Here is a 130,720-nt window from a genome sequence, read left to right on the forward strand (position 1 = left end):
TGTAGAGATGCCACTAGACAGTCTACGTGACCCTGAACGACTGGAAATAACAACACACATCTGCAAAACGCTTTCCAGGGCAGAATACAGATTTAAATAATCAATAATCCATTTTTATAACCAGAAAGCAAAAAACCACAGATGTTTTGAGTTTGAGTGTATATGATTTCTTCACCTTTTTGGAACTTCGAATGAAAAATTAGAGAATCTTGTCCTGGCAGATGTTGGCAATAAACTCTGTGCCGCATTCAATACTGGAATGTAATTTAGTACATTGACTAAAATATTGTACTGAATTACAATTTTGAGTAACCTACTGTTTAATACTCTAGTATTTCCATTTTATGCTACTTTATACTTCTAATTCACTACATTTAAAAGGAAAATAACGTACTTTTTACTCTACAACTCCATTTATCTGAAATCTATTGTAACTAGTTACTTTACAGATTAGATTTTACATGCAAAATATATGATAAATGTATAAAATATCATGCATGTTTTATATGATTGTATGATATGTTTTATAGATTAACCTGCTCAACAGCATGCCAGTATAAAGCTGTTAAATTTAGCTCAACCTCAACCAGCTACAACATCAAAGTTTTGATTACACATTAATAAGTTTATTATATTAATCCAATGCTGTAATATATAATAATAAATTATTCTAAAGGGGCTCATTCTGTATAATGATTACTTTTACTTATATTGTGGTATTGCTATGTTTACTGAAGTATTTGAGTAGTTCTTCCACCACTGGCCACACTTCATGAACCTCTAAACGTGACTTCTTCCCTGCCAGACGAACAGTGCATCTGTTGCCTGCAAAGACAAAATTGCTCTGAATAAAGTAACAATGCAGCAGCACTGTGTGCTCAAATCCTCTGTTCAGTTAAAAAATGCACGGGAGTAGAGAAATTTTACAGATTTGGCAGGCTATTGCATAAGATATTTTGATTTTGGTAACCACACAAAAATAATATGTCACCATAGCCAGATTCATGTGCTTGGGGGCCTCCGGGGAAAAATGCTACTGGACCCCTGTTAAAGGGGCATTTCACTGATTTTATGAACATCCGTTTACTTGTCATAAGGATTACCACTCAGCCCGTGAAGACAGTCGTATAATGTCTTCTGTAGCTCTGGAGGCGCTTTCTAAAGTCTGTGGTAAAATGTGGCGATCTGATTTAGTTTTAGTTTAGTTTATCAGGTCAAATAATGAAAGCTTTTGACAGGACCAATGTGAAGGCCCTCATCATGTCAGTTGATATTGTATATTAGTGGTACATATTCTCAGGTTTCCAGTGGTAACCAAGCATTATTTCCAAAGCTCAAACTTCATATTATTATGTGGGGTTGAAAGTTACATGAGCAAAATACTCTCTCATGACTAAAACATCCACTGTAGGAGTCAAGATACTATTGGGCTATATCACAGTTTGGATTAAGATAGTGGTTCGACCTGCTCTTTATTTAGTTTCGGGGAAGTTTACAGTCCAGCAAGTCCAGCCAAACTGGGGTGAGATAGGGTGACATTTACCAAACTCATTGGTCATTCCTCATCCTCAAAATCTTTTCTCTTATAAAAGTGACACATAGTGTTTGAAAATACAAACGTAGAAGCGTAAATCTAACCTGTTGCTTGTATGTGTTTCTATAGCATGCATCCAAGGTTATCGAACATTTAGAATAACATTTTTGATACATTTTTTAAAATAATATTGCACTGAGGCTAAATAGGTAATACTTTGACTAATCATCTCTACACTACAATACACAAACAAGCTCCCCTTTTATTTTAAAAGTCTTTAAGTCATCTATGGTAAGGATGCTGACTATTTGCTTTAGCCTCATGTCTTTTATCATTATATCGTGCATATTTTTACTGTTTTTTTTTTAATGAATTAGCTGGAGACAGTTTTCAATCAACTCACAAAGTTTTAGTGTTAGCGTTAACTGACACTCCCTAGCTACAGCGGATAGAATCTGCTAACCAAAGTCATTGTTTAAAGGACGGGATCACAACTTTTCAAGTGTGTCTTAAAACAACAGTTACGCTGTAATCGTTCCTCCTGTTCATACTGGCTATTAACAGATCCCCTTCAAATGTGTTTTCAATGTAAGTGATGGGGGCCAAAATCCACAGTGTGTGCACGCAGTCGTTTAGTGCAAAAGTTGATGTGAAGCTTATGTGAGGCTTCAGCAGTCTGAGTTAGTCATATCAAGTGGATATCTGTCACATTTACAGTCTTTTTAGCATCAAATTCCTTATCTGAAGCTTCATATTAGTTTCAGATAAACTTTTAACTACATTTTTGCACAGAGAGAGGACTATGGATTTTGTCCCCCCTAATCTACATTGTAAGTGCATTATGAAGGGATCTTCTAATGGTCAGTATGAACAAGAGGAATGATTATATGAATAAATAAATAAAATATTTTTCAATATTCATTTAGGCTCCTGACTGTCATTTTAAGACACTTGTTAGCCTGTCCTTTAAAGGACCAGTGTGTAGATTTAGGGGGATCTATTGGCAGAAATGGAATATAATAAGTATGTTTTAATTAGTGTATAATCACCTGAAAATAAGAATCATTGTGTTTTCATTACCTTAAAATGAGCCCTTTGTATCTACATACGGAAGAAGGGTCTGTCAACACGCCCCCCACCCCTCCCCGCCCCAGTGTTGTCACCGTAACGGCATGTTACATGACACACCCCCCTGACCCCTGACCCCTAACCCTAACCATCCCCCTCCTCATGCCTAAACCTAACCAAGTGGGTGTGTCATGTAGTGAAGTGGGTGTGTCATGTAGATGCTGCAAGTCCACAGACAGACCTACTTGACATAGGAAGCAGGTCCTCTTCCACTGAGCCCGCCATGCAGCACCCCATTTCTACAGTAGCCCAGAACGGACAAATCAAACATTGGGTCCAGAGAAGGCCTCTTTTTGCGTTTTTTTGGAAGTTGCGCGGCCACCGTTTTCTCTTACACTTGGAAGGGGAGGTTGAGGAGAGGGGCATTCTGTTAGTTGCAATTTGCAATCTCACCGCTAGATGCCACTAAATCCTACACACTGGTCCTTTAAACTAGCTGACAAAATCTGTGGTTGCTAAGAGTGAAAAGCCTAGGTTTCTTTCTCAACGTTTTAAAAAACAACCTTAATAAAAAAACAGTGTTTTAAACGTATGTATGAATTTCGAGTGGTAAATGTAGCTAATTATCAGTCGTTGTCATTATAAACTACCGTTAAAAATGTGCTGTGTGAGAACAGACATCTTGGCTTAGCAACGGTAACTAAGGGGGGCGGGGCTTTTGACTTTTTGGAGGCTCAGCGGCAGTTAGCCTGTTTTGGACGGTTGGCAACGGTTAATGTTACAAGGACTTCTAGCTTAATTTCTAATCTCCTGTTCCTCGTGGAATGAACAGAAATGAGCATTTTTTAAATTATGTGCTTCACTCTTCTTGACTTTTTTCAAACACAAAACAGTGTTTAAACAAAAGTGTGAATTCCGAGTGATAAATGTACCTAAATATCAGTCGTTATCATTGTAAACTACCGTTAAAAATGTGCTGTGTGAGAACAGACATATTGGCTTAGCAACGGTAACTAAGGGGCCGGGGCTTTTGGCTTTTCGGGGGCCCAACGCCAGTCAGCCTATTTTGGACGGTTAACAATTAATGTTACAAGGACTTCTATCTTAATTTCTAATCTCCTGACCTTTGTGGAATGAACAGAAATTAGCATTTATGTGCTTCACTCTCCTTGACTTTTCTCTAACATAATCTTTCTTACACTAAAAGACAAGGACAGACGTTTGGATGTAGCACCTCTGGCCTGTGTTGTTACTGTGTTTGAATGGCCGTGTTGTTGCTGTTTTCTGGCGCCTCTAGCGGCAACTGTGACTGAGCCGGCCGAGAAGAAAAACTGCATCGACTCTTTGTGGATCCAGGTTGTGTGAATGAATGGAGGGGAGCCGATGGTTGCTCGGAGGGGGCGAGAAGAAGACGCAGCGGACGATATGTGTTCAACTTCAGCGGCATGTTGTTTAAAGTTGATAGAAGAAGATCCGCTTATGGACTCGCTGCTTTAAAAGCCCTGAAGATGGTTTTATCCTCGTAATCCCTTTCCCCCCATATAGTGATCCGTACCGGCCAACCTTTACCAACAGACGTTTTTCGTTGGACATCGAGGAGATTTCTCTTTTTTTGTGTGTGCAGCCAGCAACAGGTTATTTCCAGCTCACCGCGGACGTCCAGCCTGCTGCTGCACCTCAGCGAGCATTATATCCACGTTAACTTCACGTTTTACGAACCGAGGGATGCTTTTTTGCCACTCTTCTCCGCGCATTCACCGTGATGTGAGTTGCAGCTTTGTGCTCGCCACCGACCAGATCTTCCAAGGCTGAGCGCAGTGCGTGTTAAAGAAAAGGGCGACAGGCAGAAATGAGGAGAATATGAGCATGCCATAGAGACGAGACTGCTAATCTTAACATCGCTGGGTGATAAAGCTGTGAGGCGGCCACACCGACAGACAGACCTGCGGAGGAGCTGGTGTTGGCGGAGGGCTTTCTTTTCAACAAGGATCGCATGCATAGATGGTGCCAAACAAGTGGAGCATGAATTCAGTTCTGCACAAATCGCCACCAAGGAGCTGGCTTGGTCTCAGATTACGACTCAGTAAGTAAAAAATTCATGAAGTCAAGCTATTTATCAGCCTTTGCATATTAATGCCACTTGGCAAGCTGTTGGATAAGTTTAAAAAAAAAAAAAGAGCTTTTCTTCTTTAAGAAAGTGTAATTCACTGAGTTGGGAACAGAGGAGCTCTCATGACTTTGATCCACCAGATCTTTGTTTTCAGGCTCCATCCTCCAGTCATCAGAGTTAATGGCAGCATTTGGCAAGTGACCCGAACAATTATCCCAGCTGGATGCAGAGGTATTTTAGTCAGGGAGGACAGTACACTCTGATCCCAGACATCTCCTCAATGATGAAGGGTCCTGGGACAACTCTGCGTACACTCAGATGATAAATATGACCTCTTGTAAATTTCCAACCAACAATATTTATTACATTTTTCCCTCCAGACTTGCCATCTATCCTCCCCTCTCTTTCCCCAGCTCACAATTCAGATCAAAGCACAATTTTTCTAGGGCTGCAACTAATTATTTTAATAATTGAGGAATCTGCAAATGATTTCCTCCATTAATTGATGAATTGTTTGCTTTATAAAGTGCAATTTCCCAGAGCTCAAGTTGACATGTAGACAAATATTCACATTCAAGAGCTTGGAACCGGTGAGTATTTGGCTCTTCTGATTTAAACAATCACAGAAATTGATGCCAATTAATATTTTCTCAATCATTGCTAATTAAATGTTTTAACTCCCGACTTTTCACAGAAGCAAGCTCAAGCTTTTAGCTCTTTCTCTCGTAGGTTTTACATATGCAATATACATGCAATGTAGCCCGTTAAAGGGTTCGTACAGTAAGCAAAGTGAGCATGGAGTTAAAGTTTAGCAGCCTTAATTGGTTGAGTCTGGAACCCTTTAGTGTTCCAGGCCACCGGAGTCTTAAGCCTGTCTTAAACACACGGGTCTAATCTGGGAGCAGATGTCTTGTCTGGTCTCTGTCCACCTCCAAAAAACAAAAACACAGACAAGAAATCCCAGATTTTACTCACTGATTAGCTGATGATGATGTTAAAGTGTCAGTCATCATAAAAGAGGACGTCTGTAGAAGAATCTGTGTTTAGTCTAAAGCCAGATATTAAATTTTGGTCATTTGATGCTCCATCGTATGTGTCAACAACTGTTTGAAAATGAGTTTGACTGCAGATATTTGAAAGATGAACTCCACTGTTAAATTAGCTAATACAAGGTCCAATTACTAGCTGTTCTGGAGCTTTCAATCATGTCACATGATCTTCATTAGCAGACAGAATTTTCGATGGAATCGTAGATGTTCGAATTACTCATCCGTGTTGGCCGTAAAGATGAGGTTCAGACGTCATTCTTGACCTTGGAAACAGCAGTTGACAAAACAATCTAATCACAAGGTCCATTTGCTGTAATAGCTGTTCTGGAGCTTTTCATCATGTCACATGATCTTCATCAACAGATGCGAGTTTGCATGGAATCATAGATGTTCAAATTTCTCATCCGTGTTGGCTTTAAAGATGAGGTTCAGATGTGATTCTTGATCTTGGAAACAGCAGTTGACAAAACAGTCTTATCACAAGGTCCCTTTAGTGGCTGTTCTGGAGCTTTTGATCATATCACATGAGCTTCATCAGAGGATGGAGTTTGCATGGAATATATAATATTTTCTGAGCACTTTAAGCACTTTAAACACATAGATGTTGGCTTTAAAGATGAGGTTCTTGAACAGCAGTTGGGGGAAAAAACGGTCTCACCACAAGGTCTGTTCAGTAGCTCTCGTGGAACTTTTGATCATATCACATGATCTTCATCAGTATTTGAAATGTTTTTTCTGAGGAGTTTAAGGACTTGTTATCCATGTTTGCTTTAAAGATGAGGTTCATACTTCACTCTTAACAGCAGTTTAGAAAACAGTCTGACCACAAGGTCCATTTAGTAAAAGTTTTTGAGGTTGTGATCATCACAAGATCTTCATCAGCCGACACTTTGCTCATAAAGTGTTCAAAAGTCATGCAGCATTTACTGATAAATACAGCTGATATTGCTTAGAAAATCCTAACATTTTTTCAGATCAAAAAGCCTATTTTTAAACAGTAAGTGTAAAACATGAGGTTATTTTCCCTCCAAAAAAGTATTTAAGATCAAAGTCCAACTTGTACAATTTAGACTTACAGTCAAAACACCTCATTCAGTAACTGTTCTGGAGCTTTCAATTGCATCATGCAATTTTCCTCAGAAGATGGAGTTTGCCCAGTTGTCATAAATTTAATTAGAGTATAAATTTTTCTGTTGACTTTAAGGACTTTCTGTCAGTGCTGACATTAAAGTTCATACATGACCATGGAAACGGCAGTTGACAGTCTCACCTTGAAGCGCTCAGAAAAATGGAAATAATGCCATGACAACCGGGCAAAGTCAATCTGCTGATGAAGATCATGTGATTCAGTGTTTTCTCAGCAGAGTTTGTGGGAGTTTTAATCTGAAAAAGCTGCAGAGCTCTGAGGGAACATTTGGAGCGTTCAGTCTTCAAGTCAACAAGGCTGCAACGCTCAAGCCTGACTAGACTGGTATAATCTGGGTGCATATGGTGTGTGTGTATGTGTATGTGAGTGTGTGTGTGTGTGTGTGTGTTTGGGATTTTGGCCTGGCTCGTGGCTTGTTACAGTTCAAACTTCCTTCTTCAGACTGTCTTTCCATTGTTTCACTTTGTTCCCGGCAGTAATTTCCTTTCTCTTTTCCCTTCTTTGCTGTTCTGCCTTTTCCTGATGGCGCTCCGGGTCACAGTTTGCTCTGCTTTTTGTTTTTCTTTCTCATCTCCAACTGCTCAAGAATAATTCATGTGTGTTGTTGCAACTCATCTCTATATTTTTTTTGCATGACAACCTTTATTTGTTTTATAAAGGCCCTGCACTGCGTTTGATGTTGCTAACACGCTAGGCTCAGTCAGAGCTTTTTCATTGCTCTGGTGGTAATGTTGATTGTATTCTTGGCCTTAGAGACTGCAAGTTGACTGCCATTTCTTTTACCACAGTAAATATCTGCTAAACCTTGTTTTTTACTGCCTGATTGAACGTAATATAGGGTGTGGATTATAATGGAAATCAAATCAAGCACTAATGCAATGACTCTCTGTTCCTCTTCCTCGTGTCTGCCCCCAAAATTAATGTCCTTCCTTGAATCACATCAATTCCGCTTCCTGTATGTGTGATTCACTATAGCAGGGAGTTCATAAAGGTCCCATGGAACACAAAAATGTCTTTTTAATTTCATTTACGACATAAAATTCAACTCAACTGAACACCACTGTGCCAGTTTTCTATTTCTTTTTCAGGGGGAGCCCTGCTGTTTGTTGTTGTTCCTTCTTCATAGACTTTACGTTCTGAATGTATTTTTTAAATACATGTTTTGTTTTACCTGCCATTTATCAAAATTGAATTGAAATATTATGCTTCCAATATTTTAAGCTAGGTAAGTATATACACTCACTAAGCACTTTATTAGGAACACCTGTGCAATGTAATGCAGTCCAGTACAACAGCTGTGCCATAAATTCAACTTTTACGAAGCTTTTACATTTACAGTTTTTGTTGACATTGTCAAAAATTCTACTTTGTTTATTATTGAGGTTGTAGTGGTGGTGGTGGTGTACTGGAGTGCATTATATTGAAAAGTGATCCTAATATTTTGTCCACCGTATTGTGGGGAAGGGGGTAAATTTGAAGCTTTTCTGTGTCATACTTGACAATAAGTTGAATATCTTTGGATTTTTTACTGTTGGTCAGACAAAGCAAGACCTTTGATTACATCACCTTGAATGTTAGGAAATTATCGTGACTCAGCCGCTCCCAAGTGGAACATAATGAGAGCCCATGAATGAGAGTGTAGCAGCACCACAGTCAATTGAGTGACACATTGTGTTTTTATTTCTCACAATAACCATTCAAATTAATTATGCTTCTTGTGCTAGGGTGCTACACACAGCATGGCACGGCTATGCTATGCTAACAATGCTAACTAGCTGCTAAATGATCGGTCGCGTCCCTTTGTATCCGTGGATTGTTTTTAAAACACAAGCTGCTCTCAGACTGCTGGAAGCCGTAAGAAGCCCAGTTGGGTTTATCTGGGTTATCGGTGAGATCTGCTCCGTTAGCCTGGGTCAGTCCACCCAGCTTGTCTTTGGAGTCAATCTGGGTGGACATCAGCAGCCAGCCGTGTTAGTGCTGGAGTCTCCTTGTGACATGCTTAGACGTCTCAATGACAAATGCTAGTTCAGTCGGTTTGCATAAAATCAAACCAGTTTAAGCTTGTACACGGGACCAGACCAGCAAAACCAGAAACTGACCCAACCCTGCCTACCGTTGATGTTGAGTAACCACAATTGGATGATGTAAAAATAGAAATGATCACCCAACCCTATTGGGAGTGGTATCGATCTTCTCATCTTAAAGCTGCAGTGCCTGACTTTTGTCTCCCCCTTCTGGCAGTGAGAGTAATTACAAAAACACTGTAGATGTGCTTACATCATAGGCTGTGTCAGTGCACGTGACTGAGCAGCATGGCAGAAAGATCTTCCTATTACTCTGTCTTGTATTAAATTACAAAAAAAAAGAAAGGAAAAAAGAAATCAGCTCTCACATGGGAGCCGGCTCCTATTGTTCACTTAAAGGAGCCGCCTCATAGATCCAACTCGTTCGTGACCGACACATCGCTGACCGAGCATAGGTGAATATCACATTACACAGATAGAACAGGTGTTGTGGGGAGGTTGTCATTCCTCCAGCCTCTAAACTCAGTGCCTTCTACACTTCACTACAGTGTCAGTTTTACTGTTTTCAGTCACAGATGAAGTCATTGTCATAAACATGCCCACAGCTGGAGGCCATTCCCCTGACCCCTTCTCTCACGTTTCTCTTCCCATCATCCTTTTCTCTTACAAAGGTCTTCTTGAACACTTGGGGAAAAAGGCAGCTAGTGAACAGAAGCTGATACTGTTCAACTACTCTTAACTCTTTGTCTCTTCTTACCCTTATTCTCAGCACTTTGTGTAGCTCTTATTCTCATTTTTGTTGGACAGTGCTTCACAGCAGAAGACTTGTTTTTTTGGGGTTCAAATTTCAGATGGTGTACAGTACAGCTTTTTGCCCTGAGGGGTATCCCCTGTCCTCTTCTTACTCTGCAATTTGCATCATCAGACAGAGAACAAGCTGTTGGGCTCTGATTTGCATTTTCAGTTAATTTGCATATAGAATTGCTTGTAAATGTGGTCATTGATCAGTTTTATTCTTTACGTTTGGACTAAAGTCTTCAATTTAGCTAATTTTAGACAAATTCAGATAACTAATATAATTAAAAATACCTATCTGCACATCTGCACTGTCCAAAACTGAGCTGCTTCCCTTCAACTCATACAGTAGATAATTAGAGAGGCTATGTTAAGGTCATACACACACACACACACCTTTTTTAACTCTAGAAACATAACAGCAAAAGTTTATCTCCCAGCGTGTCCTTCCACACTTATAACCTCCACCCCGGCTAAATGACTGTTTATGGATATTGCAGCCTTCCATATGACAATAACTGTACTTTTAGGGAATAAGTGTTTTTGATTCCTGTTGACTCTGTTATTGGCTTCTCAAAGGCAGCCCCCACTGCAATTTTAACCAGATTGTTTCAATTATGGGATTATTCATATCAACAAGTTTAAAGAGTGGTTGTTTGTCCCTCTGAACTGCTGGTTTAAGGATGGACTGTTAAATTACACGTCTCGTCATAATTCACTCGTTGGGGATGGTCCTTGCACACTCTCTTCTTGCAGCAGGATTCTGATATATCAGTGTTTAGGTTATCATCAAAACAAAATGAGAATACTTCTGTTGATAATATGGTAAAATAAACCTGTTTTGTTTTATTAGGTTGTCTTTTAAATCTGGGCATTCACTACCTACCATTTACTGTAATTGTATGAAGTCTTCCAGATTCTTTTATGGTTTGGGATGGCGATGTCTGTCCACCACTTTGGTCCAGACTGCAATATCTCAAGAACTATTGGATGGATTACCGTGCAATTTTGTGCAGACATTTATGATATCCAGACTATGTTATCCCCTGACTTTTCCTCTAGCACTACCAGCAGGTAGACATTTTGGTTTTTTTAATGAAATGTCTGCAACTGTTGGACAGATTGAAATTTGCTACAAATATTCATGTCATGCCCATCAGGATGAATTGTGTTTTGTTGATTCCTTAACTTTTCATCTAACGCCATCATCTGGTCTAAATGTTAATTCGTCCAGTACTTTCATTTAGGGCTGCAACTATTACTACATATTGAATAATCTACTGATTATTTTCTTGATTAATAGATTAAAAATTTGGTCTATAGTAAAAAAACTGCCTCTCAGAGCTCAAGGTGACGTCATTAGATTGTTTGTTACATTTGACCAACACCCAAAGATATCCAATTATCTTTCATGTAAGAAGAGCAAAAGCTCTCAAATTTGAGAGGCCGAAATCATCAAATATTTGCCTAATAAATGACTGAAACAATTAATGATTATCAAAATAGTTGCCAGTTATTACTTTGTTGATTGACTAACTGATAAATCAACTAATTGTTTTAGCTCTACTGTGAATTGTAACCAATACCTACCAAAACTGACATTACCATTAGTCTCACCTATGCTGTGTGTTTAGTGCTAATTAGCAAATGTTAGCATGTTAACACATTAAATTAAGATGGTAAACATAAAAACGGGTTATTCCAATAAGCTAATATTATACCTGCTACAGTTATTAAACAGGTATAACATGTTATACCTGTCAAACATCAGCATGTTAGTATTGTCATTGGTAGCATGTTAGCATGCTGACATTAGCATGAAGCTCAGAGCACTGCTGTGTCTACATACAGCTTCACAGAGCTGCTGCAGACTCTCTAGAGTCTTTTTAGGAGCAAGATGGTAGTTATGCAGATGAATAAATGACCAGGTACAAGCTGTACTTATTACTCTCTGCATCCGAGATAAAGATACAGACAGTCTGTCTGGAAGAAGTTTGTAGAGTGTTTGCTGGAGATCATTAGCATTTTTCTCCCTTAAAGGACTCACACACAGAAGTCTTAAACTTTTTCTAATCTTAGCTGGCTGGCGAAGGGTTAACCTCGGGCCTGTTTGATGGGCCACCTTGCTAAATATAACCTCAAACCTCCTCCACATGGGCACGCACAAGCCTTCAACTGCACTCCCTCTGTCAACACTCTGGCTCATACACTTTTTTCCCCACTGTGCACACACACTCCAGCAGGCTCATTTACAGTCTTGTCGTACTGCACCCGCTCACACACTCATTTCTCAACACACCATTAATACTTTAGTGAGTGTGATTCTATTGAGAAGCCAGTTCATTCAGGCGAGGCACACTAGGAGCTGCTATTTCTGTCCTCACATTAAAATAAATTAGACATAGTTGAGCAACAACATTAGCTACCGGTCTATTGATGCTCACTCAGAGTGTGTGTTTACTGGAACTAGAAAACCGATGATGTATTAGAAGAAAAGTTTAACATTTTGGGAAATACTGCTCTTTCATCTGTCCGTTTAAATATGAAGCTACAGCCAGGATATGGTTAGCTTAGCTTAGCATGAAGACTTTGACCAGGGGGGAAACGGCTAGCCTGGCCCTGTGCAAAGGATAAAAATACATCTACTAGCACCATTAATGGATGAGGAGATTTCTGTAAAATAATTATCCTAATATTTATTCATTCATTTTCAAGTGTCAGTGAGGAAGCTGTCAGCCTTGAAGGTCCACTGGTATCAAGATGATGTTTGCCCTAAACTGCTGGATGCCACATTTGTAATGATCTAAATAGTCTGACAAGTGAGAAGCAGCTGTGCATTCTGCTAACTCTTCTCTCATGTTTTATGTATTTTTTTCTTTAATCTTCAGGGCAGATGACAATGTTCCATGCAGATGATTTGTAACACTTTAGTCATTTAAAGGAGCACTCCATCAATTTTCAGTTTACTCGTAATGAGAAGCAAACTCTGAACTTGTGAAAACAGTTGTTTTATATCTTCTGTTGCTCTGGAGCAGCTCTGTCAAGTCAGAAAAAATAAGCATGACGATGTTATCAAGGTTATTTTTTTTCTCATTTTTTTTGGCTCGGGACTTAAAATTTTTAAGAAGGAATCCGCTCTTTAAAAATGAGGGTTCGAAAAATGAGGGTGAAAGATGCTTCAATTGCATGATGGGGAATGTAGGATCCAGTGTTTTTGGAGCTTGACCCACACTAGAGATTAATGTCAGGGTGTCTTGCCCTCTGCTACTTCAATTTTCACTTTTCTGTCTTTTAAATCTTTCTCTGACAAGTTCCCCAACTTTATGAATGTATAATACTAAATTGCTGGAGAGAAAAACACAAAAACTTAGTATTCAGAACTCTGTATATGGAATATGTGTCTGTGGTGCAGGGTTTTTCCTGGCTCAGAATGGGCCTTTGGGGGGTGACTATGCATGACAGTAAGCATGATCAGTCCGTGTACAGTAAAGGCAATGAGTCTGTGTTACCTCATTTGACAGAAATGCATGCATTTTCCTGTTATTTTTGACCATTTGATGAACAAAAATGTCTATTATGCTTGAGTAAATGAAGCCCCAATTAACAAAACTGGTTAAGAAAAAAAATTATTACAACATTAGAAGAGTAAGTTTGAGAAAGAGGGGTGTGGGATTTAGGCGAGGGGTGCAGGAGACAGGACATGACACAAAAAGCGTCAGCGTTTTTAAGCTTTTCACCAGAAATAAAGCAGCTTTTATTGTATGAGAAATCACAGGAAGTCGTCTCTCCCATTTGGGCTAGCTTCACAGAGGAGTGTTAGGCCCAGTCAAAACAATGCAGCTTAGCTGGCTGTGCTTTATCCACCACCAGCCACATATGTAAAATATAGTGGTTGGATGAGAGGGGAGTTGACTGCTGGAAGTCAAAGACGTCGTATTTAAGTTTATGTTCTGCTTGTTCAACAGTTGTTTGATAGATTACCATGAAACACATTTGGAGAGGATTTGAATTGTTATTTTTATTCTCAATTCTTATCAATTTGGCGCTGGTGATTTTCCTTTGGTGCTCGCTAAAAACCTTTTAAGGGGTGCACCAAAAAATTCCACTATACTGGAAACACCCAGTGGTGGAAAAAAGTGATTCACCTACATCCTGGTAGATGTTACTTAACGCTTTAGCTCTGTGTTGGGATGACTGTACATAAACCAGCACACAGCTGCAAGAGCCCCCAGCTGTAGAAAGAATATGTTTCGGTGTTTTCACAGCATAGAGTCCATTCAATTGGTATAACAAGATTTTTTCATGGTCTAAATATTCTATGAGTGAGGTCAGATCAAAAAACACTGAATGCTTGAGTACTTGCACCACAACCAAGGCAGGTACATTCCGGGCCTTGAGGCAGTTGGAAAAAGTGTCTTTATATTAAAGGGTGATCTGATGGATGCTGATGAAAGCGAGCCAGTCTAATACCTCCTCTGCTCCCCTCTTTGTTTCTGCAGTAGGTGGAAATTGGCCCTTGTATTTGCAGCCCAGTTCTCATGCTGCACGACTGCTCTCCTTATTAAAAGGGAAGCCGCGTGCTCAAAGCTGCTTCAGATTATTACCATATGTCTGCAAAGCCCAGAGCTGAGCAGCAAACCGGCTTCCATCCTACCCTCTAATTTCTTATCCCAAAATTGGACATGTGGGTCGTTGTGTGTGACAACGTCCCTCCCTTCCCCCGGCCGGCGCAGTACATTCTCACAGTATTTCTTCTCCCATTTTAGATGCATAATAGCAGTGCATCAGCCTTTAAGCAACGCTGGGGAAAATATTATGCCTTGACTTGACATATCTAGCTGCATGTTGTCTTAACCCTTCAGCTGTTCAATTATATTAGAGAAATGGAATGCGTTTTCTCAGTTAAAGGATATGGCTGGTGATTTTCTCTATTTTTCTTATTGTCAACAAACATCATGTGCAGAGCCAAACCAAGAATGAAGTGATCTACTTACAAGTATTGTGTGTGTATCCAAAGCCTGATTATCTTATTCCTCTGAACCTTAGGCCTCTGTTGTTGTCCAAAAACGATTGAAAAACATGTCAGTGAGCCACACCGTTGCACCTTCATTACGAAGAGTTTAGACACATTATTTTCTTTTGAAATGGCTCCAAAGACTAATAACCACGATCACGTTTTCAGTCACAGGAGAGTGGTTCTGTGTAAGGCACGCTGTAGTTCTGTTTACAGAGAAATTGAGAAATTTACAATGTGATAACAAAGTCAAGGTTGTGATATGTAGCACAACAAGCTACACAGAACTACTCTCCAGAGACCAAAAACGTGATCGCTGTTATTAGCCTTTGGAGACATTTTTAAAGAAACAAACGTAACTGTAATCTTTGTGGTGAAGGAACATGTCACCCAGTGCAACTGTGTGACTCCCTGAAGTGTTTATAATGGACAACAACATTGGTCTACAATAAAGAGGAATAAGATATATCAGGCTTTAGATACACACACAGCTCATTGTTGGTTTGGCTCTGCACATGAGATTTGTTGACAGAAAATTGCCAGCATTATTCTTTAACTGAGACAATGCATCATAAGTTGGTCACCAAATGGTCATTTGGAGTTTTTCATCTCCAAGAGGCCAATGTGTGCATTGTCCCTCCACAGAAATAACTGATGTCAGTCGCTGCATAACTGAGCTCAGTCATCACAGAGCTGGTGCATTCATAAAAAGGAATAAATCTTCCAGGAGACATAAAGGGCGCGGGCACTAATTCATGCAGAAAAATGTCAGACCATTACAGTTTGCGCAAAATATAAAGAAAGTCCACTCTGGATGTAGGAGGAGGTTTAAAAGAGATCTTTGTGTCACCCAGTCCAATAGCCATTGGCCCAGATTACCCGTCCCAGCATGCAACTCACCTCTGCATGAATACAACACTTGTCTGATGGAGTGGGCCGAAAGCCCCCCTATCGTCAAGAGATCCTACACAGGGCTTTAACATTAGCAGCTTGCCTCACACACAAGTTTTGCACAGTTTGGGGAATTTTACCATGGATAAAGTTGAGGCTCAAGGAAGGAAGCTTGCTGCAAGAGATATGTTTGCAACACTTTTTTTAGCAGTTGGATGTCTGTAATTTAGGCAGAAAAAGCTCTTATATGGATTAGAAGAGGACACTGTAGCATTTTGGTGGGCGGCTTTCACTCGATGATTAGTGGAGAACTGAAAAATCTACGGAATCAACAGGAAGAGGCACTGAAAGGAAGGTTCAGAGACATGTGTTAGTGTTTGCTTTGTGGAAAGAAGTATGGTCAGTTATATCACCTGCTGCCTACTTAAGACTTGCCTGTTAAAACCTGGATGGCAGGGATAAAGCTTATTCCAGGTTTAGAATCAATAATATGGTCCCCTGGAGATGTAATGGATTGTACTTGAGGGAAATCTGTTTGCACACTTGGACTGGCCTCACTTGAAGTGCAGTCAGACTTGGACAGAAGGTTCAAAGCAAGTGATTTGCAGCTTAGCTGGATGAGGTAATTGTGCAGGTGGAGATTTTGAATGAACATATTGGCAGTTGGCAGAGAATAAAGTTGAGCTGGGCTGGCAGGTTTGTTATTTTTAAAGATGTTTAATGAGAGGGAAGTATTGATTGCCTGCAGAAGTTCAGATCATTATTATTTTGGGGGGGCTCACGGGCTGGTTAGGCTTATCAGTTTCATAAGTGATACGAAGTTATAGGGTAGTGATTTGAATAGTTAGGTTAAATATCAATTGCCATATAGTGGTTGGTAGCTGGTTTAATAATGTTCCTGTACTGGAAGAAGCGTGGTGCGTATGAGCTGGAGGCACTGCCGTCCTCTCTCACTCAAGTTGGAATAGAGCGCTACTCTTGGTCCTCATCCCTGGACGGCATCCATGATCTGTGTGGTAAGCTGGGTGGATCACCTGACTAAGTGGTGGCTTTGTGTTTGTGTGTCTCACAATGAAATGGGAGGCTGGATGGTGGATTGGTTTGTGTTTGTCCATCTGTTTTTATTTTTGATCATTTCAAATGCCTCATATACCACATTTTAAAGTTTGTTTTGGTAAGAAATTCTGAGTAATAAATTAAAATAGAGTAAAGTGTGAAGCAAAGGGTTGAATCTGCAAGTAAACAAGACATTAAAAGGGACAGTTTTACTATGCATTTTAAGTATACACAGATTTTCCTTGTTTTTAAACAGCTCTGATTGGTATTGCATGAAATGGGAATAAGTTGATGACACTCGAGGTGTAATAGTTTTTTTTATTTGATTTCCTTTTTTTTTTTTAGCTAAGATTGTGGCATGGCTCTGTGGATGCTAATGTTGGACTGTAGGTTGGTCCAAACTGAAATATCTCAACAACTAATGGATGGATTTCCATGTCTCATCAAAATTGCAATGTGTCCAATATACCAAGTCCCTGCAAAACTGAGATTTCCATCAGCCTCAGCTGTACTTTGTTTGGTGTGAATTAGTAAATGTTAGCATGCTAACATGCCAAACTAAGATGGTGAACATTGTAAATATTACACCTGCTAAACATCAGCATGTTAGCATTATCATTGTGAGCATGTGGGCATGCTGATGTTTGCACTTACTTCAAAGTGCACCACTATGCCAAGGAAAACCCTCACAGTGTCACTAGCACAGCTGTAGACTCTTGTTTCCATTGTTAGGAAAGAATAACAAGCTATTAACTTAGTTGAGTGTTACCTATCATTTCATGTTGGAAATATCTGCCAAAACTTGAACATTATTGAGCGTAATGGAAACTGTGTGTGTAGTTCAGACTTGCTCCACTAAGTCTCGTCTTTATTCTTCTAACGTGACATGGACTGTACTTCGTTACATTTAACATGAATCAGACATCACTTCACATTGTTATGTGTATCTCTACAATCAGATGATCTGGTTCACTTGCATTTTGAGCTCAGGATTTCAGCACCATCATGGAAAGCCTTTTTTTTTTCCATTGCTCTCTTCTTCCGTGGAAAGCACTCTGTGACCTGGCATGAAGACAGCCTCACATGAGTGAGAAGAGAGGGAAAGAGTGGATGAGAACAGCTCCACAGATGAAATATTTACCACTGAAGAAGTGCATAGCTGAACTGAAATGCTTCCCTGTCTCCTCTCAGTGCTTTTTTTGACGTGGCACAGGGGCACTTGCTTTCCGCTGTGCTGCCCGATTTATGCCATTAGTGAAAGGGAAGTGATAACACAGGGCTGTAGAGGAATGTTCTTCATCCTCTCTGCTCTGCCAGCCGGCCTCTTGGAAATCCGGCTACTTTCTGGTCAGCTTAAGGACGCTGCCTGCTGAGGCAGACCTGTTTGGCAGAGATGGAAAAGAGGAATGCCACAGAGGGAACAGTGAGGCTTTGATCCTTACCTTTTCACCATCTCTGTAATTAGCTCTGAACTTCTCCTGAAAACATTTCCCAACTCTGTAGGAACATTCAGCCTCTGAGCGTCTCATTTAAGATTATGTCCCTTTCTTCAAAACTGAAAAGAATAGAAAGTAGTCCCGTCAAGAGCTGGAAGAACGAATCTATAAATTGATTAGTAGATCAAAAAAAAATTAACCTGCAGCTATTTTGATAATTGGTTCATTGTTTATATCATTTTTCTAGCATAAAAGCCAAACAGTAATTGTTTCCAGATACTTAATCTTGAACATTTTCTGCTTTCTTTGTCGTACGTGATAGTAAACTTTAAACGTTTTGGACTGTTAGTTGGACAAAACTTGACAATTTCAAGATGTTACGTAGGGCTTCAAGAAACTGTGATGGGCATTTTTCACTATTTTCTGACATTTCATAGGCCAAACAGTTATTCAGTTAATCGAGAAAATAATCAAAAGATTAATCGATAATGAAAATAATTGTTAGTTGCAGCCCTATTCCTGTCCAGAGTTGGGGTTTGTTAACATTTTGTCTATGGCTGCAACTGTCTATCAACTATTTTCATTATTGATTAATTTGTTAGTTACTTTCTCAATTAGTTGTTTGGTCAATAAAATGTCAGAAAATGGAGAAAAAATTTGATCACTGCTTTTCAAAGCCCAATATGCAATCTTGTTTTGTCCCAACCGATAGTCTATAACCCAAAGATAATCAGTTTATTATCAGAGGACTAAAGAAACCAGAAAATATTCACATTACAGTAACAGTTGCAGCTCTAATCTGATCAAATCTGAGTATTGAATCCAGCATCAAATCCCTTTTCAAATCTATTTTGGTTCGTCTTTCACCATTTGAAACTAAAGCTAAAACTCCCAAGATTAGGGCCCTTTCATACCTATCTCGTTTGGACCTCCCTTGGACCACCGTCCAAACCAAACAGCTGAACCTTGGTCCGACGAAAAGAGGTGGTCTTGGTCCGGATCAAACTGAACCATGGTTCGGTTCATTTCTAGTGTGAAAACATTTTTTGGATGGTTTGGACTTTCCAGCATGCTATCGTCAGAACTGTAAGGAAAAATGAGCTGTGGTAGCACATTGGGAGGAGACAGTACCAAGTTTTTAATTGAAATATTTATAAAAAGTCAACAGGAAAAAAACTCATAAAAATACTGAGACTTCCCAGGTATTTTTCAGTGAGGATGAGAGAGAGAGAGGATATGAGAGGACGGGAGAACAATGCCACCTGAAGATTAAGTAATGCCATAGTAATATTATAACGGAAACAAAATGAATCTGTTCATTCATTTTTCTCCATTAATTCAAATGGTGATAGAAGGCTACCTGCCGAATTGACATCACGCCAACATCAGATGCACGCCATCTACAAACCAATCAGTGTCAAGTATAGGGAGACGCAGCCCACGTAGGTGATGACAACAGGACATACTGTAGGTATGTCACGTAAAGTTCTCTAGTGCTCTTGCATTATTGCAATGTGACACCAAAAATAAGTGGATCAAAAGTATACAGTTGTTGAAAGTTCCACTATATGTGGCTGAGACAAACTCTATTCAGGCCTACTTTTAACTATTTTATTTAATTAAAATTGAAGAAAAATTAACATGTCTTAACATGTTGCACCAGTTTCTGAGGAATTGGCACACCTTGTGCAACGTGTACTAAACGGGAACTGAACCTTTGAGAAGGTTTATGCAAATACAAATAAACACCACAAAACTTAGGAAACCACCTGAAATTCTGAGGCAATACAGTAGCTGTATTCATGCATCTTGCAGAAATCCTTCGATAACAACTTCAAAAAAATTGAATAAGAAGAAGTTCAAAAGTTCCTTGTACTCTGATGAAAGTGACAGATGAGGTAAAGCTCACTATTTTGTGCAAAGTCATGGTAACGTCAGTATGAGAAGAAGAGAGGAGAAGAGGACGAGGCTTTTTCTTTGTAAGAGATCTCTTAAAGACTCTCTTCAATTTGTGTTCTCTTACTATTTTTGTATTTTTGTCTATTTTTCTAACCCTAACCCCATTTTACTATTTTTGTATTTTTTTTATCATCTCTGAGGTTCTCTGGTGTTCCTTTTTAAGGTAAGAAAAGACGCCTCCCTTGGGATAGGCTGACAGTAGTTTTTGAAATTGATTAGATTAAAATTTATTGAATCCTGTTAAGTTAAAAATTAGTGCTGTGAATGAAATGATAGTGTAATAATGGTTCAGGTTCAGTGACTAATGCTAACATACAGTTGTGCATATGTTAAAGGTCGGATTTCAATACAATATTAAGTTGAGGGTTTATAATTAGGAGTCTAATTGGCTAACTGTTAGGGCTAGGGCTCCAAGGCTGTCCTATAAAACCGGGCAAGTGCCCTTGATCGACAGAGTGGGCCTCCTCCAGTGATGTCCTGTTAGTAGGCCATCCTGGAGTACTTTCAAACCTCCAACACCTATTGCACGTACACATTTCGTTAGGACCAAGGCTGTCAGGACATACTTGACTATGTAGGCCCGTTAGTAGTGGTTTGACGACAGCTGGTGACGTAGAGAAGCCAGGCTGAATTCTGGCTCCCTAAGCAAGGCCAGGGTGATCATGCGTGTAGATTTTGGGAACTATGTTCGATACCTAGGTCAGAGGTAGAGGACAGCCGTCTGTCGGTGCCTTATCCACATCGGCAGGGGGTATTGGTCATCTGTAGGACAGAAACCATTTCACAGTGTAACAAAAGCATACAACTTGGTTCGGACTTTCAGGTGTGAAAAGGCTCTTAGTTGAGATCTGTACTTTTGTTGCCTGCGAGGCTGAAACCGTTTTCAGCTATGTTCATGTTGACAACTTGCAGCTCCAACTGAATATTGGACTTAAATTTGTCAGTTGGCCAGAAACAAGGCTCCATAATAACTTGTTTTTGCTTCTTGTTTTCAGTTATTGCAGCTTTTTTTGCAGTTATTGCAAAAAAAAAAAGCACACAAGGAAAACTTTTGTCGAACTGACTCAACATGAACAAACTTAGGTTGGCTGGTAAGTATTAATTTGGGTTTCAGTAAAAAATTTCACTTCATCCCAGCCAGTCTAAAATATCCCCAGTGTACAAGTACAACTGGCATTCCTCAGGTCATACTCAGCCACGGGTTCCAGTAACAGCAGAACATGCCTCTATTTTTCTTGGAGTTTAGCTCCAATAAAGCCCATAAAAAGAATAGGCTGACACAAAAGGCCACACCGTGATATAATAATCAACTCGAACTTGAACAATTACTGTACTTTCTGACATAAATACCCTCAAAAATTCAAAGCATGCAGTAATCTCCTCATGACCCCTCTTAAATATGGTGACGGGGTATTGAGGTTTTACCCAATATGCAACAGTCATGTAGACACCTGATATGCATGGTTTTTTTCCACTGTCATTGTCGTTAAATGATTCCAAAATGAGTCAGTAGAGTGAATTAGATATTATTTAAAACCTCTTTCAGACATTTCCCAGAAAATTACTGGCATAACCTTTTCATTATTCACTCATGCAGTCACATTCAGGAACAGTTCCGTCATGCGCCTATTCGCACGCGCCATGGCGATGCCAGAATAGATGGTGCAAGAGACTGAGAGGAGCTCCCTTATTTCTGAATCTGTCAAGTTTCCAGACATTCTTGGAAAAAGGAGCTTGCAAACAAAAGAACTCGCATTGCTTGTTAGTTATCAGTTCACCTACGAAAGCATTGGCAAGGCAACCGTAAACAAGTCGCGGTCACGTAAAAGCGTCTTTCGTCAGATGGACGTAACTGTTTATGCTGTTACTGCCTTCATTCACAACACAGGCATTTTCCCTGAAATGTTACTAGGTCTCGAGGTGGGAAATTGGCAGTAAAGATTTCCCTTAATATTGATCCCTGCTCCCATTCACACATGATCCCATGCAGGAAATGTTCCTGTATGTGTGAAAGGGACTTACGTCTTTCTTATGTCTGGACTGCTCATCCACCACTCTCTGGAACAGTTTACACTTGTTGCTCTGTGGTTTTCAGTATTATACGCAGGGACCTCGGGTTTGCTCAGATGTGGTGAAGGAGGGAGAAAGATGGAGCGAGGGGGTTGGAGAGTGTGTGATGCACATGTGCGAGATTTAACCACTATGGGGTTAAAACAACATTAAGCAGGAGGGTTGCGTCCTGCCCACACTGCCATTGAACCCCCAACATTAGAAACAGCTGCAACTTGCTCACGTTTTAACTTCTGCTCACCAGGCCTCGACTGATTCACCTGTAGAGGAACACTGTGGGGGTGTCAGTACTAAAGGTTTGGTCGGTTATTCACTTATTGCAGCCTTTTAGGTGTCACCAAATGTGATTTCAAGTTTGAAATGTAATGTTGGATATTAATAGGTTTTTGTACATGAAAAGTAGCTCTCTAAAAAGGTTATACAAACTTAAAATCCTGCTAGTCACAATGAACTGAACCAACTTTTTTACACAAAGCAATCATCTGTGTCCTCTGCTGCTGTCTATATTTCTATCTGACAGCATTTACATTTTCTGAAGCTCACAATTTTTTTAGCTTGGTTGGGTCCCAATCGATTTACCAAATATGGAGAAAATTCTCTTGATAATGGTGCTACAGCTCCCACTGGGCCACATCTGCAAATTTGTTTTAAATAAGCCATATGTTCCACATCATACGTTGCAAAAAAATCCCAAAAAAGGAACAATTACTTTCACCATTGATCATTTTCTCAATGAATCAATTAATCGTTTTGTCTATAAAGTGTCAGAAGATTGTGAAAAACGCCCACTATAATTTCCCAAAAGCCCAAGGTGGCATCTTTAAATTCCTTGTTGTATCTGAGCATCAGCCAAAAACCCAAAGATATTCTATTTACAATCATATAAAACAAATAAAAGCAGCAAATCCCCGCATTTGAGAAGCTGAAATCAGAGAAAATTTGGCACCTCTGCTTGAAAAATGAAAAAATTAATTGATGATAAAAATAGTTGCCATTAAGTTTTCTGTCGATTAATTGTTTGAGCTCTAGTTAAAATAAAATTAAACCAACTAAAATAAGATAGTAAAAATGGGTGAAAACTGTAAAACTAACTAATTAGTCAGCTCATCAGTAGTTTGTTAAAATTTCAACAAAATTGCTGTCCACCATGTTTAGATTTGGTTAGAAGTGATATAAAAATTAATTTAAAAACTTGAATATTCATTGTTAATTTGAGAGACAGAAGATACAGTATGTACTGGATGGCTGGTGGTAAATTTCATCCATTTATCTTGAAACTGGATAGTTTGGCCAAAGTTTGAATTCTGTACTTGGCAATTGATTTTGCATTGTCCCATAAATCTGTCCATCTATCAGCCAGCATCCAACACCCCTACCTGCCTCTCTTTCCTACACGGCTTCCTCACCCTCTTGTCTACTCATTCTACATTTATATCTTCTATGATCTGACTTTTTTTTGGTCTGTCTGCAACCCTGCATGTGCTGATATGGCCTTCTCTTTGCCAGTTTTCCCTGTCCGTATGCCATCCCGCCTGCCTTCCATCTGTGTTCGTCTTTTCATAACCATCTCCTGGCAACGAGGTGTATGTAACATTACGGAGGGGGCGTATATGTGAGTGGAGGCTCTCGCAAACATTATGTGAAAATGAAGATAGGAGTCGAAGCTTAAGCAAACAGAAGAATAAGCTTGCCATCTCTCTTCCATGTGCCATGAAGAGACCTCACCAAATACAAGTGAAGCATTCTTAACATTCCTCATAAAAACGTGTGTAAGACTCACGGCTAAACGTGCGCTCGGCTCAGCCTCTCCTGACCTAAACATGGGGCTCTGGTGAACCTCAGAGGTGAGAGAGACATCACTGGAGCCGGGCCAAGCGTCAACCTCTCTCTTGAAATACTAAGTCAATACATTTTTTCAACAAATCATTATGGTCTCAATCGCTAATTTCAGTCCATCTAATAAGGGTGCCGATGGTCATTTTGGAAGTTATTGCTCTGTTAATAAGATGTGAAGACTTACACTAGCTTTGATATCTGCCGTGTGGACATTGGCTCACCTGCTGCTCTCCCCTGGCTCTGGGACTCGCAATGAGTCAAACTATTATCACAGTATTTCACTTGGATTCATTTGACTTGATATGTTAGCCCAAATGTGCCCCACTCTGCGTTCCGAGGAAGCTAGCGTTAGCTTCGGTCCGAGGTAGCACGGTGTTGTTCCAGAGCGTGAAAGGCAACACCCTGCACTCCTTATTTGGAAGGTCCTGGCTCCAAAAGGAAAAGATGGTGCCGACCGTTAGCAGCAACTCGAGGCTTCAAGCTAGCTCCAAACCTACGGATGACATCACACCTTGCTATGTCTGTCCTTATATACAATCTATTGTCAGAATATACAGGTACATCTACCACTTGAAATTCAAAGTAATTTCTTTATTTTATTACGCTATTTAGTTGTCTACTGTTGCTGTTGCTGGCAGGTTTTATCAGCTCTAGCTAGCTAACTAACAATCCATGTGTTTCTATGCACTTATAGTAACCAGGTTACAGTAAGCTGAATTCTTAACTGTAACATAAACAAGAAACCTGGTTTTCCTCAGGAAGATTTCTCCTCAATGTTGATTTGTTGAACTTGTGAGCGAACACTTACTTATTTACACCTCCAGCAGTTATAGAGCAACATTAGCATTCAGTTCGAGTTGTGTATTCACTCTCCTTTAGCTCCTCATTAGTCGGTCACTACCAACACATGAGGGAAATATCTGGATCTTTAGCTGCTAAATTAACATGTCGTTATTTAAACTAAAAAGTCAATGAGGATGAAGACCTCATTTTTTTAGCTAGAAAAAAAGTCAATCAATTAAAACAATACATATAAATACAGTTAATAAATAAAGTAACAACAAAATCAATTAAAACATGTACAAACTGTTAAAAAGTTAAGTTAAAAGATTTGAGATTATGGAGCAAAGCATGATCAGGACATCAAATGCTTTTGAAAGGTCAATAAAAAAAGAGCTGCGCAGTGTTTCTTATTATCCAAAGTTGAAATGATGTCATTTAAAAGAGTGGCAGCAGTAACAGTGTTGTGCTTTTCTCTAAAACCAGATTGGTGTGTACTTAAAATAGAATGTGCCAAAATGAATGATTTAAGTCATTTACTAGAGATTCTAGTATTTTTTGCTTGGCATGGCGCTTTAGAGACAGGCCTATAATTGGTAAGCATAGCTGTTTCACCGCCTTTATGTAAAGGAGTCACGTAAGCAGCCTTTCAAACCGTGGGAACGGTACCAGATAAGACAGAAAGCTTCAAAATATACGTTATGTGGCTCAATGCAATTGGGGCGGCAAGCTTTAAGGATCAAGTTTTTCCTCGCCAACTGAATATTTCAAATCTAATGATGCTAATAAGGCATTGACCCCATCATCGGAAGAGAGGAGTTTCCACTATGTTCACCAGCCGCCTGCTGTGGAGAAAATGATGCTATGAGAGTGATGAGAGTGAACCAAAACTGTAAAGTTACAGCCAGACAGCTGAACAATGAGCCTGAAACTCACTATAAAGCTCCGTTAAGCCGAGAGGAGCTGCAGAGTCACTGATGATTCTCTGTAGGTTCAACACCTCTGATATTGCACATTGCCATTTGATACATTGTTGTTATAAAGATATGGATCATAGCTGCTTTAAAGAAACAATCAGTGACAAACACATTTCATACAAGGTGTGTATTGTGTTCTTTGTTAACTGTCATAACTGCAAAAACCTGTTCGCAGCAACTGAATGCTAGAGGTCTACATCTCATTACTTCTTTTTATTATCAGTTTATTTCTTGCTTATTTTAAGCAATTAATGGTTTATTCTATAAATGAAAGAAAATTGTGAAAATCACAGTTTCCCAGAGCCGGAGGTGACGTCTTCAAGTGCTTTTTTTCCCATCAAGCAGTCCAGAATATCAAGGTATTCAATTTACAAGAATTTGAAATCGTGAGAAAAACACAAATCCTCATTTTGAGAAGCTGGAAACCACAAATGGAACAGAAACAGCAAGTTAATCAAAAGAAAAAGCATACCATGACTAATTTCTACTTTAAAACCACATTCAAAGTCTCATTATGGTTGCAAAATGAAGAAGTGGGGATTGACAAAGAGAATACTTAGTACATCTTGCATGTTCAAGTGCGTATCGTTTCAAACTTGCCTCCACTGTACTGTGGGATATTTATGGGTGCGTAATGGGTCTTTGCCCCAGGCGAGAGTGTCTCTCTGTGGTGAGAGCTGCGTAGATGGGATGCTCCGCTGTCTCTTTAGTGTGCAAGCTCATTGTCTGCTGTCACGTGTGTTCGTGTATAGTGTGTGTGCTTGTGTTTGCTTTTGGCTTAATCAGCAGTGCTGAGTTCAGGAATTCCAGTTCATCACAGAGAGAGAAAGAGGGAGAGTCAGCAAGATATGAGCAAGTAGGAGAGAAGATGGAGGTCCAGCAGATAATAAAGTTATTCCACAACACAATAAGACGGTCAAGTATGAGGAGTGCTTCAATCAGTGGAAAAATCAGACAAAGACGTTAACGGGAGAAGAGAGGCTAGAGTTCAGGACAGGGTGTAATAATGTATTTTAAAAATCAAGTTTGAATGAGAAGTAATAAGTAATAATTGAATACAGCCCATGTAGCCAAGTTTATATGTGGCTTGTCGACGCAACAGGTGGCACCTAATATTAGTGTGAAGCAGATGCATTTTAAACCTGCATTAGCTGTTTTTTTGGTCACTTCGGGGCTTTGGAAACATGCTGTAAACACAGCACTGACATATTATCACCTTTTAAGTTGATCTAGTGAACTGCTAGCTAGAGTCTATTAGTTTCGTTAGTTGATCCAGTCGATCGTTAGTTGTTTCAGTTGCTTTTGAAGCAAAAATGCCAACTGTGCTCTGGTCACAACCTGTGTCAAATATGACAGTAAATTGAATATCTTAAGGTTTTGGACTGTTAGTCGGACAAAACAAGCAGATTGATGGCATCACTGTGGGCTCTAAGAGATTATGAATGCCATTTTTTCACTATTTTTCAAGTTTTCATTGAATAAACAATTAATAAATTAATTGACATTCAGCAGATTAATCAATAATGAATTAAATCGTTAGTTGCAGCAAACAGTAGCCCATTTACACATCCAGCAAGTACGGAGCAACATTAGCATTCATTTGCCTTTCTCTCTGATTTGGTCTCCACCAACTCTCAAGTGAAATATCTGTATTTTGAGCTGCTAAATGCTGCACCGTGTCCACAAGCTAGCTGCTGACATTGTCTGTCAGTGCGTCACTGTGAGTTTTCAGTCTTCTCGCTGAAAACAGCTGCCTGCCGCAGCCAAAAATGACACTAATTAAAGCAGTAAGACTAAACCAAATCTGTAAAGTTGCGGGCTGGAAAACCAAAACAATGAGCAGAAAGACACTATAAAGCTCCATATAGCAGAGGTTAACTGCAGTGGTTATGAAACGATTTATAAACACATTCAGACACTCAGTATGAACCGCTTCATTTCAAGCATACTCCATCCTTAAAATGTTTAAACGAACCAGGTACAAGGTGTGTTTACCACATCCCTACGATGAGACCAACGAGGCAAAGTAACACTCATCCATTGGAAGTAGTCTCGCTGCGGTAAAGACGGTTCTGCCTCTTTGGGAAAGACTCCATAAAATGTGGAGGCTTCCTCTGCAGCCTGCTGCTTGTAAACCCTGAGGGAGCCGTTAGCCTGAGGCCCGCTGGCAGAGGCCACAGTCAGAGCTGAGCGCACGTCTCGACACAGGACAGACACAGGAGAGACCTTTTCCCGGAAGGTGGTGGAAGTTTGACAAAATACACTCTGCCTCAGTGGGATCGTTGAAAGGTGCGCAAAGAGGCTTTTTTTCATTCCGTGTTTTTACTCCCATCGAGCAGGTTCACCGTAGACAGGTTGACCCTTCTCTTCCGAGCAGGGAGGCCGCGGGCTGTGCGGTATGCACCAATTACAGTGTTTTTCTCTTTTTTTTCCCACAAGCACCTTTGACCTGCCAGTGTAGCTGTAGCCAAGTGGATGACTCAAAGTGACTGTACAGCGGCTCAGAGCGGGGCCTCTGCAGTTTTACTATTTCTTTCATGGTGACAAATTATTGTTTGAAGTACGCCTTAAAGTTCAGCCACTAAGTGACTTCATTTTCTAGCAGAGGTTCCTCTTTTTTCCTGATGATTTAGTAATGATATTTCATAAGTGGCCAAATAGGGAGAGGTGACATTACAAAGAACAGGTTATCAGAGCTTGCCGGAAAGGCTTTACTGCAAAGTCTTGTCATATGCCTGGAAACTGGGGATTTTTTTTTTTTTTTTTGCAACCAGCACCTTTACCGTCTGTCCTCCCCTCCCTGCCACCCCCTCAGCTCTTTCTGTCATACTTTCTCCCCCCCCCCCCTGCTCATGTACTCTCTGTTTTTCTCATTAGGTAGACAGATAAATATTGGTGCGCTCCTGGTCTCTGTTATGATATCTTTATCGTGTGTGTACATGTAGAAAGATGTAGACGTAAACACCGTCTTTTATCATACCCTCGATGCAGCGTCGGCCGACTAGTCAAGTAGATTTTAGAGGTTTATTTGACAACGGTGATTTGTTATTGCGGAGCGGAGTACAGCTTACCCACGACGAGTGCACTTTCATGCAAAAAAAGCAGAACGGGGTTTCCTCTCATTTGCTGCATTTTCTTCCTGTCTCTTTAGTCATTATTCATTTCTCTCTGATCTCCTCCCAACAACACACCCCACCCTCTTCCCTCTGTTTACTTTTCCTTCACGAAATCTCTTTAACTAAAGTTCTCTTTTTTTTCATTTTATGACATGACTTCTCGGTCTCCATTACTGCGTGAGAGTGTTTCTTATGCTCTCCCTCCCTCCCCCACCTCCCCCCCCCCCCCCTTTTTTTTCATTCCGTCCTTACATAAACACAGGCAGTGACTTCAGTCCGTGTTTTTACAGCTTTACCAAGAAAGGTGTGTTAATGGATGTGTCAGAAGGCTTGGGTGGCTGCTTTGGTGATTTAGTGATAAAGAGAGATTTCGAATTGACTTGTATGTTTTGTTTCAGATGACAAGCCCGTCCAGGAGGAGGACTGGGTGGTGTGCCAGCACCCTGAGTGTCCCGAGCGACGGAGGGCCTCTAAGGTAAAACCCTTAAACCTAAAGGACAATCAGTTTAATTGTGTCTTCATGTCCTTGAAAAGTCTTATTATTAACAAGATACAGAAAAAAATGTGTCTTCTTATATTTCAGGTCTTATGTTTCTTGTTTATATGACAGTAAAAATGCTGTTTAGTGATTTTATTGTGGCCTTTTATTTGTTTATTAGCCAGTAGACAGTAGAGAGCTGACAGAAAATGGGGAAATAACATGCAACAAAGATCCTCTGCGGGATTTCAAGCATGCACATTGTGTTTTAGAGCCCCAAAACACCATTTGTTCATCTTCCACTCACAAAGCTCTTCAGTGGCTGTAAGAATTACAAGTCTTGTCCGTTGGGAACAAAAGGAAGAAACAGTGTGATGTTGTTATAGAGCCACAACATCCGCAGAGAGAGGAGGTCGGGGTGGATAGATGGATCAACAGCTTCCCGGTTCCTGCCAAAAAGTGGACGTTGGTTTCTTTTACTCGTGACCATAATTATTCCCCAACGTTAACCAAGTTGTTATTATTGTATCCCTGACAACAAAAGTCCCCAAAGCTAACCAATCGGAACAGGAGTGGGGCCTTTAAAGAGACAGGAGCTGAAACGGCCTGTTTCAAACAGAGGCTGAAATGAGGGGCTGCATTAAGGGTCGGTGTAAGATAAATAAGCAGTTTTTTCAACTGTAGATCATACAAAGATATTCTAGTAGAGCCTCAATATAAATATTGACCTGGAAATGTGCATGATAGATCCTCTTTAAGGACCCTAAGCCAACAAATCTCCTCTCAAAAATTGCAGAAACTAAAAATGAACCACTTGCAGACACCCTGACTTTGTGTCTATAACTCATATCGGTCCCTCTAAGCTTTTGACATCGCCTGTAGCTAAACATAATTGCATCTCTCTGTTTCATTACAACACAGTGAAAGGTGAAGCAGAGTGGGCGAAGCCGCTTTTCTTTTTAGGTGTTAAAAGGGGCGTGAGTGTCGGGGCTCTGTGTCTGGCCACTAGACTGTGAAATGAATTATTCCTTTGAAGCCACTGGTTTCTGAAAATGGGAGTCTGGCCAGAAGACCAAGGGAAACCGACATAGTGTCTGGCTGGTCGCTCGGTTGTTTTGGTTTGTCGGCTCTGCCCCCAACGTCTCCCTCCTGCCACTAGAGCTGGGCATTAGACGGATTTTCCCTTTTAGTGGAGATGTTGTCCTCTGCTGTCCTCTCCGTGGAAACAATAGAGAGGGAAAATGACAGAGAGAGAGAAAATACGGTGAATTCAGACAGCACATGGAGAGCTACGGTTATATATAGTTTTTCTCCATGGCAACTGAGAATAATAAAGTGGGGGGAAATGGAGAGAGCCAAAGAGCTTAACCTGAACTATCCTCGCTGCCTCTTTCCCTGCTCCTCACGTTATTGAGTCTCCCAACCTCACTTTTCCTGCAAGACAAAAACACTTGAACCTCTCTGGCCCCATTCACATGACAAAGTCCCTCCTGTTTAGGGTATCGGCTTAGAATGAGGCAGAAGGCGACTTCATGTGCCGTATTTTAAAGTTTGTGTATGCATTTGTGTTTATATGACCTGCTGTGGCACAGTGGGGGGGGGGGGTTGGGGGGCGCGAAGCATGTCTGACGCCATCCGTGTCCTTGGTCAAGGTCAGGGCTGATGTTATTATGTAAGGAGATTAGGAAAAGACTTGCTGGCCCAGTCTGGACTGGCACAGTGGGACAGGATGGCAGCAGATGCGGAGTGAGCTAAAAAAGACAAAAGAGGGACTAAAGAGTCACTTAGGAGATGCATCAATCTGTTTACCTAGCAGGGATTCTCATAATCAGAAGAACAATTATTTGATTTGTTTCATCAACAATTCTTACATTCATTTTGCAAACAATTTGATATGATTAAAACACAATTTTAAGAGTAAACAGCTCTTAAAATGAAACAGTAGAAAGCAACTAAGCTGTTCCTGTCAACAGTAATTAAAACTTAATTAACTCTACGGAGGCAGCGCAACAAGCTGTAAACACAACACTGACTTCATTAACACTTTATGGTTGAAATGACTAATGTGAAGTCGAACGGCATCCTGTTGACTCATTCAGCAGATATGGAGCAACATTATCTCTCGTTTGGGGTCGTGGTTCTGGTCGCATGGCAAATGTAATGTCGACCAATTCCTGAGAAAAATATCTGGCTGCTAAATGCTCCACTATGGTCACCAGTTACTCACTAACTTTGTCTGCTTTTTGGTGCTGGGACAGGTAGTGTACAGTCTGAGCTTTTTTCTTTAACAGCTGCCTGCCGTGACTGAAAACAATACTCATGAGAGCTTGAGAGAAAACCAAAACAGTTGTGGGCCGTAAAAACCCACAGCTGATAGACGCTAAAACGTTCCGTAGAGCTGAGAGGAACTGCAGAGTCGGGGGATAATTCTCTTTGTCACTACGAGTGACCGCTTTCACATTTTAAGTAGTCATTTGTTCCATCGTTGATATAAAAATATTCATTATAGCAGCTTTAAATGTTTTTACGGTACTAGTTGAAAGAATGACTTGTGTTCATGGCCTTGACTTAATGTCAGCAGCTGTGTGTCTTCAGGATATTTTCTTTCTTCTCATGCAGCTCTGTAAAATGCAGAACCTACACAAAATGTTGGTAACAATTTATTTTAACTGCCCCTATTTAGCATTTAGCAGTATACAAACACTTAACGAAAGGTTTATAACACACTATAATGTAGTTGTAGGCAGATATAAGGGCATTTTAAGTGATTATTAACATTAAATATTTGTCAACAATTATAACTTCTCTGATGGAAGACATATTTTATACACACTTATATCTCCTAACAATTACATTATAGTGTGTCACATTTTATTCAATGTAGGGCTGCAACGATTGAATATTGTCATTATTGTTTAATCTACTTATTATTTTCTTGATTTAAAAAGTCAAGCCTCTATAATAAAAAGTCAAAAAATAGTGAAAAATGCCCGTTATAATAACACAGAGCTCAAGTTGACATCTTCAAATGTCTAGTTTTGTCTGATCAACAGTCCAAAACACCAAAATATTCAGTTTACTGTCATGTATGACACAGAAAATTATCAAATCCTCACATTTGAGAAACAGCAACCAGGAAATTTTTGGCATTTCTTTTGGCATGCCATTGCTGCTGATCAATTAATCAGCTAATCTTTGTAACTTTAATTCAATGTTTATATGCTGCTTATAAATGCTAAATAGGGAAGGCTAATGTAACGTGTTACCAAAATGTTGCGCCCTTTTTATTATTTCTTGGCTTTGTAATCAGAAAAGACTCAATGTTTAGATTGATCAGTTGACTTTAAGACCTTGATTTGCTGCATCATGATGCATCATGATGCATCACTGTTGTTTACACTTATTGTTCAATGCGTGACCCAACCCACAGCGATCCTCTCTGTCTTCTAGTAAAAGAAATTATATTCCAAAATGTCACAACTTCCGATATTTCAGGTGATTTTCTGACTTTGAGGTGTGAAGTAACAACACGGAGAAGGTGAGTCATGTTAGTTCTGGGGCTTCCAGACTAGAAAAATAAATAGATAAAAATTTAGCACACAGTGTCAAGAGTGTATTTCTCCTTTAACTCAATCTTATGGCTTGTTGCTCAAGAATTCTTCATGTGTTGCCTGTAACAAGCTTTAAACAGCAGGGGGCAACGTCATGGCAGCACTGACAGGCCTGTGGCTCACTCTGCTTTCGCTTGACAAGTGAGAGGCACATTTCTAGGAAGAATGGGAACAAAAAACATATTAAGATGCATCAAAGAATTTTCTCAGAAAACAAAAAAAAACAAAACTTTTAGTATTTCACTTTGAGTTTTTTGAAAGTACTCCGAATCGTCTCTCTTTGATATGCCTGCGGCTTGGCAACAGGACACAGAGCAGACACAAACACAGACAGACAGAGAGAGAGAATCTTCTCCTGTCTCCTCTCTCTGGCCGCTCCTGTGCTGCATTTAAACCATTTTATTCCCAGACAGGCCTGCCTTTGGTCTATGCTGCCATATATCAGCTCCAGACGGCGCTGCGTCTCCTCCAGTCGCGGAACGATCGGGCCTGGAACTGAATGAGTTCACCTGTATCATAATTCACCGAAATCACACCAGGTGTCACCCTCTGTGCTTGTGCTGCCGTAGCTCAGCTCTGTCATCACATTACACAACAGCGCTCAAAGGTTACTCGCAAAGGCTTTATTTGGATATTTTGGGGGGTTTTTTTATAAGTCAGTGGGATTTAAAATCAGCTTGCAGGTGTCCAACTGGCAGGTGATGTTCAATCCAGAGTTAGCTCTTGGCTGAGTCGGAGGGATTCACTTCAGATTATGTTGGTTAGCGTTCAATGCTAGTCTGAGCTTGCTCCCTGGATCCAGACTCCCGCATAGAAGGACTTATTATCCCTGATCACCTCCTCTTCACTTCTATCCCCGTCTCCTTTACTTCCCTCCCTCCCTCCCACTCTCAGCTTTTGACGAGACAGGACCAGACAAGACAACTGGTAAGGTGTGGGTCTCCTTGGCAACGGGTCCCTCCCAGCCCAAACAGCTGGAGGCACAGGAATAACGTGAAGAGAGACAGAAAGGATGAGGAAAAGTCTGCTGGCTTTAACTTTTGGGCTCCCACTCTCTCACATTGTCACTCACTCTCACCTCCATTGTGTTTTTTTTTTTTGGCCTCCATTCTGTCTTTTCTCTCTTTCGCCCTCTCTCTCTCTCTCTCTCTCTCGTCCCCATTCAGTCACATATTATGAGTAATCTTTTGCTGATGTAACATCATGTCAGTCAGACAAGCACAGACGCAGCCCTATAATGAACATAATTTTCACCAGAATCACCTCATTACTAGTAGTTGAATCATTCTTCTTTCTCAAAAATAATTTTCAATACAGCGTTTATAAGTACAACTAGCTCTACTGACTGACTTAACCTTGCTTTTCTGTTCCACTGCTGTCCTTGGCTGAAAAATCTCACCTAACTGACACTGACAGGGAGCTGCTAAAGCTGTTAAGTAAACACTATCATCGGACTGGATGCCCATTTTCTGTATGTGTCAAGGGGGCTGAAGGGTGCAAGGTATTAGGTGCCGTTTCCTGGTACAGATGGATTAAGTTCTGGGTGTCATGCAGTCACACTAACACCCTCCCACCCGCTCAGTGATGTCCGTCCTTCAGCCTGCAGGAATTCGCTTCTCTTGCAAGGTGGGAACAGTCAATCACTCAGTACGTTATGAGCCATAGCGCTCTTTAAACCAGCTGTGTGTTTCCTCTTAATTTACCCGACCTTCCGCTGCCTCTCTCCTCCTCATCACTCTTTGGTTCTTTCGGGTACATGATTGAAAAGATCTTGGCGGGCAAAAACTGCCATGAATTTTATGGAAATACTCATTTTAACTTTTAACTAAAATGTTTCCATCCTTTTTCTTAAGTAAGCTGTCACAGTTGATTCACTTGAGAACAGGGAAAATGCAGTATTTTCATCAGTTTTGCTTGATTGCTACCCACATGTACGTCTCACAGCTTGTATTGTACTTTAGTAACTTGACTGACTGCAGACTACAGGGTCTCTAAATTGGTTTTCTGGGAACAAAAATGTAAAAAGATGTGACCTCAGCTCTAACTGTAAAGGTCTCGGAAAGTTTACTTTATGAAGTAATGCAAGCTCACTAATGGAAATGGTGGTCTGCTGTGCTCCGATGACTCTGGAGTCATTTGGACATCAGGGGGAGCTGAGGAAAAGTTACCTAATCACTTTTCAACATGAAGCTGACCATTGAGAGACTCTGGTGTTAATTTGTTTATTAAAGGAAGGGAGAACGTGCACGCTCATTTCCAGCATTTCATACGCTGTCGTGATTCACTTTGGTTCACATCTACACGCAGCGGACTCTCAGTAGACACATTTTCTGCTTCTAGACTGATGAGAAAGTTAGGGGTTCATTACCTTCCTGATTATTGTTACTAAAGCTACTTCACACAGGCTTCTGCTTTAACGGAAATGGCTGAAAGCTCAAATTACAGGAGCATTACATCCTTGAACAGAGTTAAAACCTCACTTGAGTACTGTGTGTGCACCGGTTCACATTACACTCAGTGCTCGTTAGCTTGTGGATACTATTCACGGCTGCTTGTAGAGTTTAGTGAGACTCACTGCTGCGATTTGGTTGATAGTTTGACTACTTGTACTGCCTGTTAGTGGTAATAATAGTTTTGATTTAAATACTTTAACTGTCCCCAATTCATGTATTATTCATGCTTCTGTCATTATTCAATATATTTACAGTACCGGTCAAAGGTTTGGACACATTTTCCCATTCAAGCATTTCCTTTAATAGCGGCTGGGGCCCTTATTTACCTCAACTGCAGAGGCTTTATTGGAAGCAGGCTTACAGTATATTACAGACGCCTTTATTTCTAATTCCCTCTGTTTGATAAGTATATTTGCTCATATTTTAGTAAGAAGCCTCCTTCTGATCTAGTTCTGTTTGCTTTGTTTAATTTTTGTTACCGCGTTACCAGTAATTACAGTAATCCATTTACTTCGACGTGCAGAACAATAATTCTAGCGTTGAGTTTTACCCGGAACGCCAAGTTACCTTGGTTACCCTGGTTACCCATGCTCATGTAGTGTCGCTGCCGTCATTATTATTAAAATATGCGCTGTTATCCACATATTTAAACGATAGCGTCCCCTCCGTCCCCCTCCCCCTCTCTGTGACAGTTGTTTGTCAGCATGTACTCATAGAACCGGACTGACATCCAGGTAACTACTGCTGTATTTATGTTTAACTGGCATGCACATTATATAACAGGCACCAGGAGTTTATCCACCCTTGTTTTTTTTTCCTCTGCTTGTTTTTGGGGCCGGCCTTTATTTGTTCGGCCATTATCAGAGACCCGGCTTTTGATTGACTATCGGCCACTATTACAGGAAATATGGTATACATAGAGGTGTGGATGTGACATATACCAAGGCACCATAGTACTCAAACTTCCTGGAACTACAGCAACAACTGCACATGTATGACTGATAAAACGACTAGGCTATAGTGGCTGATATTAACTTATTGCAGATGTATTGGTGTTGGCCTATAAATAAAGAAATTGCAGTACAGAAGAGGTGTCACCATCCCATAGTTTTTACACCAAAGTACTCCAACAAGTTAATTTTTCAACTGTAAAATGAATGTCTCTTAGTTACAATTCTTCAAAAAAAACAAATGTATTGTGTTGGTCATGTGTCGTTAAAGAAAATACTAATGTTGATATCTATCAGGTTTTTGAAACTCCCCAATATTGATATCCATGTCGACCTCATAATTCCAGTATCAATCAGGATAGAGTATGAACGCAAATACCAAAAGTATAAACAGAGAAGCGTCCGCTATCAGCCCTGCTGTCCATTTTAGTGTCCCTTTTAGACCATATCCGTGCCTTTTAGAAGGAAGTTCCATTTGAAAGAAACTAAATATTATGACATTTTATAAATGCATTATCACATACAGTGTGCCTCTTTGTGTAATGATTAAATCAGGACTTGGATACACCTGCCATCAGAGATCCAGTCAACACGTTGTGGCCCAGTTGGCTGAGGTGTCATACCATGTAGCGGATTTTTAATTAGACCTGTAAACTTCCCAGTAAAGCTGAAATGCATTAAAAAATCATTATAAATGAAAAGTCGTGTCAGTCAGCCTGAATGTGAACCTGTCGAGTGTTTCTTTTGGTGAAAAAGTGCAGTCTGGACCAGACTTGATGACGTTTCTTGCATTTTAACACATCATTCTTGATTCAGTATTACCATTGACAAACTCACCAAATTCAAGCATTAAAGCCTGTTTGAGAAGCATTTATTATTGTGTTTACCTCATATTTTCGACTCCGTAATCAGTTTGTGACTATGAACGGTTTGACGTAACAGTAAGTTGGCTTGTTGCCACACATGTATGAAACATCTTGTAAATGATTTTACTGCATTGGAAGGAGTGAATCAATCACCGGTCTTGCTTAAGAATAAGCTTTTGTGTTGAGTTCCAGCTAATCTGATTATACAATACACGTAAACAGATTTTTTTTTCTGTAAAACAACACAGCATGTTTAATCTATTCAGAACAAAAACGTCTGTGTTGCCATTACTCATACATGATACTTCCATGTTTATATGGATATTCCTGCCTCTTTCAAGTGGTGTAAGACGGGTACAGTGTGGATCGCATCCACCCCGGCATGCTTCGACAGGCTCTCGGCTCTCTCTTGTATAGACACACAGCTATGAACCAATGAGAGCCTCTTCCGCCCAGCTGTATTTTTCCAGCTAAACGGCATATGATGGTCCACGTAGAGAAGCTGATGATGCTGAAACTGTGACTCATTTTATGCCAGACCACCGTCACCTAACATCACTGAAGATACCAGTTACTGTAGTGCTACCACTATACTGTACTGATGAGAAAGTATAAATCACAGCCATGAATAATATATAGTTTTGTTTATTGACTGGAAAATATGTTTAATCACTTTTTGCCTGGAGTGTTTCAACAACATCTACTGATTCTGAGGAATTGTGTTCGACCAAAAATTGCGTGATCGCTTTGTTACATAAAAAAACGTAACAGTATAATCTTAAAGCAGCTCCCCTCAGCTCTACAGTCGGTTAATTGTCTTTCAGCTCATTGATATGGATTTCTGGCCTGCAATTAATGTTTTGATTCACTGTCACTGCTCTCATCGGCGCTATTTTCAGTCACAATGTGTCTGCTTTAAGCGAGAAGGCTCTAAAAACCTACGTGACAGACAAAATTAGCGACTAGCTTGTTAATAAAATAGAGCATTTAGGAGCTAAAGAGCCAAATCATTTCCCTCACGAGTCGGTTGACCAAAAGCAGAGCAGAAAAGAGGGTGAATATTGGACTTAGATTCATCCGGTGCCCAGAAACACGACAATGAATGCGAAGGATGCTCTGTATCTGCTGGATGTATAAATAAGCTAACATATCAACTTAAAAGGTATGACTCGCTAATAATAAAATGTTCATTAGAGCAGCTTTAAAGTAACTGACTCTAGAGAATCCTTTGAAAGACCCTGTTCAGCAAAAGTCTGGTTTTAAACTCTGTTCACCACGTCTGTATGTAAAAATGCAACTGTCAGGTATTTCTTGTACTGTGTTGAAAGAAGCCCCTCTCGAGTTTTGAGATCAAACATCCAAAATAATGATGTAATGTCACTGAAATGCGGAAAAGCGGGATTCCTGTCCGTCAGCGTCGGTGGAAAGAGAATCAGTTTGACAGGCATCTAGCAATAACAAACAAGTCGGACACTGACTTATGTGTGTCATTACATACAATGTCTCGTCAGGAAAGTACAAACACTAGAAAGGGGTGGTGGGGGGGGGGTTGTAACCATTGACGCCAGTTCAACCCCCCAAGAGCATCCCAGTCAGGAAGCAGCATCGCGGCAGACAGGGGAATAACAGGAAGAGGGTACCTGACTGACGCTCCGATGGAAACGGCCTTGCATGGGCCGACCAATATAGCTGGGGGTTCAAAGACTTAAGAGAAGGCCCCCAGTGAGGGATGGGTTGAGAAAACAACCCCCTTAAATCCCTCGCATGCGAAGAGCCTTCTCACAGTAAACCCCACTAATTGTTGGTTTGCTGCGAGTGTTTTGAGAACGTCAACAACCACTGCTCTACGAAACGCTCCGAGAGAGGCGGTCTGCACGGCTTAGTTAGAGAGGCGATAATAAGCTTTGAAAAAATCTCCAATTCAGAACGTGTTATTATGGCTGTGGAAGCGTGCTCTCTTAATCGCTCATAACTGAAGCCAGCCACGAAAACCCTGGAACTTCCAGCAGCATCACAGGTGAAATATTTGGCTTTAATCCTTTCTCTTTTTCTGCACTTTTTTTTTTTTTTTTCTCACACCGTCTTGCTCATCCTCGTTATCCTCACGCTCACATTTCCCTTTGTTTTTCCCCTTTATTTAACAGCTCTCTTGAAGACTTGAAAGAATTCCGAGCTTATAGTTATTCAGGGGTTAATGCCAAGGTCAGGCATCAAGGGAAGGTCACTCGTGTTCACTCCCCCCCCATCCACCCATCCCTGCCTCCAACAATGGCAGTCCCAGTGGGGTCTAATCCTTCAGGGTAATTGCATCGCCGCTGTCCCTCTCTTTTAAATATAGCCTCCCCCTAATTAAGGCTGACAACGGGGGGCGGCGGGGCAGACATGGATTCAACAGGTCGCCTTGTTTTGAAGACATGAGACAAGAAGAGGTGGGGTTTGGGCTTCAAGAGCCACCCCCATCCCTCCTCACCCGTTCACCTCCCCCCCCCCCCCTTCTCTTACTCCAAACATGTGCCCCCCCTGCCTCGGGGGTCTGAATTGTTTTTGTGAGCTAGCTAATTGTGGTGGATTTAAACACGGTTCATCTCGGATTAACCTGAATGACAAAAGAACAGAGTAGTGGGCTGAGTGTTTGTGGTCAGAGCAGTAGACTGTAACAGGACATTAATGCTATGAATCATTCTTATTCTTAGATCACACACACACCCACTCAACGCTGTACTCTTCCACACTACACCAGAACTGCGACTAATTGTTATTTTAATTATTGTTTTATCTGCTGATTTTCTTGATTAATCGATTAGTCACTTGAGAAAATGATTCTGCAACTATTTTGATAAGTGATTAATCATTTAGGTCCTTTTTTTTAAAAAGCAAAAATGCCCCAAAATTGATGGTTTCAGGTTCTCAATACAGATCATTTGATGATGTCACAGTGGATATTTTTCACTGTTTTGATGTTTTACAGACTAAAGCACGTCATCAAAAAATAATCTGAAGATTAATCGATAAAGAAAATTATCCTTAATTGCAGTTTAGCCAATAAAATGTCCATCAAAGTTTCCCAGAACCCAATGTCATGTCTTTAAATGTCATCTTTTGTCCGACCTATAGTCCAAAAACCCCAACATACGCTTGTAATGATATAAAATTGACAAAAAAACAGCAAGTCCTTACTTTTCAGAATCTGGAACCTTCCTTAAAGGGCTACTCCAGTGATTGAGTGTTATACCTCTGTAATATTGGTGGACTTGTGATGGACAGGTATAAAAAAAGAAAGGTCAAACTGGAAGCAGCACAAGCTGAGATATCCTGACTTAGTCCCCAGTATTCTCTGAAAACAATGGATCCTTCATTTCTCGTAATAGCGTCTCTTTGTCAGACCCTCTCTACCTGGCAAACGCCCACGTCTTTCAAACTCTGCACTTCCAGTTTGCAATGCACCACTTATTGTTAGAAATCTATAGACTTTCGGGCTGAATAAGAGGTCAACTATGAGTCACCACTTTCAGGCCAAATATTTAACTTTTCATGCGCGCTGCTTTCTCTTATCTATAGATCATTTCTATAAATACTCATTTTTAAATACTACATTTACATACATCATTTATTACTGCCCAGTTACATCACATTAGTGTCTTTGATCATGATCTGTGATGTGAAAACATCACACAGTCAAAGAAGTTAAATGTGCGTCCTGGTCATACTTAATTCTTACTATTACTTACTAACACATACTTAATAAAAGTGCACTGCGGAGCGTCTTTTTTGCGTGGCCGCTGACAGCTCTGTCACCCAAAGTGTTGATCACACTGAACGGAAGTGAAAGAAGTGACCCCAGAGTCTGGTCTGGTTCAAAAAAGTAACCCTAACCCATTTCATAGTGAGAACACTCTGTTCATAAAGATTTACGGCCTGCTCTGCTGTTATCATGTGTTGGTTATTGTACAGTGATGCAGCTAAAAACAGCGCAATGACTCACCTGACAAAATACTTTATCTTGACTGATACTTAAAAGCATTGTCATTTAGGGGGAAATCCTAGCTGAGATAATCCTGACTACATCACTATGATATTATCAGGGAACTGACCCAGACTGAGCAGACAGAACGTGGTTTTACAAACGCGTGCATGGTCACGTAATTTGCGTGAGATTGTTGTGTTTGAACGGATTTACTTCCTATTCTTTCCCCCCGGTCAGCACTTTTGAAAAGGAGCCCAACTCATCTCCCTCGTTTGACCTTCCGTCACCTCAGGGTCAAAGTTCAAACCAGGCACTGAATCAAGCGGGACCATCGGTCAGCAAAGATTTGAGGACGGCTCACTGAATTCAGGGTTACATCTGGAATCAGCCGCAACGTCAAAGAGCCGTTCGTCACATGGAAAACTTTGCTAATTCTCAGGAGAAGAGGATCAGTTTCAGTGGGAGTTTACATGAGTCAGCCGGGATGTGTGTGAGCATGTGGGGGTGGGCGGGGCTGACGATTTTCTGCCTGTCGGTGTGTGTCTATGTTTGTGTGTGTGTTCTCAGTAGACTGCTGTAGTAAACAGAGAGAGAGAGCCTCTCTGCTCCGTTCCGTCCGTTCTTTCGATCCCCACCGTTAGATTAACTCTCTTTTCACCTTGAAGCTCGGGATTATTTTAGGAACTTGAAACGCAACGACGAACACGCTCATCTGACGGACTATAGAACAAATTCGATTCAGGTCGGGACTAAAACTTTCATCACCTGCTGTGTATCGGAGATATTGATTAGTTCTTCCGCTGAAACTCAAAGGGGGCTGCCTCTCCTGGGAAGTGTTGTTTTTTCTATGGTAGGTAAATAAAGTAAGATCAAGCTTCTTCTTTTGTATTCTAGCGTGAGTTAATTAAAGACAATATATCCTGATTTTTGTGAGTGTGTTGCTGTGATTTGCTTCTAGAAACACTTTGTCAGCTTGTGTTGTCACAGTTTTCATTCATTCTCAGTAAAAGCAAACGGCAGCAGAAGCAAACCTTACATCAGGATAGCTCTTGTAGCATTTATTTTTACATTTTTCTGGTTATGTTTCTCTCTGAAATAATTGTCTTTTTTTCTTTTTGTCTGTCTGCGTGAGCCGTTCACATCTGTGCAGTCTGTTTTTCCTCCTATGTCTGCATATTTCACATCTGCTTCTTATATCAACAGACCAATGTGTACCCTTTGGCACCCACCGGCTTTCTCTCCTTCCCGTATTCTTTAAACCAAATTGGAAGCCGTTTCAAAATAATCAATTTCTATGTCAAAATTTGGAACAGCTTGTGTGTCCAAATCGGAATTGAAAGAAAGTTCAAATTTAACTTTTTTCTCTCTTACTCCCCCCCCTCTCCCCTCCTACACCCCCCCCCTTCTCACTTCCTCCTTTTTTGGTCTTGTTCACTCCCCTCCTGTCTATCTCTCCTTCTTCTCTTGCCCTGAAGCTATGGATTGGAAGGTTGCGTCATAGTCCCAACATTGCCTGAGACAGCAGCAGTCAGTACACTTGACTTTGTTAGAGCAGAGAGAGACCAGCTGCTGGTGAGTGGTGCTTTTCTCTTGTAGTCGTATTGATCACCCTGAACTGAACTAAGCGGAGCGTCTGAGCTTGGCTTTGTTTTAGTTTCTTGGCTTCTAAGAGGATTTAGTGGTGTTTCTCTCCTTAAGAGGCATCTCGAGTGTGTTGTGTTTCTCTGTGACGACACCGTGACAGTGGCATGTGTCATTCGGGTGTCATGTAAATATTTGACTGTGCCGCGCGGCTGTTTGGAGGCAGATGCTGAAAATAGTTTTGAACCGTTATGTGTCTAGCTCTTGCTTGCTATTGTATTAAATACTTCTTAATACAATACATAAAGAAATGAAGACAGAATTTCCTGTTGCCAGTTATTGTCGTAGTTTAAATTTATGCTTGTATTGAACTGAAAACAAAGGGGATTGTATCCAGCTGTCCAATAGGAGTATGAGTTGTGGAAGATGAGGAGGTAATATTTTTCTTGGGCAAACCTCGCTGCATGTTGAAACATACCTTTCACTGGAATGCATGGTCTACTCCACAAAAAAAAAAAAAAAGGTGTTACAGTATTTCCTGTGAGTGTGTTTGTTCCTGAGTTTACTTTCTGTGGAAAACACTCCAACTTGGAGTGTTTGTTTATGCTGTCTGACGGACCTTCGGCCAGTGACTGATTTCACTTTTAGGTTGTTTGTGTGCTGCTGTTGTGATAGTGGTAAAGAAAGGAAGGTAAAGGAGACGGTGACAAAGGTTGTAAATGGCGTTGTTGTGTTGTAATGATAGGAATATTCTGGAGAGTTAATGATAAGTTAGAATCAACACACCTGTTGTTTGTATATTTATTAGCAGAGGAGGAAATGCAGATGTTTTTTTTTTTCATAATGGCATTTAGGAGGCTGTCTGACAGTATAAATATTAATGTCTTACACAGCAGCACAATGACGATAAGGTCTCTTATCTCATCTTATGTTTGTTATCTTATTTATTGAAAATGAGCCAGTTTCCTCTAAATGTCTATACTGTGTAATCTGGGAAAAACAGCCCTTCTTTCATAATGTGTCACTGTGCAGAGGAGGTGGACATTATGAAATACTGTATACAGTGACAGTCTGTAGTCTGACTTCCAATTACTAACAAATAGGCAATTGAGTCACGCAAACTGACCTGGACTGGATATGATAAGCATTCTTCTGGGAGGTCATTCTGGTATGTCACATGATAATAATAATAATGTTGTTTCCACCAAGAAATTCACTGAGATCTGGGAACGCGGTGACATCACTAAGAAGAAGTCTTTCGTGGGAAGAAATATAAGCAGTCGGTTTCATTTCCAAATGCAGTGACTAAATTGTTTTGTGCGTGGTGCTCCTGTAAGAACGAAACTCACTTGGTTTTGTTGAGACTGGAAACAAAAACGATAGCTGTTAGCATGCTTGGCTAACTATCTTAGTACCTACAGTAGTAACCTAGCATTACATCCACAGCCAAGAAGCATATTGTTGGCTGTAATTACTTTTTTTTTTTTTTAAATTTGGAGTTACAGGTTATGTTAGGACCAACACATCCCCTGAATTGGAACCAAGATGCTACTTTAGCAAAGTTTAGGCTAACGTTAGCGGCTCCATCCTGCTCTCAATTTGGGGAAATGTTTACTCCAGCAAGTCCAACCAATGTTACCTGAAGTAGTGTTACATTTTTATTACATTTTTACTTAAAATACTCTACAATAATACTACGGCTAACTAACTCTACATCGTAATACAAGAACATGCTGCTCCTTTATTTCCATGTCTTCTATGTGGATCATCAACTGATGAGGATGCTGCATGTTTACCTGGGACATGCAGCTTTAACCTCTGTCTTTTAGCTTTATATAATGTATGTAGCCTTTAAGTACATATTTATGGCCATTTTGCAGGGTTCTTATTTTAAAAACATGTCAGTTTGAAACATTTAAAAAGTCATCAGGAGGCAGCTCTCAGCCATCTCACCGAGTTAGCGCTAATCAGCTAGCTACCTACAGTACAGTACATCATTTCAGTGGATGAAATTGATAGTTACGGGCTAGAAATGAGAAGCCTGCTTTGTTTACTTATGTGTGAGTGGTAAATCTGACACTGTTATCATTGTAAATTGCATTATGTGCAGCTTAATTAAGTTGTAATAAGCCAGAATGATACTTCAGAGCAGTGGTTCACAACCTTTTTTGGCTTGTGACCCTTAATATAAACCTCTCCTTGTGATCCATTCGTCACGCCAATTTTATTTCAGTTGAATACTCTTCAGAAGCTCAAGGAGGTAAAGTTACAGTATTTTGCAAGAGAAAAGACTAGTTTTGTGCATCAGAATTGAGTTTTTTATTACTTCTGAATCTGCAACCCACTAGATTCATTTCACGACCCAATGTAGGGGTCCTGACCTCCAGGTTGGGAACCGCTGCTTTAGAGTATCAGTTACAGGTGTGCGCTGGTTACATGTACAGTACGCCGTATATCTTTATACGCCTGCTTTCATTGTTTTATTTTAGTTGCAGATATTGGCTTTGTATGACATCATCCCTTATTAAACATCCTACATTTGATGTCTGTTAGTCAATGAATCGGCGGTTCGTTTAATGAACAGACTGAACATGTGTTTGGGTAACACACACACACACGCAGTCAACACACACTTTGCTCTCTTCTGGAAGGATGAAACACAACAAGTGCCTCCGTTTGAGTAAATCCATATGCGTACGAGGCGTCAGGACTGTACCGTACCAGAATGAGTGAGAGTCGGTTAATAGAAAGCAGGCACGCAGACAGGCAGGCAGGCAAGCTTGTTGCATAAGGACCACAGTAAAAAAAAAAAAAAAAAAAACAGGCGCTGGCTCTCCTCCTCCGCCTCCTCACCCGGCCAGAGGACAGATGGCGGCAGAAGAAAGCGAGCGGCAGCGGCTCTCTCCTTTTGCCTCCTCAACAGATGCATCGTTTATTACATTGAAAAATAAATCAAACCTGGGCCAGGCCTGCCCAGGCTCCCCCTTTGATCTCCTGCAGCCTCGCTGGGCGCTGTTTCCAATCCCACCTACTGGGCCGCAGCTAATGGCAACTCTGTGTAATGTTTAGGAAAGCAAGACCTCTCCGGCATACATACGGGGGCCCTATGGGGTCATGTACTCCGCTCCCAAGAGGACCCAAGTATTGGTATTAAGAAAAAGGTAGCAACATGTAACAGAGTTTGACCCGCCTCGGTGTCTGTCAGCTCAGCTTGATGAAAAGCATGTTCTCTCTGCAGGCATTTCGCTCTTTAAAGTTTCTCACTGACAATCCATCACGCTTAATGCAGTAGCTGATATCGTGTTGTTGGTTGCAGTCGAGAACTAATCAGTGTCCTGACAGCACAGCTGCACGCAGGATGGCGAGTGGCTGGAGAGAAAGTCCCTGCCAGCATCTGATTGGTGGGTTGAGAGATGAGGAGTGCTGGAAGCTGTGGATGCGTTTTTTTTTGTTAGGTTTTTTTCTGGGGAGAAAATGGAATTTTTCAGTATAATATTTATATAATCTGGAGAAGCTGTAGTCCTTTCCTTAAATGATGACATTTATTTGACTGTTCCAGCAGTCAAATAACCACCAACACATCATACCTCATAAGAATGATGTAGTGATAAAATAATTACTGGATTAATCAATCAGTCGACTGACAGAATATTAATCTGCAGCAATTAAAATAACTGATTGTTGTAATCGATTTATCAAATGTGGGGATTTGCAGCTTTTTGAATTGATACAGGCTGGCAAGTTTCAATAATTTATGGTATTTAATTGACTAAATGATTATTCGACAGATTGAAAAAATATGAATACAATTGAATTGAACTAATATAATAATACCATATATCAATCTATAATAAAGATAATTATAATCAGCCCTATAATGATTGTTTCTCAACATTTTCTTCTGTGTAAATATCTTCTGGAAACACCTGAATTCATCCTCAAAATACTATAATATTATGGATATTTAGGTATTTATATATAATGTGATACATGATTTAGTCAGTATTGTTTAGCCCTGATATGTATATTATGTTTTTTTGAGAAAACCATATTCATTTGTCAAGCTTTTTTTTAAAATATGTGTTTTTTTAGCAGCACAAGATCAGTTCCATAAAGAAAATCATTAAGTTTTGATGTATTTTTACAAACATGTTAATGATTACAGCAATCAGCAGAGAGATATTTAGCTTTATTTGTACTGCTCATGGTATAGTACACCTGTGTTTGCACAGTGTCTGCACTCTGTACTGTACTGCATTGATTAATGGACAGGTCAAAGGTCAACACATTAGTGTAATTGACTGTGAAAATGAGACTTTCTTCCAGTCGTAGACTATGAACCACTGATGATGTGTACTCGTGTCTGACTCTCTGGTTATCTTTGATTAGTTTGATGTTGTAGACTGCGTGAGTCGGTCTGACCAAAGTCTCTGTCTGTCTGGCTGTTTGACTGACTTCACTACTATTCCGAACAAGACCGTGCATGACTCTGCCTCGTCTTGCGCTAACCAATCATTTGTGTAGGTGTGTTTATTAGGGATGCACTTGAACGCTTTTTTTCTTTTCAGTGTGTTTGTGTGTGCTAAGATAAAAATGATAAAGCCGGGATGTGTTTTTGATAGAAAAAAAAAAAGAGAGCGAGAGAGGTTGACTTGAAGCTACCGTGAGCCTCCAGCTCCTCTTTTGACTGATGAGGAGCAGAGTTAATGCTAACATAACTTACTGCTGAGGAGAAGCTCGTCCAGGTGCCAAATCAGTGATGACTTGCGTGTTAGGACAGGACCTTAAAGCTGCCTCTTCTGTGGGAGTGGAGTGATGGTAAGCATTAAAGTTGGCCCGTGTAATTAAACACAGTGTACCTGGATGTCACCCGCAGTCTCAACAAAAGCACCGTCTAAAGACTAAAGCAATAAGACTTTTCGATTTGTCGGACAGAAGGTTGGCTCAAACAATGCGGTTTGAGCTCATGTTAACCAAACAGTATTATCCATTGTCTCGATACGAAGCCTTAGTCAAGCCGTGGTGTTTCGTGTTGACTCAGACTCTCAGGCTTTGATTCCATGTTTTCTATAGCGTGGAGTTTGATGATGGCAGCACGGAACAATGACGGGGAATTGAGTTTGCTTTGTGGGTGTGGGCACCGCCATGACAAACAGCTGTGTGTCTGTGTTGTAGTAGAGTAATAAATGTGTGGGAGCCCCCAGTTTTCACAATATGTCTATAAAGTTTTTTTTTATTCCTTTACATTATGTTTTGTAGGCTTCTGTTTTCAGTCGGATGCAGTAAAATTAAGTGTTGTACATTAAAACTTAACTCACTGAACTTTCCCGTCCATTTACACCCCACTACACACTTGCAGACTGATACACACACACACACACACACACTCCAACACTAAACATAACACAATAATGGTCAGCCGTCATTATTTCAGGGTTGCAACTAACAAGTATTTACGTTATTGATTAATCTGACGGTTGTTTTGTCTATAAAACGTCAGAAAATAGTGAAAAATGCTGTTTATAATTTCTTAGAGTCCACAATGACATCATCAGATGTCTTGTTTTGATCGATCAACAATCCAAACTCCAAAGATAATCAGTTCACTATCATGTATGTCACCAAAAAGAGATAAAAAATGATCAAAACAATTATTCGATCATCAAAAAAAGCTGTCGATTGATTTTTAGATTGGTCGATCAACAAATCTTAGTATTATTGTCTTGTGCTGACACTTATTAATCCACTGTTACACAACAACATGAGAAAAGCCAGTGAGAAGTGAGAATTGTATCCCACTCAGAAAGTAGAAGCTAGTTAGCTTAGCTCGCCAGCATTAGCGCTGATTCCCACCAGACGGGACTTGTCGTTTATGTTATTTCAACACCTGCCTCCCTGAGTCATCGTCACCTTCCTCACGCTCAGTGTATGTGTTTGTCCCACATGATATAAAGAAAGGAGGTCTAGCTCCAGCCTGAACCGCTGAAGAGATGATATACAGACGGCTCAGATCACAGTTTGGGATCAAGCTAACAGCTGACTGTGTTAGAATGGAGGTAATATTATGAGCACAGATGTTTCACCTGTCAAATTATTACTGTGGACATTATCAGTCTGTTGCACTTACAGATGTGTTTGGTTTTATTCTTACTTCACTTGGGTGTTTGTGCGTCACTGTGCAGAATGATGTAAGCGCAGAGTTTGTAAGACATGTACCTACAAGCATGATTTGTGACATCACAACCCGTTTGGAGCCAATCGTGTTTCGCTACTCAACTTGCACAAGTGCGATGTGGAAATCTGAAGCCTCTAGCGCACGAACACTGAGACTAGACATAGTAGAGGCATCTCCCATCCAGCTGTGAAATTAACAATATTTGTATATTCATATTTTCAGGATGTCTCACCTTGATGCTTGACTGTGAGAAAAACCGTAGCGTGCGGCCCACGTACCCTCCTCTTCCTCCTCTTTTGACCTGATGCAGACACACACACACACATGTGCACACAATGATGCGTGCTCTTACATAAGTGCTAGGTGTGCTCTGGCAGGACAAGCTGTTCCGGAGGAGGAGGGCTGAGGTTGGATGGGGGAAACGCAGTCAGGTTATCAGTGTTTTCTTTAAAAGAGAGAGAGAGAGAAAGGACATTACTGAGCAAGATTCGCTCTCTGCTCTTCAAAGCGGCCCTCTTGATGAATGGGTATTGTATCACACCGAGTCAGATGCGTAATCTGGGTTTGAATTCATCCTTCAATGCGTCATATAATTCCACACACACACACACAAAAAAAAGACTGATCACCCTCAGATTTTCCAGCTTGCAGGGATGAGACAAGCTGTCCAGACTTATGCAAAAATCATCCCGAGGAGCCAAACTTTGCGATGGTGGTGAGGAAATTGAACTGCCAGGCTGTTGCTCTAAACCCACAAGTTCCATCCTTAATTATAAATCATGTTTAAGACATTTGAATCTACAGTTAATATGACCATCCCCCCCGTTTTAATGTCTTTAGCATCAGCTCTGTGAAGTCTTTTTTTTTTTTTCTTGCGCTCTGTAAAGCCACTTGTTTCTACCAAAAATAGGATCAAACTCTCTTATCGTACAGCTCTGGGAACAGTATGTACTTTAAAAGCGTGTTGGAATAGCCCTCTTATGTCGCGTGCCAGTGTTTGGAGGATTAGGTGTTAAGGTAATAATCCTGATTCACCTCAGAAGACTCCAGTCATCTTCTTCAAACAAGAAGGGCTTTATTACAGCTGAGCGGCTGCTGTAACAGTCATTGATGACACAACTTTGGAACGGGCATGCCTGACTTTGTAAGTCCGTGTATGTATGCGTGTGTGTGTGTTTGTGTGTGTGTGTGTGGGAGTGTTTGCAGGATGTGAGGAAACAAGGGTGCATAAGCAGGTGCCACGTGGCGTCGGATGTGCTAAGCCAAGACGAGGGTCGCGGTGGGGCCTGTGTGTGTGTGTGTTCTCAGCTGTTGGGGAGGGGGCTCTATGTGTGTGTGTGTGTGTGTGTGTGTAGCATTTCATCTACAGTCACTCTTGCTCCCCACAAACCTCCCCACTAATCCGGGGCAGATCTGAGAGCAGGCATGCAGGGTGGAGGGTGAGGAGGGGTGGAGGGACACACACACATGCGACACACACTCACATGACACATGTTGTCTCGCACACATCCACACGCTCGCCGTACGAGGCACGCGGGGGCTCCCAGTCAGCTGTCTCGCACCGTCGCCTTCTTTTACAGTCAGCTTCACTCCTCCTCCTCCTCCTCCTCCTCCTTCTCCTTCTCCTGTTCTGTTGTGGAAAACTGATCCACCTTCAGATCCAGAAAAGGCCAGATAATGAAAGTCAGGTCATAACTAAGTATCAATCATCCCGCTCATCGATAGGAATGTCCAGTATTGCAGAAATCTGTAATTTATGTTACGTGTATATCTTCAGGTATCTGTCTTGAGTGTGTTTTTTTTTTTTTTTTTTTCCTATTTGGTCCTACTGGGTCCACTAGCTTTTTTTTCTTCATCTCATGATGCACTCGTTTGTCTTGGCCAAAGCATCAGATATTTTCAGCTGCTTTAGTTGCAGCAGGAATGTGAACACCCCGGCTTGATATCGAGGAAGGCCTACCTATCTGGACTATTGTCTAAATATGGCCTCTGATTCGCTCATTTTTCTCTGGCCCGGCCGTCTGTCTCCACACCTCATCGGAGAACATACCACCTCTGTGTGAGGGGACATTTGACCGGGCTATACGAAAATACGTGCGCGCATGCGTCGACTTCAGAGGAGTTCAGGCGGGCGATGTCTGCCGTCTGCCGTCTGCCGTTAAGCCCTCTCTGTGGACGTAAAGCGGCAAACCGAGGTCAGTGAATCAGTCAGAGGTGAAAAAAAAAACGCATCTGCAACTGCATAACGTCATCAAGAAATGTCTTTACTTGTATTTTCCTTTAATCCAGCTCTACTGAATTTAGAGCAAGTCTAAACAGGAGGAGGAGAGACTGAGGAAGACTTGTCTTTTTTTTTTTCAGACACACTAACCAAGTAGCTGTCAGTACGTCTGTATCGGTTTTGTCCGTCTCTCCTTCTTCCACTTTGTCCAGACTTAAATATCTCAACAGCTGTTTGGTGGATTGGCATTAATCTTTTTAGCGTCTCACAGTGACGCCAGCGAGGGCTTGTTAACTGTGTTTTGTTATATAACAGGAAGTATATTGTAACTTGCAAAAACTGATTTTTTTTTGGCTACTTTGAGGCAGCAGAAACAAGCTGTAAACCACAACACTGACATATTATTGCCTTTTAAGCTCATATGGTGAATTTGTTAGCAAACAGTCGCCTTTTTTTTAAACATCCAGCAGATGCGTAGCAACATCAGTATTCATTCGGAGTCGTGTTTATGCGAATATTCACTCTGTTTTTTGGCTTCTACTCTACTTTGGTCTCCACTGTGTTCACCCTCGGGTTCGTCGCTGACTGGGTCGCTGTGTGTGCCGTTTGGTGCTGAGGAGGTAACATACAGTTGTTTTTGGAGCTTTTTTTCCGCTGTGGTTTTTTTTTCTTACAGCCAAAAACGGCACAATGAGAGCGGTGAACCAAAACAGTACAGTTTGAAGGCTGGTAAACCGAAAACAATTGAGGTGAAAGATGCTATAAAGCTCAGTTGAGGGGAACTGCAGAGTTATCAGTTCCCTCACTACAGGCGAATCCCTTCCACAGAAAAACAGTCATATGATCCGTTGTTGATATAGAAGTGTTTTTTTGCTGCTTTAAAGGACTTGGATCTTTATTTAATTATTATTTCCTGATAGAAATAATAGTCAAAACTATGAAAAATGGCCCAAATAAACCAGAATCATGCTTTAACCCAGTTTGTACTTCCTGAAGAGGAGAGCGTGTCACACTCGCTACAGTAAACAAGGCCGTTCTCTTATTTTGTTTAGCCTCGACGCCCGCTCGCTGACTTTTGTCTCTCAGTCCCTTTCTATTTAAAACCTCTCTCTGGTTGGGGCTCTGCTCGGGTACGGTGACCCTGGGTGTATGAGAGGAAGGGAGGAGTTAGTGCCGGTGGTGGCGGAGGACAGAGAAGAAAGGGAGTGAGAGGAAAAAAAAGAGGAGAAGACCCTGGCTCGTGGAGCTCGGAGCAGGGCTGTTTAATCTCTGCAGGACTGTCAGATGGCTTTGACAGAGCGCAGGCACCAATTAGGCTGCAAGATTATGGGGGCTTTGTACTTCTGAAAAGCTTCTGGACAGACCTTTTTTTTTTCTTCCTTCCTGCTTTGGGGTTATATCTTTACTGAGACTCCTCACCCTCCCTTAACCATATCCCTCACCCCCCCCCTCCTCCCTCCTTCTGTCCTCTCCCAGCCCTCCAACCTGGGATTTAAAATCTGCGATTATACCTGGCTAGACATTGAGAGGAGCGGATTAATAAGGCAGCTCGTCAGTGTGGCTTGACAGGGGAGCGTTGAGGAGCGAGTTAGCAGGCCAGCGAGGTGGCGAGTCGGATGTTTTATTGGGTTCCTGGGTGCCTGTTGGCATGGATATGGAGCCGAACTGCAGGAGGGCGGGAGACTCCCGCTCGCTTCTACAGAATATGACGGTAGAGTACCAGGGGAGGGGACAGAGAGAGTCTTGACTGCATTTAAACCCTGTTATGTATAGCTGGAGCATGTGGCAGTGCATTATCATGTGTTACAACGATACAGATACTTAAGGAGGGTTGATATAACTGTGTCAGGGCACGGCGTCTACCTGTTGCATATCTATAGTTGTGTTTACATGAAAGCAAGAGTCCCTAGCGCACATGCACACATATTTACACGCATGCACAGACACGCTGCTCCTCCTGAGTACATGGAAACAATGACAGGAAGTACATTAGCAGGACCTCCATTGTATCTCCCCATACATCCTTGCTTCCTGAGCCGGGTGTGGGTGACGGCGAGGGGGGGGACGCAGGGTGGAGTGAAGAGATATAGAAGAGCAGCGCCCCGGTGTTTCTCTGTCCCTGGTTGAGGTGAAGGAAAGAGCAGAGGGGGTTGGAGGGGAGGTATGTGTGGGGGGGGGGGGGGGGGTAGTCGGATCTGTCTGGCCCGAGACAGAGAGATCCTTAATCCTGCAGCCTTCTGCTGCCTGTCGCCTGGCCTTCGCGGTCTGGAAGCCTCCCAGTCACTGACCTGTGGTCGGTTTCGTTGCTTCACCTCCAGGGATCTGATTTTGGATTATGTAAGGTTAAGCTGGTCCCAGATCAGCACAGGAGGTGAAAAACTTGACTTTAAGTCAATTAGTTGTCATCCCACAGAGGGGGGGACAGATGGTGGGATGGTGGGAGTCACCAAACCTCAGGAATGCCTGTGGCAGCCTCTGTGGTCATTTTAATTGTGGCAGAAACAATAGTGAGGCAGGAGGCTGTTTATTCTAAATGTGTGTGACTGTTTTACCCTTTTCACTTTGGCCTGGTCTTTTTAAAATGTTTCTGTGTTTTATTGCAGGGACCTGGGGTACTTGGCAGTTGAGTTGATCTGACTTTGTCCTCTTTCTCTCCTTTCTGTGTCCAGGTTTGCCACCATCCAGACTGCCAAGACCTGAATAGCAAAAGCCCCCTTCACCTGTGTGAGTCATGTGACTCACGCTGCCATTCAGAGAACACAGACAACATGCACTTTGACCGGCACCCCCGATTTGACTTACAACCTCAAGGTAGTCCTTGTGTTATTTCTTTATTTGGTATTTCCCCTCTGACAGTGATGTCATACCCATTACCTCATCACAGGATTTCACTGTGTAAATAACAAGGATCCCGAGCTTTTAACGCTGTCTAAATAAGGCAGAGATTATTTGTTGTGAAACTCTGAGTCTGAACTTTTGTGATTCATATGATTCATTTGTTTATGTGTTAACATCTACTGTAAAAGTTGAACTCTCATTGTGACAGTAACTGATATTGAAAGGGTTGCTTCATCCAAATTACCACAAACATAATATACTCACTTATCTTCAGTGTTTACTCAGCCTGATGATTTCATTTCACTTGAGTCATTCAACTTTACATTACGTAATTATTTTATCTGATTAGTTGTATCAGTAGTGACATTTCCTTCTACATGGAAGCTGTAGTTTTGGTTCGTAGTTAATTTTAATGTTTTTCAGGACAATTTTTAGGGTTTAAGTGTTGTTCTTTCTGCAAAGTCGACTTACAACAACCCTCACCGACATTTTTCAGGCCATTTTTCAGTCTCTCTTTTTCACAGATGTAGCCGGGTAGCTAGCAAGCTATGCAGGAAGATGATGTTGTCCCCAGCTTACAAAACTCTGATTAGTCAACTGTTTCTCGAACAGGCAGAAACAGCCGTCACTGGCTTCAACCGCAGATTTATTTCAATAAATAAACAAATCATATGTGGTGGCGATTCAGAGGTCTGGAGCCATCCTGGTGCTAACTCATCACTCATTAGATTTTTGGCTCAGGTCTTAAAATATGATCCATCCCTGAAATTTCTGCTTCCACCCCAGTACAATAGAATCATATTAAATTTCATCTGGTGACTTAAGTTGATCTAAAAACCGCATGTTGTCATTGGAACTACTTTCTACCAAAATTATAGTCCTGACGAAAACTATGAAAAGTGACACTGATCCTGGAAAGAGCTGTTGATTTTTTTTTAAATGTCCACAAATTAAATCTCATTCACCTCTGTTGCGCAATAATTGTAGACGAATATCTGACAGCAAAAACAGACAAAATTGCAAAACTATCTTCATGGTAGTGGAGAGAATAAACGTGTTTCTTTCTGATTTGGGTGAACCTCCTCCTCTTTAAAGCTTGATGATTAAAGGCTGCCTTCACTGTGATCCGACAGAAAGAATGACTGCTGTGTTTTCTTAACCCTCAGCCTCCATCCTGGCTCGGAACGTGTCCACGCGCTCCTGTCCCCCGCGCACCAGCCCCCCCTCCGACCTGGAGGAAGAGGATGAGGGGAGCAATGACCGCGGGTTGGTAACCCTCCGTTACATAACGCTAGCGTTCGTGTATCCCTGCCTGTCAGTAGAGCTTTTGTCCTTTTCACACTGGAGGATAAATCACTGCCATGAAATGTGTGTCTCCTGGCATTGATTTCGATCACTTCTTTTTAAAGTCTCGATGGTCACATTAAACGGGCATATGTTGGGGGTTCTTTTGAAGAACTGGTATATATAAACGGTATGATAACGTGTGTGTAACTGTTTTGCAGGGAGCGTAAAACAGGGGGGATGAAGTTGGTGAAAAAGAAGCCACGGAGACGACACACTGATGTAAGTAACCACGCAGACACATGGGCTGCAGTGTGCAACATAAAAAAGTCCCCCTAGAGAACAACAACTTCATATCAGTTCCTGGAAGGTGTCTACTGCAGCTTTTACATTTATGGGAGAGGGGGGGGGGTATATTATTTTTTTGTGACGCAGAGTTATTTTTATGCTACAAGTGCATGCTACAGGCATAGATTTGTGCAGCGTGAAATCTGCCACCATTATTCTCTGTGATGATGATGTAACATTATGGTATCTCCCAGCCAGGCTGCTCTTTGTTTGAGGCAGGCAGTGTAGTGAGAAGGAGCCCCCCTGTGGATCTGCTGAGAGCTCACATCATACAGCACGAGCCCGGGGGGCCCAGCCAGCAGAGCTGCAGCCCCACCTGTGTCAACTAACTAGTGTGTCTGTTCCCCCCCCTGCAGGACCCCAGTAAGGAGTGCTTCAGCCTTAAGTTTGATCTCAACGTGGACATAAACACAGAGATTGTACCTGCTATGAAAAAGAAAACCTTGAGGTGAGAGGACAGTGGGAGGATCCGTGTCAGAGTGGTCATGTAGAATGTATTGTTAGAGTCTGATATAAACCGTGTTTTCCTTTGTGATGTGTTTTCAGAGAGGTTTTAGGGCCAGTGTTTGAGAGGAACGGCATTGAGCTGTCACGGGTCGACTTGTTCCTGGATCAGTCCAACACGCCGCTGTCCCTCAACTTCGAGGCTTACCGTTTTGGAGGACACTACCTCAAAGTTAAAGGTAAAAAATCCATGAATACATTTCAGCAGTTTATCAACCCCACTTTGCCCTCTTTACTGTCTTGAGTCATTGGATCGAGGATCTTGTGATATATGTAGTTTAAGCTGCTCCTGTTTAGACGTACAGAATATAAGAGCATCGAGTATGAAACTTTACACAAATAGCTATTATATCTGGCAAACAATCACACCATAAGCTTGTGAAATGAATCATAGTAGCACGATCAAAGCAAACAGAAAGTGTTGACCTTTTGCTTTGTTCATAGAAAGAAGGAAACCTTTGAGTCTTGCACCTTTTAGTCATGGTGTATTTAAAAACGTTACACCTTCCTTATCTGTTCAGCCTTTAACAATGACTGAGCAGGACAGATGGCGAAGGCCAGTTTCCTCTCACACCCGTATTTCTGACCAGAAGGAAAAAGGAGTGGACCGCATGCTTAAAAGTGATCAGAACTACAAGTGCAAAATTTGTTACTGATCTGATCTAAAAGTGTAATTAAAAATCCCATGAATCAACAGCACTACCGCGCGGAAGCAGCATGATGACAGAATGACTCAGCCAGATTTTTCCTCCTTTGCCGCCTCAGTGGAAACTGGGAATTGTGCCCTTTCTCTGCGATCACTGTAGTTACACTTGTTGCAGTTTCTTGGCCCATTTAAATGACCGGTGTGTAAGATTTAGTGGCATCTAGCGGCGAGGTTGCAGATTGCAACCGAATGAATACACCTCCCCTCACCCTCTCCTTTTCAAGCATATAGGAGAACCTACAGTGGCCGCGAAACTAGCGAAAAATCTCTCTCTCTAGAGCCAGTGTTTGGTTTGTCCGTTCTGGGCTACTGTAGAAACATGGTGGTGCAACATGGCGGCCTCCGTGGAAGAGAACCCGCTACCTATGTAGATATAAAGGGCTCATTCTAAGGTAACGAAAACACAATTCTTATTTTCAGGGGATTATATGCTAATTAAAACACACTTATGAATATTATATTCAGTTTCTGCCAAGTCTGTTCCACTAGATGCCACTAAATCCTACACACTGCACCTTTAAGCCTCTCATAAAAGAGATCCAATGCCATGACTAATTGCTGTTCTTTTGAAATCGTCACCTCCTGACCGCAGTCTGGAGTTACATACAGTCTGAAACAAAGAGGTCCACAGCTGTTTAGTCACGTGTCTGGGAGGTAAAGAAGCTTTGCATCGTTCTGTTTAACACGTTCTATCAAATCTCTGTTATTACTGTAACAAAGGTGAAGAAGTCCCAGTTCTTCCCTGCTTTTGTTGGTATTATCCTTTATACCAGTTTTACAAGGGCATGTTAAAGCATTTCAGTTAAAGAAAAAACAGTGATAGTTTGGGTGTGGTGCTCAGTTCAAAATTACTCAAATGTGAAAAGAGAAACATGAAGTTATTATGATGCTTTAGCAGTGAGTATCTTCCAAAGTCTTTTTAGTATCAAATTCCCTCTTTCCCTCTGGATAGTGTTTCCATACTGAGCTGCAGCAGAAGGACGGTGACACAAAGTGAGAATTTGGTACAAAAAAGGCTGCAACTTTGGAAGATATTAACGTAATTTGTCTAACTCAGACTGCTGAAGCCTCATATTAGCTTTAAATAAACTTTTGAGTGTATTTTTACACAGAATAAGGACTGTGGATTTTGTCGTGCATCACTTTATGAAGGGATCTTTTAATGGCCAGTACGAACAGGAGGAATGATTACCGCAAGCAAAAACTGTTTCAATGTTCATATTAAGACAGACTTAAAAAACGTGAACCCATCCTTTAACTACAGTGGCTTCCTCTGCAGACAAAAACTAAATATTGATGATGTGAGTGCTGTGCATATTCCAGTTTTACAGGATTCCCCTTCCCAGACAGCTCAACATGTTTTTTTTTCCTTTAGCACGGCCAGGTGATGAGCTGAAGGTGGAGCAGGGCGTGAAGGACTTGCGGTCGCTCAGCCTGCCCAACATGAAGCCCTCCGGAGGTCAGCAAAGCCCTTATATCCTCACCCCAGGCAGCGAGAGGGTGGAGCATGGATCTCTGGGACGCCGAGAAAGTGTTGATCTGCTGGTGAGTTACATCTGGGACAAACAGGACAGCGGTGTCATTTGTCAGCTGTTATATTTCATGTGAGGCTGCAGCTCGTGACATATGAAACTGCTTCTCAGACTCATCAAACCAAAATACACCACTCACCGCACACAAACACAGACACACCCTGTGACTCTTACTGTTTTGCTACACCCTTTACTATTTTCCATAACTTCACCTCCTCTTCCTCCACTCCCAGTGCATCTCATGGTAATCCCATCATGACCTCATCGTATTTCATTACCTTTATCTGCCCAGAAGAACCCTGGGAATGTATTTCTGGATTTCCGTTTAGCCGACCGCCAACTTCATTGTGTGTGTTTTGTGCGCACGCTCGTGTACGTGCTTGCCAGCCTGCTCTGTGTGCCAGATTGAAACCTTGAATCCCATTTAATGATGAGTTTGCTCAGGAACACTCTGTGCCAGTCCAACACTTCCTGCAACGACAGGAAGCGTTTGTTTTGTTACTGTTGAGAGAAGCTGAGAAGCTGAATGAGGACTGTAGGATCCTGATCCGACTTGGCTGCCAAACACGGAGCTTGAAATAGGCCAGACAGGGGAATCATTTAGTTTCACTATAATTCCATCCGTGAGTAACACAATGACAGAATGTACAACTGTTTTGGTCACGGGTTTCATAAATTACTGTAATAAAATATTGAAAGCAAAAGTCTTATCAGATGGGGGACACTGGGACAAAATCTTATCAAATGGGGGTTTGTGGTCTAATTTGTGTCAGTTTAGGGGTCCTTAATGTGATAATGTTTGAGAACTACTGGTTTAGTCTATATTTGACCTGCCAAGGGACTGTGGATGAAAATTAGTTGTAAGCTAACTCTGGTATAGTACATCAAATGCTAACATTTATGTGTAATATTCTACATGGTCCCTTACTAATAAAATAAATAAATCAAAATCAGAAACAGGTTTATTAGGTTTACACATCCAAGGAATTTGCTTTGGTATTGTGGTGCGCAACAGTCAAAAAATAGAGGGTAAACCACGTAAGATAGGTAATCTAAATATATAAATAAAAAAGTACAATTAAAATGTGAAATATCGTTAATATAGTGAAAATATAGTATAGCTATGTAATTGTACAAGATATTGATGGGAAATATGTAAAAGTTCACAATATAAAAACAGTATAAACAGTACATGTGATGTGCATATGTGAAATTACAAATAATTGCATTAATTTAACACGTCATTGTTCAATTAAATAAATAAAATGTCATAAAATAGTGAAAAATGCCTTTCACAAGTTTCCAGAACCAAAAAGTGAAATCTTCAAATTGACCGTTAGCTAAGCGTCACCCCCTTAGTTACTGTCGTTAGCTTGCCAAGTTTCCCGCTCTTACGACACATATGCAGTTTACAATGATAATGTGGCAGATTTGTCACTCATATTTTCAAATATTCCTTCATTTCAAACACAGGAAGACAAAAATCTTTTCTCATTTCTAGCAGACGACTGTCAATTTTGGTTGCCGAAATGACGACCATCACTGTCAGATATTATCAGCTTTAGCTAGCTGGCTAATTAAGCTAACATTATCTCCATGTGTTGGTTAAAAACGCTGTCTTCTTCTGACTAGTAAATGTTTCCAGCTCACATTTTATAACAAGAATCCTATAAATCATTCTCAGCCAGCGTGTTCAGCATTGACTCAGGTTTAGGCAGTCTGCTTATGAAAACAAGCTGACCTTTTGCGTGCCTCAGACAAGTCATTGATTGCTAAAACACCCTCGAGGCAAGTCTAGACCCACTTATAGGTGAGTGTGATTATGTCTACACGCTGTAAAACTAAGACTAGTCTTGATGTCATCGTTGCTTTGGGCAGAGAAGCAGGTAGAGGCTCGGTTAAAGCATTTTACTGCCATCTGTGGTGGTAAGTCATGAAGGTTAGTCATCGGCCACATAAGACATAAACACTGGAGGTTGCTGAGGAAAGCAGTTTTAGTCATTCAGTAACTGACCTCATATTTCTGAGTTTGTTTATTCTGTCAATGCCATCAAACTACTGACAGCGTACTTCCTTTCAAGGAATTTCGTGAAAGAATTCCAATGAAAGTAATGACTTATCCATTTTATTGACTGTGAATGTGGAAAGTGTAATGTCAGGGAATAACAACTCTCATGCAGTCCTCAGGGGGGCAATAATGTGCTTTCTGATGGTCTGATGAAAGCTGCTGGAGTCTGTTACATATCTGATGGAAAGCATTAAGCCTGTAGACTGTTAGAAGCTTCATGGTTTCACAAAAGATATTTCTTTAGAGCTGAAAGCGTCCAGTAATCGAATATTGCCAACTTGGCCTCTTGAAAACTGATTGTAAACAACATATGTGTGCAAGAGTATTTGTCACTATTAGACCAAATAATTGAAAAGTAATCAATAATAACAATTATTTAGTAAGTTGCAGGCCTCACATTTCCCATTTCCCTGAGTGTGTGAAGCTGTTTGGAGAGACTGATTCATAAACTTGGACCCAAACAAGAGTCTCTCGCCATAGAAGCCGAGTTCACTGAAGTCTATTGATACTTTTGTCTTTTAACAGACTCAACAGCAGAAACCTTGAGATCCGTTTTGGGTGCCTGCCCGCGTTTTATGAAAGCCGTTTTGGAAGACAAAAGCTCTACTTGGACATGGTGGGCACTCAGCGCGGTCTTTGAGTTTCTATGACAGCAGCTTTGGCACTCACCATAAAACGCATGCGTGCCTGCTTTTTATGGAATCAAGGGCTTTTGCTCAAAAGACGTTTAAGATATTCGCCTAGTGACCGGATTCACGGCCTGGCACTGCAGCGGCTTGTGCCAGGCTTCAGAGGAAAGCAGCCAAGTCCTGTCCTTTTGCTGTGTAGAGTTACTCTTTTGTTTGAATGGGGGGTATTTCAAGTTTATTATTGCATGCATGTTACATTTTATAGTCTCTGGCAACATTGTGATAGGCTGCGGAGAGCCTTTGATGATCTGAATTGATTATTTTACAACAGGGAGCCTCAGCCAAGCAATCTGATTGGTCAAAGACACATTCCGACCCTGCTGATAGTTCCCATAAAGCACCGCTACCCATCTGTGCCTCGTACATATTGCATAATCAACAAATAATGCATCTTTTTACACTCTCTATAATGTCAGCCGTGTGCCAAATCACCTTTGATACTGACCTAAAATAAGTTTGACTTTTAACCCGCAGTGTGTGATTGAAAAAAAAAAAACTTATAACATCAAACAACTTATATTCAAAGGAGGTCTATGCCCATCCAGTAATCCTGTGTGGCTGCAGGGTTAATTTCATTAACTGTTAGATAATTTGATAATACTGAAACTCAAATCTGAAAGGTTGTGTCACGGCTGGAATCCCCCCTTCTGTATATACAATGATATCTGTGACTCATATTATCTGTTTGGTAAGCGGAGGTAAGTAATCCCCAGCGTCAAGGCTCAGGATGCTAAAGTCAGACTGTGGCAAAATATTTTGTCAGATCAGCTTTATTCATAGGGTGTTATACGAAAATGTTGCAGTTACTGTATCACAGCAGGTTATGGGAAACGCAGTTCAGGCGCTTGCTTGTCTTCTTGAGAATAGAAACTGTAAGTTTTACAGTAGTCATAAAGATAACTGAACCGTCTGTGACCTTTTGATTGTCAGTAAGTATGTACAGTACATTGAGCCTCGCTCTCTTGTCAGTTGGTCCTTTTTTTTTTTTTTATATATAACACACGCCCATCAGTTGCCATAGCACAGTAAGTTAAACACTAAAGTGGCGGGCCAACACTGCCGGTCTGTCACGCTTCGCTGACTGTATGTGAATCGAGTTAAATCCATAAAATCCATGTAACCGGGTGAAGTCTGTTCTCTCGCAGTAACAGTTTTTTTGATCCAGAGATTGCAAATTACAGTGACTTGGATCACATTACACTTTGCAGTTGGATGGTTTTGACTTTCCCAGGGAGTTAATGTCAGGGTTAATGTCAGATAATGGATCCTCCATATGTGTGTCAGTACTCAGGCCTCCCATACTGCACTTCTCCCATCACTTCAAGGAAAACTGTACTCAATTCTAGGGCTGAGTGTCAAACCTCCATACTTGTGTGGTGTCAACTGAAATGTGTCTTTAATATAATGTATTAAAAACTTTAATTCACTGAAAACTGGCATCAAATTTGTAATCTTTGTCACTTATTCTTTGATCAGATTAGAGCTGAAACAATTTGCTGATTAATAGATTAGTTGATTGACAGAAAATGAACCGCTTAAGTCATTTTTCAAGCAAAATTACCAAACATTCTCTGGTTCCAGCTTCTTAATACAATGATTTGCTGCTTTTCTCTGTTTTATATCTTTATAAACTGAATATCTTTGGGTTTTTGGACTGTTGCTTGGACAAGATATTTTTTAAATCGTGACTGGCGTTTTCCACCATTTTTTAGACCAAATGATCCAATTTGTTGAAGCTCTAGATCTGATAGTTCCCAATCAATACGTGTAGCCTTCACTGAAACATCTAAAAACAAGTAGCTGAGACTCCAGGCTTTGCCCCGAGGCTGGAAGGAGAGGTTGTTATGTAAGAGACCGAGCAGGTAGATAATGTTGTTTCATAATAGACAAGGACTCAGTGCTGGGGAAATACAGTAGCTGACAAAAGCCTTCAGGGCTGGAGACACCATGATGACATATAAAGCCCACATTTCATCTAATAAGACAGCGAAGGGAGTGGCAAGTGTCTCGTCTTCTTTCTGTCTGCGTACTGAACCCGAAATCGAATGACACATACGTCTTAAAAGGGAGATTAAGTCTGTTTTGAAAGATATTGTATTCATGTAACCGACTACGCTTTGTTTAGGAAGGCGGAAGACACCGGCAGACGCAATTGTCATTAGTTATTTCCTATTTTTTCACACTCTGTCATACAGTTTTTCACCCCTTGCATTACACAACCGTTGATGGTAATGGGCTTCTTCTTCTTGGCCCCTACAGTGGAGATTGTTTCTCACACTCAGCTGCCACCACTTGTCTCACTATCTGAACCGTCTGATAGCTCACAATGGGGACAATTGTCGCCGAACACAGAGTCATTTCGAATGACAATGGTTGAATCAGCGGAGGTCACACGGGTCATCATCGCCACGTTTGATCTGAAGAATTGTCAAGAGAGCTTTAAGTTGAGTCAATAACCTTCAATTCAGCTGAACATGAAGTGTTCTGTAAAACAGTCAGCACAGTTTGTTAATAGAGTGAGAAGTATCGGTGATTGAGCTGATAAAGGATTTGGTAAGTGCTAGTTTGTATAATAAGAGCTGACTGATTCTTTTCATTATCGTTTAATCTGTGTATTATTTCCTTGATTACTAGATTAGTTGTTTGAGCCACAAAATGCCAGAAAATGGTGAAAAATGTTGATCACTGTTCCCAAAAGCCCAAAGCGTTGTCCTCAAATGTCCTGTTTTGTTTTCCTGTTTTCTGTTTTGTCCCAACCAACAGTCCACAACCCAAAGATATTCAGTTTACTGTCATAGAGGACTAAAGGAATATTCAGAAAGAAAATACTCACATTTGAGAAGCTGGAATCAGAGAATTTTGACTTTTTTTTCTTTACTGTTTTTATGACATTTTATATGATATTTCCATTTATTTCTTAAATCACAATTCCTAGTGGTGATAATTTGAGGGCTGTGGTTATTTGTTGGACATTTTATATGTCCTGATTACTGAAAATTAAACTAACAACACTCACTTCTTGCAGTTTCTATCTCATATTAGAATCATTTCTAATTGCTGAATCCAGCTTGTCCAGTCTTGTCTGTCTGTTTGAAGAATTAAATGACTTGTTTTGGTACCACATTCTCTAATACAAGTAATTATATCAGGTGCCAGGAGACTATTATTTATTCCCATGTGGTGTGGGAGGAGCTGTGAAGCCTGAAGAGGTGTGTGTGTGTGTCTGTACCAGTAAGATGTGTGTGTTTCCCCCGATGCCTAAAGGTGGAGATTACGGCAGGGTGAACACACACCTTTATGGTTGTAATGTGTGACCGTTGGCCTGCAGAACACTGTATCAGCAGGATCAGGTAGGCAGTCAGGTAGACACACGAGGGAAGTAGCTACGATGCTCCAGTCTGCTCTGCACTTCTGCCTGGATTGTGATTCCTTGGAAATGAATCGTCTCTGACTGTTGGAATTGCCTTTAGCGCTTTATTGTGTAAGGTTTTAGTTTTGGTTTTGATTTCTTTTCCTTGGAAAATGGTGCGATTCGGCCGTCTCACATCCTGGCACAGCTGGGACCTGCTGCAAGTGGACGCAGAAATTCCCGAGTCACCTCCTCCTGACGTCAAACGAAGACCGACTGACTGTCAGGTGAGAGGTTCGCTGACTGGTCCGTGCATCAACACAAGTGATGCTGCGTTCTCATTTCCTCGCCGCATCCGTCAGCTGCAGCGATAATATTTTTAAGCTCACCAAATAAGTGTCACATACAGAAACTTTTCCTTTCTTTTTGTTCTCATTAATCTCATCTGTTCTGCTGAAACGTCAGAGTTCAAACGCTTCTTTCCGTGTGGGTGTTTGTGTATTTGGGGGGGAAGTGTGATGACAGCCGGTATCTCGTTACATCTGCTGCTAGAATGATGAGGGTCAAGTAAGTAGGAGCATTGTTTTGACAACTCTCATCTGTCACCTCAGGCTGAAGGTTTTTGTTTCAGTGGCGCGGTACTCATCAGGCCTTGATTATTGGAAATCCAGCAGACTGAACTTTAAAACACGCAGCATGTATGTTGACCGCCGGGGATTTCGCTTAGTTTCTATTTCCTGGTTGAGCACATGTGATGTGTTTGTGTGTGTGTGTGTGCCCGAGTTGGAGAGTGTCCATGCTTTCAGGAAGGTCACAGTGTTTTCCCATCGTTAATCAACCAACCTGATCAAGGGGAGTTGTTATCAGTTGACTGACATAAAGGCAGTAGCAGAGAGCAAAGAGAGAGTGGGGGGGGGGGGTGATGCTGCTTTCTTCGTCACAGCTTATTTTAATACAATCCCGTCCCATTTAAAGATTTTTTTCCTTTCCAGGCCAAGGTTAATGCCACAAACCACCATGATAAGATAAGGCAGTGAACAAGGCTTGATATTATTAACGTGACCGGCCCCCCCTCTCTAGACCCACTGCACAAGTTCCCAGAGCAGGCGGCTGTGTAACAAAGAAAGCTCAGGATATCGCTGCCTTCTGTCCAGACTGACAGGTTTACACAGGAGGCACAAGGGAACCTTGTAAACATAATTAGTTAGGCAGACATGACTACAGCGGCTTAGCGTTTACTGTGTGGGTATATTTGCTTAGGCTGATGTAAATAGTGCCAGTATTATTACCTACAGGAATATAACCAGCTTTAAACTGTTACAGGCAATGAAACGTCAAAAACACAGTGAAAAATGGCCGAGATGTCATCTTCAAATTGCTTGTTTTTCTTACACCGACAGTCCAAAACTAAAAGATATTCAATTCACAAAGATATAAACAAATAAAAACAGCTAATCTTCTCATTTGAAAAGCCGGAACCGAGAGATTCATCCATAATCAGAATAGTCGCAGGTTCAATCAACTTTGAATGTTCCAGCTCTAGAAAGTTTTCAGACACATGTGCTTGTTCCTGGGGGAGATGTGTGTTTGTGCTTATCTGCTGGGCATAAGCAGCGCGCTAAATGTGCTGAAACAAGCAAGTAAACAAAGGGAATTTCCCGTTCAGTCATTATCAGGGCATTTCTTTCCTTGTTTTGGCCGACTGGCGTGGTATTGTTCACAATGTCTCCAGCCAAAAGAGGGATTAAAGATTGCATAAAGAGCTGCTCCCATGTAAAAGTAAAAGAATAAAGGCCTTTTCATCTGTTTACACTCACCCTTTCGTTTTCTTGGTTTTATATTCAGGTAATTGACTGGAATGAAAGATGATCTTGCATTAGTTGGAAAAATGATAATCAAAGGGAGAAAAGATAAGAGTGAAAAGTGAAAAATGTAAATATCAAAGGCAATTTCTACTTCAGAGCAGCCTCTTGAGACTGACCCAAAGTGCATTTGGCTCCACAAGCACCAGGATGTGTGTTTGAACCAGGGAGCCCCCCTACAAGCTGTCACCCTGACTCCGCCTCCAAATATTCAGATCACCCTCCTTTTTTTTTTTTTTTTCTTCCTTCTTTTGGCTACGGCCCTGCCTCCTTTTTCCTGCCCAACACAATGAGGCAGGATCCTCCTGGTTGCTATGACTTCAAGCCAGTGTCTTTATGAAATGCAAGCAGGCTGGACTCCTCAGTGAGAAGGTTTCACCGTTGACTGTTTGGACAGCAGGACAGGACAGAGATTGGTCCCGGTTCAAAGAGAAACTGCGGTCAGGGCACGGCTGGACACGACAGCCAGACACCACGTTTGGTGTGGTGATCAACCCGGATCCTGTCAGCTGGAACGGGAGCTTTCAAGACCAAAAGAAGTTCAGCACGAGTCTCTTGAATGGTGGAATAACGGGGGCATTGTTACAGTTGTCACTCTGCTTCTCGGACCGACCCGGCGTCATAACAGTGGACGGCGAGGACGGCGTGGATGTGCGCGTTTCACGGTGGATGTGGAGAGAGAGAGGAGGCTAGAAGTTGAGAGAGTGCAGCAGCTGGCTCCAGAATGGGCTGCGTTCCATGAATCCAATTGGAGGATTAGGATGGTTTTTGTTACTTTTGACATGCCTCTGGCTTCAATGGTGAGCACTGTTAATGTGGTGGGAAACTGCTGGGAGCTTCTATGCCTGTGTGCTTATAATTACGACTTCCTGTTCTGGTCTTTGTCTTTGAGAAACTAGTTTGTTGTGAAAGCGATTTTAAAGATATCAAGATGTTTACTTGTCTGTACCTGTAACTATAACTACGGTTTACTCAAGTGTGACAGAATAGATTCATGGTTGTGATCTGATCAGAGCTGCAGCTAATGAATCTACCACTTATTTTCTTGATTAATCAATTTATTGTTTGGTCTATAAAACATCAGAAAACACTGAAAAGAGCTCATCACAATAAGGTGATGTCATCACCTTGCTTTGCTTGTTGCTTGTTTTGCCCAAAACACAAAGAAATTCAACACACTGTATGTTACTGTAAGAAAAGGAATACAGCAAATTCTCCTATCTGAGAGGCTGAAATCATCAAATGTTTTGATTAATCAATTATAAAAATAGTTGCATGTACATTTTCTAATCATATAATTGTTGCAGCTCTATCTATCTGTTATGAAAAGACGTTATGACACAATCGTGGCAAAGCTCCAATATCATCTCTATCTTTACCGCGCTTGTTTTAAATTCCCATAAAACGCTTTTTACTGTTCACAGAAAACAAAACTAATTGGGTTCAGTGTTCCTAGTCGTGCGCCGTCACCAGCACAGGGTCCAGACTTTCCCTGTTTGTCCATAGGGACCAAACACTTCCTAACACCTGTGTCCTTGACCAGTTGGCCCAGATATTCCCCCTTGAAAAAAAAAAAAACCCCTAAGTGGGTCCAGACTTGTGTCTCTTTCTCTCTCTCTCTTTCTCTCTTTTAGTCTAGTTTTTGTTTTAAAGCCAACATTCATCTATTTGCACTTAAGTCACTCTCCTGCTTGGTAATCATTTAAAAAAAAAGATAAAAGGACTGAAGCTGTTTAAAAAAGACGGAGGACCCCCCACTCTGATTTACTATCTCGTTATGCAACTCAGTACAGGTCACTTGTGTGCCTTTACTTAAGTGAAGTGGCTCCACAAAGATCTGGGGGGATGTTTTTCCTTAAATGGGATCACTTGTAATGCAGAACAATGCTACCAGAGTATAATATTTACATTTTAAGGTTGTACAGTACATGCTACTATATATATACTTTGATAAGTCTTTATCAGTAGAGTCCATGAAAGAGGTTTTAGCTCTGAAGTTTTTTATTCAGTCTGTTTGTTTATGCAGTTTGTCCCCATTGATTCAAAGCTTGACTGTCTGATACCCGACAGCCTATCAGCTTTGTACATAAGTGTTTTGCTGGCATTGTGTGTGTGTGTGTGTGTGTGTGTGTGTGTGTGTGTGTGTGTTTTGGTGGTGGATGGTGGTGGGGGGGGGTCAGTAAAAGAATTTGGTTGGAATGGCCCGGTCAGTTTCAGCAACAGTGTCAGTGTCCAGGAATGTAAGTTCCTTGTCACCGTGTTTGAAGAGAGGGGGTCAGAGTCAGCAGCGGTAACTCTTACCGACTCCCCCCCCCCCCCCCCCACCAGCAGATCCCTCAGCACTGACAGTCCCAACGGCGAAAAACAACTGCTTCCTCAGATACTGGGGGGTGGCCCCTGTTTGTTTGCTTTGCTGGTGCTCGTAAAGTGCACAGAGATTGCATGAGTGAGGGTGCACGGCAGGGCCTGCTGACAGGGTAACAATGGAGGAGGGGGGGGGAGGGGGGGTGAGGGGGGGGGAACAATGGCCAGACTCCGGCCGTCTGTTCTTATGGAACAACCTCCCGCTCGCTCCTTGTGATGTAATGAGTATTCACTGCGAGGAAGTGGCAGTCCTTCCCTCTCCTGTTTGTGTCTGGCCGTTAGGAACGCTTTAACGGTCCTGCTGATGTCATCCCTCGCACAGAATTCCCCTCTGATTTCCTGTTTATCCTGTCCCTGTATATTTCTCTCTTTCCTTCATTGTCTTTTTTTCCATCCGTCTAACTGGAAACTTATATCTTTCCTTTTGAGGTGACAAAAATCACTCATGCAAGCACCTTCTTTCATTGTTTCTTGTCCACCCTGTATATATTTATATATATATATATATATAAAGTTGTCCTCTGTGTCTCGCAGGGTCAGGCGCGGCGGAGGAAGAACATGACAGAGTTCCTCGGGGAGACGAATATTCCTACCCCGGATGCTCTGGGACAGATCGGTGGCTCTCTGCCCAGCGTTGGAGCCGGGCCTGACAGCTGGAAGAACCGCGCTGCCAGCCGCTTCAGTGGCTTCTTCAGCTCCAACGCTGGAGCAGGCGCCTTTGGCAAGGTGAGATTGATAGGTGATAACAGGAAGAACAAATGTGCGCCATGGCTGTTTTTAAACCAAGCGGTACACTTTCTCTTGGCTGTTAAACAGAAACTGTAAAAAACTGTAGGGGGCAGGTTTTGTCGCCCAGACTTGTCTCAGATTAAGAAAACATTAAAAAAAACAAACAAAACAGTAGCGAGCGGCGGTGGGAGGGGGTCGGAAGGCCTTATCCCCTGAGTCCTAGTGAGGTAATTTCCCTTCAAAGTCTCCTGACTTGTGTGCTCACATGCTTTCCTCGCAGTCCTGGAAACATTTATGTGGAGGAAAAGTCTTGATAGGCACACAACATTTGTCTTGATGTTAAAAACTCAAAAAAAAAAACAACTTCTGTATCAGAAACAATAATCAACTTTTATTCTAATGAGGTAAACACAGGCACACGCCCACACGCAAACACGCATACACGCTCCCATTGTGTTTACCCTCCTGAGGTCACATCCTGCACAGTAGCAGATGTCAGATGGAGACAGTATCTGTCAGTCACCTGTCAGTGCCGGGCTCATCTCTATTCATCCTCCGCGGCCCCCTTAACCCCTTCAGGGCCAGAGATCCTCCACCGGGGACCTGGACCTCTTGCACCCTCCGTATTGCGGGGTTAAACGACCGCCAGACCCTCCTGTCACGTTTACTTAGAACATTTCTACCTCTTTTACCTTTTAAAATGTGGTCCCTGTGCATGTGATCAAGCTGTTATCAATGAACACACATTAGTACTTTTTCTAAAGATTTCATGAACCATAAACCACCAGTCCACCTTCCTCCTACATGTGCATCTCTTGCCCTCCCTCCTCCTCCTCCTCCTCCTCCTCCTCCTCCCTGCCTTCTATTGTTAAAGTGGTCTCAATGCACCGAGCTCATTTTCATAACTACATAAGGCCTGCCAGTCTGAATAAAGGCCTGAATAGCAGCTACTGTTGTATTTAAGAATTAAGGCGCCAGTAAGGACAGGATTTATATGCTAATGCACGGACTCATCTTTACTTACAGTTTAAATAAAACAATAAACTGTCACAGAAAGGACAGAATCAGACAGTTGCTTTCTCATCTTTTTTCTCGCTGTCGTGCCGTTAACCTTGTTCAAACTAATTAGGGAAATCTTTCCCCGTCTCATCGCAGGAGGTGGACCGTCTGGAGCAGCTCCAGAGCAAGCTGCAAACCTACTCGTTGTTCGGGCTGCCGAAGGTGCCGCGGCAGCTCTCCTTCCACCAGGACTCCTGGGAGGAGGAGGAGGAGGAGACCAACTTGGCCTTGGAGGACAGTTGGCAGGTGCTACTAGACAACTCAGAGGTACAGAACACGCACACTAACTGTAATATAAAATACAATGAAAACAAAGAGAATTAAGCTGAAATTAGAAGTGAGATTAAGACAAAATAATGTTTTTTGATGCATGAAACCAGTGGTATTTGTGTCTTCTTTAAATACTGAGCGTATGAATAGTGAATTAAGGCAAAAAGCAAGTTAAAAATGAAAGAATTTCAATAAATACAACTTAAACTCAGGGACTGTAGGGAAATTATTGGTGTTGGGAGCGGGGTTGAACCTTTTTTAAAAAGCAAGAAAATCTATAGCATTATTAATATTTTCCATTTTGTAATTTTGTTATTTTGGTCATCTATTACATTTTACTATGTTTGTTTTAAGGGGAGTTTTTCCAGATTGAGGGTCCATGGATACAGGATGTCATATGTTGTACAGATAGTAAAGTCCCCTGAGGCGAATTTATTATACTGGGCTCTAAAATAAAAATGACTTGACTTGAATAATATTTTTCATTATTTTTACAATTAATCTGCAAAGGAAATTTTCAGTTAAATACAAATCTGAGGGGAAAAAATTAACACACTTCCTGGCTCTAACAAAAACATCAAACCCCTGTCCTCTGAGCAAACCCGGCCCCCAAAACAAAGAAAAACTGATCCACTTCCCTGCCTAATAATTTTCATACAGTCCCTTATCAATGTACACATTGATAAACGTTCACTGACATCAAATTTATTACATGCGTACTTACATCCTGTTTCCCTCTGTGTGATTGACTCTTTACTTTCTTATCATTTGATCAGAATGATGCTTACAAAGCGCTTTATTGTGGCACAGCTGTCAGGGAACCGTACATGTACCTATGCAAACGATTACACCCATCGCGAACCGTTGCTGTCTTCCACCTGTCAACGTGTAAATGACTAATCGGGACAGCCAGACAGAGCCATATAACTTCTCAGCTACGATACCGTCCCTCGTATTGTACATTCACCCCTGACGTGTGGTTATATAATAGTTACTGACTGGATTGCCAGCTATTTCATAACGTCTCCCAGCAATCAAGTTGATTACATGAGTTACTGGAATATACTGAATCATGATATTGCCTGTGCTGTGTTTTTGTGAGCATGTGTGTTGTGTGCCTGTGTTTTTACAAGTATGACTGCATGATAAGAGCAACATTAACACCGCCTGAAAAAACACAGATCCCTCTGTCATCCGTCATCCATCAGATTCTGTGACCTGATCGCAACTGCGAACATTTCTATCGTTCTTTATTGAATACTTGACTTTTGGATAGCAGTCGTGAGTCACGGTGTCTTCAGAGTATTTACTGTAGAAAGGGTCACATGTTTTACTAGCTGTGATTTCAGTTTACCAAAATCTGTGACTTGTCAGAGTCTGAGGATTAAATACATGAAAAAAAGACTCATGTGTTGACCAGATATTGACAACAGATGAAGTGTTTACAGATATATAATATATATCTGTATATAAACATTATGGAGCCACCAACTGCTATTAAAATAAAGCATGATAAAAACATTCGCAATAGCAATATAGCTAAAATGACTTATTTGGTGTAACATCAGTTTTAATGCAGATTTGTCTGGCACAAAGCAACACAACTAGCGCTGCCATTAGTCGATTGATCGATGAGTTGCCAACTGTTAAATTAATCGCCAATTATTTTGATAATGGGTTAATTATTTTGAGTCATTTTTTAAGAAGAACATTTCCAAATTCTCTGGTTCTTGCTTCTCAAATGTGAATATTTTCTGGTTCTCTATGATTGTAAACTGAATATCTTTGAGTTGTGGACAAAACAAGACATTTCAGGTTGCATCTTGGACTTTAGGAAACACTGACGACATTTTTCACCATTTTCAGACATCGATTAATTGAGAAAACAATCAACTGATTAATTCATAATGAAAATAATCATTAGCTGCAGCCCTAAATGCGACATAACCCAGCAAGGCGCTGCCTACTCTCCATGATAAAAGATTCCCTTGTAAGAGAACTTCAATGAAACTCATTCAGTGTTTGATATGATAAAGTCTTTGTGTTTCAAACCCCTGTGAGCCTGAAAGGGAATGAGGTGAAAAAATTACTTTAAATGAATAAATGAAAGTCATAATAGTAGCTGAATCTGTTTGTGTACATTTAATAACATGATCTGTTGGATGTGTGTATGTGTGCAGACACTGACGAGGCGACAGTCCCACCAGCAGGAGGCAATATGGGAGCTGCTGCACACGGAGGCCACGTACATAAAGAAACTCCGAGTCATCACTGATGTAAGTGCAAAGAGACCACCTGTACTACTCTATAGATCATAAAGATAACAGACCGATACAGGTCTGTCTGTTGTGTAAGACGAAACAGCTTCTGTGCTGGAACAGACAGACACACAGTCGACGTCTCGTTAAGGTTTAAAAATAGCTTTTATCACCATACAGTAAATTGTGTGCTGAGCAAGTGTTTCAGAGGCCTGTATTCTCTTCCAGCTGTTCCTGTGCGGGCTGCTGAACCTGCAGGAGAGCGGTCTGCTGACGGAGGTGGAGCCCGCCAAGCTGTTCAGTAACATCCAGGAGATCGTCCGGCTCCACACGGCCCTGTGGAACCAGGTCATGCTGCCTGTCCTGGAGAAAGCCAGGCAGGCCCGGGCTCTGCTCAACCCCACCAACCTTCACCACGGCTTCAGGACGGTCAGTTGTAGTCAAACTGTAAATAGATTCCAACACAGCTACCTATAAAAGAGGATTATCAAGAAACAACAGCCCAATCTGCAACCACCACTATTTCTTATTAACTAATTACATAATACAGCGTTAACTACAGACTGAGGCAGAAGTAAATATGTTTTTCCCTCATGTTTCTGTTCCTAATATCTCTGACGCATGTCTTTGTTTATGTGTGTGTGTGTGTGTTCAGTTTGGCTCCAGATTCCAGCCCTACATCCGTTACTGCATGGAGGAGGAGGGCTGCATGGAGTACATGCGCACGCTTCTCAGGGACAATGAGCTCTTCAGGACTTACGTCACGGTAAGTTAACTCTGCACCCTCATCCCAGGTACTCTCACCCAGCGCTGACACACTCCTTCTTATTTCTGACTCATTAAACGTTTGATTTCCTGTCTTTGTCCGTCTCGATTCAGTGGGCAGAGGCCCATAAGCAGTGTAACCGTCTGAAGCTTGCCGACATGTTGGCAAAGCCTCACCAGAGACTGACCAAATATCCACTCCTACTGAAGAGCGTCCTCAAGAAGACGGATGAGCCGTCAGTACGTGACGCTGTCAACAGCATGGTAAGGGTGTTGTGGATAAAATTAGAAACATAGTCTTTAGAAACCTATTGTATATGGTCTTAACATGAATGTATTGTTGTGTTTTTCCTCCTCAAAGGTGGCATCAGTAGAGGGCTTCATCAACAGCGTGGACTCCCAGATGCGACAGCGTCAGGAACAACAGAAGCTGGCCACCATCTCTGCCCGCATAGACTCGTACGAGGCTGTAGAGGGCAGCAGCGACGAAGTGGAGAAGGTGAGGACGATTTATGAGCCTCCGGTGTCATCTCAGTTCTCTTAAAAAAACGCTCTGTAGTTTGCTCAGACTTTTCCTCTTCCCTTTCAGATCCTCAAAGAGTACAACCGCTTCGACCTTATGGCTCCCATGAGAGGAATATCACCCGAGGAGACTCGACAGCTGCATCTCGAGGGAGCGCTGAGGATGAAGGAAGGCAAAGACAGTAGGGTGAGAACTGGCTCGCATGACTCCCGTGACGAGCTCTTATCTTTATAATCACAAGTTGTGCACCTGATTTCCCGCTTTTTGCTTCACATTTCACATAAAACGGTTGAACTATAAAACACTAAAGATGTCTCTGTCAGTACTGAAATGAGTTTATTTCTCCTTTATAGATGGATGTCTATTGTTTCCTGTTCACTGACCTGCTGCTAATTACCAAACCAGTGAAAAGAGAGAAAGTTAAAGTCATCCGACAGCCTCTCCTCATTCACAACGTCGTCTGTAAGGAGCTCAAAGATCCTGGTGAGTGCTCAGACAGTACATTTAACATTTTTAGTTGATGAATCGACAGCTGATCAACTTGTTCAGGCAAGAATATAAAGCAATAAATGTGAGCTAAGTAACTAGCTGAGTTACTGCCATTACAACAAATGTTAGGAATGTTCCAACAGGACAATATTCAACGTAACATGCTAATAATAAAACCATATAGATAAGAACATACATAAAGTGTATGTGTACAGAAAGATAAGCTAAAACATGATAGTGCAGGAGGTTTTAGATTTAGAAGTTAAATAACCTAAATGTGTTTTAAAAAATATGCAAAATACCATAAATAATTAAGAAGGCACCCATTAATTAAAAACACAGTGTACCTTAAACTGCCAAAGGCTTTTCATTCAAGAGTCAAATAGCTTCAGGGAAAGTACTTTGTATTTAAAATAGTTTTAGCTGCTGCTGAGATTTAACGGCAGACGACTGTACACACGCTGTGACCTTTTATCCAGGTGATTCTGACATGTTGTGCTTCTTTTTTTGGTCTCTGAAGGCTCATTCATCCTCATCTACCTCAACGAGTTCAAGAGTGCAGTGGCAGCCTACACTTTCCAAGCCAACAGTGCCACCCAGGGGCGAAGCTGGGTCGATGCAGTCTGCAACGTCCAGGTTCACGTCTCATTAGATCTTTAACACACATGCAGCTGAGATATAAGATTCATAAGACGCCGTCGTGGTTTTATTTGTGTTTAAACTGATATTCTACATAGTTAACATTTCTGTGTCATTATTTTACAGAACCAGCTCCAGAGGCTTCGTACCGAGGAGATCCTCCGACAGCAGAACAGTCTGAAGAGATGTATGGCTGGTGAGGATGATGAGGAGGAGGAAGATGAGAGCAGCAACTCCACTACGAGCTCCCCCTGCCTGAGGCACAAAGACCAGCAGAACTCAAGGTATTAGAGTTGACTATTTAATTGTAATAAATCATTTATTTATAGAAGAAAAATGATCAGTTTCATCATTAATATTCAAAAATAGAAAATGACACAACTGCAGTTCCATTTATACTTGTTTTCCTGACAGAGTTTAGATGTAATTGGATTCAAAAGATTTAAATCCACATTCAACATTTTGAGAAATACTCTAGTTTGCTCACCAAGTATGACTCAGGAGCAGATCGTTAGCTTAGCATAAAGACTGGAAGCAGAGAGAAACAAGTAACCCGGTTCTGTCCAAAGGTAATAAAATCTGTCTACCAGCACCTCTAAAACTCACTAATTATTATGTTTTTGTTTCATCCATACAAAATACAAAACATCAAGTTGTGGTTATATGTGGAGTTATTTGCTGGAACTATTTCTTGGCGGGACGCAGTGATGAGACATCTCCAGGAAATAACCGCCCATAAAACCACAAGCTGACTTTTGTACAGATTAAACTAACGAGATATATAACCTGTTATTTAGTGAGCTTTAGAGTTGCTGGTTTGATGCTAAGCTAAGCTAACTGGCTGACAGACAAAATGTTGAACTGTTTCTTTAAAATGACGTATGAGTTGAGTACATTTTACTCCTTACAAGCTTTTTTAGTTGCTGTAAGTTTAACCATCAAACGTCTCCTTTCAGTCAATCCGACGGCTCCACTGAGACCCTGTCAGTGATGGACATCGACGAACCGAGCGAGCCTCCCGCCCCCAACATGAACCTCGAGGGAACCACTAAGACAGACGTCGCCGCTCTGTCAGAAGGGTCCGAGATCAAACAATCCCAGTCCACATCCCCCCACAGAGTCCACTCCAGTATTTACTCCGAGCAGTATCAGGAGACCGGGCCCGACGGCGACGAGCTGGACCCCCAGTGTCGCTCTCTCTCCATGGACAGCGCCTACGGTACCCTCTCCCCCGAATCCCTCCTGAGAGAACTGCAGCCACAGCCCGGCCAGAGCGAAGGAGAGGAGACCGAGGAGGAGGAGGGAGAGAGGGAGGGCCAGGAGGCAGAGCAGGAAGAGACAGAACTAGAGGAGGTAGAGGAAGAGGAAGAAGAAGAAGAGCAGGAGGAAGAAGAGGAGGAGGAGGATTCTGCATCGCTGGGATCCCAGCTGTCAGTAGTCCAGACTTGTAAACCTCGCCGGCGGCCTCACGTTCAGTCGCGGCTCCACTGCCTCCAGAGGCCGACCACTCTGGTCTTATCCCGCTCTGAGGACAATCTCCTGCAGCGCCTCCACGGTAAAACCCCCATCTCCCACTCGCACTCGCTCTCCCCTAAAGCGCAGGACCAATCAAAACGTATGGACATGGACGCATCGTCGCTGCCACACAGTAAGAGCCTGTCAGAGCTGGGCCTAAACTGCATGGAGCTGTTTACCGGTGACCTCGACCAGTCTGAAGACTGCCTGAACATGAGCGCGCCCTCCGACAAACTGTGCGCCAGCCTGAGTAGGGCGGAGGTTAGGCACGCCCACAGCGTGGCGCCTGCCGGGCCTTGTGAGGGTAATGAATCCCACGGCAACAGCTCAGACGGGGAAACGGCTCCTTCTGCCTGTGTAGAGAGGAAGTCGACAGCCACTGGCGATTCAGGGGAAACGTCGCCCAAAAAGAGGAAATCACCGGCCCCGCAGCACAAGAAGCTGACGTTAGCTCAGCTGTACAGGATACGCACCACTCTCGTCCTCAACTCCACGCTCACTGCATCGTAAGTCATTACTTTAAGGTTAAAGGAATAGTTTGGCATTTTGAAAATGAGCGCATTTTGAAAATACGCTCACTTGTTTCCCTGCTGAGAGTTTGATGAGAGGATTGATGCCGCTGTCATGTCTGTAGAGTAAATATGAAGCTGCACCCAGCAGGTGGAAACAACTAGCCCAGCTCTATTCAACACTTCTAAAGCTCATTAATTAACATGTTATATCTCGTTTGTTTAATCCAAATCACTGCGCTCAGACAATAAATAGTCGAGCAAAAAACTCTCCTTAAAATCACAACTTTTCATTTTTTCACTTTGTTTTTTTGCACAGATCAAACAAAAGACACAGAAAATGTTAATTACTGATCTTTAGAGGTGCCGGTCTGTGGGTTTTTTGACTTTTAGACGAAGCCAGGCTAGCTGTTTCCACCTGCTGCCAGTCTTTATGCTAAGCTAAGCTAACCAGCTGATGGCTGTAGCTTCATATTTTGCGTACAGACATGAAAATGGTATCAATCCTCTTGGGAGGAAACAAATAAGCATATTTCCCAAAACAATTTCTTTCACTTGGTGGAAATTACATTGAGTTTTCAGCCTTGTTTGTTTGAGGGAATGTGTGTATTAATGTTTGGTCTCTTTGTTTTTTTCCAGGGAGGTATAACCACTCTTCCAAACAGCTGACCGGTGGCATGTTGGGCATAATAAGGAACAACACTTGTTTTGCATGGATGGACTGAATTTCTTGAGACACAAATGCACTCGCTCTCTTACTGCCCTCTCCCTTCCTGTTGTTTTTTTGGGACACTGACCATACCATTTTTTCCATTTTTTGCATTTGAACAATAACAATCCTTTTTTTTTTTTTCTTTGCTGTTGCATTGGTTTCCGAATTTCTCGAGGGGAAGGGAGAGGCAGAGAGACATTAACTGCTTGCACTTTGCAACGGAAGTAGCATTATGGGGGCTGGGACCTTAAGGTGGAGAGACACAAAGAAAGAGAGAGAGAGGAGACATCCAGGCGGAGACGAGGCCTTCAGGCAAAGGTCTTCAAAAAAAACCTCATCCCTCTCTGCGCCGGAGAAGAGGCGGAGCTGAATCCTGCACCTTCTCCGTCGAGTGTGTTATACCAGAATCAAAAAAAAGAGAGAGAGAAGGACATCTTGAAAATGGTCTCTACACATGGTTTAATAAAAACAGCACCTAGGACGTCCTAATATTTGTACTACTCCTGGTTTGCTTCAACAAAAGAAAGAAAAAAAAAAAAGAAAATTGCACAGTTATCTTTGTTAAGTAGAAGAAATCACTAAGGAGTGAATTTACATTTACAGTCACACAGTGAATTTGAATTTATTTGCTGTTTGTGTCTGCTCGTGTGTGTGTGTGTGTGTGTGTGTGCGTGCGTGAGTGAGTGACTGTGAACGTGCACATGTTCGAATGACACATGGTCCTCGATTCCTGACTGAACCAAAAACTGATTCCCGTCTCCTGTGAATACGCTAAAACACCCAAAGATGGAGCAGCCAGTAGATTTCCCCCCCCTCCCAAACCCCCCACAACGAAAAGTGTCGCCCAAAGACAAGCAATCACGTCTTCAGCTCGCCTTCACGTAACCTCACAGAGCGGCTGCGTCACCACGGAGACGGACTTCCTTCTTTACTGTTAATCTTTTCAGTTGAACTAATGCCATTTGGTATGACGAGATTAACGGGAAGAAGAGTTGTTTTCTTATTTAACAAGTTGAAAACAATGACTGAATATGTTCGACTAGAGGAATTTCCTGCACTATAAATATATATATATATATATATGTGTGTATATATATATATATATTTATGGCTTGAGTGTACGCTCACCTTTGAGGCCTAAATGTATCAAAACCACAAACACAAGTGCACAAGCAAGAATTTGGTCATAGTAGCAGAAGGAAAAACAAACAAACAAAAAAAAATCTACACTTGCCTGCGTTGGAGCACCTTTTCTTCACATTTAATTTTCCTGTGTTTCTTTACGTTAATAAGAGATTGAACAAAGGTTTGGGGTGGATATATTCTGTAAAGAGTGAATCTGCAGAGCTGGCTTTAGTTGAACCGCTCTCTCTCTCCAGGAGATTAAAAACAAAACAAACAAAAACCACCACAGAAATTTAACATTCATACTGATGTTCAGCTTTTCAGATCAGTGATCCGAGTCCTCTTTCCAAACATTTCCCAAACCAAATAGGTTAACTGTTTACTTTTAGTTTTTGTTTATGTGTAATATTTATTATGCCTGCTATGTTTTATATATAAGATATTGTTTATATTGTTTGCTTCCATGATTTGTACATTTTTTGTTTTGTTGATGTAGTCTTAATAATTTTCTTGCCAGGCATGAATGTGCTATGAACCAAAATCATGTGTTTCCTCTTTCAGGAATGACTTTAAAGTGTCTTACAGAATAAAAATGCTAAAATACTTTACAATCCTCTCTGGTTTTAATGGTTTTAATCCATTGTAATGGAGCGATTTGAGGAGAAAAGTCGAATCCGAACGATGTCGCATTAAAACGAACACGTGTTGGTTGTTCTGCTCTCGTCTGTCATGTTTGTAACGCAGACAGACAGACAGCAGGTGGCGAAATAATGTTTAGAGAGGTGAAGAAGAATTACACCAAAGAGGTCATGACCGTGTTCGGCAGTAATTCGTTGCATCATCAGTTTTTTTTTTTTATGTCATGATGTTAAGCTGCACCAAGCCATAGCAGCAAGTGTACAACCGAGCCAGTTTATCACCCAGAACTGCAGTGGAGGAAGTATTGAGAGAAGAAGAAGTAGTAATACTGCACTACAAGATACTCTATTACAAGTAAAAAGTCCTACATTCATTCATTTACTGGAAAAAGTAGTAAAAAAGCAGCAAAATGTACTTAAAAGTAGTCATTAGGTCCTGTAAGAGTGCAGAATTTTAATGTTTTAGCTGATGTGAAGCTAATTTTAACAATTTCATATGATGTAGTTCAGTCTCTAAAAGCATCTAGAGCTCAACAGAAAAATTATTCAGCAACTATTTTGATAACTGATTAATCTTTCATCATTTTTCAAGCAAAAATACCAAACATTCTCCGGTTCCAGCTTCTAAAAAGTGAAGATGTGCTGCTGTTCTTTTTATTATATTATTTCAAATTGGTCAGACACAACAAAACATTTGAAGAAATCGCCGCCTTCTGAAGCTGATTATATGTTTTACATGTAAAATCTTGATCCTCAAAGTAACTGAGGCTGTGAAATAAATGTGGAGTAAATGGTACGATATTTCCCTCCAAAATGTAGTAGGGAAAAAGTATAAAGTATCATAACATGAAAGTGCCTCAGTATTATGCTTAAGTACAGTATGTGATTTAATACACTTGGCTGCTTTCTACTCTTGGAAAAAGTGATTTTAATACATCTGTATGTGCAGAGATGGAATGTAACTTAGTACATTTACTCCATTACTGTAATTCAGTGTGTATTTAAGGTACTTATTATATAAGTATTTGAATTTTATGCTACTTTATACATCTACTAGAGGGAAATATTGTACTTTTCACTCCACTGCATTTCTTTCACAGCTATAGTAACTTTGCAGATCCAGATTTTACACACAAAACATAAGATAAGCACATAAAATCAAAAAAGACACATTTTTATAGATTTAACTACCTGATATTAAACTGCTGCTTACATGTTACTGCATCAGTGATCATAACTCAAAAATATATAATAGTTAAATACTGTGGAAGGGGCCATTCAATCTGCATCACAACTACTTTTACTTTTGATACTTTAAGTACATTTTGCAGATGCTTTCATACTTTTACTAGTATTTTTTCAGTGTAGTATTGCTGATTTTACTAAAGGATCTTAATATTACATTTACTCTGCAGATTTGAGCTTATAGATGTATTAAATCTGACTCTTACTCATATACAATTTTCCAGAACCGTGAACAAAATCTTATTATCCGTCCGTCTAAACTTGCATCTCAAGCATCTCCCTAATCTGTGTCTCAGCAGACCATCGTTCAGTTTCATAGCTCTTATGCTTGAATAATTTAGGGTTATCGAGTTAAACATCATTCATCTGCTCACTTTATTTCCCGGGAACTCAGTCAGATCATATATCACGTATAGCTGTCTGTCTGGTCCGACCGTCTGCTTCTGCTTCCCACAAAATTCAGCGGAGTCGAACAAAAGTGTCCGACACACATGTGGAACATCCACGCAGGCCTGATGGCCCAAGGTAACGCCATGGCCAAGGTGTATTTACAGGTGATTATATCAGCTAATCGGTGGATTACAGCATGTTGAGTCCACACAAGCCCCTAAGCTGCAGGGAAAAGACAGTGCGGTCCTCTGGGATTTTCTGTTTAATCTGGCCCCCAGAATGCAGCGGCCCCTCCCGTACTCACATCTGGCCCGCCGGGATTTACTGTTGTAATCCTCGATTTTAAAACAATTTTATTATGCTTCATGGCTGATACGCTGGACTTTAATTATTAAAATGCAGCTTTCCTATTTTAGCAATGAAGTAATTACACGTCGTCGTTCTATTAGCCTCGACTAAGTAAGTAATGAGGTTGTCGGCTGTAGTCCTGCGATGGCTGCGGGCCGGCTGCATCACATATGTTACATTCAGGTATATGATGATGACACACATGAGAAGGCAGAGCAGGCTGCTGCTAACTGGCACCTAGCTGGTGTATTTCACCACCTTTTTGCCCTTTATGTCACAGATGAATAAAGGCATAATTGCTAAAAACGTGATTAACCTGCAGCTCATCCATGAGACAAAATTTTAGTGTCGAGTCCACACAAATATTCAGGACAAAACAGCCATCGCACGTGCACTTGACATTACTTTTTTAATGTTAAGTCAACAATTTTTAAATACATTGTTTAAGATAAATTAACAACACATATGTTGTGTTCTTAACATATAGTTTGATAGTTAATTGAACCAAAAAATATATAGTTTTTATGTAATTAATTTCATATTTAGCAAAATGAATAAATTGTGTTCACTTTGCATAACAAAAACATTATTACAACAAGATTATTAATCCTGGTTTGAGTGCTTTCTGGTGATTTTCACTGTAGAGAAATATAAATACTTCACTAAACATGATGCAAAATGTTCCCACTTTGCATTCCTTCCTGTTTTCATCTAACATGTGTATCATACTTCTCAGCGTGAGGTGCGATGGAAACGTACACTGCATTGCAGCTGGGGGGGCAAAGGAGGGGTTAACACCACTTGCTGTGGCAGATGTCAAAAACCATGCTGTAAAAAATGTCCGATTAACACAAAGGGGCACTTTGACAAATCCTGATTATAGGAGCACTTTCATTTATTAAACTCTGCCAATCCCCTGTACTCTTTCTGAGCGGGGATTAAAACCAGGTAGACACTATTGTCTATCTAAACAATCCCTCTTTAAGCTCTAGCTGTTTCCTGGTGCCCTGAGCCCTGGCCCGGCCTGGCTGGCTGGCTGGTTGCCTGCCTGTAATCTCAGTAGGGGCTTATAGGTCACTACTACCACTACACATTCCCATTCATCAACATCATCCCCTTTAGAGGGACTAGGTGATTGGATTTAGGACATGTTTTACAGGGGCAGGAGAAAAAAAAAAAGAGAACAGCGAACTAAAGCGTGTTTACAAGAGCGGTGCTGTGAAAAGGCCCGTGGACGAGTGGCGGCCATATGGAATGGATAACCCTGTGAACATCTGCCCTCGATCAGTGCCACGCACCGCCATTAGACCGGTGGCTTTGACCTTCACAGGGTCCAGAGGAACATCTGGCCCCTTTCTGCTCTCATGGACCCCTGAAAACAGTTTGAAGGAGACAAGAAGCGACAAAGAAATCCTTACATGACTTGTAAAAGTCTTTGATTATCTGTGATGGTCGATAACAAACTCTTAAAATTCAAAGTCAATGCAACACTCTTCAGACTCTTCAAACAATCCACCGTTTTTACAGCCACCTTTCAAAAGGACGGTGTTAATTATTATACCAAAATGTAGTAATGTAGTACTGTAGTATTTAAATAGAAATTTGAAGATTTTACATAAAAATTAATGTTACCAATATATATATATAATTTTGTCTTCCTGTTTTTCTAACTGTATTTTTGCTATCTTGGTTTATTCTGTACACACAACATCTACTGCATGTCTGTCCGTCCTATTTTCCCAGTTATGGGATTTTTTGGGGAGTTTTTCCTCATTTGAATTGAGGGTCTGAGGTTAGAAGATGTTGTATTGCTGCACAGACTGTAAAGCCACCGGAGGCAAACTTGTGATTTGTGATATTGGGCTGTATACATAAAAAATGGGGTTAAACATATAATAAACTTATAAATGACAATGTGTTATTGAAGTTTAAACCAGTTGTCCCCAACATTTGTGGGATGTGACTCATTACAACAAAGAACAGTCTAGTCTGGTCACTTGTCATGTTTCAGATGTCTTTGAGTTGTGAGCATCTCCACCGAAGAGATCACATTTAACTAATTATTAGAGACCTAAAAATGTAAAAGTATCCAATATTTCACAAAAAGCAAAGATGAGAGAAGTGTAAAAGGAATACATAGTATTTGTGTACAAAACCACTTCGTTTTTCAAACATATTACCCTATTAATCATCTTGCAGCCCCTCAGATTTATCTTGTGACCTTGTGGAGGGGCCCGACCCCTAGGTTGGGAACCACTGGACTTAACTAGTTGCATCTATCTAACTGTAACTGTATCTAACGTAGTTAAAGATCCTCCAAATGTGTTTAATTTATCCCAAATATTCAAAGTATAACAGCAAATATTTTTCAACTAAAGGACAAAAGATGTCTCCTACGTCACTGTAAAGTCCATTCTCAGTGTTTGTGCACTGGCGGCTTAAAGTTTTCCCTTTCAGCAGATAAAGATGAAAACACCCTTCTAGTGTCAAACTGCTCAAACATCATTGTGCACAGTGAAGCTCAAACATCCAGCTGAAAGAACAAGAAGCAAAACACATTTCTGAGTCAAGCAGGACTTAAAAACCAGCTCCACCAGCTGCAACGGTAAAATACTGCTTGTGCATCGATGCATCAGTGTTAATAATCTAATCACATCATGCATAATAATATATCAGTCACAGGGAGCAAGTTTCTGCAGAATATCTTTTATATTTGATACTTTAAGTGCATTGAGGAGATAATACTTATGCAGTACTTTTACATTGTGGTTTTGGTAGTTTTACTTAAATAAAGAACCTGAATATTTCTTCCACTGCTGGTTTATTTGGATGGTTTGACAAAATCAATCACAACTGATGCTCTCTCTGTTTTTTGGGGGTTTTTTTTATGTCGGTCACACAATCCCTAACAGTAGTAGCAAGGTGATAAATGTATTGCCAGCTGCTCTCTGGCATAAATTCATTCCACAAAGACGTGGCATATGCTAGAGGATCAAATTTCTTTATCCTGGTAAAAGTTGTGTTGTTTTCTAAATTGAAAGAGCATAAGGTCCCACTTTCACGCGACAATATAAACTCCTCACCTCAATAATTGTATCAGCTTATAAGAAGCTTACTGTAATTACAATATTGTCTTCTTAGGGCAGCAGCCCTAAAACATGAAATACAAATCACTCATTTCTAAATTAAATGGAAACTCGTTCAAAGAGAAGCTATACCAGAGGAGGACAGAGGGATTAAAATGTAAGTCCAGCACATTTAATATTTACAGCGCAATCACACAATTAATCTGACAATGTGTTCTGTGTCTAATACCTGAACTGACTGGCCCTGCACAGGAGCTGTTATCAGCAGTGTACACATGGGGGGGGGGGGGGAGGGTGGGGAGGCTGTTTACAAGTTTAAAACTTGTGACCCAAATGCATCGTGCAGAGTCAAATATCGGCGCATGAAGCAAAAACAAGTTTTAAAAGTAGTTTGATTCACATTTGGCACCGTTGTGGTTGTTTATAGATCTAAATATAGATTATAACACATGAGTTCAGTACTTCATTTCAATCATATGACGACCTTTTAGGCTTGTCGAATAATGTGTTGGAATAAAAGAGAAGCTCCAGAGTATTTATTGCAATGTTTCAACCTGCGAGGTCTTCAGCAGGCAAACGTTCATGCGAATAAGAAACATAAACAGTTTATAGCCTGTTTCTTGTTCACAGGAATGTTTTCGCCTGACAGAACCTCACAGGTTGAAACGTTGCAGTAAATACTTGGGAGCTTGCAAATTTTACTGTGTAGACAACATCTCCTTGTTGCTGTTTTTTGTCCTGCAGCTGTGTCCCACAAGGGTTGGATGTACACGATATCTATGTCGCCACATGCAGCCTGAACATCACTATAAGTTATGATTACCTCCTCTCCTGTGTGATATCCATATATTATCAATACAGTAAAAACTATGATGAGAACAATAATTGTTGTAGAGGAGCCTCACCGAAGCAAAATCTCACCCAGGTCCCAGAAAAGTGGTGAAGTCGGCCCTGCTTTCAGCCCCTATGTCCTGATCTTCTCTACTCCAACTGAGTTATAGGTTCAGACACTGGTGGAATAAATATTCAGATCATCTACAGTTTTTCAAGTCTGTCTTAAAACAACAATCAGGTGCCCAAATGAATATTGAAACCTGTTTTCTTTGCCATAATCATTCCTCCTGTTCATACTGACCATTAGAAGATCCCTTCATAATGCACTTACAATGTAAATGATGGAGGCCAAAATCCACAGTCCTCCTTCTGTACAAAAATATATTTAAAAGTTTATCTGAAACTAATATGAAGCTTCAGCGTCCAAATGAGTCAAATCAAGTAGATTTTAGTGCTTAAGTTCCTCTTTTTGTTACTATACTTCCACCGCAGCTCAACAAGGAAACACAAAGATGGAATTTGATGTTAAAAAGACTGTAAATGTGTCAGATATCCACTTGATATGACTAACTCAGACTGCTGAAGCCTCATATAAGCTTCAGATCAACCATTAATACATTTTTGCACAGGCACAGAAGGAGGACTGTGGATTTTGTCCCCCATCATATACACTAAAAGCTGTTAACAACTCACAGACATCTGAAATGTGACTCCGACTACACACTGCTTTTTGTAAGACACCAAAAAGCCAATAAGGTTGGAAACCACTGGTCTCATCTTTAACAATTTGTTGTATTTTAAAAGCTTATTATATTATAACTTGTGTAAAATCTTCATCTGACAAGTATCTAAAGCTGACAGATTAATGTAGTGGAGTAGAAAGTACAATATTTCCCTCTGAAATATAGAGGAGTGGATGTATAAAGTAGCAGAAAATGGAAATACTCGTGTAAAAATACCTCAAAATTGTACTTAAATACAATACTTGAGCACTTAGTCACTTCCCACCGCTGCTATACAGAGAGATTAGTGCTGAGTGAGTAAGTGAATGAATAACACCGAGTAGATAAACATCCTGACAGAGATTACAGAGAGAGAAATAAGATGCTGAGACGGTGGTTAAAGGGTTAACAGGAGGAGGCGCAGCAGCGGTCAGCTCGTCTGGGTGGAGTGAAGTTTAGACATTAGACTATAACAAATTAGCAAAGAGGACTACATGTACTATGGCTGAGTGAAAACTACCTTGGAGAGCTGAATAACCTCACTTTAAAAAAAAACAACAACAAGAAAGCCAACCGGCTCGTTTATAGAAAGACGTTATAAACAATGAGTGATGTGAGTGAAGAGTCGCTGCTGGATTATTTCTACTCCACCGGAGGCAATTCAGGCAGAGTCAAAAATGCAGACATACTGAAGACATTTAAGCCTTTTATTGGCCATAGTGACTTGCAGTTACGTGGTAAGTAGCGAGTATAGTTGTCTCATGAATTCAGCTCGCTTAACACCCCCCTTCCGAAAAAAATGGCGAAATGTGAAATGTGCTCGCTTTGCTGCATCAGTTACAGTGTGTTATTTTTTTTTTTTTTCCTTCCCTCAGTCCCTGCCCTGCATGTTTTCAGATGTGTCCTTCCTCTTTAACACACCTTAATCAAATGATCAGCTCATCCTCGAGCTCTGCAGAAGCCTGATAAGGACTCATTCATCTGGATAAGATGTGTTAGAGCTGGAAACATATAAAAACATGCAGGACCAGGACTGAAAAAAAGACAGTTAGAGTCAGAGCTGCTGGGATGAAACTGGCACAAATACTAAACTGACTGATCTTGTGTTCATATTTTTGATTTATTTCTTCTTAAAAGCAACATTCACAGCTTTTTATGTCCCCCTTTTCATTGTTCTCAGTTGTAACGCAGACATCTGGTTTGCATTAAAAGCCCCTCCAAAGCTCTTCAGTTTCAGCAGGAATTGTGTCATTTCCTCCTCCTGTTAGCTGCCCTGAAACCAACCCATCATCGAAATATGTGTGTGTCACATGCATGTAGGGGCCCTGTGACTCTGTGGTCCCTCAGCAAAAAAAAAAAAAAAAAAAGAGGAATAATTATAATTTCACTGTTGATTGTAGAGATTAACCTATTTTCTGTGAAGGTGTTTGACTGTGAGCTTGGTTTTCTCCTCCTCCTCCCACTTACTGTACAGATGCTTATGCAATCCTGTCCTGAATCATCGCTATCAACAGAGATTCTTCTCATATTTGGCTTCCATGGATACGGTGCTTTGGGCATGTGTGTGTGTGTGTGTGTGTGTGTGTGTGTGTGTTATGGTATTTGTAATGCACCGTTAGATCATTTGCAGGTTTGTATCTGCACCAGTTTAAAGCTGCAACGATTAACTGATTAGTCGATTACAGGGGTTAAAGTTCGCAGGCACCGTGCCTGATTTCAGGCATAGAGAGGTTTTAAATTCATATAATATACTTCCTGCTGGGTAACTTTTCAGGCTCACAAATGTTTTCTTGCTTTAATCCCTGTGATTAGCAGAAAATTAGTAATTAAGTAATTTTTCAAGCAGAAATGGCGAATATTCTCTGGTCCCTGCTTGTCAGATTTAAAGGATTTATTGTCATTGTACATGTAAAGGAACTAAATTCACATTACTCGAGTCCTGGTGCAACAACATATAAGAAAACAAAAAATAAACAGATGTTAAGTCACAAAAAGTATGGGAATAAAATACTGAGAATACCAGATAATCAGTTAATTGAGAAACTAATCTGTAGATTAGTGGATAATGAAAATAATTGTTAGTTGCATCCTGACACTGGTTTATTACATGTACATCTAACTGATCAGTCTAATACAACAGCCCTGCAACAAATCCTGTCCCACTTAAAGGGCGGCTTCACAATTTTTCAAGTCTGTCTTAAAACAACAGTCTGTGGCCCAAATGAACATTGAAACATGTTTTTCTTGCTGTAATCGTTCCTCCTGTTCATACTGACCATTTGAAGATTCCTTCATAATGTATTTACAATGTAAATGATGGGAGACAAAATCCACAGTCCTCCTTCTGTGCAAAAATGTATTTAAAAGTTTATCTGAAGCTAATATGAAGCTTCAGCATCCAAATGAGTCAAATCAAGTAGAAATCTTTCAACATTACAGTCTTTTTAGTGACAAAGTTCCTCTTTTTGTTACTATACTTTCACTGCAGCTCAACAAGGAAACACTACAAGGAAACACAAAGAGGAAATTGGATGTTAAAAAGACTGTAAATGTGACAGATATCCACTTGATATGACTAACTCAGACTGCTGGAGCCTCATATAAGCTTCAGATGAACTTTTAAATACATTTTTGCACAAATGACTGTGTGGACTCACTGTGGATTTTGGCCTCCTCTTGGAAAACCTCTTCCAGTGTTTACATGCTGACTGTTGTGTTAAGAGAGACTTGACATATTGTGACTCTGTCCTTTAAAGCTACAGTAGACTAATACAATATTCCTGATATCAATGAACAGTTGAATTGTTAAGCAATAAAATACAATATTATCAGCTCAATAGAGTCGTCTACAGTTTGACTTGGTCTGGTATGACCGGTAGTTTATGGTGGCTTGTAAACGTTAGCTAATGTTTGTAATATTTAAACAGATATTGCTGTGTAGTGCAGCTTAATATGCAGCCTGATGCTGTGTACACTCAGCGTTAAGAACATTTTGAAGAAATGTTCCTGGTGAGCAGCTTTTTCGTAGAGTGAACGAGGTGTCACTCTATCACGTTAATACATAATAACATCCTGGAAACAACACATGTGTGTGGTGAGGTTTGGTGTGTTTACTCTTGTGATAAATCATCTGTGACATAGTAAAATGTAGTGTGATAGTAACACAAGTAGAGGACGAGTCACCAACCTGGCCTAGTTTTACACAGCATTGAATATGTCTAAAGTTTGCTAACGTTAGCTAAAGTTAGCCACATGAAGCTAATAGTCATAGCAGACCAAGTTAAGCTGTAGCATCAAACCTCCTGAGTGTGTTATCAGAGCAATATTGCAGTTATTGCTTATAAATTAAACTTTGTATTCATAACAGATGTGTAGATGTGTTAAGTCTTCTTTCAAAAGTTGCACAGTCTCGCTTTAATTTTTAAGAAAAAATCCTGTGATTCCACCTTCCTAAATGTGAATATTTTCTCATTTTTTGTCCTCTATGACAGTAAACTGAATATCTTTGGGTATCTTTGGGACAATACAAGATATTTTAGGTTGCGTCTCAGGCTTTAGGAAACAGTTATCAACATTTTTCACCATTTTCTGACATTTTATAGACTAAATAACTAATTGATTAATGGAGAAAGTGAGCGACAGATGAACTGATAATGAAAATAATTGTTAGTTTCAGCCCTAATTTGGCTGCTTCTTTCAGCAAGGTCTATCTAACAAACTGGCAACTGAGTGTGGATACACATCCCACTGAATTCCTTAAAAGATAAAACACTTAAAACTGGCTAATGACAGAATACCTACAGTTCTTATTGGCCCAAAAAACAAATAATACGCTTGTAATGATCCATTTATCATTGCTGTAAATCTGACAGTGCCTTTACCTTTGGCACCGTCTGAAATACAAACATATTTCAAACCCCCCTAAATGATTATCCAATGTGACCTTGCGCCGCAGTCGCCAGCACGTACCGTCCAGATGCTAAGTCAGCACCGCAGTTGTTGACAGAGGTTTAGAAAGCTGCCTCGATACTCTGCCATCTGACATGGCAGTCCAATTAGAAAAGTGCTTCCCACATATTTAAAGTCTGTCGTAGCATGTGGTTGCAGCTTTTCATGTCGTAATTGTGATGATAGTGTTTTAATCATAATTAAGTCCACATGCATGACTGGATTTGGACCTCTAATATGGAGGTGGGGGGGAGGGGGGGGGTTGCTTTTTCATCAGGTCGCAAAACTGGGGCATGGTTGGACATGTAGCGGTGCAGGGAAGAGTGAGGAGGAGGGGGGGGGATGTGTGTGTGGACGTGTGTGCTGCTTATTTGTGCAGACCTCTGGCTAATAAATAACTAGCATGTATACCTTGTTACACGCTGTGGTAGGCAAAGAATCCTTTTGTTGAGACAGACGTAAGTGGCTGCCGCTTCCTTTGGATTTCCTGTTGTTGTGAGCGTGAGCCGAGCAATTATCTCACAACAAATGTTCTTTCCGTCCACATCAGGAAAAGGGAAACACTTCAATTGTCCAGAGCTGCATGACCGCGTACACCTAGGCATGAATGGAATACCTTCGCCAGGAAAAATGTTGTGCTTGTGCAGCTGACAAAGCTTCTTGATAACAAGAGAGTCAGCTCTTAATCGCACAGACCGCACAAGTCTGAATATCTGTAAACAGACACAGATAGCTTTATCTGATGATGTCTATCAGCTCGTCAGCAGCGGTCTGTTTGGTTCCCACAGGAAAGATATACTGTAATGAGTCAGGGTTTTTTTTTTTTGTCTTTGGGGATGCTCTGTGATGTTTGCTCGTGCTGGAGAGGGACCTCCTTCCTCACTCTAGCATGTCTTGCTTCTGTTTTTTTTGTTGAAGCAGCTGTTTTTTTTGCAAATTTTCTGCATCTAGCTTGTTGTTGTGCAGCAGCAGATCTTCCTCCCACTGCAGTTTCATCTTTACTGCAAATAAAGAAACACAAACCAGCATCTCACTCAGGCGACTGTAGCTCACATAAATACACATATCTCTATAGATACATATATTGATAGAGTACGTCATTAACCCCAAAGGGAAGTGTTACAGCAGCCACATGACATCACAAAATACAAAAATAATGAGGACAATAACTACATAGACTAACTCAGATATAAAAAGAAGTAGAATCAATAAAAACAGAATAGAGACTAGAGATATAAACATAAGTAGAATATACTAGTATACACTGTTCAATGATGTTAATAGGCTATAATACAATGTGCATTAGTGCAAGTCAGGTAGATATTGATAAGGTGCAGGATTGTCCAGGGGTTTTAAACAGAATTAAGTGCACATTCATACATTAATAATGTACACAGTGTGATTTATTCCTGTCGTTCATAGGAAACAGCTGAGCTTGAGTTTGTACAGTTTCTTTTCACCTTTATTTAACGTTTTATGGCTTTTGGAAACACTAATGTACCACTGAATGGGAGGAATTAGTATCTATATTTAGTTTTCAATTTTTCACTCCAAATGTTTTTTTGTTTTTTTTCCCCCTGCAGCTAAATACAGAGAGGAATTCAAGCTCATCATTGACCGAATCGCTGTGGTGAAGTCAGAGAATGTAAGTAAACTATTGAAGTGTTTTTTACCTTTTGTGGAGAAAAAAAAGCTCTGCTCACATGATCTCTATTCATATTTCCACACTGATGCTTATCACAAAAAAAAAAAAGGAATGACTGCTATGAAACTGAACTGAATCTGGCAAGGAGTTGTCTTCTCACTTTGTTTTCTGCAGAACTTGTTGTACCCACTGGTTTCCCCTCGAGGGACTGCAGCTGCAGTTTTCAGTTTCCTTCAGACTATTTTTATGAAGAATCTTCACATATCGATGCCAGTAAAAATGTTACTGGACAGATTAATCGGAGTTTTTGTGCACAGACTGTATTTTTAGATGTTAGATGATCGATACCACTCGTTTATTTTAGTCTGAAAGCTTCTCTGTTTTTCTCCTCTTTTAATAATTACTATTATTATTAATATCCAACTGTATATATACACATATCCTGTATATATACACATGCTGAGCACTTTATTAGGAACTTTTATGAAGCTTATACATTTTCAGTTTTTGTTGACATTGTCAGAAAGGTTTATTTTATGTTTTTTTCTTCTAAAAGTAGAATTTATGGCAGAGCTGTTATATTAGATTGCACACAGTAAAGTTCTCTGTGAGTGTATTCTCTCTTTTCTGTCTGTTGTTACACAAAATCTCTACATCTACCACACACACACACACACACACACACACACACACACACTTCTACTAACCCACATGCATCCCACCTCTACGCAGTGTCAGCCCCCTCCTCTGTATGTCTGAGTTTCTGCAATGTTGTTTTATATTTATTATGTCTTGAGTTTGTCCTGCTTCACCAATAAAAAAAGCCAGGCCAGGAGATGGTTAGCTTAGCTTAGCATAAAAAAAAAAATCACTCAACAGCACTTCTACTGTTTATTATATGTCAGTTATATCTGGTTTATTCAGGCAGTAAATTAAACAATGACAAGTTGTGGTTTTATAGGGCGTTAGCTGCTGTAACTAGTTCTTCTCCAGGTGCAGTTAGAGCATGTAACTCTCTGTAAAACCACATTTAGTTCTTTTTATATTTTACATTACATTTTGTTTGTACATGTTTAAAAAATACTAGCTATAATGAGTTAAATAGTAAGCTTTAGAAGTGTTAGTAGGTAGATTTTTAAATGCTTGGACAAAGCCAGGTGAGCTATTTCCCCCCTGCTTCTAGTCTTTATGCTAAGCTAAGCTAATTGTATCACGGCTCGATCTTCATACTGTATATTTAACTCTGGGCGAATAAGCATATGTCCAAACTAGTCTTTGAATCAGGTGGTTTTATTGAAATGGAGATCTTTTTTTTCAACATAAAGGTTGAACTAAATCACACACACAAGCTGTTAACAGTAACACCAAAATAACACCCTACAGATTTTACATTATATAAATCATTTACAAACATAACTCATTATTGCTTGAAAATGTTTAAGTCCAGATCCTTGCAGTTTGTTCCATTGATGTTAATGTGTAAAGAAATTAACACATTAATTTAATGTGATTTGGTCCCTGAATAATTTGATTTGAAGAACATTAGAAATGTGAGTAACACTGGTATAGATAAATATAAATTCCATTATTAGATAAACACATTAAAACACTGTGAGAAACTGTATCAGATGGCATCTGGTCAGGAGGAGTTGTGTCTGTGCCATGACTTTTTCTACTTTTTAAAGCTATATTGTGCTTTTTGACTGTCTCACAGGGTGAGAAGTACCTTTTCCTAAAGAAGAAATACAGACAATCGCTGCAGGAGCGAGACACCAAACATCAGGGGACAGAAGTGGACGGACAGACACACTTGAGCCCCAACAGAACACCATCCGCTGTACAATGGGAGGTGACGGACACCTCGACCTCCTCCCTTCCCCAGAAGGAGCTTCAAGATGAGCGGATGTCGTGTGGAGAGCCCGAAAGTGCCGCAGAGGTGAATTAAAACTATTCTTTTCTATAAGCAAGCAGGGATGATTCAACATCAACACCGGGGTGCTAAAATGCAACTTTCTGAATCTGCCATCGACCCAGCACGCCATGTTTACTCTTCATGGGAATGACGCATTTACCTCGAAACAAGGCCGTCTTTGTTAGTGTATTCTGCCTTTTCGCTCTTAGCATTGTGTCAGTATTCAGTGATGGTCCTGCGGCATGGATATTTACACAGAGGAACACTGTTGAATAGAAAAATACCCTTTCATTGGGCCAAATTCAAGTTAGCTGCTATTGGAAGAAAAAGGAAGGTCAAAGGGCTTATCTGTTTACATAAAGGGTGGAGTTGTATAAAACTAATGCATAGAAGCACTTGACTGTTGTGAAAATAAACACAATGTGTGCTGGTTAAATGCACAGTAATCCTCTGGAAGTACTTTTACATATTGTTCATGCGATAAACTTGAGCGTTTAATCATAGATTTATAAGATTAATGTATTTTCTGCCGCTGGTGGAATATCCTCGCGCATGATTTGATCAAACAGGCACTAAAGCAAACATTATCTGTCCACACCCAGATGGCGAAAGGGAAGAAAAGAGCAAGCAAAGTGCTAATGCTGGCTGCTAAAACTCAGCCATCACACGACACAGCTACGTGTTTGTCCTGTGAACACACACTGGCATCAGAGAAAGTCTGAGTTTATCACACATTATTGTCTGTAGGACCAGCAGACAGTAACAGGCAGCATTCAGCACACTCTACAGCAACCTCCTGTCGTCCACATCCATGGAAACTGTAAAAGAAGGAAGGGTCATTATGTCACTGTGTAGCACGTGAACGCACGTTGGTGCCACGCTCAGCTCCGGGTAGTTAGCGTAGCGTTGAACGGGCACCTTCATCTTTCCTCTCTTGGTTTCACAGTCTGGGTGATGGAGGCACCGCTATGTTGTTGTGTTGTTATTTAGCTAATGTTTCATGTGTATTTAAGGTACATTTTGTTTGATTTGTATGTATAATTCAATACATGATTTGCTTGCAAGTTACGTTAATGTTTTACTAGATTAATAACGGACTGGAGCTTCTTATGCATATATGATTGAGGTTGAACTCTGAGCCCGTTAGCTAACGTTATGAAATGTAATCTACAGTTTTTGATATGGTGACCAGGCGGACAGACGGCCTTTGTTGTTTCATAGCTAAAGGTTAGTTTAAAGCCTACCAATGCACAGTTAATGATCAGAGGAGGTTTGTAAATGTTTCATTTGAATATGTGATATTCCCGTAACATTAGCTGTTATTGTCCCTGTCGATCATTGTGAAGCAGCGTCCTGATCGAAATAAAAGGAGGAGAGAAGGAATGAAGAATACAGATTTTGTTAACAAAATGTATTTATCCTAAACTCAATATTTTCAAGGGACACTTCACTTGCAACTTTTTGAGCATTTTAATGATTCATCATGAGTCCTGTATAGTATGTCTATAGTCATCTGGATACTATTTGGAGCCCAAATTGACAAATGCGCACATTTGGAAAAATCAGTTTATATTCTCTGAAGTGTTTCTGGCACCAAGCAGAGCATTATAACGTTGGTATTGTGATGTAATGACCCTTCCTTCGTTTATAGTTTCTTTGTCCATATCCAGGAACCCTCAGGGCAAAGCAATGAGGAGGATGAGCTGGACAAAGATTTTGGGTCAAAGGTGACAATTTGGCTGATTGAGAGTTCCACCCATAGAGCCAAAACCAAACCAACAATGAATTTATCTTCTTACAAGTATTGTGTGTGCATCCAAAGCCTGATGGATCTTATTCCTCTGTGCTGTAGACCTCCATTGTTGTCCAAAAACTATTAAAATCACATCAATGAGCCTCATCATTACGCTGGATAACATGTTCCTTCATCACGAAGATTATGGGCGAGGTACAAATCAGAACCTCTTGACTTCATATCACATTGTACCTTTATCAAATATCTTTAGTACAAAGTCAGTAGGTTGTGATATGTAGCACAACAAGCTAATGAAGCTAACTCTGCCTTACACAGAACAACTCTCTGGAGAACAACCGTGACCAAACTCTTCATAATGAAGGAACGTCATCCAGTGCAGCGGTGTGACAATATAAGAAAAATATAGAAAATCCAGCCATATCCTTTAACAGTGGCTAGTGAACGTAGGCATGTGTGTTGTAGTTTATTAGTGTCAGGCTACGTCACTCCTTTTCCACCAAAACAAGCCTGACGAGGAGGCAGAGACATGATCTGTCGCTGTCTGAGTGATGATACGTGGTTCAGTTCAGACTCTAAATTCTTCTGTCGCTAATAATCTGCCATCACAGTACAATCCAGAAATTAAGACAGCAGACAGCATAATTTAGCATAAAGCTAAAGTCTGCATGGTTTTCATGGATGAGGCTGTTCCAGTGGAAGATAAACTCACCTGCTGTGACTGAATGAACATAACTGATATTTTCTGACATTGACAAAGAAACTGTTTTTAACATGTATTGATCACAGCATGACTGACCAATCTGCTCAAGAAGCTCAGAATATCTGAGCAGATATCAAATTTAGGGCTTCAACTAAGAATCGATCGAATCTATTTTGATAATTGATGAATTGTTTCAGTCATTTTTCAAGCAAAAATGCTAAATGTTCTTTGGTTGCAGCTGCTGTTTTTCTTTGTCACATATGACAGTAGATTGGATATCTTTAGGTTTTGGACCTTTAGTCAAAACAAGCAAATTGAAGACATCACTGTGGGCTCTGAGAAAGTGTGAATGCCATTTTTTTACTATTTTTTTAAAATTTCATTGACTAAATATTAAATCGATAAATTGAGAAAATAATCGGTGGATTAATCTATAATGAAAATAATCATTAGTTGCAGTCAGACCTCGTGTCCAGTTTCAAATGTTTCCTCCCAGAATTCATCTGAAATTGTTCATTTCCAATTCCCATTTGTTTGATATCCAAACTATTATTAAGGGATTCATGTTGCAGGACTTTATAGATTTTTCCTCTTTTTACCGTCTTTGTCAAGAGCAATAATCAGTTTTTCGAGTTCAGATTGGCAGCCTACGTATGTTCTCACACTCCTTTTATTTCTGAAGATAGTGTCTCAATTGTAAAAAAAATATAAAAGTCATGTTTAGACAAATTAAATTCTTCAGAAAGTTGTTCAAACGACTATGATGAAGTAATTGTATAAACATAAGCTCACTCTTCGGTCATTTATTAAGTCAAACAAAACACTAACGCCCCGTAAAATATGCTGATTTGGAGTAATGTAACCTTTTTTATTAAGTTTTTCTTAATGAATATCATCTTATTCCAAAAGACATTTAGATCCAAACTCACTGTGGGTTATTTTAAAAAGATATTAAATCACATTTCACTGTACTTGGTCAGAGAAAGGGCACATCTTGTAGGTGAAAGGGTGAAAACTACTCCAGCGGTTCCTCTGTTAACCACCAGATGGTGCTAAGTTAATTACCTGGATTTGTAACCTACAGTTTGTTGAATCTGAGTGGGAGGAGGACCAGTTGGAAGAAAAGGGAAAGAATCTGCATTTAAATGAAGCTCTCTGTTATTATGTTAAAGAGCAACATGTTGGAACTCATTAGAAAGATAATAATCATCTGTGCTCATTAAAGAGATTGGGATTCATCTCAGAGGAAGATATGTGGCTTTTCTTGGTGGCTTGAGACAATAGACAGATGAAATATGTTGGAGTGTGTTAATACAGTGCTTCAGTCAGATTAAGTGAGTTTGCTTAAGGTATTAGTGACTGAACTTTCTATTAACGACAGCCAGTTGTTTTACAGAAGCTACCTGGCTGGTTCTCTGTAACGTTATTCTTAATCAGAGCACCTGAGGCTCTAAACTGTTTTTGTTATTCATGCAAAGCTTGATAGGAAATTCGTAATATCGTGCTCCCAAATGCAGAATGATTCTCTGGGGAAGATAATTTCTGGTTCTTTTAAGGTGAAATGTATTTATATTCCTTCCCAGTATCTCACTTTGTAGTTTAGTCCTTCTTAGAGAGGAGCAGCTGTGGTCAGTCTGATTTCATGTCGGTCACAGTCGATCGTGATGGTTTCACGGTGGAGAAAAGGTACCGAGGAGATCATGCTGCAGGAGGTTCGAGAAGTTTCTATGGATGCTTTGAAACTTTTATTCCATCCCTGAAAACTTGTTGAAATCCAGAGTAACAAGCAAACAGCAGCTACAGTTCTCTGCTGAGGACAAAACTACCATTTTAACAACCACCTCTCAAGCATATATGAGAGCAGCATTAAACAGTGACACATTTATCACTTTATCACTGTTTTATCACTTTGGGACATCAAAGGCAAAACATCTCTTTTTATTAGCCATGCTAGTGGCATGACTCTCTGACGATTGGTCGGCCCAACACTCTGTACATTTATGACATTCAAGGTTCCCAGACGATGAACTTTGATGATCCTCAGACTTTTCCTCTTAACGCCGTTATCAGATCAAAATTTGAATGTGTCCATTACTTTGATTTATGATCAATTACCTGCAAAACAGATGATATTCCCATCATCATTTATTGCTTACATGCAAACCCGTATCCTGAATGATCAGGTTTTTGGAGTATTATGTGTTGCACATGTAAACACTATTTGTGGAGTACTCCAATATAAACCAGAATAGCATGGCATAAAATATAAAAATACTGTAATTTTGTTATTTGGTTTATTTTGTACACACAACATCTTTTGCATGGGATCCCCCCTGTGTTGCTCTTCTTGAGATTTCTTCCATTTCTTCCCTGATAAAGGTTATTTTGGGGGAGTTTCTCCTTATCCAAAAAAAGATCTAAGAATAGAGGATGTTGTGTACGGACTGTAAATCCCCTCGAGGCGAACTTTTGGTATTGGGTTAAATAAAGATAAACTTGTTTTGACATGTTAACCTTATTCAGGTTTCTGAACAATCACAGAAACTTTCACAGATTATAGCGAGATTAATAACCTGGTTTCTTGTGTTTCATGTAAACGTCATATCCAGAACAAGATCAAACACACTCATTGTGAGCATGTTTAGCTCAAAGTACCTCAGAGAGTCACTAGTATGGCTGTAGACTCTTGTCTTGTTTAATTGTATAACATTTATAGCTTGAATCCCCCTGTTGTGTGAAATGTCACTGTCGGTCAGCTGATTTCCCCTTCTGGAAATTTGTTTTGATTGTTGAGATAAAGTTTCATTTCACTCTATTGTTCCCAACACCACATCTAATGCAAGGTGAAGCAACTGACTCTACTATTACTGGAAAAAAAAAGAAAGAGAGAAAGTGATGGGAGTGTATTTTACTGGCAACCTCCTAGTGTTTTTCACTGCCCGCTATTATTGGTTTCCACCAAAAGTACAAAAAAAAAGAAAAAAAAATGGGCATGTGCCAGATTGGAATAGGCTGGATAAATACTAACCCTCCACTTTTCATGTTCGGCACGTTGACGTGTGGCAGTTTATTCAAGACACATGAAAGGCCCAAGTGTTTCAACATCATGTCTCTGTATGATCTGAGAACAATTTGCAATGAAGTAGAAAAAAAACCTCTCCCCTCTCACATAAATCAGCCAAAGTGACACATTTATACACTGCTAGAAGGGTGTGTTCATTGTTTTCTTCCTTCTCTTGACCCTCTTTAGACTGAACCAGTGACAAAAACACATGGCCTCACTGCAGGCGTGTTGTTTTTTGGTTAATTGTTAATTGGATTGTTATTCATTACCCCTAACCTGTGAAACCGTCACCTCTGTCTCGCTTTGTCATTACCCCTCTATCTGTCTGACACCCTTTGGTCATGTCTCATCAGCTGGAAAACATCACAGCAGTGTGATTATTTGTGTGTGTGTGTGTTTGTCCTGTGATGTTGTATCATGCTGTGTGAGCATTATAACTCATACAGCACAGTTATCTTGCACCACTGTTGCTCATTTTGTCAGCGTTGAGTAACGTTCTCTGTCTTTTCAGTCTGAGCCGGAACAAGACGAGGAGTGCACGGGCAGCATGGGCTCCACTGCTGTCGCTGTAAGTCCTTTTCATGTTCTTTCTTATTGCTTCTCTTACTACAAAAACAGCGTAGAGGATGAATAACCTTTGAGTTAAGTGTCTCTTACTCAGTGACACATGAACATTGCGGTATCACTCCGTGTTCCTGTTAAACCACTAACAGAGGTAAAAGTAAAAACCGTTAAAGTTGGTGTGGTGTGAACATGGGTGTCTCCCGCAATGTGTCAGTTGACAATGAGTCAGACGTTTGTAGGAAATGGATTAGAGGGTTGTAGCTTCAGCACTATCAAAAGAGCCCACAACAGGATGTGGACACTAGGGTGTGTTTGTGTTTGTGCATATGTGTATGTGCACATGGCACGTCTGACATACCAACAAACCCCCCCCTCCCTCCCCCACCTTCCCCCCACCTTCCCCCCACCTTTCTCTGTTTGTTAGCTGGACCCTATAGAGAAGGAGTGGATCTACTCCGCTGCTGGCGCTCGAGTCCCTGATCTCTCTCAGCTGCTCAGACAAGACCCCTCGCTGGCACACAAGAAGGTAGCAGCACTTCTCTCTGCCTCTGAAAGGATAATTACAGTTTATTACAAGTTGGATCTTATTTTCATATTTTTGGCCATCAGTCCTGTTGGTAATAATATCTGGAAATCCGGGAATGCTACAAAAAATAAGGTCTGATGAGGCGGACAGTGAGCCAGGTTTTAAACAAATCACAAGGTTAGCCAAATTTATTTGAAAGAGACAAAAAAGGAGAACAGTAAAAGAGGATTAGAAAAAACTGACTTTTGAGGGAGTGCTTCAGTGTGTCCTGCAAGGTGAGGGTCATGTGACCGACAGAAACAATCAACAAGTTGTCAGTTGGCTAATTTTCATTAGCCTTGCTAGCTTGTTATCTTGTACTTAAATAAACTTAACAAAACTGTCCCAGAAAAATTTTTAAGACTCTCCACAGCAAAGGGAAAAATGCAGTGAAACTTGTTAATCAAAGCTTCTTCTTTCTTTCACCTCTTTTTAGTTTTGATAAAGCACCTGATTCAAAATGTTCAAATGTAAACAAGCTAATTCAAGACTTGTAGCAAGCAGGCCTCCCTCTGAAATATCACATTATACCCTTTGTGAATATTCACAGAAGCATGTCTTTAAGAAAAGTCTCTTTATGGTTCTCTACAAGTCTTTCCCTCAAATCTTTTAATCAGCAAAGGACTTCCACCACCTTCTCAAACAGGACAACAAACTTCCTTCTCGATAATTAATTCCCACTGAAATGTGTCAAGTGCAACATTTTTTTAAATAACAAACTCATAAAACAGCTTTGTAAAACCCAAAGCCAGTGAGGTCTGTAAGATAGTATTGTAATAAGAGCTTGTGCAGAGTTTTACCTCCAAATAAAGGGGTTTAAATAATCTGGTTTGTTTACAACCTTGATTATTTAAAACCTGATTGTTTGACCGCTCGGGGTTTTCTTGACCCCGTCTGACATTGTTGCAATCTCAGCAATCAGTTCGGTGAGTCCAGTGTTATCATAACTGAACAAAACTATGCAAATAAGACCCACGTTGAAATTAACCAGAATTGTCCTGAACAAAGCTCATAAAAAGACACTTTTTCTCAAAAACTCAAAAAGGAATTGTTGGAATCATTTATTCATGGTTTGACTAATATGGTCTTTTGTGTTTTGTTCTTTTTTTGTGGGTCAAACCAGGACTTCACCTCAGTGAGTATTTGATATATTACTGAATATAACCTGTTGCATGTTGTTGTGTAAGATGTAGTTACTATAAACTCATAATACTGTATTGGATGTTGTTTATTATATGAGTTTTGTCTGACTTAAAGCCTCTTTTTCTCTAATTTTGACCCTCCCGACTGTGACCATGACCATCCTTCTCAAGGGGGTGAGTTTCATCTCAAACTTCTGTCTTCACCTTGTGTGTAATAACTCTTAACACCAACAACTAGCCTGTAGGAGCGAGTTTACCTGCGTTAAAACTCACCGTATTTCAGCTCCGTGTTTACCGATTTCTCGACTGTGATACCAAACAATACAAAACTCCTCGCTCTCAGACCTGCTTGTATAACTTTCACAAGCTCATTCTGTCGAGATTTTCCCCTTAATAGTATTCTGAGAACCCTGTGTTAAAACATCCAGATCATGCATTTCAAAGGTCCACTATCAAAAGGATTATGAAAGATAGCTTTTTAGCTCCTGTGCCCCCTGACAACCCAAATCCTTTTATTTGTCTCCCTGTGCGCTTAAGAGATTTGAGCTCATGTTTGTTGTCCCTCCCCTGTGTCACAGTTCTCACACTGTCCTGTGGCCATGGCAGACCACCTTCTAAGAGTAGCCCTAAGCCTCTGCTCTCCCCACCCGGACAAGATAGCACGGCCGCCATTGAAGTGTAGGGAGATGGGGGGGGGTGAGAGATTAAGGAGAGCCTTAATGCCCCACAAAGACTTCACCCACTTAAAGATAATCTGAAAGTAATAGAGCAGGCTGGGATTAATTGTAGAACAATGCTGGTTGTGTCCCTGGGAAGGTGCTAAGTCCCCCCTCAGGCCTCTTTGATGTTCCCTTTTAGCTTCAGCCTTTCCTCTGTTCAGCAGAGGTGGATGCTTTGCCACAGATTGCGTACAAGAGATACCTCACCTAGAATCAAAAAGGTCACAGGACTCATGAGAACCAGATCAAACTGGGAGTCACTGCATGGTGTTTGACGTGCATTTGTCAAGTTTTGGACCTTGCTCAACAGAAGTTATGTTAACTGTACCAAACGTCTCAGCTCTAAATCACATGTTTGACCAGGACTGAAGGGATTACTCTTCATCCTGGGAGGACTTAAGTGTTTCCTGTTCTGACCAAATGTTCGTTAGGATCAGGTGGTTTTATAGGTATGCTTTTCAAACAGTGGCTTAAAGGTGAACTGGCTTGAAACACCTACATCCTACATCTCACCTAAATCAAGTCTGTTTTTCTCTTCCTGCTCTCCTCATGATGTCGTCCTCTGTCCCTGCTGTGATGGACTTCCTCTGCCACACAGTTTGTAAGTACATTATTATCCCATCACTCCTCTCTGTCTTCCTCCACATCTAGAAAAGTGTCAGGCACACAGGCCATTGTGTCTCCCGTTGATGCGAGGCCTCTTTAGCCACCACTTCCCTCACTGGGGAGCGTGTGGCGGGGGGGGGACAGAGCCGTCCCTGAGTGATCGGACAGGTCGGTGGGGGGTGCCTGGTGGGCAGGAACAGAAACGAGAGGCGCAGGAAGGGAAGACGCTGCATCCTGTTCAACCTCGTCCGTCACTCCTGCCCACCGGGAGACCTGCCGAACTGTCTGTCAAACAGCCCTTTGGCCAATCTGTCTTCAGACATGACAGGGGACAGACAAAAGAGATGGAGATACTCGAGCCAGACAGCATCTATCACAATCTGTCTCCCAGACGCTCGACACATAGAAGGGTACCTTCATATCACTTCCTCATTCCCCTCAGTGGATACAAGGAGACATTTTTCTCTTGCCAGCTGTTGGACAGGCTTGTTGCACAACAATTAGCAAGAATTTGATGTCTTGGCTCGACACAAAACACGAAAGGACTTGTGTCATGTTCAAGCAGTGTGCTAGCTTCTCATGTATCACATCACATTTGAGTCAGAGATCTTAGCTGTAGTTTCTCTGAAAAACAAATAAACTGTGCTATTTGAAACCGCACTTAAACATGCGCTGTAAACAAAATTATATGATTGTTAGATGGTAGATTGTTAAGACCCACCTCCCTCCAGCCCCCACCCTGCAGTATGAGAGTCTGTGAAACCATGCAGCCTGCTTGCGCTCATTTTCAAATACATGCTGATCAAGTCGGTTTAGCAAACAGCAGAAGAAACAGAGATCACGGAGCAGGTATCAAGAGCTTGCTAGCTTGTGAGTTAAGCCATAGCGACTGTCTTCCAGCAGCTAATGCTAGCTTGGAGCCTCAGTATGAGAGAAGTAGTAAACCAGAAGTGTGTTCACATGCGCTCCCACCACTGACTTTGACTTTCTCTTATTGGTTAGAAGGGCGAGACTCGCTTACAAACTTAAGAAGGAAATATTTCTGTACTGCTGCCAGGTTGTTTAATGAGTCAGACAAGACTTTGACAGCACCTCTCTACGTTAAGACATGCTTCGGAGCATATTTCAACTAAAAAAAATAAAAGAAAAAAACATACATCCTGTAGCTTTAAGTGTTGTTGAACAACTGATTTTTTCAAAGATTGCCGGGTAATTCTTTTTCTGGCTCTTTTGCTCTGTGACTCAGTTGTAACGGTTATACATGAGAGGCACAAACATGTATTTGAGTTGAAGAGTGGCAGAAACTTTTAAGAAAGCATCTGACAAATGTATATGAAATGAGTCATCTGGTATATGTGTTAGACAACACTCAACAGGTGTAGATGCCAGCTCATTTCAGATCGCACAGCTCCTGAAGTCTGAAGGTGGAACCACAAGTTTCATTTTTATTGAGGATATTATTTGAGTAAAGTGTGATTGAGTTGAAAAATTCCAGATTTTACAAAAATATAACTGGTTCTGTTATGAATTTTTCCAAACAAAGAAAGACAAGATGAAGTCCTACAAATAAAGCTGCATGTTGTAGCCATCTGATAAAAAAAACCCCACAACCTCTGAGGAGCTCAGAAAAGTAGTTTTCAAGCATGAAAGCCTCCAAAAATAGAGGTTATAAGGTTTTCATCCATGCACAGTTAATAAGTAATTCTGAAATGGTTACTGTTTGATTCAGTGTGTTAAGGGTCAAACTCAGAGGGGATGGATGTGGTTTCTTAGCCGACATCTGCACTTACGCTCCGCTTTCACCTGTTGATAGCCCATAATTACGCAGCTTAAAGTGTGCAGGAAAAACAAGAGGAGATCACAGTTCAAGTCAAACAGGTGGATGTGGTTTGTGACTTTTCTGCTACATACATGTGTCTTATTATTTTCACATTTACGCACACATTCAGCATGTTCGCATGTGGGTGTATCTTTAGTGTAGCGCTGGGGGCCCGTGTTCCCCCCCCCGCTTGACGTGTGCTGACAGTAGTGCGCTGATGTCTGGGTGGGTCTCCCCTCTGCGGGTCACACTAACATCATCAATCTTCCCCCCTGGTGACAGGCGGCCGGGCCCCCCAACTGTGGGCACAGTGCTGTGTTGTTTTGTAATTAGGCTCCGTTAGATGGCAGGAAACCATCTCTCCATCCCTCCGTCTCACCATCCCTCCATTCGTCCGCTCCCCTCTGTGCGCAGCTGGCCCTCTGCCCTCATACAGCCAATGAGAAGCTGCCCCGCACATTGTAGACAACTTGTAATGATGCCACAGTAATTACAATTGCTGACAATAGTACGCAACATCGTAGTGGAGACGTGTCTCTTTTATGAATGACTCTTCTTTCCTTCTCGTACACAGACAGCTCTGCACTGGGCCGCCAAACATGGTAACGAGGACATGGCGGCTCTCGTGGCTAATGCCGGTGCTGATGTCAACACTAAATCAGTGAGTGCAATTTCTTTTCTTTCAATGAGCAGTGATTTAAAAGGGGCATTCCACCTATTTACTATTGCTCATTTTTGTGCAAAAATTAACAGAAGAATGGTTAAAAATCGAAGCAGCAGAGGCCGAGATATCCTGACTTTTAATCCCCAATGTGGGTCAAGCTCTAAAAATACTGGATCCTACATTTCCCATAATGCAACTCAACAGTGTCTTTCATAGAGAGACAAAGTCCTGACGTACAGTAGCATCTGTAGCTCAATGCAATCTCTCACTCAGAATTTGCATCATTAGTTTTTCTAAAAACATGAAGCGTGTTCCTGGAGTTTACTGGCATCCGCTGGTAGATTGTTTAATGTGTTTTCTGTTCAAACTCTGTTCCGGTACAAGAATCCAATATATATATTTTTTAGTTTTTAAGAAAGATGAGTTGTTGAAAAGAAAAGATGATGATTAAAGGCTGCTAAAAACAGAACTATGGAATAAACAGTATCGCTTAAAAAAAATGACTGTCCTGATATTAACATATGGAATGAAACTGTTATGTTCCAGTTTTGATTTAAAGTCATTTGCATTATTACAAGTGTTACTGTGATTTTGAGGTTTTCTTACTTCTGGTTTCACTTTTTCTGACCTTGCCTGACTGATTACAGACTTGAGAGCCACAGAATAAATGATACGGTTTTCAGTACTTCCTCATGATGAATAAATTAACCTTTACCGTACTGGTCAAAAGTTCAAAAAATTTGACTGGTACTGTATGTGTAAAACTGGTGGAATGCCCCTTTAATTCAATAATACATTGCAGTTTGCTTTTCTGTGATGTGCACAATGATTGATTTCTTCACGTCATTCTTCTTTTTTTTTTTGCAGCATGTGAGTATCGAGGCTTTTATCAGGAGCTGATGGGTATGTAGGTTTGATTTGAATGGATAACAACAGGACAACAACATTTCTGCTGGTTCCTTCTATTGTGCCCCTTCAGTGATGTAATGTTCCTAAATGATCTCCGTGAAGATCCAGCTGTGCAAATGTATTACAGCAGCACGTGTTGTCGAGCCGCAGGAGTACTCCGCTAATAAATCATGTCATGTCATGTTAATTGTTTCCCAAAACAGTGTGTCTATGTGCCAGCATGCACAATTCTAAAAGTATGCAATTTTCAGCGAATTACCCTAGCAATTATGTTTTTATCATTATCTTGTGTTTCCATAACCTTTGCTAATTTGTATATTTTTTTCCATGCTGTTTTCATTGGCTGCCTTTGGGACTGGGAACCTCTAGGGGGTAGGTACCAAACCCTTCCAGCACTTAACCAGTTATTCCCCTGAACTCTGCACAAAGTAAAAATGTTAAAAGTGTCATTCAAAACATTTTAAACCGTCTTTGCCCTTTATTTGTCAGTGAAGTGAGCGTTGTTAAGGGTGTGTTTTCATGCCAGGTTTCATCACCAGTGTCCCCGAAAAAGAGAAAACTTCAGAAAACACACTTTTTAAATGTTCTTTATGTATGTTTTTCCTTTGTTTTACTCTTGTTTTTGCTCTACAGGGTTATACGCCTTTACACATTGCAGCGTTACACGGTCATCAGAATATTCTTGACCTGCTCATAGGGACATACGGTAAAAACTGCTTTTATTCATTTCAAACCATGAAACTTAAAAGTTACAGATAAAATTAAGGAAATGTAATAAAAAAATTATCATACGCCTTTTTTACACCAATGTTTACAATAATTACTGATGTAAATAACTTAAAAACCTTGTTTTTTTCATTTACTGTTGATATTTACATGATTTTACATGAAGAGAGATCTGTCAATCAGTTAGAGAGGGACACAGATCTCATTTAGGTATTTTTGTTTACCTTTGGATTCTGGTTTGTTCCTTTAAGCTCTTGGTGTCAGGTGACAGTAAAGTCACATACCTGCTGCCTTCTATGACGAGTTTCACCTTACAGAGATTTATTTTCTCTCTTATCAGGAGCCAAAGAAAACTTAAGGGACTACAGCGGCCATCTTGCCTGCCATTATCTGAACATCAGAGAACCAGAGGGTCCAGAGGAAGACTGCGAGCTGCGTGAGTGCCTCATACTTTTGCTTTTGAGTTACGAATGCTTTGATATAATAATAACCAACAATTTTATTAAAGCTACAAGTAAAGTTGTGTAAGGATGTTTTGTTTGGAAAGACTCACAGTTTGCATGACGAGTTTGAAGCATTATATGAAATCAAGTTGGATAAAAATCTTCTAATTGTATCTACGGGACAAATCAGCAACAACTAAAAATCTTTGACTACAGTACATGTGATCAAAATTTTGATTTATTTGTCGAACAAATAAAATAAGATGCTTATTTTTTTTCTATTAAGGAATAGTTTAGGGAAATATGGTTATTTGCTTTGAGAAGAATGATACCACTCTCATGTCATGTCATTAAATATGAAGCTGCAGCCGGTTAGCTTAGCTTAGCAGTAAGACTGGAAACAGGGGAAGTGCTAGTCTGGCTCTGACAAAAGGTAAATAAAATCCACCTACCAGCACCTCTAAAGCTCACTAATTAACACCTTTTATCTAATTTGTTTAATCTGTGCAAAAACTGAAGTGTATAAGTAACAGGTTGTGGTTTAATGTCCTATTTTGGACAATTTTATGGCCGGGAGCAGTCACTTCCTGGAATAGCAAAGAAATAGTCTGGCACATAATGCCTGTAAAACTTATCATTTTTATACTTAGGTTTTTGCACAGATTAATCAATTGAGATAATTTGTGAATTTAAGAGGTGCTGGTAGGCAGATTTTTTTTATTTTAGACCTTTGGACAGAGCCAGGCTAGCTGTTTCCCCCTGTTTCCAGTCTTTATGCTAAGCTAAGCTAACTGGCTGCAGATATGAGAGTGGTATTAACCTTCTCATATAATTCTCAGCAAGAAAATGAACAGGTGTATTTCCCAAAATGTCAAACTATTACTTTAAACTGATTTTTCTAATGTCTGAAAGTCATATCTCCAATGTAACTGTTAGAATACCTTTACTGTAGGTGTCTGTTCTTTGGAAAAATGACCAAGAACATCCAAGCGGATCAGTTTTACAATCAAGATGTGAAAACCTTAAAAAGTAATATCTCAAAACTCCAAGATAACTCCGTCGAGGGTAACACTTGTGTTTCTTGTGATCTCAGAGTTTCACGTCACTCAGGCCAGAGAGCGAAACAGGAACAGGAAGTTGGTATCGTTGTTCCACTCCAAGAAAAAGTGGGGCTCTGCAGAAGACCTGGCTCCGATAGAGGAGGAGAGGACGGCGCAGCAGCATCAGCTCGCCGTTCCTCCGTTCAGACCCAGGAAGTTCTCCCGCTGAGGAACAACCGGGGAGGATTTGTGACTCTGCTCGCTCCGTTACACTCAACACTTTCACAGATACAGTTCATCTTTACATTCATATTTAAACACATAATGTAAACCTACATGTATAGACCCTGGACGTATACAACACTCATACCTTTGATATCCACGCTTGCTGACACACACGTTTGCGGATGTACCTAAACAGCTGATCCAAACACTGAACACACAGGCTTTAATACTGAACAGGAGGTGTTGCAGGTGAGGCTACGCTTATATGTGTATTATCGATATTTATGCTTACCGTAAAAGTATTTCTCTAAGCCTTTAAATTGTTTATGAATGTTGCTAATTGTTACTCATGGAGCTACATGCCTTACAGTTTCAAATGAGCTCAGGCCACATGATTCATGATTCACTTTAAATCTCAGCAAGGGGTCAAAGTTTAAAGGATTTGGCTGACGATTTTCTATATCTTACTTATTGTCAGTACATCTCATGTGCACAATGAATCGATCCTATGTATAAGTATTGTGTGTGTATCCGAAAGCCTAATATATCTTCTTCCTCTGTGCCGTTGACCTCCATTGTTGTCCAAAAAAACTATTAAAAACACGTCAATGAGCCAACGAGCCTCGCTGCCGCGCTGGATGACATGTTCCTTCATCACACAGAGATTCATGGTCACAGCGGTTTGTTTAGAAACGGCTTCCAAGACTAATAACAGCAGTCACGTTTTCATTTCATTAGTTCCTATTGAAGATGTTGAAACGGTTCATTTAATTTCCTACAAAGCAAAATCATTTCCTAAAACAGCTGGACACAAATGTTATTGAAACAGGAATGAATAGTGTATTTTTTGGGTACAGAGGAGTAAACTATGTCTACACAGAAAATACTTGTAAGTAGGATCAATTAACTGTTAGTTTGGTGTTTCATTGACAATAAGAAAAATGTTTGAATATCACCAGACTTATCTTTTAAGGATCATGCTGATGGTTTTGTATGTTTTTCCCTGTTTTTTTCTGACCGTTTACCAAAATATGTCACAACCTCGTACACTAAAGTTGATCCATTACAGTGAAAATCTTAATTATTTATTGTACTCATTATTTTAACATCACAATCAATCAAAATTATATTGTCATTTAATGGTAATGCATTTGTAAGTTGGGACTGTTTTGTAAAGTTTTCCTTGTTGATGCGTTGAGCCGCTAGTGGGAAACGCCAACATCCTTAATTCAGCAAGATTTTTGTCTCTTTCACCAAATCTGTGTTTGCTTTTTGTGTTTTTTTCTGCTTTTTTGCAACAGCATAACTTATGATTGCAGCGCTTTTTTACTGGCAACGTTGTACATCTTTGATTTTTGATAATGTCCATGAATGTACCGTCAAAGAACTTGGCTCGCAAACTGAAATAATTATGAAACAATAACATAACATGAACAGATTAATGAATAGACAAATCAATCATTTAATCAGTAAAGTTAGAAACATTGGTGTGACGTCTGTGAAAGTTGATTTTCATGCTTTACTCAAATAACCGAGAGACGGCGGTTGCTCAGAAGTTTGGAAATCACACTAAAAACGTGCTCTACGCTTTGCAAAATGTTTGGCAATAGTGTCACGCGTTCAGGATTTCTAGTTTACTGGCCTAAACTTACAAAACCATCAATGTGTTTCTTTATATCTGAGACATTTCAGAGTGCAGGAGGCAGAAAAAATAAAGTAAACGCTGCGTTTTATCACCAAACAAAAGGTTACGTTCAACGCCAGTTAGTGGGTTTTGATGTCATATCTCTGCTTAGTGTTGAGTTGCGATCGCTGGTTTTTTTCTGTCACGATGCAGGTTTTTTGTGCCACCACTGACATCTTAAATTGAATTATTTTTCCTGACGCTCCTCCAGTTTTGGGGACAGATAATCTTGCCTCTGGGCAGCTCTGTTCAAAAACTCCCTTCAGAGTGCTGATTGTACTTTATTTCATCAACCCACCCCTGCGTATCCAAATGCTACGTTCACCTTTGCACTATAACATCGTGAATCAGTGTCTTCTGAATGATTCAGTAGGTTTAAAGGGCTTTTTGTTCTGTTTTCATTCGTTGTGGAAGAAGCTCATTGTAACTATTTGTTTATAATACCATTTCAAGTTAATTGTATGATCTAATCAAAAGAACCTGCCTCTGTTACATCTTTTGCACATTATTTATATAATGAAGATATTTTGGTATTAAACTGTATTTTATATCAAACTGCACACCTGTATTTTATGCCGCTCACACTGTCTTTTGCACCTCTATTGTTCACTTTTAACACAGTACGATGCCAGTGTATATCTACTTTACACTGGGATTATCTACATAAAAACTCAATCTCCGTACCGAGAGACTTTGCTGTTCACGCCACAGTTTCTCCTCACACTAGAAGTAGAAGAACAACTTGTGATAATGCTTTTTTTCCCCCTCTCTTTCTATACAATAACCCTGTTTTTTAAGCCGCCTTTGATCTTACTTTAACTACCTGACTTTGTGGGCTACAGATGGAGTAAATATGGGCCCTACTAACTCTCCATACGGCTTTAGCCCCTAATTCCAGATTAGCTGAAAAGGGCAGCACTTGCTTTTTGGGTCTTGGATATCAGACGACACAGAGGGGAATAGAGGCAAGTGTTTTTGTGCTTCATTTTTGAAGCGGGGATGTTGGGGTGGTGGGAGGGGGATAAGAGGGAGTTTCTGTAATAGATACTTATCTTACTGCCCTCAAGCCCCTCAAACAAAGTCCCCCTCTGAAGAGATTATAACCCAGGGAGGGCACATTAACTCTAATCCGATGCTTTGAGGCCTCGCACCCCCATACCACTCTCTGCCCCACTTATTTCAACCCTTCTGTTGTTGGGGGGCTACCTTGTATCTAGCGCATGTATGAGTAAGGCCTGTGGCTACACACGAGGTTTGTGTGTGTGTGTGTGTGTGTGTGCGTGCGCATGTATGTGTGTGTTTGTGTGTGTGAGTCAGGGGGGTGGAGTGACTGTTTCAATAGCACGCTGACTCTAATGAAAAGCATTGAGGGGTGCATACTGCTGTGTAACTGATTCCTCTCTCTGAAGAGATTAGGCGCTACATTGTTGGTTCGGTTGCTCATTTCCATGAGAGCACAGCCTCCCACCAGCGGCTGCTTGGCTTTGTTATTTTGAGTTGGGAAACACAGAGCCCAATGTCCCTGGCTTCCTTGTTACCATTGTTTCACAAATAGGCCAAAATGTAGATGTCACGTCACAGATGCCCAATAACCTCATTAGCTGCTCTCTGTGAGGCTATAGAGAGAAAATAATAGACGTATGAACTTCAGTTTGTTCACTTTCTGCGTCAAATGGAGATGACACTTCTCTTAAAACCTTATGTTTCACTGGAAGTAAGACAATGTTGATAAGGTAACAAACTGAATTGCATTTAGAAGATAAATGCATTTAACTTTGCCACAGTTACACTCAGAAATAACAGCATCTCACACAAGGAAAATATCATCCCTGCATATATTACGCAATAAAGAAACCTGCAACTCAGGTAGAGAAACAGGATGCAGAGAGACATCAGTGTAAATAAGGTAAAAACTGAATTTTATCCATATTTGCCACTTTTGCACTCAGAAATAACCCTACAGCAGCATCCTGGGCAGAGAAAAACTACTAATGTGCAGAAGAAACTTGCAGCCGAGTTGAAGAAACAGCTGCTAACAATGTTAATATGGTAAAGAACAGAATTTTATTAAGTAGATAAATCCACTGATGCATCAAAACTGGTGCATCTTTCCCACTGTTGCACTCAGAAATAACCCAACGGCAGCGTCCTGGGCAGGAACAAACGGCATCTCTGTCTTTTTAATGTGCAGAAGAAACTTACAGCTGAGTTGAAGAAACAAGAGTGCAGCGAGCTAACAAGCTGATCTGCAACGACGAGCACACCGGGGAGCTGCTCAGACCGAGCTCCGGCAAACTGGGCCGGGACACTAGCTGCTGGATTGAGGGATCCCGGGGGCCCAGAAACCACCGGGGGCCCGACACAGGGGAGAGACAGCAGCAGCCGCACCAGCTGTCACACCGGCCATCACGACCCAACCAACGCCGCCTGTCACTCACCCAGCAGAGGGCCGTCAATCAGCACGCACCCAGGAGGGAGCTGGGAGGCGGGCCCCTGCCCGGCCCTAAACAAAGACATACTTACATTTGCAAGCGGTTTCAGTGCCACTACTATTATGAAAGAATGATAGAGTGGTCCTGATAAGAGTAATGACAAAGGACAAAGAGTGGAAGGGGGTCTGGGAAGAGGGGGACAGATAGTAAAGAGGTGGGAGAGCTTGATAACATTCACACTTTGCTTACATCTCTCCATTTGTGTTGGTGCCCCAGGAAAATCCCATTAGGGAGGAAAATTGGGAGTTCTGGATGCAGACCATTATAGATTTGTTGTCTTTTTTTCCTCCACTATGTAAATTCTTCTGCTTTAAATTTTCTTTGTTGCGATTTTTAACTTGTGGCGCTCTTTAAATTCAAACATTTAAACATTTAAAATGCATCATTTTCATCTTTTAATTACCTCCTTGAGAAAGATCAGATAACTTCACACAATATCCTTAAAATAAATATAATTCTTTCCTCTCCTCCAGCTTGGTTTCTATGGGTCAACTTTCTCCCCTTTGAGTATCTAGTGCAGTAAAAATAAACTAACAAGTACTAGGTGTTGAAGGCTCTGTGGGTTCTCTTTAGGCTTTTGTTGTCTCCTTCACACCTACCTATGAGCTATTCTAATTGCATGTTTAGTCCCTTTGTCGGCTTGCAGGTAGGGGATGGCCTGTAATTGAGGTCACACCTAAACATATTGTCCTGACCTGCTCATTAGCCTCTTGCACCGTCACTCTGCATTTCATCCAAAACCAGGGTTTGACTTAGTGTTTAGTGCGTTAAAATGTGGAATATAGAGATAAAGATAAAGAGATAGAGATAAAGGAAGATATTCTGTTTCAACACGGCGGAATGGGCCAGGTGTTATCTGAGATATTTCTATCCTCTTTGCTATCTCGCGTCGTATCTCCTCGGGGACTGAGGACAATCGTCTTCCATTTGGTCACTTTTTTTTTTTTTCTCTCTCCTGTAAACGACTGACATCCTAACAGCAAACAGCACAAACCCGACCTGTCAGAGCAGGACCGACACCTGCATTGTGGCGGAGCTGCCAAAAGAGGAAGAGAATGAAAAGAGGTTCTACAAGAGGGACAAAGGCTGCAGCCCTGAGCTGTTTATGTTGTGAGATGTAGACTACTGATGCCATAAGCCTCCTTTTCTTTGCACTCTAGTCGGCCCATTGTTGCTGTTGTACAAATTTGCTTTAGGCTCTGTGGTCCCCACCCAAATAAATTCCCCCGTTCCCTCCACCTAAATCACTTTTTTTTTTCTGTGACTAACCCCCAGCATCTCTCTCTCCTCACATTTGGACCTCTGATTATACACCAGTCCACCCTCAGTGATATAAACGAGGTGAACAAAATATTAGAAACACCTCTTATGACCACAGAATACCAAGGGGGCTGAATTTCCTCCAGAATTACTCAGAAGGTAGATACCACATGAAAGCTTATTTTCTCAGTTTGCTTGACACAATAATCGAACATGATATGCACCAGACAGGAGGTGCAAAGTGAAAACAAGTATGACACATTATACTTGAGCGTTGCTCAAGAAAATAGTGAAGATCGATTCAAAGTTTTCTTAAAACGGTATCTCCAAATACTGCAGGAGCCCTGATTGAAGTGTGTAAACTAGTGACAACTGGTGTAAGAAATAAAATCTTAGAGAAGTTACTCCCATGCAGAGAACAAGAAGTGTATTCTTATACTCTTTTTTCTTGGATTTAAATATGTGAAAACGCAGAACGGATGAAATCAGGCGTACAATTTAATTATGAGGAACTGTGATTTGTAATTTATTATGTTATTTTTGGCTTTAACATCCTGTCGAAAGAGACAATTTAGTTTCTCTTCAGTTTGTATTTGACTGTTCATCCTATGAGATGTGCTGGTTTTGGTTGTTATGTTCATGTGGTTTTGACTCCATGAAGAAATGCATTAGTCATTTCTTTGTGAGGTTATAAGAAATGAACTTAGAGTGAAACAAGCCAACTTAAAAATATTCCCATAAAAGTGATCAGTTCCCCTGTGAGATGCTGTTTCAGCTTCAGCTCAGTTTCAGTGCCATCAGTTCAGAAGTTAGTGGTTTTGTTGTAGGAGAGGAAACACATCTGCAAGTAGGAGGAAAGAAAATACTACAAACAGTATTCATTTCTTCATACTGGTCAATAATGAATTCATATTTAATTTGTAGAGATTATTGAAAACTTGCACAACTCTCTGTAAGATCAACATCAGGGAGAAGATTCATTCACATCATTCACAAATCTCCCTTTGTTTTTCTGTCTGTGTGTCTCATTCAGTTTTACAGCAACGCACAGGTTCATTGAAACACATTAATGTAACACGTGTGTGTGTGTGTGTGTGTGTGTGTGTGTGTGTGTGTGTTTCATTCAGGATAAGACAATAACACAATCAATGCTTCTTTAAAACAGTTTCAACCTTCATGAAGGTTTGTTGCAGATCTGTTGTATCAGACTGTATTAGTTTTATCTAGATGTACCTAATAAACTGACAATAGATTCTTGCAAGCATATATTTACTGCAACAAGGAAATAAATACATTCAATTATATAGTTGAACTTGTACCAGATTATATTCACAAGCTCAGCTGTTTGAAATAATTATTAAAAAACCTACCGGAGCAGCTGGTAGAATGATGTCAGATTTGTGTTTCTGCTCAGATTCATATAGAGAACTTTTAATAACTGAAGTATGTGCGAGTTTCATCCTGTCATAACTGTGTGATTTGGTGTCATTTGTAGACACCTGAGACTACCGTGACGACTAGAAGACAGAAAGTAAACAGAAAGCATTTATAGTTCATGAGACAACAGCTCAGCAATGTTGTCATTAATGCTGAGGATCGTTTGGATTCCTTTAAAATAAGGAACAAGCGATAAGAGACGTTATAGAAGTTAAAACATGCCACTGTCTTTGTAAAGGACTTTTTAAATGAGTTTCATTAAGAGCAAATGAAGTATTGACTTTGGAGTTAATCCAGAGGGCTAGATTATGTGTGGAGTCTACATTTTGGGTTGTAATTCTGATTTAACCAAAAACAAAAAAAGGAATAACTGAACATGAAACATGAAGATCATCAACATTTTAAAAGTTTCTTTTGTTATCATCCCTGCACGTGTTAACTTCTTCTTGAAGTATTACTTCCACCAGGACTTTTCCTGCTACTACCACTTAATTAAAAGCATTACTTCAGTCACCACCAGCACTACACCTCTTAATGCTGTTAATATAATAATCAAAATTATGCAAGATAAGAGAGGTGCAGCTCCTTTGAACACAAACACTCAGCTTAACTGTGGCTCTTTTGAAGGGAATGAAGGGGGGGACAGTGGAATAAGAAGTGTAATCTTCTCCTCTTATCTTTAACCCCCCCCCCCCCCCCCCCCCCCCCCCCTCCACACACACACACATTAGCATCTGTTATCTCACAATTATCATATACATTAGTCAACACCTGTTTTACTTAACCTCGTTTAATTAGGGCCATTGAAACGTTGCGCTTGATTCAAAACAATGCCATCCGACATGTAAAAGGGCAGTTTGTTATGGTTCAGCCAATAAATTAACAAATAAAAAAGGTATTGCTGTGAGGCTGAATGACAACTGTTATATTCATTTTCTTAATTATTCAATGAGAGAACCGCACATAAGTTCATTTTGGAGGATGGAACAAATCTTTCTTGGCGGAACTTCTTTTACGCGTGCGTAAAAAAAAGTAGTTTCTTCGTTTATTAGCATAATTTAATGCGATTGAAAAGGTTAATTCAATTCACAGAAGTGGAGATCTGTAGGTGATGAAGTGTCAGAAGCGACAGTGGAGACTGGCAGGATGTTGTTAACTGGATTCAGGTCGTTTTTCTAATCTCTCCGCCGATTAGTGCTAGACATGAGAAGTGTTAAATTCGTCATAAAAAATTACATTAAACTGGTGTAAGCGCCCTTGTCGTGAAAACTAAATAAAATCTAACATTAAAAAACATACAAATGTTGAACATTTTGTCGCCCTAAACTGTGCTGGGTATTATTATTTTAAAATGTAAAAGTTTTAGCCTGCTGTTAATGAGCCGTGTATGTATAAAAAAAGTGCTCTTATCAAAATTAACAAAAAGAATAATGATGCAAACATAAAGACTCTATTTTTATGACAAAAAAGAGATATTTGTTACATAGAGATGACGGTTAACTTTATGAGTCTTTATTCACTTCTCCAAAGAAAAGGCTGAATTTGAATTGAAGTTCTCTCCAGAAGTCACTGTGTTGCGATAAGTAGCACATATTTAGCCTCTCCACGAAAACGTTAAAAGGAACAGCGGAGGGCTTCTTTGATGGGATTTGTTGCCAGTGAAAGCTGTAGGTCTTTTGAACGTAGCTGTCAGTCAATACCAGTGGGACCTCCCGCCCCCTCATCCTACTCCCTCCCTCCCCCCCGCTGCACACACACGCTGGCAGCTGGGTGTATATAAATAGATCCAGGAGGTGGGACTGACACTCAAACCCGAATAGCTGGGACGCAGGAAAGATGCCCGCATCGCAATCTGGATTTGGCAACTTCTTCTTGGAGAGGAACATCAGCATGCCGACTGGATATCAGATCCCGGTGCTAGGGTGCTCACCGGGTGTGCAGCAGCAGCAGCAGCAGCAGCAACAGCAGGCTCAGCATCTGGCAGCGATGGCAGCTGGAGTTCCCATAGCATACTCAGGACTACAGGGATACAACTTTATCCCCTACCCACACCACAGACACATCGCACACATGGTGAGTTGAGCATTTATAAAGTGATTGAAATATTGCAAGAAAAGTATTAAATGCTTAATAGGTAACTTTTAACAAAAGTGTGTGCAAACTCTGGTTTTGAGTAGCTGGATAACCTCGAATTATTAGAAAAACATCATCCTCTTGCAGGATTTCATTCTCAGAAACTGAAGTTATGTTGCTTCCAAATGTCTGAACCGGTTTGCAAACTTTTCCTGAAAATATGTCCAGGAGTATTTGTCCGTCATAACATTTGCATCTATAAATGTATCACCCCTTGAATTGTGTGCTCTCGGTCAGGGGTCACCAACTCTGTGCGTAATTGCGCACAAACGATATCCCTTAGCTCGCTCTTACGTTCCTTCTCTCTGTTTTCAGAACAACAGTTTCGACTTGAAGGCCGCCTCTCCCTACCATCACGCACTCCTGGCTCGCGGGGGTGCTTTCTACCCGCCGTACCGTCCGGGAGCAGCTGAGGATCCCGGTCGGGTCGCCAAAGTGGCCACACGAGAGAGCACCGGGGCGCTCAAGGCTTGGCTGAACGAGCACCTGAAGAACCCGTATCCGACTAAAGGCGAGAAAATCATGCTCGCCATCATCACCAAAATGAGCCTCACGCAGGTCTCCACCTGGTTCGCCAACGCGAGGCGACGCCTGAAGAAGGAGAACAGGGTCAGCTGGGCGTCTAAGGGGAAATCCGACGAGGAGGACGAGGAGCAGGAAGGAGAGAGTGACGAAGACGAGAGTTCTCTGCAGAAATGTCATTTGGATGAGCGGGATGAGGAAGAGCCTCAAGCTGATCGCGCAGACACAGATGAGCACGTCGAGAGCGCGTTGGACAGCTCAGCACCTGTGGATGCACGTTTGGAGATGTCGCAGCAGCAAAGCAGCGAGCATGAAGACAGAGAGCTTGCAGTTGTCAAGAAAGTTGAGAAGAGTGACTCTGATCACGTGCCATCAGCTTTGGAGAGTAAAGAAAACAGTCAAAAACCCAAAATCTGGTCCCTGGCAGAGACCGCGACCTCAGAGACTGTAAAGAAACCTCTGGACAATATTTACCACCCCGCCGGGAAACTGTGGGCTGACTGGGCTTCAAGAAACGGACTTTTTGTTCCCTCATGTTACACCACTCATGAAATCCTCTGAGCGGGTATCGAGACACAAATAAGAGACATTTTCCACATCATTTTTTTGCACTTTAAAATGTCAAACCTCAGGGATTCTTTTCCTGAAGTTTGCAGTGAAATGAAAAAATATGTTTCGAGACCAAAGACTAAACGTGTTGTGTTATTGTAAATAAATGTAGATGTATTTTTCCATTCAAAAACCTGTAAATTAAGTTTCCTTTGTCTAATCATGAAGAAATATTTTTGCTTAAATAAAATGCAGCATCTAGCGAAATCCTGACGTGTTTTCTGGTCTGATGCAGAATTTAACGCAATGCATTATGGTAAATTTACGCAAATTAAGTTATGAATTAAGAGCTCTGTTTTCTTCTGAGCGTGTGACAGTTATGCTTGATAAATCATTACATAAATACGGTCTTAGGCTCAGAATTTTACACTTTCTTCAAAACTTACTAAAACTCTTACATTTGACTAAACTCAGAAGTAGATTTATTCATGTAAATTGGATAAATACGGATACCACATCTATTAAATCTTCCCAAACAGGGTTTCGGGCAACTTGTTGCTGGATAATCCCTGACATTAAACTTTCTAGACCTCAGATTTGAAAAAAAAAAAAAAAATCAGTTTCTTAAACTCCTGTGTGAGTGAAAGTTGATGTCAAGTGTTTCTTTTGTCTATTTTTCTCTCCGCAGGTATTCAGGGGCAGATTTAGTGATTTGGGGGCCCTTGGAAAACTCAGTCACAGGGCCTCCTTCATGCTTTATTTTCACCTTTTCTCTAATTGAGAATGTTGGTATTGATGGTGGTAGACAAAAGTGCAGATGTATTATGAGCATAATTGACTTGCATTTACTTAACATCTGGTCAAGGTGGAGCTCATTTTAGCTGCTTTTCATACTGCTGGATAGTTTAATCCATCATAATGCATCATATTTTGTGTGTAAAATCTTAATCTGTAAAGTAACCAGTAACAAACTCTCAGATAAATATAGAACGACAAGTTTCCCTTTGAAATAGAAGGAACTGAATCTCTCCTTTTTGCATAAAACGGAAATATTATCTCTGGAAATAGTATCTATTATCTCATAACTGTAATACTTGAGTAAATGTACTTGGTTACTTTTCACCATATGGTATTATTGGGGGGGGGGGGTTGATGATTTTCATAACTGCAGTTATTTACCACGTTCTTTCTCTGCTTCTCTGACATGAACTGCTTCACTGAACCCACCAGTGAAAAAAACTAAATGTATTTATTCAAGTTGTACTTTAGGCTACTTGAATATTATACTCCTTCTGCTACTTTACATTGATACTCCACTACATTTACAGACTAAGATTTTTGATGCAAAATATACAAAGTGCTAAAATATGACGCATCATTATAGATTAAACTACCCGGCAGTAGCTGTATAAATGAAAATAATGTTAAAATTAACATGTTGCTTATGAGGCAATATGTCTGTAATAATAATACAAGTAACGTAACATAGTAAAACTTCATATAACGCAAGTAAAACTTTAAATGCAGGACTTTGACTTGTAATGGAGTATTTCTATATTGCAGTATCATCACTGGGAGCAGCTCTTCCTCTCTCCTTCTTGTCCTGAGAGCAGTTTTCTTTTCTTATAGGCTGCTAGTTGACACTTTCTCTTCACTGACTGCAATTTTTTTTTATGTTATCATCATTCTGTTTGTCTGTCTTCATGATAGTTTGGGGGGTGGGTGTTTCAGGGGAAGCGACAGTTTTTACTTGATTGCTTAACTTTCCCCTTAGTTTTACTCTTTTGAAACGTGCTCTGTGTCAACAACTCTGTGTCACTGTTTGATGTTGTGTCGGCTTGTATGTCACCTCGAGGACTTTCTGCAGCTCTATCAACATGTGAGTGGAGAGGTGCGCTGTGGTTGCAGCGTCTTTTAACGAGCTAGAATAGTAACACAGTTGTATATGCTTCATATCTAAACATCCCTTTTAGTTGGGGGGGCCCCAGGCAGTTGCCTACTTCGCCTAATGGTAAAGTCCGCCCCTGCAGGTATGAATTGTTTTTCAGATTAGACAGCAGCAGCAGGCCACAGATCTGTTAAGGTGTATTGTTTAGAGGTTTGCAGGGAGATTCTTCATCATCAATCGGCCAGGTTTACATGTAAATTCAAAGGGCTGAACCTCCATTAATCCAGGGATAATGAGAAAGCGCCTTAATGCAGCAGTTTCCTTGTCTTCCCGCCTCACCTCTCCATGCAAATCCCCACAAACAGGAACACACACAAGGCAGATTAGCTCCTATCTGAGCCCCTTTCATCACAGCAAACAGATGAATACAGTAGAATATAATGTCATGAAACAAAATGTTTAGAATTACTGACAAAACCATGCCTCCTTTGAAAATTTGAGTTTTACGGTGGTGCTTAATGCCACGTTTCTCTCTCTTGTATTTCTATTTTCAGTCTTTAATGATTTCATCCAACATGAAGCTAAGTAGAGACACTCATCCATCTACAATGAGCCTCTAGCACCTCTCTGAGGATATGGAGAGTAACTACAGCACGGCTTATTATATTAGACAGACAAGCAATAAAAGGAAAACTCTGCAGTGGTTTAAACATCAAGTGGCATACATTTTAATGCAATTTAAAAAGCTTTGAAATTACATTCTGTTTTCATGCACAATTATCACAGCTGTACACTTTTTGCACCTTGTGCAAACATAAACAAAAGTCTTTTGTAAAGAAAGTACTTAAAAGTTGACAATGGAAACATTGAAGAATGAAGAAAAAGCTGTTCTAATGCAGTCGAGTCATACACCGTACCACACTACCTCACGTCTCATAATGTTACTCTACATCACATGATTGAAATTTTAATGTTAACACTTCAGGCAAATATATACATTTTTAGTTTGGGAGAATTATGTACAAATAACATGAAGCAACAACATCCAACAGCTTATATAACAAATTACAATATCAATATCAAAGAGGACTTTTATAAGTGTGTGTGTGTTTGTGATTCCTGTCGGGGGAGGGGATATAATTTCCCGTTCTCTTGTACCACGTAGTTTCCCTTTTCAGATAAACGTACGGCTTTGAATGACTCCTGGCTCTCCTCATCCTCGTTTTCCTCTGGCATCAAGCTGCTACGACTATCGTCTTGTGAGATCTGCTGTATGGGCTCCTTAAGCTCATCGTGAATATAATCATTAGTTGGGTTCACTATTGGTGCTCCCTCTCTCGGCGGCTCCCTTTCTCCTCCCACACACGACTCCACGCAGCCCTGCAAGTGCAAAATATTGTTAAAATGCAGAAATAATGAATCTTACAGTGTCAAAAAGTTACACATTTCAATTCATTTTTGTGAATTCAAGGCAGTTTCAGCTTCTCTCACTGATCGCTCCACTTGGGAAACCATATAAACATAAAACCTGGTTTCCATTTTTTCCAAGTTAAGGGATTAAAAATGTAAACACAGCTAGATCCAAGAAACATAAATACTAAATAGTACACCTTGTAGACCCTCATGCACGCCATTTAAATGAATTGCTGGACATTTTAGGAAATACACTCATTGGCTTTCTTGCCTAGATTTAGTTGAGAAGATTGATACTTAAGCTAAAGCTAAGAGGCTGTTAGCTTAGCTTAAAGACTGGAAGTAGAGGGAAACAGTTAGCCTATCTGTCCAAGGCTAAAAATAAAAATCATAATTTGTTTTTTTACATATTGTTTTTTGTATGTATTAAATAGACAAGATATAATGTGTTAATTAGTGAGCTTCAGAGATTTGAGCCAGGCTAGCTGTTTCCCCCTGTTTCCAGTCTTTTTGCTAAGCTAAGCTAACTGCTCCCTAGCTGTAGCTTCATATTTAGCATACAGACATGACAGCCCAGATAGCACATGGAAGTGGGCCACTTCAGGTAATGATGTGGCACTGCTGGCCTTCTTCTGGCCCAGACAAAATAGATGTGAGCTTGAAATGACCCACATGTAAAATAGTAATTATGACCTAAATATCCCAAATCAAATGTGGGCCTTTTTTGGTAAAGATGCGGTGCTCTCAGATATGTGTATTCTGGATGTGGGCCAGTTATGGTTTATCTGGTTTGTTCTTGGTTTGCATACGGCTTGCTTGTGGCCCAGATCTGGGCAACAGCAAATTCGCTATCTGGGGTTGGTATCAAACTCGCATATTTCCTCAAATGTCTTGCTGTCTGTAAGTGTGCACATGAGAAAGACCCGGAAAGGGAAAGTAACATCATGTAGCGATATTGTTGTAGGAACAGCTTATTATCCTGGATTCCCAGTGTTTTTTTGGTGAGACTGTAAACATTAAGTGCAATAATTTGCATAGTTTACAGGGCATTACTTGGTTACTTAGTATAAATTCTGTGTGAAAGAATAACTCAACAGATATCAAAGCAAGAAAAAAAAAGAACATTTACCTTTGCCCTTATTCTTGCAGAATCTGGTTTACCGAACAAAAAAGGAGAACAGAAAGCATTGATTAGTACATTAAGTGGATTTCTGAAACTTTTAAAGGATAGGTTCACATTTTTTCGGGTCTGTCTTGAAACAATACTTATATCTCTATATGTACATAAAACATTTTTCAATCACTGTAATCATCCCTCCTGTTCATACTGGCTGTGAAGTGACTCCCTACTATCACATGTAAGTGATGGGGGACAAAATCCACAATCCTCTTTATGTGCCAAAATGCATCCCCAAGTTTAATAACAGTTAATACTTGCACCTCCCTGCAACTCGACAAGGAAACACTGTTTGGGAACAATTATTACAATATCGCAACTCAGTCTGCCTCTATAAGGAACTTGACATTTAGGCTTTATTTGGTGAACCACATGACCTGACATCTGCAAACCTTCCTGAATGTGTCTTCGCATGCTTACAGCTGCTGTACAAACACTGCAAACATATGTAATTAACATTTTCTTTCTACTCAGTTATAGTGATATATATATATAGTTGATTTGATTGATATTATTGTTTTACTTTTGTCTTTTTCTTAAAGTTGGTTATTTTACTTCCTGAGTGGGATTTGATGCTTTATGTAATGAATGCTGTTTGACTCCTATTTTTCATCATCATAGTGTTAAATTGTATTTTGTTATTTTTATTTCTATGTTTTCTTTGCTGAGATACCTTCACATCTCAGCAGCACAACCCCTGTCAATTACACATTATAATGTGTATCTTGGTGTTTTCTGCCTGTACAAATAAATAAACTAAACTAAAGCTAAACTTTTGTTCCGTATAAAGTCATGTTAGGAAGGGGGATTTCTTCACAGCTGGTATGGAGACGAGGGAAAATTACAGCGACCATAATGCTCGTAAAATAAATATGAGCATGTGAGTGTTATTTTAAGATAGATCTTTAAAAAATGTGAACTAATCCTTTAGCTCATACATCAAGAGAGAGCATTTACAGCACAGCATACCTCTGCAGAACAAAACCACGACCCCAACTGCCACAACAGTCACAATCAAAGAAACAACAACACCGATCACAACCAGATGCTGCCGAGAGTTTTCCGCTGCAAGACAAGAAAAAGAGAGTAAACCATTAATCACATATTGACTCCTTCAGTATTGTCTATTATACATTCACAATCTACATCTATCACATCCAGAAACAAAGGATAACTAGATCATTTAGGCATGCAGAACTCACACTAGCTGTCATCTATAACAGGAAATGAGTGTACAGCACATCACTGACAAAAAAAGTAATGTTCATATCTGCCACACATTTGCATTTTAGCAAAGGAAACACAAATGAGAAGGTTTGCAGCTCTAAGGGATGCTATTCTTACTTTTTACATCTACAAAGACCGGGTTATTTTAGCCATTAAAACATGGTAGAGTCTGAACACGAATGTAGTGTAAGGATTGTGTAGGTGGAATCTGTCAATACCACTGAAACCACAGACCAACATAGAATTATGAACTGTACTGTCTCACCATCTAGACGGTTTCATTTTGAGAAACACGCCACATAAAACCACAAAGCTGCAGATGGCAGGATATCTCAAAGCGAGAAACTTTTACAACTTGTCTGCCTACACAGAACTTACCACAGACGTTGTCAGATACAGCTGTTCCATTTTGTTGAACGTGGTATCCACTCCCACATCTGCAAAAGAAATTCACAGGATCATTCCTAATATGTCATGATATAAATGTGATTCAGACTCGTGATGATTAGTCCTCAAATGTCAAAAAAGAGGGAAGCACTTTCCTTATGTTGGTGTTAAACTAGTGAGAATGTATTAGACCCTAGCAAAACGTGCTTATTAGTCAAAACACATCATTTCGGTTTGAATGAAGGGGTTACAAATTAAAGGACATAAGGTAGGAAGGTTTTCAGTCACTACAAGCTGCCATAACAGCTTCTGTGCTCCTTGGGATAACGTCTTACAGTCCTGTTTTGATGGCAGTGAGAATGTCGCTCCTAATTCAGCCATAGGTGTTAAATATGGTGGAGATCTTGTGACTGTGGAGGCCACAGCATATTTCTCACACCAATTTCATACTCATCAAGCAATTAAGTGACCCCTCATGCCCTTTATGGAGGCATTTGTTATTCAAATTCCTCCTTTAATTTGTCACTGGTACTTGCCTGTCAATGATAATCTGAAAAAAGTTTGCTGCCAAGTTGTTATGGGAATTTATTCAGGAACTACATGTAAATGTGTTACGCCCGAAGTAAGACAGGTATGCTTAAGGTGTCAGTATGCTTCAGTCAAACCGCTTGTTGGATCGTCACCTTTACAATGTTGTGTCAGACAATTTCTGCAACTTTCAAAAACCGTCAATCTGACAAACCTGGCTACTTCATGGAGTGACTGGCTGGGTTTGTGGAGGTGAGGAAGGTCTAAACTTCTCTCTTAATCTCTTTTTTCATCCTTCACACAACTGCTTCTGCCACCTTTAGTTTGTACAACCGAGTGCAACATTATGAAGGCCCTCGAGGAAAGATTGTTCAAATGTGTGCCCCGTTATCCTGATAGCTATACGTCGCTATGATGGCAGGCTTTTTACCCCGCCTTCGTGTAAAAGAAATAAACACCTTTGCTTTCAGACATGATCGGTCGACCTGTTGTACAAACTAATATTGACACCTTTAGTGAATCAGGCACTCTGCTTAGGTGACAACAACTTAGGAAGTGACATGGCGGCACTCCAAAAACACAAAAAATTCAATACTAGGGCCCCAGTTTCCCATTTTGTTTTCTTGTTTTGGTAAATAAACCTTCACTGGAGCACCATCCCCAGGTGTGTAGGGCAGGTACTAACTTCTGTTACCAACGGACAGTAATATCCAGCAGATACTTTTCATCAAAAAGGATATAAACATAGATAAAATCCCAGTCTGAAACCACTTTTTACAGAACTAATTCTGTAGACAAAGGTCAAATATTGCCATTAAACCTGAAGTTTGAGGCCCAACCCTATTCGGAGTACGTTTGATGGAGCCCATCACAAGACAAAACCAAAACAGAGAAACATAACTTTTATATTTACATTTATCTCTAAAAAGCCTGAGAGGAAAAGTGAAGGTGCTCAAGTCAAAAACAAATTGCTAAACTACAGATATACTCTTGAGATTACTTGTGTGCTTTTGGAGTGCCACTAACTCAGTTCATCTGTAAATGTATCGAGGTTCCTTTACTTACACTTTCCATTTCTTACAGACGCTGTCCCATGACCGCTCCGAGGAAAATGTGCCTTCAGGACATTTCTGACATACTGTGTCACTCTTCTGATTGCCTGAAAGCAAAGTGTGATAACCAGGAAAAGATTCAGCACATTACAAAAAGCAAAGCCGATCGCTCTTTATATTCAGTGTAAAAAACAAACAAAGGTATGAGTGCATCAGAAAGATGTGTAGTACCTTTGGATATAGCCCACTGTCCTGGTTCACAGACTGTGTGCTCCACACAGGTTAAACACTTAATACTGGAGCAGTGGAATCCCAGCTTACACATGCATTCGACTCTTTTAATCGTGTCCATGTAAACGGGAACCTGAAAGTTTGTATCTGAGAGAAAAATGGACACAAGTTGTGAGCTGTGCTACATCTGACAAAAGTGTATCAATATAAATCAGATTTGTTTATTTGTCACCAGGTCTTACTTGGGTCACAGTAGGGCTGACGTTTACACTTGGTTTCATTTGTGTAGGACTCCTGATATTCTTTCTCGTCACAGGCTATGCACTGAGGAGTCTCACAAGTTTTGCTTGCGGCACTCATGCTGGTCCCTGAAAAACATAGGTTTGCGCCATATAAAAAATGCAGTATTGGCAGTATATTATCTTAAGTGTATGTAGTATATAGGGATCTGTGACTTAAAGGAATACTTTGGTATTTTGGAAAATGCGCTTGATCGCTCTTTTGCTGAGAGTAAGACATTAGCACCACTCACCAGGAGACGGTTAGCTTAGCTTAGCATTAAGATTTAGTATCTATCTTAACAGCTAGCCTGCTCTATTGGAGGGACACTTGCATCATGTTTGGTTAAGACGTTTTAATTGGCGGTGCTGGTAGGCAGACATTATAGTCTTTATTTTAAGTTAAGCAAACTGTCTCCTGGCTGTAGCTTAATATTTAACAGATATTTGGTTAATGTTCTCATGGAAACTCTCAGAAAGAAAGTGTATTTTTTTGCTACTATTCCGGCTGCTACTGAAACTATTCATTTTAAAGTGCTGTGGATGTTAGGATGGGCAAAGTAGGTAACACACAAAGCTCTTGCACTCCAGAAAATCTTGTGGGCAAGCGCGTTAGATCATGATCTGTGACTGTCACAGGACCAAAAAAAAAAAATCCTGCACAGTCGATCACTTGTGTCTGAGGACCGAAATCTTGTTAATGTCAAGTGGTTGACAGTGTGCAGGATTTTTAGGATTGGGGAAAATGAAAGTGAAAGAGAATCCAATAAAGGAAAAGAGGGGGGCAAAATGAAAGCAAAAGTACCTTTGCTTTCATTTTGTTTAAATGTTTTTGGTGCCAGTATTCATGTTATTTGAGAAATACTTTTATCTCAAAATGGGTTAGGGTTAGGCTGCTGTAGTGGAATTAACTTTTGGAAACATAAGAAAAATGATCATGAGAAGAATATAAGGTCTTTGATTGAATTGACAGCGTAACAAAGACCTGAATATTTCTGCGCAGAAATATTGAAAACTGTCAGGCAATACAGAGTCATTAATACTTTTTGATAAGAACATACCTCCCCATCCTTTTTGCAAATCTCACTGGTCTTTCCTTGTTGTTTCAGTAACTTCCTACAACTGTCATCGGTCATAATTATTTTTAGAGAAAGACTGACAGGTTTATTTACTTTATCTGTTTATGTTTGGCAGACTATTGAATAAGACAAACATGAATAAAGCAATCAATTAAAGAACGTATCTTAAGTACATTAAGAGAGTATATATCTGCTTACAGGTTATATATATGTATTAAAAGAGTATATAGGCATTACATTATGAATCTCCATCACATTTGCGCTGTTATGGAAGCGATTAAAATGACTACTCCTAGATTTAAGTGGCACCAATTGTTCATATATATTTGTTTTTTTAGGAATCCCTTTCCTACATTTTTTATGTCATGTGAGAAAGACACAACCCCTCAACAAATAGTGCCTTTCAGTTGTAGCTGTCTGTTTAGCTTCTATAGTGTCTGTGCTGCTGCACTGCAAACTCCCAGGGGTGATAATAAGAAATAACACGCTCCTAGATCCTTTTTTCATTAAGCAACAAAGGCAGTAGAGAATTTTTTTTTTTTTTTTTACCTGGACCACACATCTGGCAGCACTGCCCTTCTTTGTCCTTATATTGCGTGACTGGGTCACAAGGCGGCTGAGCTTCTGTCATCACCTGCAAAACAAACAGTGAGATAGTTTTACATGAGAAAGAGTTTTATCCATTATGTGTGTGATATCTAGTGATGCTGCTGGGGTTTCTTGGGCGATATTGACAGTTGGATCACTTCCTCAGTCTAGACAGTAAGGGGTGTGCCGGAAAGTCCCAAACATTCAAACTCTGAAACCCAATGACAACCAGGTGCATTTCTCTCTTTCTTTGATAATCCCTCTAACGCATTAATATCTCTATTCTGCTTATACTTGTTCAGACAAAAAGTCGTGTTTTCACTATAAGTCTCCTGCTGCGGAGAAAACGAAACTGAAAGTACAAAGACACGTACGCAAGAGTGTAACCTCGCAATTTTAAGGACAAATTTCGACCAGAATATCCGATTGAACGATACACCTGAGAGAAAAAATGCATATGATAAACACTATATAGGCTTAACTATACAATAACAGAAGTAGATATAAAAAAAATCTAGTTGCAATCAGCCTCCTTCAGTTGTCACATGACAAATTATATCCTTTTATGATAAAATACAACACCTACTCACCACTAAAGCCCACATCATCATCATCGTCATCAGCAGGAGCAGATGCATGTTAGTGAATTGTGTTGAAAAACGCAGCATAGTTGCTCTCCCGTGCCAGGCGGACTCGACTTGTTGTTTCTGCTGCCAGTTTTCTGTCTTATAGGGAGGGAGGAGCAGAAGCAGAAAGGGGGATTTCCGTTTCAGATTTTTCAAACTTGACCGTTTCCTGTAACTAACTACACTTTGTTGTGATATTTTGGTCCCAAAAATGTCCAGAAGTGGTAAAAAAAACTCTCTCCTCACGTACCAATAAAAAAATAGTTGGTTCATTTACACTAGAATATAAATTTCAGTTGACAGCTGCTGTTCAGTAACCACCAGTGGGGGGGATATGTAATCAGATATTTTATTTAAGTAAAAGTGGCGATACAATAGTGTACAAATACTCCATTAAAAGTCCTACATTTAAAAAAATAAAATATTATCAGCTGAAATATCAAAAGTAAAAGTACTAATTATGGTGGATTATGGTCCCTGTCAGTGTTATATTACAAAATATTGGCGTATTGGAATATTACTACAGACTCATTCATATGTAAGCAGTTTTTTTTTTATTGTTGTAGTTGGCCGAGGTGGAGCTAATTTTAGCCTCAGTACTTATTCTATATTTTGCATGTAAATTCTTAATCTGAGAAGTATCTGCAAATAAATGTAGTGGACTAATAAGTATAATATTTCCCTCTGAAATGAAGTGGAACAGAAGTATGAAGTAGCACAAAAAATTATATAAATATTTAAGTGCAGACCTCAAAATGAATAAATGTACTTAGTTACACTCCATCAATAATTTTGCAAAATTTGCAAGGCTATACATGGACACAAACTGTACCGCTGAATGACGACTGGATTATGAAAGAGGGATTATTTACATGGACCACACCTCTTCCATGGTAAAGAGTAAAACCCCGTAAGATTGCTAGGAGGGATTCCCCATAAAGTTTCACAATGGGGATTTCCCTCATGGTCACTGTGTCGCAGCTGGTGGGACAACACGATAAACCCTCAGACCATAGATGCACCTCGCTGCGCATGCGTAGCGGTTTGGGTTGGCAGTCCCCCGGTAACAAGTCTGGACCTGAGTTTCCTGAGTTATGTGAAACATCGCCCCTCTACCTCTGAGGTGTGACCTGACCACTGCTCACGGTCCGCCAGTGTGTG

At 40.5% G+C, this 130,720-nt stretch overlaps 4 protein-coding genes across 10 annotated transcripts; 3 read left to right on the forward strand and 1 right to left on the reverse strand.

The window, feature by feature from the left end:
• The first annotated feature begins 3,370 nt into the window (after window positions 1-3,370).
• plekhg5b (pleckstrin homology domain containing, family G (with RhoGef domain) member 5b) lies at window positions 3,371-79,911 on the forward strand. 7 transcript variants are annotated; one of them, XM_067593170.1, is made up of 22 exons: window positions 4,459-4,685; window positions 4,867-4,943; window positions 29,261-29,337; window positions 53,831-53,972; window positions 55,166-55,265; window positions 55,505-55,565; window positions 55,988-56,079; window positions 56,178-56,314; window positions 58,217-58,386; window positions 69,240-69,431; window positions 70,590-70,760; window positions 72,944-73,039; window positions 73,250-73,450; window positions 73,677-73,787; window positions 73,901-74,050; window positions 74,148-74,285; window positions 74,376-74,495; window positions 74,663-74,792; window positions 75,319-75,434; window positions 75,564-75,721; window positions 76,394-77,458; window positions 78,101-79,911. In XM_067593170.1, the coding sequence occupies exons 4-22, from the start codon at window positions 53,930-53,932 to the stop codon at window positions 78,108-78,110; spliced, it is 3,261 nt and encodes a 1,086-aa protein (XP_067449271.1). In that variant the 5' UTR covers window positions 4,459-4,685; window positions 4,867-4,943; window positions 29,261-29,337; window positions 53,831-53,929; the 3' UTR covers window positions 78,111-79,911. The 7 variants fall into 7 exon arrangements, with proteins under 7 accessions (XP_067449267.1, XP_067449271.1, XP_067449266.1 ...); XM_067593166.1 differs by lacking the exon at window positions 4,867-4,943 and having other exon boundaries at window positions 3,371-4,685; XM_067593165.1 differs by lacking the exons at window positions 4,459-4,685; window positions 4,867-4,943 and adding an exon at window positions 16,630-16,648.
• Window positions 79,912-86,978: 7,067 nt separating this feature from the next.
• LOC137184993 (ankyrin repeat domain-containing protein SOWAHC) lies at window positions 86,979-109,720 on the forward strand. The gene is made up of 11 exons (XM_067593175.1): window positions 86,979-87,298; window positions 92,093-92,154; window positions 93,869-94,090; window positions 100,098-100,154; window positions 100,575-100,676; window positions 101,839-101,850; window positions 103,175-103,177; window positions 105,576-105,668; window positions 107,208-107,280; window positions 107,641-107,736; window positions 108,837-109,720. Exons 1-11 carry the CDS (start codon window positions 87,166-87,168, stop codon window positions 109,010-109,012), a joined length of 1,029 nt encoding a protein of 342 aa, XP_067449276.1. The 5' UTR covers window positions 86,979-87,165; the 3' UTR covers window positions 109,013-109,720.
• Window positions 109,721-116,640: 6,920 nt separating this feature from the next.
• On the forward strand, window positions 116,641-119,346 carry irx7 (iroquois homeobox 7). Its single transcript, XM_067593174.1, has 2 exons — window positions 116,641-117,954; window positions 118,330-119,346. The coding sequence occupies exons 1-2, from the start codon at window positions 117,718-117,720 to the stop codon at window positions 119,095-119,097; spliced, it is 1,005 nt and encodes a 334-aa protein (XP_067449275.1). The 5' UTR covers window positions 116,641-117,717; the 3' UTR covers window positions 119,098-119,346.
• Window positions 119,347-121,677: 2,331 nt separating this feature from the next.
• Window positions 121,678-129,658, reverse strand: cd40 (CD40 molecule, TNF receptor superfamily member 5). The gene is made up of 9 exons (XM_067593179.1): window positions 129,524-129,658; window positions 128,895-128,979; window positions 127,231-127,356; window positions 126,989-127,135; window positions 126,771-126,864; window positions 125,169-125,227; window positions 124,533-124,628; window positions 123,516-123,538; window positions 121,678-122,353 (listed from the first exon to the last, which is right to left on the reverse strand). The coding sequence occupies exons 1-9, from the start codon at window positions 129,599-129,601 to the stop codon at window positions 122,066-122,068; spliced, it is 996 nt and encodes a 331-aa protein (XP_067449280.1). The 5' UTR covers window positions 129,602-129,658; the 3' UTR covers window positions 121,678-122,065.
• Between the last annotated feature and the right edge of the window lie 1,062 nt (window positions 129,659-130,720).

This window comes from Thunnus thynnus, chromosome 6 (genome assembly GCF_963924715.1).
Source record: "Thunnus thynnus chromosome 6, fThuThy2.1, whole genome shotgun sequence".
In the NCBI taxonomy this organism is placed as follows: domain Eukaryota; kingdom Metazoa; phylum Chordata; class Actinopteri; order Scombriformes; family Scombridae; genus Thunnus; species Thunnus thynnus.

Coding starts and splice junctions, on each gene's coding strand:
- plekhg5b (XM_067593166.1), top strand. CDS start 4,604: ATGGTGCCAAACAAGTGGAGCATGAATTCAGTTCTGCACAAATCGCCA. Junction 55,266..55,504: donor GAGGGGAGCAATGACCGCGG/GTTGGTAACCCT, acceptor ACTGTTTTGCAG/GGAGCGTAAAACAGGGGGGA. Junction 74,496..74,662: donor AGGAAGGCAAAGACAGTAGG/GTGAGAACTGGC, acceptor TCTCCTTTATAG/ATGGATGTCTATTGTTTCCT.
- irx7 (XM_067593174.1), top strand. CDS start 117,718: ATGCCCGCATCGCAATCTGGATTTGGCAACTTCTTCTTGGAGAGGAAC. Junction 117,955..118,329: donor ACAGACACATCGCACACATG/GTGAGTTGAGCA, acceptor CTCTGTTTTCAG/AACAACAGTTTCGACTTGAA.
- cd40 (XM_067593179.1), bottom strand. CDS start 129,601: ATGCTGCGTTTTTCAACACAATTCACTAACATGCATCTGCTCCTGCTG. Junction 127,136..127,230: donor TCAGCCCTACTGTGACCCAA/GTAAGACCTGGT, acceptor TTTTTCTCTCAG/ATACAAACTTTCAGGTTCCC. Junction 123,539..124,532: donor CGTGGTTTTGTTCTGCAGAG/GTATGCTGTGCT, acceptor TCGGTAAACCAG/ATTCTGCAAGAATAAGGGCA.
- LOC137184993 (XM_067593175.1), top strand. CDS start 87,166: ATGAGTGATGTGAGTGAAGAGTCGCTGCTGGATTATTTCTACTCCACC. Junction 94,091..100,097: donor AGCCCGAAAGTGCCGCAGAG/GTGAATTAAAAC, acceptor CTGTCTTTTCAG/TCTGAGCCGGAACAAGACGA. Junction 107,281..107,640: donor CCTGCTCATAGGGACATACG/GTAAAAACTGCT, acceptor CTCTCTTATCAG/GAGCCAAAGAAAACTTAAGG.